At 37.5% G+C, this 101,779-nt stretch overlaps 6 protein-coding genes and 4 non-coding genes across 16 annotated transcripts in view; 3 read left to right on the forward strand and 7 right to left on the reverse strand.

Moving 5' to 3' along the window:
• pax3a (paired box 3a) overlaps positions 1-1,482 on the reverse strand; it is a 22,568-nt gene extending 21,086 nt beyond the window's left edge. For all 5 annotated transcript variants that reach the window (XM_060871404.1, XM_060871419.1, XM_060871425.1 and 2 more), the window contains exons 1-2: positions 1,366-1,482; positions 492-727 (exon numbers count right to left, since the gene is read on the reverse strand). In XM_060871404.1, the coding sequence (XP_060727387.1) occupies positions 492-727; positions 1,366-1,450 (321 nt within the window). In that variant the 5' untranslated portion in view covers positions 1,451-1,482. The remainder of the gene's footprint in view (positions 1-491; positions 728-1,365) is intronic.
• Positions 1,483-19,825: 18,343 nt separating this feature from the next.
• Positions 19,826-19,896, reverse strand: trnag-ccc (transfer RNA glycine (anticodon CCC)). The gene has a single exon. It is a non-coding gene; the product is annotated as a tRNA-Gly (tRNA).
• Positions 19,897-20,179: 283 nt separating this feature from the next.
• On the forward strand, positions 20,180-40,017 carry acsl3b (acyl-CoA synthetase long chain family member 3b). 2 transcript variants are annotated; one of them, XM_060871384.1, is made up of 16 exons: positions 20,180-20,315; positions 23,870-24,282; positions 25,027-25,227; positions 27,355-27,532; positions 28,130-28,239; positions 29,791-29,929; positions 30,046-30,196; positions 30,870-30,993; positions 32,938-33,009; positions 33,122-33,261; positions 33,379-33,551; positions 34,611-34,685; positions 34,849-35,040; positions 35,236-35,350; positions 36,072-36,229; positions 36,400-40,017. In XM_060871384.1, exons 2-16 carry the CDS (start codon positions 24,133-24,135, stop codon positions 36,555-36,557), a joined length of 2,136 nt encoding a protein of 711 aa, XP_060727367.1. In that variant the 5' UTR covers positions 20,180-20,315; positions 23,870-24,132; the 3' UTR covers positions 36,558-40,017. The 2 variants fall into 2 exon arrangements, with proteins under 2 accessions (XP_060727367.1, XP_060727375.1); XM_060871392.1 differs by lacking the exon at positions 20,180-20,315 and adding an exon at positions 20,323-20,430.
• A 196-nt stretch (positions 40,018-40,213) lies between these two features.
• trnai-aau (transfer RNA isoleucine (anticodon AAU)) lies at positions 40,214-40,287 on the reverse strand. Its single transcript has one exon. It is a non-coding gene; the product is annotated as a tRNA-Ile (tRNA).
• A 391-nt stretch (positions 40,288-40,678) lies between these two features.
• On the forward strand, positions 40,679-40,750 carry trnaw-cca (transfer RNA tryptophan (anticodon CCA)). Its single transcript has one exon. It is a non-coding gene; the product is annotated as a tRNA-Trp (tRNA).
• A 239-nt stretch (positions 40,751-40,989) lies between these two features.
• trnap-agg (transfer RNA proline (anticodon AGG)) lies at positions 40,990-41,061 on the reverse strand. The gene has a single exon. It is a non-coding gene; the product is annotated as a tRNA-Pro (tRNA).
• A 1,435-nt stretch (positions 41,062-42,496) lies between these two features.
• Positions 42,497-50,689, reverse strand: snorc (secondary ossification center associated regulator of chondrocyte maturation). The gene is made up of 3 exons (XM_060895915.1): positions 50,424-50,689; positions 46,822-46,998; positions 42,497-42,704 (listed from the first exon to the last, which is right to left on the reverse strand). Exons 1-3 carry the CDS (start codon positions 50,506-50,508, stop codon positions 42,595-42,597), a joined length of 372 nt encoding a protein of 123 aa, XP_060751898.1. The 5' UTR covers positions 50,509-50,689; the 3' UTR covers positions 42,497-42,594.
• A 4,094-nt stretch (positions 50,690-54,783) lies between these two features.
• gigyf2 (GRB10 interacting GYF protein 2) lies at positions 54,784-82,810 on the reverse strand. 2 transcript variants are annotated; one of them, XM_060871454.1, is made up of 29 exons: positions 82,682-82,810; positions 76,486-76,537; positions 76,250-76,388; positions 75,571-75,666; positions 74,418-74,526; positions 71,688-71,796; positions 71,009-71,049; positions 70,860-70,892; positions 70,581-70,682; positions 68,533-68,756; positions 68,013-68,157; positions 67,574-67,783; positions 66,406-66,593; positions 65,852-66,008; positions 65,491-65,657; positions 64,380-64,474; positions 63,966-64,082; positions 63,694-63,833; positions 62,492-62,586; positions 62,111-62,236; positions 61,333-61,491; positions 60,021-60,359; positions 58,805-58,933; positions 58,484-58,717; positions 57,798-57,985; positions 57,156-57,298; positions 56,199-56,383; positions 55,710-55,860; positions 54,784-55,622 (listed from the first exon to the last, which is right to left on the reverse strand). In XM_060871454.1, exons 1-29 carry the CDS (start codon positions 82,773-82,775, stop codon positions 55,555-55,557), a joined length of 4,035 nt encoding a protein of 1,344 aa, XP_060727437.1. In that variant the 5' UTR covers positions 82,776-82,810; the 3' UTR covers positions 54,784-55,554. The 2 variants fall into 2 exon arrangements, with proteins under 2 accessions (XP_060727437.1, XP_060727428.1); XM_060871445.1 differs by having other exon boundaries at positions 70,503-70,682; positions 82,682-82,809.
• Positions 82,811-85,035: 2,225 nt separating this feature from the next.
• LOC132863273 (G-protein coupled receptor 55) lies at positions 85,036-88,245 on the forward strand. Its single transcript, XM_060896037.1, has 2 exons — positions 85,036-85,084; positions 86,339-88,245. Exon 2 carries the CDS (start codon positions 86,346-86,348, stop codon positions 87,264-87,266), a length of 921 nt encoding a protein of 306 aa, XP_060752020.1. The 5' UTR covers positions 85,036-85,084; positions 86,339-86,345; the 3' UTR covers positions 87,267-88,245.
• Positions 88,246-94,042: 5,797 nt separating this feature from the next.
• itm2cb (integral membrane protein 2Cb) lies at positions 94,043-99,341 on the reverse strand. Its single transcript, XM_060896160.1, has 6 exons — positions 99,181-99,341; positions 97,267-97,407; positions 96,789-96,977; positions 96,560-96,670; positions 95,805-95,955; positions 94,043-94,900 (listed from the first exon to the last, which is right to left on the reverse strand). Exons 1-6 carry the CDS (start codon positions 99,271-99,273, stop codon positions 94,809-94,811), a joined length of 777 nt encoding a protein of 258 aa, XP_060752143.1. The 5' UTR covers positions 99,274-99,341; the 3' UTR covers positions 94,043-94,808.
• Positions 99,342-101,779: the final 2,438 nt, after the last annotated feature.

The raw sequence follows: 101,779 nt of genomic DNA on the forward strand, positions 1-101,779 counted from the left end.
AATTGATCTGAAATTTATACTGGTAATGGAATAACTTGGAAAGTTTGCATTTTTTCCACAACAGTTTACTTTCTTTAGTGGAATTCCCCAGTTTACTCCCATTAATATTTAACTATATTTTGGAAAATAATTTGCAACTATGTTTTATTCAAATTGTACTTAAAAAGTACAAAGTCCGACGAAATAATATTCGTTTTTTAGAGTTGAGAATATTATATACTATTACATTCTATCTATTACATATGGACGCGTAAAACCTAGCTGCAAAGATGTTCTCTCTAAGAAACGAAACCTTTCTGCTCCACTGTACGTGTTTTGGATCGTTCATAAGTGTCTTGGATGTTATGTAATAGTCCTCTTGTGTAGAGATGATGGCATTTTGGATGACACGTTATCACACGTGAGAAACTTTACTTAATCTGATAAATAAAATATATCTTGAACTCTTATTTCTGAATATCATTCCATTCAGTCAGTCACAAATGTAGTACCTTCGGCTTGCTACCTCCGATAGCTCCAGGCCGGATGGATCCCGTCTCTTGGTACCTGCACAAGATTTTAGACACGCAGCCGTGTGAGACGCGCAGCTGGCGCGAGATGACGCACGGTCGGATCCCGTGATGCGCCATTTCTACGATCTTATGGCGGATGTGGTTGGGCAACGGGCGTCCGTTAATGAACACACCGCCGAGCTGGTTTACTCGGCCCTGGCCTAATGGTGTGGAAACTGCAAGAAATATTACAGCATTGTTATTGTCGTTTTCTTCTGTTGCAGTAAGCATCATTTAAGTTCAATAATACATCCTAAATGTGATATAGTCCAAAAGTAATAATAATAATAAAAATAAAAATAATAATAGCAATAATAATAATAGTTATTATTATTGCTATTATTATTATTATTGTTATTATTATTATTATTTATTTATTTTTCTTTTATTATTATTATTATTATTATTATTATTATTATTATTATTTTCATTATTATTATTATTAACACATGTTTAGAAAGTCTGTATCATGTTCCTGTAATATAAAAAAAAACTTCTGAACTTCCTATATCGACAAAATAAATTATGCTAAAAAGGTTTATTACATTATACACAGCGGGCTTTATAAAAACAAAAAAATCTCAAAGCAACAGCACTGACACCTCCAAAATACCAAAACATGTACATCATTTAAATAATCGGCATATATATATATATATATATATATATATATATATATATATATATATATATATATATATATATATATATATACACTCCTAATTAACATCTAATGCAATGATAGGAATACCTATTTTGCTAAAAGGTGTATGTTATGTCTATTGTATTAAAGCAAGGGATTCTAATGCCCTACCTTCAAGCGAATAGCCCCCTCTCGGATAGTTTTGGGGTGGCGTGGGGCGCACCATCCTGGGAATGCCCCCTGCTAAGGCGGCCATGTCCCGAATGCCTAAGAAACGGCAAGTTGGCCACTTAACGGTGGAATTAACGGTGGATTTAGAGTTTCTGCAATCTCTTTCAGGTCAGGTGCTGCCCGTTATCTCTTAGGCTGATGAGATGTCAATGTAATACGTCCTCAGAAAACTTCGTGTAGAGAAAAGTCCTTCGAAGTAAGCGAGTGATATCCAGAATATGAAACGATTTTGTTCCTGAAATAAACTTCAGAAGTCAGCACTGCTTGGCGAAGCCGTTTGAACGCACTTGTTGTGTGGATTGAGTCGGATCACGATGGCGAAACATTTTATCAGTTGAAGAGTTGTGTCCCTACAGCGCACCGAAGTCTGTGATTGGCTGAGAGAGGGCGGGTCCTGAAAACTGACGGCGTGCTTTGATTGGTCCAGACATGTAAAGTTTTCTTGTGCTGTGACCTCGAGGGTTCAAGGCGATGTGACACTGATAAAAACACCAACGATCAATTTGGAAAGGTTCTAGCTGCGTAGATTGTGAGGGAAATTCTGTGCATTATTTTGAGTCCATAAGGTCTCTCGCAATTGGCAACTTCTGATTATTTAATATATGTCAATTAATGCAATGAGTTGGTAAAGCTAAATATGCATGATTTATGCATCTGAAGACCATCGATTTTGCACTGTGTAGTTAGTAGTGTAGTTATTAGCGTTTTTAAAGAATATGGTCGCAATCCAGGTCTGGTGAAAGGAGCACAACGCGAAGCTCCCAGCAGGATATGACGCCGCCAGGGCCCTAAAATCTGTCTGTAAGAAAGGGATGCAATTGTAAAGACTATTTATTTATACCTTTGTGACATTCAGTAGGCCTATGCACCTTTTTTTCTCTGACTTCAACTGCATCCTATTTATTTGTACACCTCTCCTCTTCCCCTGTCACTCTTTTTTTATTGTTTCTAGGTGAGCTGGAGTTGGTTGGGGACAATTCTCTTTTTCTCTATGTACTCTATTGTGTTTCTCAGTTTTGTAGAGCTCATTGAGAGCCTCATGTCAGTCAGATCCTTTCATGCACATAAAAAAACTTCCCGATCGATCACTGGACTGGAAGACTTCTATCATCTAAAACAATGCTTCGTCTATTCCGTCTTCATCACAGACAACAAGGGCACAACATTATATCTACTTAGCACTCCGGGCCACTGTACACAGTCTTTTTTTTAGCATAATAGAATGTAAATTCAATAATACTTCCTGGTGATTATAAATGCATTCGATAAAAGATAACCGTGCTCCTTAATGAAGCTTGGTTACATTTGTCTTGCCATAAACGTTTCCCAATTTATATTTTTTTGTCCTATTCACTTATGAGACTAATGTGACAAATACGTCAGCTGTCATCGGTAATAATGTGTACAGGGACGTGTCGACAGTTAAATAACTAACCCCTTGGTCTCTCGGGATCTGAGAGTCTCACTGAATTATGAGTCAAATTTGCACGGGTTGCGTCGAGAGACGCGGATAAAGCGTGTAAATCTCAAGATCAAGCTGGAAAAAAGCCTAAGAGGCAACACACACTTTGGGGACAGGTCTACACACATCCACCTGACGCATCGCTATGAATACCGTAGTCAAATAATAAAAAAAAAATCCAGAACCTAAAATATTGTCTCTGCTTTATAAGACCCATTATAAATGCAACGTGGTTCAATGTAACTAAAATACAAAAAAAGCCTGAAAAGACTATTTGAAGTCATACACTACCTAAAAGGACCACCATCAAGTAATAGTATTTGTTATAATATTTATAAAGCAACCTACTATAAATGATATTGAAATTGTTCACGCTGTATTTACACAAATCACATAATTGTTCTGGACCGTAGATTATAAAAGCAGTATATATGTAGATTACAGATACATTAATTTTGAAGATGTAGCAGCATAATGTTAACAGTAATACAAATACTAATAATAATTAGTATTATAATTCTTATTATTGTTTTTCCGGTTGTTATTATTATTATTATTATTATTATTATTATTATTATTATTATTATTATTATTGCTGTTGTTTCTAGCTTGTCTGCTTGTTTACATTAGATTTAGTCGCATGGTTTCTAAAGTCTCTTAGAAGAGATCATTGAGAGCAAACGGAACAAAAGTGAGCGATGGAAATAAGGTCCCCATTAAGCAGTTATTGGCTACATTAACATCTCTCGGTCTTTGTGAGCATGAAAAGCAACTTCAAATGTTGTGTTAGCGCAGCACCGCAGGGACAAAGGCGCGCGGGAGGGAAGGACGGCCGGAACACGGGAAGCCATTCACGTGCTAACACGCAACTTGTTCTTATTCTAAAAACCAAACTTCACAGGGGAAGCACTTCGGAGGGCACCTCGTGATGCTACACTAATTCAATATAGGGGGTACCGGTGACCTTTCTGGTTTCCTTGTTGCACTGGACCTCACTCACTCCAATGTTCACTATCTAGTTGTGTATGTATCGACATGCAAGCCTACGAGCTTATAAGGCGACTGAAATGTGCAGGTACTGAAAATATTTAAATGAACACTGACCTGCTATCGACATTATGATATAACAAGTTGGGCCGCAAGTCTTAAACTGATGAAATTATAAGGTAAATATTTCTAATGTGAACTGTGATCCAGATAAAAAAAATTGAGCGTGATTAATTTACTGCAGTAACAGTGGACTAAATGTATTAGAACCACGTGTTATAATAAGATTTGGTAAGGTTTACACAAATAATACATTAATTCAAGAAATAATGACAGGATTTAGACAGGATGTCATCAAGGCTGTTTTTTTTTTCTTTTGTTGTTTGTTTGTTTGTTTTTCATTTTATACCATAGAATGGAATTAAACACCGGTCTACATAACGGTTTTGCACATATACCCTTATATGCTTGCTTAAAATCATGTAAATATTTGTGTGTTCGTTTATTGTTATTAAGTATGTTTATTAAGGTTTTTTTAGATAAACGGGTTCACGGCACCGTCTTCTAATTTGAATGTATTTTTCTTTACTACTAATTTTTCTTTTCTTTACATTGTTCTTAAATAAACTCTGTTATGATATATTCAACTCTCCAAATAAGCCGTGATGATGAAGCACAGCGGACTAGAGCTGTAACTCAATTCCGTCAGAAACTGTGGGGGGAGATATGGCCAGAGAGAGCGTTTGATTATGCTTAAAGGGATATTGGATATCCATGTCAAATCAATTCGAGAGTGAAAAATCCAAGTCAGAAATTTTCTCCATCAGTGGGAGAAAAAACATCATAAATAAAGAGGCAAATGTCACGTTGAGGAAAAAGGCAAACCTGCCTGGTTCAACTTGAATCTCAACCAAACCCTGTTTTTTCTGTATTTATTAAATTTAAGCTGGTGGAATTCAGTGCAAATACACAAAAGCAAATTGCGGTCTGTAGGTAACGTTACACATTACTGAAACAGCAATAGCCTGTTGACCTGATCAGGAACTTGATCTTATTCACATTTACGGCTATAGTTTTAAGGCACGCCTAGTTCGAAAATAACTGCAAACGTAGAATATAAGTTTTAAGGAGTGGCTGACTGTAACAAAATGTTGAATATTAAATGGATTTTATCAGCTGCTTTGCTGATACTAATTTGGTGACACTTGTAACTATTACACATTAATGAGACGAGCTGCTTAATGAAAGTTTTTATGTGATAATGATTGTGGGTTTTTATGCAAACATATAGCAGATATGTAGTTTCTTAATTGCAGTCATGCTTATTTCTATTAAAACTACTTTTTCCTGTTGGCGTACATTTTTATTTGTCTTTGGGCAACAAAAGGAATAAGTGTAAATTTTGCAAACAGTGTTTTGTTGTTTTTATTTTTTGCTTTTTGTTAACATTTGTAGCCGAATCAGTCACAGTTTGCAAACTTTTTTAGTTGTAGCAATTAGCTATTCGTTCCTGTTTAACTATTCTCTAAAACCCTTTGCAAACTGTGCGTTTGGTGGTTTTAATTACATGCTACTTATGAACGCAGCACCAGTGTTTCTGAACTACTTAAGCCACTGACACTGGCATTCAGGACATTAAGAAAGGGAGGTAGGGTGAGAGAGAGAGAAAAAGGCCTTTTTGGAGGTGAAGACTCAAGTGGTTGTATGGTCTGTGCCCGGGGGCATGGAGTGGGGATGGGGTGATTTTATTGCCCCCATGGTGAACCTGCATGGCGTTAGCACGCTGCAGGAGAAATCGTCAGGTGAGCGCGGCGTCCAGCAGAGATCCGCTCAACAGGCGGCCAACATCAGAGACACGGTGAACTGCGACATTACAAATATGCTTAGTACAGCCTTACCCGAGATTCTCAAATAAAGGTTTGCCAAATATATAGTGTATGCTTTCAGTCTTAGCCTTACTTCAGTATTTGCGTCCAACGTCCTAAGCTTACAAGTTTGCACCTTGCATGTTCTTTCTCTTATGACCAGTAGAGGGCGCATACTTGACCTGAATAAATATCTCTCCGTTCCAAAGTAAATTCCACGCTAAGGTTCTCTCTTCCATTTCCCACATATGCTGTCCACAGAAACACCTGTACGCATACTGCCAACAGGAAATAAAACGTTTAACCTTATTCAAGATATCTATGGTATCCTGACCCACAACCCACAGAAATGCATAGTAAATATCTGATAGACACACATCTTGGCCCCAAATTGTATATATATTTGGAGAGTACTGATATAGTCTAACAATTATTTATTTTAAATCATATTGAATCTAGCTATGCATTTCCTTCCTTGTGAATGCTTGCAAAAGAAAGAGCAGGATGTTAGCTTTGAATGCATTAACCAAGGTTAATACACTTGTCACCCACAGGAAGATAGACTGGAGCCAGTGTTTGGGAGAGTTGTTGAAGTTGTTGGAAATTTGATGAAAATAAAAAAAAGCTATATGATCAACAAATAAACAAGCGCGCACAGACATCCTGTACAAATACATTCTAGAAATTGTATAAAGAATATACAAAATGTATTCCTCCACACACTGACTTCAAACTATTTTGAAGGATGCACACACCTGGAACAGGTCCGCCATTCAAAACTGTATTAGGCCTATTTTAAATGTGACTAAATCAATTAAATGTATATATTTATATAATTTACATTTATATAAATGAATAAAATAAAGTCATCCATCAACCTAGCTGGAGCTTGCGCTGTATAAATATTTACATATGTTGATTTAACAGCCTTAATACTTTATAATACTTATGATTTACAGACCTTTGACTGTAGCCTTCACGTTAAATGTCATTCACTTTGTGTAGACAGTTATAACTGTCGTGCATGAAATTATGTATTTAAATTTAATGTAATGTCTGACCTTTAGTCTCTACTAAATACTTTAACTACAATTTATTTCTTAAGCTTGTGGTTTAAAGGTTATGATACATAACCATCAATGATATAGGCCTAGGCCTAGGTATAGTCAAAATAAATACCATTAAAGGAATATATATATATATATATATATATATATATATATATATATATATATATATATATATAGATAGATAGATAGATAGATAGATAGATAGATAGATAGATAGATAGATAGATAGATAGATATAGATATAGATATATCTATATATATACATATATATATATGTATATATATATATATATACATATATATATATATATATATATATATATATATATATATATATATATATATATATATATATATATATAGATAGATAGATAGATAGATAGATAGATAGATAGATAGATAGATAGATAGATAGATAGATAGATAGATAGATACATACATACATACAGTTATGTTTGCAGCCAGCATAGCAAGATGAGAGTTGAGTTCTAAATTAACTGTAGTTGACACGATTTCACTGAGTAAATGTCATTTTAATTCTAAACTGCTTTATTCAATAGACAATCAAGTACATTTCATAAAGACCTTCATAAGATGGCTTTGTAGAAAAGTCATTAATTACTGCTTCATGATGTGCGCTGAAAATTTTCAGCACCACAACTGACGGACAGCTCCTCTCTTCTAATGAGCACCGCTTCTTCACGCCTTCAGTCTTCTGGCATGGAGAACTGCTCCCTGACGATCAGTTTTACACAAGAAAAAAACACATTTAAAACAAAACAAAAACAACTAATATAAAAAATTACACAGACAATTGTACTAATAATAATCTAATAATGTGACATTACAATTAATAATAACTGAACAATATCATACAGTAGATCCTATAACTACTGTTGGGTTCTAGAGGAATATCCTTACCTGCAAAGCTGTAATAAATTTTGTGCAACCTGGTACTAATTTTGGTTAGTATCAACTAAAAAATAAATATTTAAAAAATTAAATGTAAAAGTTGAGGAAATAGTTAATGTTCGATTCTTATTTCGAAATTTGCATTTTAAAAAATAGACATTTAAAATCACACCCTTAACAAACAGGCATTTGCTAGAGTTAGAATAATTAAACAACAAAACTCTGATTGGACTGTTACCAGCAATTAACACATAATATCAACTTATAAAACTTATAATATATCAATTTACTTGTTAATATATTAAAAAAGAAAGGGAAAACTTATAATTTGTCTAAAACAGAAGAAAAAACTTTAAAACAAAAGAAAAAAGAAAAGAAAAATCTAGGTTCCCCTGGAGGTGAGCACTATGTTATGTGAAGTAGCTGCAGGCTGTAATGCCCAGGCTGAACCATTTACTCTACTTTCCCCTTTTCCTGACACACTGACCACTTAACCTGCTCTTTGATCTAATATGGCCTTTGGACACAAAGGATACACACACATCCTGCCACAGCTGCAAGACACAACACAACGGCAGATTCACCAGGCAAAAGGTTAGTGCAACATGAATTTCCTTTTCCAATGTAGACTGTGGTGATCAGAAATTGTTAAACATTTATAGATTAATAGAACATTCAAGGTGACAATGGATTGAAAAGTGTAAAGGTCATTTAAATGTCTTAATAATTCATGAAGTTTTTACTGGACTAATACACATAATGCAGGATAAATCAGTTAGAAATTTCTAAATTTTAGAGATTTCTCTAAAATCTCTCTAAACAGAATTAGAGTGTAATGAAAGTGTTGTGATGAAGAAAACCTAAGAAAATTCAAAAACCTAAACAAGGAAACTCATTGTTCCAATTGGCATATTAATGTAAAATGCAAAGGGACACAGAATAATCTCAGAAATGTTAAAAATAATAGAAACAATTTCTGTTAAACATATTTTTTGCCAAATCTCTATTCAGGGGAAGCACTGACAAGGAACTACTTCTGTATATAATTAATTTTATAATTTTTATTATTATTTTTAGTCATTTCAAGCTTTTGAAAGGAGTATTTGGAATACAGCCCCAGGCAAGGATAATCTCATGTTCTGCTTTCAACTCTCACCCCTTCACTAGTCCTATTCCAGCTTGTGTCTATCTTCCACTAGCAGGATGTGCTCACAACTGACCCCTTTAATTGGATCTGAACTCTGGCTTAGTTCACAGGGAGGCTGAGTGGAGTGAGAGGCCTTTATTCCTAACAGTTATATTGGGCCATAAATTGTTTTCATTGTTTGAATGGGCTGTAAATGTGTACTGGAATCTGTAATGATTGCTGTAATGAAGACAGAGTAACACCTTTCCCAAAGTATCAGGCAAAGGTCATAACCTCATCCCTCAATTAATTTAATATTTAAGAGACATTATTGGTCACTGTTTGTATGCCAGTGTAAAATTTACAGTATTTGGTAATTGGAGTAAAATAATGAAACAATAGTGACATTTTAAAAAAACGTTGTGTTTTCTCAAATTAAGATACATATAATGATATGTATATTATACAGATGCAGAAAAAAAAAAAAAAAAATATATATATATATATATATATATATATATATATATATATTTTTTTTTTTTTTTTTCAAAGATTCCAAAAGCAATAGCATTCCATCCACATTTGCCAGCATCTATTGTACATATAAACGTAGCAGTGATAGCCTAAACAGAGATAGAGAGAGAGAGAGAGAGAGAGAGAGAGAGAGAGAGAGAGAGAGAGAGAAGATTGCTTTATTGTATGCATGCTTCATTAACTTATCTATCACTATTAACTTCATTAAATTCCTTAGACAACACACACAATCACAGTTATAACCACAGGGGCAAGAATGTCACAATCACCCACAAATACACACCTTCCTGGCAGAACAAGGTGTCCAAGGGTGTGAGGGGTCTGTAGTGATTTTTCCTGACCATTCTTTTGAAATACAAATCATGAAGAGTGGGCAAGGGAGTTTTTCTGCTGTTTTTATTTTTTGCTGCAGTCTGTTCCTGTCCTGTTATGTGGCTGCCCCAAACCAGTTGGTGATCGATGTGTACAGGACAAATTCAGTGACTGCAGTGTACAAGTTTATCAACAGCTCCTGTGGCAGACCATAATTCCTCATTTGGCACAGAAAGTACATTCTTTGCTGGGCCTTTTTGAGTATGGAGTTTATGTTGGACTCTTATTTCAGGTCTTGGTATATGGTAGATCCAAATTATCAAGAAAAAAGCTTAATTATTTCCAGTGCCAGCCAGATGGAAATGGACTCCCACTTGGTTCAGTTATTTTCCTCAGCTCTAGTTTTTTTCTCTTTTGTTACTAATACACTATACAGGCAAACATAGAAGGTTTTTTATTTGATTTTGGAGTAAGCCTGTAGGGATTTGCCTATTCAGCCACAACAGCATTTTTGAGGTCAGGCAAGGACACCCGGCATGAAGTCAGTATTACAATTCATTCCAAAAGTATTCAGTGAGGTTGAGGTCAGGGTTCTATTCAGGCCACTTGAGTTCTTCCAGACCAAACTTGGCAAATAATGTCTTTATGAAGCTTGTTTTATGCACATGGGCATTGTCATGTTAGAACAGGTTTGGGCTTCTTAATTTTAGTAAAGGGATTTATAATGCTACAGCATACAACAGCATTCAAAAAAATATTGTGCTTCCAACTTTGTGGCAACTGTTTCGGGAAGGCCCATATATGGACATGCTGGTCAGGTTTCCAAAAACCTTTGTTGAATAGACATGGTCTTTCGTAACTTGAATGACTGATGTTTAAGACAATGTTTACGTCCTATCTGACTTGTGCACAGAACAGAATTATTATATTGTTGCATTTGTGTCACTTAGTGTCACTTTCAGAGGTTCTGTGCTTTACTTGCTTCACAAGTCCTTTGAAAGATTTGCTAGTAATGTTGAATTATTCTGTTCAATCTTAAGGCTGGAATCAAACTTATAGTGATGAAAATAATCTACAGCATGTCCCACTTTCGGTCCTGAATTTTTTTTTTGTTCTGTATGGAGGAATTTTTTTTCATATGTTCTTCCTTTGTCCATGTAGATTTCCACCGGGCTTTTTGACTCCCTCCCACTGTCATTAAACAAGCCAGTACATGGAGTAATTCTGCCAAATTGTCCCTAGGTGTGTCTCTGGAATCCCATTTAGGGTATACTTCTGCCCTTTTCCTAAAATAGGCCATGTATTCTCCACAGTTCTGTTTCAAGATAAAGCAGTTACTGAAGATGAATGAATGAATGAATGAATGAATGAATGAATGAATGAATTAATTAATTAATTAATTAATTAATTTAACCTTCACTCATAGTGCTACTAAAGAAGTTGCCTTATAATCTTTCTACTTTGTTTATACCCACAAAAAAACAAATGAGAGAGAGGTCACCTTGATATAGTTATTACAAATGATGATGTAATTGGTGTCTGTGTAACAAGTGATGCCTAAAGTAGAAAAAAGTATTAGCACTTAACTAAATGATAAAAGTTAATACTTATTAACTATCCATGGCCTTGTATCTCATTTACGAAGAACTATCACAAAAAATGTAATGCCAGTAACATTTGCATCTGTAGGAAGACATATAACACAAGTTAATAAAACACAAAAGAAAATGTAAATTCTTTAAAGAATTACATAAAGGGCAATAACCTCACAAGTCTAAGCTACTGTGTTGGCTAACTACACAAGCCCTGGATTCTGTTTTCCTCAGCCAGACATGTCCGACCCTGACCCGGCATGATGAGCTGTTCACACAAAGCAGGTATTTGTTTTTCAGGGGTCCAGAGTTGATATTGCCCTCTCTTGAGGCCATTCAAAGGCTTTTCCATCCTTCTGCTTAGCTAGTCCATGAATAATGCTCCTAAAATGCCCTAGGGGACAAAGAGGCAGGAAGAATGGAGTACTACTGGGAGCAAAAAGCAACATATTGGCCCAGACAACTGCAGAGAGAGAGCGGCAGGGGACATTCAGTCTGTCTGCAGGGCTTAGAGTTAAAGATTACCTTTGAAATCTTCACCCTATGTTCCAGCCACCTCTCTCCTGTTCGTCATTCTATTTAGGTCTGATTTTTAATTTTTTTTTTTTTGCTCTCTTTGCTTTTTCTCTTTATTAATTTCCTTCCGAACATATTATCAATCTCACTATTTATTTTCTGTGTCTTCTCCTTTCTGATCGCATCTTTCTTTTTCTGTCTCAGGCACCACTCTATCCCTAGTGGTGCTAAGACCTGCTGGTAGGCGTGGAGTAGGGCAGGGATGAGCCACGCAGTAGATCCTCTTTGATGACAGAGAAGGATCTTTTTGTTCTCTAATCCTTCTCTCTGCTCTCACCCATTTTAAGCCCAAACAGAGCTCAAAGGGAGCCCAGCCTCAATGAGTACATTCTTCCCTGTAGTCTCACCGCCAGTGCAAAGGAATTCCCACTACTAATTCACCAGCCACTCAGCCTATGCTTAATTGAAAAGTGGAAGGCTCCTCAAGGTCTGGTGGTGCATCTTCTAGATGAGTATACCCATTCCCAATCACCAAAGGCTCCTGCACTGAATCGTTTTACCTGCTTGGTTACAATTGTTTCTGCTTGAGAACTCACTGAGTTAAATCTCAATGAGTTAAATTGAGCTACATCTCACCATATCATGTAGATTTCAAATATTTCTATAATAATTAGTCGTGCATTTTCATGTATCTTCTATCTCAAAATAATTCACCATACATTTGCTCTACGCTGGTGAAGAGATTGCTGTTATGCATTCTCAGCTCAGTCTGCAGTGTTTTGTATGTTTTTCTTTACTATTTACTGTTTATGATTAAAAGCTAATAATATGTAAGTAGGAAAGTTGTGGGTACTTGAAACTGAATAATATGTTTTTTAAATTGGATTATTATAATGCAATATAATTATCATTTCAGCAAGTCAGTATTTAAATGTGGAAGATGATCACTATTGTGTATTAAGGCATTGAAGCTAAATTTATGGCATTGGTAGTCATTATTGTAACTTGAACAATGAAAGATGATTTGTGTTTATCATTTAGGTATAGCAGATAAAGATAAAGCTAGTATAGAATTATGGAAGCTTTCTGGAATTGAAGTTGACTATGGATTAGCTAATTTGCATTACTATTTAAGTATAGAAGGACTTTTTTCCTCCCCATTTTGACATTTTGATCACCTGCCTATTCCAAACTTACCATCCAAGCTCTTCCCTAGCATATGACACCTACCAAGAGAGGAGCATTGCCTTGCATTTGCTTTCTTCAAGACTTGTGAAACCAGCATCTGTTTAAACTATTCCGAATTCTGCATCACAGGTCATCACAGGTCAAATTAAAAAACTGTCTTTCACTCACTATGATTGGCAGGAAAGAGAGACTATGCTATCCCTCCGACACAAAATGAAAAAAAAGAATCCAGTGACATACAAACAAAGAGACATGAAACAGGTTGGCCAAGGAAAACATTGGCAGTTGATGATGGAATCACTGAGAGCTGTAAATAAAACCACAAAAACAATATTCAGTGACACTGAAGAAGATGCAAACCATTCTTTTGCAGAAATAAATAAAAGGCCATATTTGTTAGAGCAGTAATGGAATGAGCCACAAAAATTCTGGTATCCAGATTAATCTCTACCAAAGTGATGGAAAAGCTAAATTGTGGAGTAAAAAAGGATCTGCTCATGGTTCAAAATCATATCAAGCATATGTGGTGGTATTGTCTTGGCTTAGACTGCTTATTGAAAGGGATTAGTAATCTTTACTGATAATGGAACACATGATGGTAACAGCAGAATGAGTCCAAAAATGCATCCAATCTAAATGTAAGGAACTTCATTATGCAGCAACACAATGGCCCAAAACACACTGCCTACACAACAGAGGACATCATCAGGGGGAAAAGGCAGAAGGTTTTAGACTGGCCAAGTCAATCACCAGACCTTAACCCAATGGAGCATGCATTTTACTTCCTGAAAAAGAGACTGAAAGGAGATGCCCTTAAAACAAACAATAACTGAAAGAAGCTGTGCTACATGCTTGGAAAAGCATCCCAAAAGAAGAATAAAATAGTTTGGTGATGTCAGTGGGTCAGTATGTTTGTATGTCTTAAAGGCAGAAATAATATTTTATGTGTGTGTGTGTGTGTGTGTGTGTGTGTGTGTGTGTGTGTGTGTGTGTGTGTGTGTGTGTGTGTGTGTGTGTGTGTGTGTGTGTGAAATTAAATAAAGGCTTTTAAGTATACGCTCAAAAATTAATAATGAGTGCAGCAGAGACTGCTTTTGCCTCACAGCCTCCAACTGTTGGGTCTGATACTGACTCTGTCAACATGAGTTCCTGACAATATATTTGAAAAGGGTAAGCAGTTAATGATAATGGATTTATCTGATTTTAAATGTATCTCCTCTTATATTGAAACCTCATTATTAAGCGTCTGCAAAAAAAATGCATGTAAAATAAAATGCAAAAGAATTGTTTTCTGTGCTTTTATGAAATACTTTTGTGCATGAAAAATTCACATACTGCATATAGTGGAATGTAAATAATATAATTCTAGCTTCTAGCTTTTTCAGTCAGTTATTTTTTTCATATACTAGCAGATTTCTGGTCAACTCACACAATTTGACCATCAAAAACTACAACAGAATTTTACTTTTAATACATAGTACCAGATTAATACAAGCACGAAACTATTTTTAATAGTTTTAACATTTTTAATAGAAAACAAAAAAGGTTTTTAATCTCAGGCCATATTCCCTGTATCTCAGTTTCCTTGTTTGCATAATATTTGTACAATAAAAAGAAGACTTTTCTTTTTCTATCCTGTTTTATGTCTCTTTTGCTGTCTTCTTGTCTCCATGATCTCTCATTTGTGGATCAATTGATCTAAAAATTCTTTCTAATAAAGCTCTCTAATAGAGTCAGACTTAAAAAAATCATCATGTAAAAGATTAGTTACAGATAAAAATGACAATTTGTTTGATTAATTTAACATTATTTAACATAGATAATATAATTATAGTGTAAAAAGGGAATTCTACTTTTGTCCCATTGTCATTGTTCAGTTTCAGTTTGCATTAAATACAACAGAAATAGAGCTGCCTAATTATACATATACAGTAAGTCCATTGTATCAGCATGTTGCATACTAACATTTAGGAGAGCATCATCTTTATTTACAGAATTTTACACAAGACTCTGATAAGACCTACTTCACCTGAGAATCACTCGCCTTACACACAGCCGTATGGTTTGTCATGAGGTTGCTGTTGTTTTCACTTAGAGAGCCTTATGATTGCACTTGCTAAAAATTATAACTTCCATACATTCCATACTAAATACTAAAATCTACTGAAATAAAAATGACTGTGGTGTTCATAGCGAAGGGCTATCAACAAACTTCTCACTATCAGAGAGTCAGAGTTTGCTTAATAGCTTGCCAATTATTAGCCTAATGATAGCTATCCGGTGTCCTTTTTGAGTCTGGTTCCTCTCTCATCCTTATGTTATCAAAGGGAATTTTTATTTGACAGTGTTGCCTCTGGCTTACTTATTAGGGATAAATTTATATCTATATCTGGATCTCTGTAAAGCTGCTTTGTAACAATTTCCTTTGTTAAAAATAAATAAAATAAAATAAAATTGAATTACTTTTTTGTAAGAAGTGAAGAGATAGCTGATGATCTTTTGTCACCAGCAATAAATCCGGTAATATCCAATTGCGTTTGTTCAGTCATCTGCTCCCAGGTTTCTATATTTAAAAAAGTCGAATTGTGTGCCACTTTACGGGTCACATATACTATTACACCGATTAAGACAACGTCGGTGCGAAGCACTCTGTATCCCATTTCAAGTGCTTATAAGGGAATCCATTAAAATTTAAACTAAATTATCCTAAAATCTTTACTTTGTATTGTTCCAATCACACAGTAAACAAAGGGATTATTAATTCCATTCTTGAGTGCCAGAGTCCACTTCTTGATTTGGTGATTTTGGTGACTTCCCTGCACTCACACACCTAATAATGCCAGCAATTAATGTATTCCTTATGCATATTTGTCTCAGAAATATGTAGAACATATATGTCATGACATTCTGGTTAGTACTTTGAACATTGTTAAAAAGTTGAAATGCCTGAGTGACTGTAAATTTTATCCAGTGACTGAAAGGGTTGTCTTATGTGTAAAGTCCTAATGAGGCTGAAGGATTTCATTCTAGCCAAATAGGAGGCATGTTTTAATGAATTGGAGATAAAGATGAACTGATTTAACAGGTGTAATAAGGCTTCTGTATGGTTGGAATGAAAGCCTGCAGCCAGAAAGCCTGGCCATTTCAGGATAAGATTGGAGTCAACATGTCTTTGTGGCCCTCTAGTGGCTGGCTGCGGTACAATCGTTAATCTCGATCGAAAATGCACCAATGTTAGTCTACAATTTAATTTTACATCTTCACAAAGTTTGGCATTCAGAACAACACATTTATATATTGATTTAATGTAATGTAAATAAAATGTACTATTTATTATTTATTACTAAAATGTAATAGTGGCAATGGATATACAAAAATTTCTATAATCTTTAATCTTGGTAGAATTCACTAATATACTAAGAAGGAAAAATAGCTCAACATTTAGGGGACAATGTGCTCTTCATTTGTCTCATCTCTGAATGCAAGGCTAGTGATGCTTGTGATGATTGATAGACCTCTCAATGGGGCAGAACCACGTAAGGAAGTGTTATGCTCTGGGCAATATTCAGCTGAGAAACCTTGGGATTATTATGGCACGCAGGTCCATAGCATGATTTTGCCACCACTATGATGATATTCCTTCAAGCAGGGACATTGCTAAATGCATCATTTAAGATTGAATTATCTAAATGCTTGGATATTACTTTGTTTGACTTTATCTTTGTTTTATTTTGGATGTTTTTTAGTTCTTAATCTGGCAACTTTCCTTCTGATTTAAAGTATGATGTAGGAATTTTATTCAAATTGGTCTTTTTATGTAAAATATTTATTGTATATACTAAATATTGCAGGAAAGATCAAACAAAAGTAACTGTAAAAGCTGTCATAGACAGTTCATTGCCAAGCTGCCAGATGATATCCTCCATGTATATTAAACTTCTTCTCCAATTCTAATGCTAGCGACTAATACATTTGCTCAGTTTTTTTACTCTTGTCATGCTTAAAATTGACCTAAAATATTTACATGATTTACTTGGCTTCATCTGTTTCAAAGAGTTAAATACTCAAAACTGTTAAAGACCTAAAATGTGGCCTGATTCTAAGCATCTAGCCATATCATTCTAACAACACATTGTTTCACACTGTACACATATGGCAGCACAACACAGGGTTAGCAAAAACTGAGCTAACGCTGCTTTAGAGCAGTGTTTTATAAGCCCTGGGAAAAAGGGGGACTAACTTCTCTTGCAAATCACAAATGTGAAATATACATCTAAGGGGTTATAAGCAGGTTTAAAATTATATAAATCCTGGTTTAACTGCAATTTGAAATGCCCTAAAGTGTACATTTTTTTGGTCCTTTTTTGTCCTTCAAGAGTTGTGACCTCAGGAATTTAACAAACAAACACACAGTTTCTGCTGTGATCACCATGTGATGGTGTATTCTTGTGCAGGAGCTCATGATCTAGGATCTAGAGACTTAAAAACATGTTATTATCCATGAGCCTGGAAACAGGAGGTCACAACTTAATAGTTATATGGTGTCAACTTCAAACTAGAAATTGCTAGTTAGACATTTAAATAAATAAAGACTGATTGAGCTTCACTACATTGTGAGAGTGATTCACTGGAATTCCTTGAGAATGGGAAGGTGCTGCAGAAGATGCTGCAGTCTGAGAGATTCACACTAGAGGATATTGGCATTGGCAAGTTGATGCTGGCTGAATTTCAAGGAAATTATGAGGGGTATGTTATGAAGGTGCTAAAAAAATAAGAGGTGAACATGGTGGATCATAGTCTATCAGAGAAACACATCCTGGCTCTGTCTTTAAAATAATTCTACTTGACACAAAATCCTCTAACAGACTCTAAAGATAAACCCATGTTTAAAGACTTTTATTATGTTCTACTTACATCTTCAGTCATTATGATCCAGGCTTGTGCATAGTGAGCTTGAGCTTGAGCTATTTATATTTATCTATCCATTATCAACCTTTATTTACATTCCGCTGTTATCACTACCATATCTTAAGCTCTTCTCTGTGTTTTTTCATAATCTTTCATTTCTACTCTTCTTCTGATGGCTCTTAGATTGTCATAACAATGATCACACAATGATCTGAGATTAAATTATTTTTAATTATGTGACTGACAGCAAAATCAGCCCAAAAATCATTCCGTTAAAATCAATATTCAGTTACTAAAGAAATGTTAAGGCAGTGGAGATAGGGAAGACAGGAATATAAGATTTTTAAACCTGACAAGGTATCATGCTTACAAATAAGTCTTTTAAACTATCCTGGTCATACTAAAAACACAACAGGGGTATTATGACATTTAAGGCTGATAAGATCCTCTTTGTGAGGGTGTTCTTTTTTAAAGTATTCATGAGGAGGAACCCCAACACTCAGTTTGGCTGTGTAGAGGAAAGGCATTCATTCATCAATAAAATAAACAAAAAATGTTCATTTTTTAACATCTTAGTTAATGCACACACATGTAGTTAATGCACACACACTTCAGTAAACATTCATTTGAATTTCCTAGTGGAAATAGACAGTAGTAAAAATGTGCGTATGGAGGAAGACAGTTCATTGCCAAGCTGCCAGATGATACCCTCCATGGAAGGAAGGAAGGAAGGAAGGAAGGAAGGAAGGAAGGAAGGAAGGAAGGAAGGAAGGAAGGAAGGAAAGAAAAAACAGTATAAAAGAAAGATGACAAAATTACATTAAATTCACCTGAAAGAAAGAGTGGGAAATTAATAATAAGGGATGAGAATCAAGGACAAACTTGAAGGACAAACAAGGACAAAGAAAAACTGTTTTCACAGAGAATTGCAATCTCCCCATTACTTGATGCAATCAACAACATGCATCAAGATGTCCATTATCTTTTTACATTTCAAAGAAGGTCAATATAACTTGATAACAGGCCTTGACATCAGATGTCATGAATTGCTTCAGTGGCTGATTCTTTGCCATCTCAAGTCTGTCACTTCTCCTTTAGCCACTACTGCTTGCTTATGGAGTAAATCATTCATTTGAAGATGCAGTCACCCTGATTCCATATTGTTTCCACAACTGGATACTACTGGCTCCTATGAACAGTCACTTTTGTGGACTTCAGCTTTGCCTTTAATATTGTGCCAGAACAACTCCACAGACACCTGCTGCTGAAATATATATACATTGCTGTGGGATAAAGCATTCACAATATATTTTATGTTCATTTCTTTCTACTGCATATTGTATTTCCCCATAGAGGTCTTTTTTCTCTGCTTTTTCACCTCCTGAAGACCTTAAACCAACAAACAAATAAATAGGTATCGGCTAAAATAAACTAATTTTACACTGTTTTGTACATATGTCCAATTTAAGAACAACAAATAGCTGTTTAAATAACTCAGTTTGCAACAGTTCTCTTTTTGAATAATGATCAGATGAAAGAAAGAGTGGGAAATTAATAATAAGGGATGAGAATCAATTATTGGATGGAAATCACTTACTGCTGCACTGAACAAGGTTTTCTTTGAAGGACAAACAAGTACAAAAAAATGTTTTCACAGACAACTTCAGTCTCCCATTACTTGATGCAATCAACAACATGCATCAAGATGTTCATTATCTTTTTACATTTCAAAGAAGGTTAATATAACTTGCTGAAATATCTACAGGCTGGATGTCCTGCGTTCCTTCATGTTTCACATTGAGGTGCGCCTGGGTGCTGTGTATGTTGCACATATTATTACTATTCCTATTGAAATACTGTGGGAACGTTAATCTAAATTATTGCATGTTTAGAATTGACTTTTACAGAAGGTGAAGGAAAAACAATTGTGCGCCGCCCGGGAATCGAACCCGGGTCGCAAGAATGGGAATCTTGCATGATACCACTACACCAGCGGCGCGTTAGTAAATCGTGCTTTCCCTGATTATCTAAATGTCTATATACATCTGCGCACGTGTCGCACATTCTAGAAACAATGTGTTTGTTTTAACGATTTGCGTAAAGTGTTTAACGGTGGCGAATAATAAAATAAGCAGCAGCGATATAAAAGTGCCATTTCATTGTTACAGTTTGGAAATACTCATTTACGTAGACAGCACTTAGGATAGAAATCGACCCCCAAATTGAACGAAGGTAACCTCACTGTCGTCACAACAGCGTTCATCACGCGCCACCTCAGCAGAGCCAATCAGATTCAAAAAATGGCCTCGTCTTGTTGACAACGCTGGCTTCACTTCCGCTGTGATAATGAGGGCCGCACCGGCGACAGTAACAGAAAATATCTGAAGTGTTCGTGACGTCCCAAAAATACAGCTACTGGTTAGTCTGATTTCTATATTTGTTTTCTTTACAATGTCCACGGTAAACGGTTTGTTATGTTGGTTGGGGCAGAGTTTTTCCCTCATACCTAGAGAACGTTATCTGAGGATTTAAGGTGAGATTATTTTCCCATTGTTTCAGCAGATGTGCTTAAGCGACACATCGCAGCAGGGCGCGATCTCTTAGAATCTGTTCATTCATCTGAATGTATGAATGCCGAATGCAACCTCACGTTTTCACGACTTCTCAACCGTGATTATTTTAGCCCTCGTCTTACTTACTAGACCACACTAGCTAGCCAGTATAGTCTGATGCAGCTCGATCAGAAGGCCATCATCGCTTATTAACTTGCGAGAGTAAGAAGTGATTCACTGCTCTTAGTTTAATGGGAAAGAGATGATGATTAGTAACGCACGAGTACAGTGTAGACCGAAATTAGCATCCACGTCACTAAACGTTAGCTACCTTAACTAGCAGGCTGTTACTATGGTAACTCTTGGCATAATTCACCACAGACTGCTTTATAAAGATTAAGAAAATGCATATAAAAGGTTGAAAGAAAAAAAAAAACAGAAGCGAGGATTCAATACCCAGTGGTTTCTGCTAGCATTTTTGATTGGGCTTCTATAATGTTTTCAGGCACAACAGTCCTGTCTATGTATAAAGCTAGTATTCATATTTCAGTCATGTTATGATTCTATGTACTATTAGTAGTGATGCTTTCTGCATAAAGCCTGTTCTAGAAGCAACGAGAGACTAAATGTTCTGTTCAGCAAGCACATATAATTGGGTCTCTACAAACATTTGACCAAATAGTATATTTGTTTTTAATCTGTAAAATGTGTGATCAGATGTTTGACACCAGGTCACTTTAATGACGAATGAAATCAAATCATTCGTCTTCAAATCAAATCAAATTTTATTTGTCACATACATACAGAGTACAACATGCAGTGAAATGCTTTTTGCATCTGTCCGGTATTCAAACATAAAAGGAATGCAATTAGGAATAAAAAATAAAACCAAAAGGAGGTAGATAAATAAAAAGTATAAACTATATAAAATATGAAAAGATATGTGAAAAATAATGTATATACATCAATGCGTATGGTTTTAATGATTGTCCTTAAAGTGTCCATGTGCAGTATGGTGTGTGTATAAAGTGGCAATGTGCTGTACAAGTCCAGAGTTAGTGTCATAGTGCAAAAAAAGGTGTGCAGAAAAACAGTGAAGATGGAGGGAGAGGTCCAGAGGTGCTTATGCTTTTGTATTCTGTAATGTAGTAGAAGTGGCACCGTAAACTCGTATTTGTCTCAGTATACTGCATTAATAACCACAGCTATTTATGTTCTTGGAGACCTGTCCAGCATCAAATATAGACTCCCTGTGGATCATGAAAATTCTGAAGTCCTGCAGCAGCATAGGATTTTCACCTACGCAGTTTTGTATAACCACATCCACGACGACAGCCGCTATTTGACAATCTTGCTACACTTGATGCAACATTGTATTGCTTCCCATTAAACACTTACTATTTGAGAACATTGTCGTATTTGGATTCGCCCGATGCTGTTTGGCAGTGTCGGTAGGTCAATTGACAAGATTTGAAGTCGGTTCTTATCTGGCTAATTTTTTATTTATTTTTTTTTTAGGTATTGTAGGTCTGTACTTTACACACTGTACAAGAAACTACAGCCACATGCAGAATCTCATGTCATGACAAGTGGTAGTGGTCTTAAATCGAAGGTGTTTACTTTCTTTGCCCAACAATGTGCTATATTTTTCTATCAAAATAATCAATCAGAGCTTTGAGAGAAAGAAAAATCAAATTGTGTATACTTTATTTTATAAATTGATTTGGAGTATATTTGTGTATTTTCTGTGCTTTTAATAGGAGCAAGTGATTCTCAATGTTGTTGACAAAGTTATGTCAACTTGGACCTAATGCTGTTTCTGATGTTAGCAAATTCAGGAATGAAAATCTCTCACAGCAAAACATATTTAAAAAAACAAAATTACTGTGCACATTTAAATAATGACCCTAATATTACATAGCAGTCAAATATTATTTACATTTTTTTTTCCGGTTGATTCAAGTCAGTATATTGGTCCATTGCAGCTGAGGTATCTTTAGCTATTGCTGGGAGCAGATATCATTTGATTAATTGTATTATGTGATGACTGCGGACTTTCTCTACTCTTCATCTCTCTCAGCTGCTTATGACTTCACCTTCCACATAGGACACACTCCTAAAAGGAATAGGGAATTTGTTTAGAAAGAACAGATGTAACTCACTGAGGCTTGAGGCTGCAGCATCTGTTGTGTTGAGATTATGAAGATCAGTCTGAAGGTCATTAAAGAGCTCTAATTAACATGTTGGTGTCTACCTGGCACTGAGACATTGGCCCTCAGCAGAGATTCTTTCTTTGCTTCATATACTTCTGAAATGAAGTGAGTTGGTACACAGGTTCAATCTCATTTTTATGTTCATATTTCAGTAGTCATGTACACAGAAAATTTACAAAAGTATATTTATACCTAACCCAACTATATTATACTTATTGTTGTTATTATTATTATTATTATTATTATTATTATTATTATTATTATTATTTACTAATTCAAAACCACTGTAATGGTGGAGAGGACGCACTCCCAAGATACCAGCCAAATGTGAGGTTCTCATCAGTGTGTAACATTTCACACCTCTACCAGTTAAAGATGTATTGAAGTGTTTTTCAATATGTCCAGCGAATGACTTTTAAGAACCTTTTCTTATTTATAGGTACATTAGTTATGTCAGAAATTTTCTGCCTTAATGCATTTATTTTTATGTATTCCATTCTGTTTTACAGAGCTGACATATACATATTATAACTTATCTGGTTTTCTGCATGATTTCTATTTGCGCAAGCTTCGTGTTCATATACAATGTTTAGTTAGTGTATTTGGGGTTACACGAAATTTCTTTTCTTAATCTTTTGATATTATGCTCTAGTTTTTTTGCCTCCTACAATCACAACTTGTTTCAGACAGCAGAAATAACACACCAGGGTTTAGACCCTTGTGATAATTTTGTTTGTGTTTAGGGTTTTCTTCGACTATTTCTCTATGTAACTCTCACTCTCTCATGTATATACACACACTTTTACACACACACACACACACACACAGATATGTTGATGGAGGCGTCTGTTGTAGGAGTTTCATCTGCCTGCCTGGTCAAACACATGGGAGACTTGTTCACACTCAGCTGTATAAATATTAAAGCTATGTAGAAGTGAGCGCTGTCAGTTCTATAGAGTAATTGTAATGTGCCACACTAATGGCAATGTGTACACTTCTGTGCAAAATTCCTTTTTTATTTTCTCTGTATGTGCCATGTTCTGTGCTAGAGAAAATGAATTCAACTGATTTATATATACTGTGTTTCTTTCATAACTGTGTCTCATGCTTATTTCTCATTCTCTTTATTTTTAGTTACCTTCATTGAACTTGTTAGAGACTAAAAGCCTCATGAAACAACTTCATTGACCTTATTCTTTTATTCTAGCTGGTCTTTGTTTACAAGAAGATTTGGCAGCTCATCTAAGAGAGAACTGAACAGTGGAAGTTATCCTGCTGGTGCATTCATCAAAGAAGAGGAGGCATATTACAGCTTGTATAACTCAAGAGGATGGGGCTTCGTTTTTAAAGGGGGGGAAAAAGCAAGAGAAGAAATATAAACAGCAAATAAAAACAGAACCATCAGACAGACCGAGTCTGTCTTGATCTTGTCCACCCTCCCTTGTGTGTCTCCGTCACTCCTCCATCAGGATGAAGCTGAAGGAGGACGTGCCTCCTCTTTTCTTACACGTCTTTCGCTCTGTGGTTTGGGTCTACTCCTTCATCACCTTCATACCCTGGTACTTCCTGTCCGGAGCAGGGGCCAATCAGAACCGTGCCAAACGCATCAAAGCACGTTCAGTAAGTTTAGACATACCTGTTTTTTTTTTTTTGTTTTTTTTTTGAGGGTGCTTTACATGTAATGTTTAGCCCATTTAAATCAAACCCTGGTGTGTTTTCTGCCCTTTGTGTAGTTCAATTGGTTATTTGAGAACACAGCAATTGCACTCAGTGTGCTGACCAAAACAACTGTTCTGAGATCTTCTTGAACCCACTTTGGTTCCAAGCGAAATCTGATGCGGTATGATTGCAGTCGGAAAATAAATCAAGCTCGCCCTGAACCAACTGCAGGATGTGAACCAAATATGCCATGTATTTTAGGTTGCGGGTGACTTTATTTTTTCTTTTTTTTTTCCCCTCTAAACTGTACCACAAGGTGCAAACTGAGCTACAGTATGCTGTATTTGTGTGAAAGCACTTTTTGAGCATGTTTACAGCTCTACACATACTGCAGTCATTTATTTTTTCAGCTCTATGGTTTGTTTAATTACGTGCTCTAACCAGACAGCAACCAGACAGCAAAGGAACCAAATGTTTAAATGTTTTGAACTAAGACTAATAGGTGTGAAAGTGCCTTAGGCATGCTTGTTTGGTTTTTTTTTGTTTGTTTGTTTTTGTTTTTTTTTTCAAAAAATGTTACTAAAATTTACTATCGAAAAGCAGTGAAAATATTTTAAGTGGTGCATACCGAAATGTTTCATTTCTTCTCTCTAAGATTCAGTTTGTAATGATGTCATATTCTGCTCTTTCTGTATCCTGTGTCAGATTACAGGGAATCTGGCAGGGCCTTACCGCTCCGTCAATAGCCAGAAGCAGCTCGTTTCAGAACTCCATGATGGACTGAGAACTCTTGATAAAGTGTTTGAGTATGCAGTTAAACACTTTCCTCAGAGAGACTGTGTCGGTACCCGAGAGGTGCTCAACGAGGAAGATGAAGTGCAACCCAATGGCAAGATCTTCAAGAAGGTGAGGCAATACGAGCATGAGGGGACACGCCATTTTGTGTGTGCATTAGAGGTTAAGGCTTGGGGTGATGACTCTTCTGAAGTTAGGACCACCTTTATTTTATGTTTGCAATTTTGTTGGTTTTGTTTACTGGACTCCTGGGAAAGGTTATGAATTCTGTCAAAACAGGAAACTGTGTTGCTCTTGAACTTTAAGATGCTTTGTGGAAGCTGCTTGGGGTTCGTCCTGTTCTCTTTTAATTGCAGTTAAGCTGTTCTGTCCAAGCCGGAAAACCTTTGGCCCTTGTGATTAAGATGTTTGGCAGCTCTCACATTTCTTAGTCAAACTTGCAGTTTTGAGACTAATCACATTAGTACATTATGAAGTCTGTTTACATTGCTGTCTAGATAGTGTCGTTATTGTCACATGATGAACGTCTGTTTTGGAAAACTCTCCCTCTTATTTAACCTGGTGGAAATGTCAGTTTGTTCTTGTGTGACATTCCATTTGAGTAGTTCAGAGCTTTTAAGTAGTGCTCATGGTGCCATATTATGTGAGAACCAGATGATCTGGATGATCTGCCTTGCTGGTAAGTGCATAACAATGTAAAGCATTGTACTGCACTAACGAGCTTATATATATATCTTATATAACGATCAAGAAAATATTTCAGATTAGCACCTCAAAGTAGATCCAGTAAAAATCCTATCCCAGTGCTAAATCTGTACTCCTGATGATTCTGTAAGCGTGTTGGAAAGTAATTGCGATTTAAAAAAGTATAAGTAATGCTTTCAGTTATGTTTACACTTCGCTTGTCACCTTAAGTATTTCACAACTAAAGAAAAAAGAATTCTGACAGTCCATTCAGCCTGGAGTGAAAAGGTCTCCTGTCTCTAATCTGGAGATGACAGGCTTCAGCCAAATCTGTTTCAATGAATCACTGAAACTCCTTCATTTAACCCTTTATGCTAAGCCCGAAGTTTCTGTAGCAACAATAAGTGCTGTTGTATATTTTTCAACTGTTTACTGCATTATACTACAGAAACCCTTATCTACCACGCAGCTGAGTTTTCATGATTGCAGTCCAGGGCCGTCGTATTCATTATAATTAAAACACGATCACGTCACTAGTAGTGGAATCGGGCCCATACATAATCACATGCTCCCCCGCTGCTCTGTCTATGGTGTGATCTTGTGTCTCAGTCAACAAATTCTTCCTTCCTACCATCTCAGTGATGTCTCCAAATTTGTCTCCGCACTTGTTGTTGTTGGTCGAAGTAGTCTTTGACAACGATGAATCTTTAAACCACTTTCTTATATCCATGGCTTTGCTGTACGGAATCGCACGCGACGCGTAGCTGCTGTACGAAGGAATTAATTACGTGACGTTATAAACAATACTGTATACTTAACTTGTATTATTTATATCTATACATATGCTACACACAAACTGAATATTGTAATTTTAATAACTAGAACTACCGGTACTTTTAACACAAAAATATAAATATTGAAAGATCTGCTGCGGGAGACAGGAGGCTTGCCATCCCTGTTGTATTTGAATAATTAACGTGGTAGGTCTATGCAAGGTTTACATGCTGTATTGGGATTTTTTTTTTTTTTTAAATAATTTAAATATAATTGTTTAGTTACATTTTGTGTAATAATTGTATATGAATTTTCTGATTCAGATTTCTGAAGATAATGTTTTTATGTATTTCTGGATTGGTGTTACGGTTGTAAAAATAACCTGTTCCTGTAGTTAACTACTGCTGCTGAAACGTCAAGGATGCACTTTAAATTTCACTGAGTTGTATTCAATCTCTCAGAATAGTAGTTAAAAGAGCATCTAACATATGGTTAAGTGAATTGTGTTTAGGGTCGTATGATGAGTCATTTGGGGGCAATTGGGGGCACTGCCCCTAATACCCTTCCTTGGCAACGGGCCTGTTGAAGTCACGTTGTACACAAGCTGGTAACATCATTATTATTATACTCCCATACACCTTCAAATGGTTGAACGATTCTGAACGATGAGAGAATTTATTGTGCTTATTTTAACATCGGAAATTGCAATCTGGGAGTAATCTGTATCCTATAAGAATATGTAAAATTACTAGTGAAGTCATTGTCTTCTCTTCTCTCTAGGTGATATTGGGTGAATATAAGTGGCTATCATATGAAGAAACCTTTCAGTTGGTCCAGAGGTTTGGGAGCGGCCTGGCTGCCCTGGGTCAGAAGCCTCAGTGTAACATTGCTCTCTTCTGTGAGACTCGTGCTGAATGGATCATAGCAGCTCAGGCCTGCTTCATGTACAACTTCCCATGTGAGTCAACCTCAGGCATTTATTTAGTCATGAACCAAAGTGTGATTGATTGATTTATTTATTTATTTCTCTGATCAGTACAGCATGTCGGATGTATATTCTTGTTGAGTTAGCGAAATAATGTGAGAGTATCAACTTAATAACATTCTGTTTCGTCTTCCATTGCTAGTCTCATTGCTAAAGTTGCGCACACTGCATGTTTGTATCTAAGTAATATAATATGCATTTCTGGATGTACATACTGTCCATAATGTTTAGTTTATGCTGTATTTTTGTCTGTACATTAAAGTATATATTTAATATAACCTAAAATATACGATAAATTTTTATCAGAAATACAAAATGCTGCACAATATGCACAAAAGTCTTATTTTTGACCTTCTTGCTTGTCTGTCTGTATATTTCTGTGTGCGTCTGTCCGTGTGTCTGTCTGCCTGTCTGTGTTTATATTTCTCTGTCTGTCTCTGTGTGTCTCTCTGTGTGTGTCTCTGTCTCTCTGTGTGTGTCTCTGTCTCTCTGTGTGTGTCTCTGTCTCTCTGTGTGTGTCTCTGTCTCTCTGCGTGTGTCTCTGTGTGTGTCTCCCACATTTTTGAACAGTGGTGACGCTATACTCTACTCTGGGAGGGGCAGCAATAGCCCATGGTCTGAATGAGACAGAGGTCACACACATCATCACCAGTAAAGATCTTCTGCAAAGTCGTCTCAAGGTCAGCACTCAGGTTTCACCTGAATCAGCAATCTGCCAGTGCAGTTTATCAAAAGTATTAAAGAAGGACATACAATTTATATCCAGTGTTTTCAAATTGTCTTTTTCTCCTTTGGTGTAATGAGAACTGGGCCAGTGCAGGACAAGCTTATTCTAAATTTAACATTCTTACAAAAACCCCATCCGTGGTTTCTAATAATAACACACTGTGCAGTAGCACATCTGTTTATACCGACTCATTTTATGGATCTGTTTTTAAGGTCATAAGAACAGTCACTAAATAAACTTTATTATTTTTAATACAATGAGCTCTATTTATCAGCCTCTTTAGTACAGGGTAAATGTTTGCTGAAGCCAAATTTTCACCAGATTTGCAGGTTTTGGAATCAATGATTCTCTACATATACATACACATGTCTATGTTAATAATAAGCAATTAGATAACAATTACCCAAAAGTAAAGAACAGCTGATTTCAATCTAGTGATGAGCACAATACTTTATAAAATGCAAAGCACAGAACAGAAATGATTACGGACAAAAACAAAAGGAGAATTTCTCAAAGGCAGAAACGGAAGTACTTTTTATTCATTGCAACAATAGAAAAACTGTTATTCAGCAGAACAGGTAGAGTCACATTTCTTCAAAACGGCTGAAATGCTGATTATATAATTAGAGCAGAGACCCTATACTCAGAGCAATGGTGTAGCTCTAAGAGACATGAGTTTAAACAAAATACTTCATGCCAATCACTGCAAAATGTGAAAAAGATAAAAAGAGACATGATTTGGATATTAAACGGATGGAGGAGCTTCTCCTGTTTATCCCAGAAACCTACAGTATGCTTTACAGACAAATGACGGTGCACTGATTTGCTGTAACTGTGTCAAGTTAAGGCTGGAGGAGGATTATTCTCTGCTGTATTCGGCCACATGCTGGTTTATGGCACAAAGTACACCAGAGAGCATACGGCTCATTGTAGGTTCAGACATATCAGATCGCTCACTCTTTGAAATGTGCCCATAGCGAGAAAAACCAAAGATGTTGCAAGGATGGGAACTTTTTCACCACTAAATTAGTGCTGGCTGTAAAGCATTACACAGAATTGAATAGGTTAACGATGGCAGTTGGAACTGGTTTATATGCAAACATTTTGCTACAGATACATTGAGTTAACCCCACAGATGACGTTTACTTGTGTAACATAAAGGTTGATGAAGGACCGACTTTTCATGTTTTACCAGTTTCAATGATTTGTCACAATCATTTATTTTTGTATTTCTGCATTCCTGTCTAAATATCAGCTAGAAAAATAAACGTCTGTACTCAAACTATACTAAAATCGAACTATTCAATGTTTTTTTTTTTTTTAATCTTTTTTATAAAGCATGTAAGTAGGTACTAACAAGGTTGCTCTAAAAACAAAAACTTTACAAAAGAAAAGAAAAAACAATCAACTTAAAACTGCAATACTGTTTTTCAGTCGTTTGTGTGATGAAATTGTTCTTTTTTTTTTGTTTGTTTGTTTGTTTTTATTAAATCCATAACCTCAGGAAATTCTGCTGGAGGTCCCTAGGCTTCAGCACATTATCATTGTTGATCATAAGCCCACCAGCTGGCCTGGTCTACCCAGAGGCATTCTGGTCCACAACATGTCCTCTGTACAGGAACTGGGAGCAAAACCTGAGAACAGTAAGGCTTCTGCAATCACCACGTACTCCAAATCTACTCTGTTCCACTTCATTATGGTGGTTGGTTAAGAGGAAAGGAGTTTCTAATTTTCTCTCCCTTCCTTTTTCTCTCTCCAGTGATGGTGCAGCGGAGACTGCCCCTTCCCAATGATATCGCTGTGATCATGTACACTAGCGGTTCCACAGGAATCCCCAAAGGAGTCATGATCTCTCACAGTAACATCATTGCTGGGGTAGCTGGCATGGCTGAACGTATCCCGAACCTGGAGTAAGGTTTATTTATTTTAAACTGTCTTTTATTTTTTTTTCTGTCTCATTTAGAAGATTTCTAAAACATTTAGATTTTAACACGCTCGTGACACTTTAGTCCGTTAATTTGGTGTCTTTTTGTTTGTGTACTATATAACTAAATAATATAGCTATATATACCAATCAGCCGTAACATTAAAACCATCTCCCTAATATTGTGCATGTCCTTCTTGTGCCTCCAAATCACCTATGAGCCATTAAAGCAAGGACTCCACAATCCACTGACACTAGAACTCTTCATGTTACTTGAACGATTCCTGAACAATTTTTGTGTGTGACTGGGCACATTATCTTACGTTGCCATGCACTGTGTTTTGACACCTTTTAAACAGAACCAGCATTAACTTTGTGAACAGTTCGTGCTGTTGTTAGGTTTCAGTGTAACGAGAATCAGTTATTCATTTCAACTGTCAGTGGTTTTAATGATATGGGCGATCAGTGTACATCTTGGTTATGATTACTATTGCTTTTATGATTCTGCTTCTGAGCTTCCTTGCACATGACATTTCCGTTTGTCTGCACTTTACCGTTATGTCAGTCCCTTAGAGCATTACTTATTTTCGTCCCGCTCGCCTTCGACTTCATTTCAGGTCATGTTAATGATGTCTTTATATTTTTTTAAACCTGGACAGTGAGAATGACACCTATATTGGGTACTTGCCACTGGCACATGTGTTGGAGCTCAGTGCTGAGCTGGTGTGCGTTTCTCATGGCTGCCGCATTGGATACTCCTCACCACAGACCCTCGCTGACCAGGTAAAAAAAAACTGCAAACACAAAAAATATATAAAAACATTATGTACAATATTTTGCTGATTCACTTATACTGAATGAAGTATGGAAGTACTTTTATAGTGACAAAAACATCATTCTGGTGATTCCAGCTAGTTTACATGAAGCAGAAGTGGCTGTATTGCCTGATGGTGGTGTTTTTTATCCTTAATAAAGGAGGACCCTAAGTTGGGTCACAAATTTCAAAGCTTGTGATGATGGTCAGAAGAGTCTTGTGAATTTATTTTGTCTAGCTACTGTGAATAGCATGAACACCTTGATCTGGATTCTGAAGACCTGCTGCTGTTATAAACACAATTATATTCCTACTGAACATTATTTCAACACAAAACAATTGTGTACGATTGTGGAAGAGTAATGAATTATAATCTACTGGTTTCAACCAGAAGAGCATAGGTTCCCTTTTTGAGTTCAGTTTTGAGTCCACATTCTCTCTGGTTGAGTTTTTTTTCTTGCCGCTGACACATTTGACCTGTTTACAGAAATCCGGATGTAGATTTACATTCAGATCTGTAATAAAGTTGCTTTATGCGAATTGATAAAAGTGCTATATATATTTATATTTAATTGAGCTGAATGGAAGGCTGCTGAGGGTCAAGAAGGTTTAGGACAGATGATAGTTTGTCTGATTTTTAGCAACATGAAGTTCTCAGTAACAGATGCAAAGTTTGCTGATGTGGAGTGTGCTGCATCGAAGCCAGACTGGTTAGGATCCTGGGGGTGGTTCTGGCTAAGAAAGAGAGAGTTGTTTGTGTGCAGCATGTCTAAGAAGAAGAGGGAGAAGTGAAAGTTTGTGAAATGTATGTGTTGTGCACAGAAAGACGGAGGCCCAACACAAACTACCTTTAATACTGAATATGTGAATATTCAAGGCACTCAGGAACTGTTGCATTATCTGTTCATGTTCCATCTGCTTGTGTTAAAGTTCAATTCAATTCAATTCAAGTTTATTTGTATAGTGCTTTTTACAATGGACATTGTCACAAAGCAGCTTTACAGAACATAAACATAAAACAAAAGATAAACATAAGGAGAAGTATAAAGAATTAATATAATAAAAATTCAAGATATATACAGTTCACAGTGTGTATGTGTGTATGTGTATTTGTCCCCAATGAGCAAGTCTGAGGGCTCAGGCAACAGTGGCAAGGAAAAACTCCCTTAGATTGGTAAAGGAAGAAACCTTGAGAGGAACCAGACTCAAGGGGAACCCATCCTCATATGGGTGACACTAGATGGTGTGGTTACAAATATACAAGTATCACAGAGTCCAACTGGAGCCGGTAGATCTGTAGATGTCTCAGGGTTCTCACAGAGTCAGCCTTGTCTCAGTGGAGGTCCAGACATTTCAACGCACGGAAGACGATCTTAGCATGGGTGTCTCAGCATGGGTAGAAAAAGAGAAGAGAAGAGCAGTGCAGAGGGATTAACATATCTGCTGTTCATAAGAATGTGCAAGTCTAGTGTGATAGTGCACAATATTTATGGGATGTATTATGTGTACGCCTGACTAAAGAGATGAGTTTTCAATCTACATTTAAACTGTGAAAGTGTGTCTGAGCCCCGAACACTATCAGGAAGACTATTCCAAAGTTTGGGAGCTAAATAAGAGAACGCTCTTCCGCCTTTAGTAGACTTAGATATTCTGGGGACTACCAGGAGTCCTGAGTTTTGTGATCTCAGAGAGCGTGAAGGATTGTAACGTGTTAGAAGACTAGTTAGATACATGGGAGCTAAACCATTAAGAGCCTTGTACGTAAGTAGCAGCAGTTTGTAATCAATTCTAAACTTAACAGGTAGCCAGTGTAGAGATGATAAAATTGGGGTTATATGGTCATACTTTCTTGTCCTAGTGAGAACTCTGGCCGCTGCATTTTGGTGTTTAAAGTGTTGCTTTCCTCTTCACAGTCAACCAAAATTAAAAAAGGCAGTAAAGGAGATGCCACTGTCCTGAAACCAACGCTTATGGCAGCTGTGCCGGTAATAAAACGCACATAAGAGTCATCCTCGGCTGTCTCACTGTTCTGTCGTCTCTGATCTGTGGCTCTGTTATTAATTTATTTTTTTATTTATCTACTTTCTCAATTTACAGGAAATCATGGATCGTATCTATAAGAATGTTATGACTAAGGTGGATGAGATGAGTCGAGTACAGAAGACTCTCTTTGCGTTGGCCTACAACTACAAGATGGAGCAGATCACTAAAGGATATAGCACTCCACTATGTGATCGGTATAACACGCTCGCACACAAACCCACCCAGCTTTGAGAAACTGCTTTATATTATTTTTAATGCTGTGAACAAACTTTTTATAACTGGCTGTGTTTGTATGTGTGTTATTTGTGCAGTCTGGTTTTCAGTAAAGTGCGTTCAATGCTGGGTGGGAATACACGAGTGTTGCTGTCAGGAGGCGCTCCGCTGTCTGCCGCTACTCAGCGCTTTATGAACATCTGTTTCTGTTGTCCAGTGGGACAGGGCTACGGCCTCACAGAGACCTGTGGTGCCGGGACTATTAGCGAATGTAAGACTTGCACAAAGAAGAGGCTAATACCATAGGGTTTTGGGGGTATGTACAGTACTCTAGTAGTAGCAGCAGGGATGGACAAAATACATCAAAATGCCCAGTAGTAAAACAGTATAAACTATAAAATGTAAAATTTAAAAATACAACAATACTTGAATGAAAATGAAAACACCATTTTAAAAAATGCTTGGGTTTATCGATGGGTTTCCAGCAGGTGAGCTCACTTAATGCTTGTCAAGGTTTTGTGCATGACTAACAACCAAATGGCACAAAATTGTAATTGGTCAGTCATCATAATACTGTATATTTTGTCACTAATATATAATTGTTTCTTATACCGCGATGTGGTTGAATTCTTGCATCTGTGGTCAGATAGAGAGCATTATTTTTATATAACAGCACAGGTAGTTCTGGCTGTAACAAACTATGGGTTAATATTAACCCACACTTTATAAAACATATTAAACAAATCACTCCCCATCACCATTCTGACTTGTTTTCTCTGATGGGTTAGCAATAGCTTAACAAGAAGAAGATTATAGTTGCTTTGCCTTTAGAGAGAGATTTACATCTAGCTGATTGGTTACTGGAAAATATGCTACATTTTAAAGGACACTCCAGGTCGTGTGAAATCTTTTAAACTGTTTACTGTTATTACACATCTGCTAATAGTCATTTCACGATTCACAACCACCAGAATTGTATTATTACAAATAAATGCATTATATTACTGTTTATCACTGAGTAGTAACTATTAGCCGATTAAAATCCATCATTAGGCGTGCGTGCGTGCGTGTGTATGTAATTGAATGTACAAAGCAAAATGGATATTGATGGAAATTGGATAAATAAAGTACAGTGTTCTGGCACTTTAATGCTCATAGTACGTTCCACATTATCAGATGTCAGGTGTATCAGTGATAACAAAGCCTGTTATGAAAAAGCATCAGTGGTTTTTCAAAAAGCCTGGCTGGATGTATTTTTAACACTCTCTCTGTCTCTGTCTCTCTCCCTCTCTCTGTCTCTGTCTCTGTACGTGTGTTCGTGCATGTGAAGTATATGACTACCGTACTGGCCGAGTTGGAGCACCTCTGGTGTGTTCTGAGATCAGGCTTAAGGACTGGGAAGAGGGTAAGTGCTGATTTTAATTGAAACACGGTGCTGAAAGTGATCATGAATAAACATTGAGAAAAATTTCATTTGGCAAACACGTCTATATTCATGCTTCAATAGAAGCTAAAAGTTTTAATTCTTTCATATAGTCTATTTCTTCATTTTTGTTTTCCTGTTGAAGGTGGATACTACAGTACTGACAAACCCAATCCTCGGGGGGAAATTCTGATTGGTGGACCAAATGTTTCTATGGGTTACTATAAGAGCAAGGCAAAGAATAATGAAGACTTTTTTGTGGATGGTAATGGCCAGCATTGGTTCTGCACAGGAGACATTGGCGAGTTCCACTCTGACGGTTGTCTTAAAGTTATTGGTGAGCTACACACACCTTGATATGCACACAGTTAAATCTTAAATTATAGCTAGTAGAAACAAGTAGATCATTTTGGATTATGGATTGTATCACTCAATGGATTGTATACACTTTTGAATATGGATTGTGGATTATAAATGTTAACCCTGTATGATTTGTACTAAAATGCGTGTGTACTTGTGCATGACTGTCTAGATCGTAAAAAGGACCTGGTGAAGCTACAAGCAGGAGAGTATGTGTCATTGGGAAAAGTGGAAGCAGCACTGAAAAACTGCCCTCTCATCGACAACATATGTGCTTATGCCAACAGGTGAGCACACGCCAAGTGCTCCAAAATTTTGGCCAGTGAAGTTATGAGATGGAACAAAATGCTCAGAATTTTGTCCCAGAGCAGTCATATAAGCAGGTGCTGGTCATGTAATTAGAATATTATCAAAAGGTTGATTCACTAATTCCATTCAAAAAGTGAAACTTGTATATTATATTCATTCCTTACACACAGACTGATATATTTCAAATGTTTATTTCTTTTCATTTTGATGATTATACTAAGAAAATGATGACAACTAAGAAAAATCCCAAATTCAGTATCTCAGAAAATTAGAATATTACTTAAGACCAATACAAAGAAAGGATTTTTAGAAATCTGGGCCAACTGAAAAGTATGAACATGAAAAGTATCATTTTTTGATTGGAATTAGTGAAATAAATCAACTTTTTGATGATATTCTAATTATATAACCAGCACCTGTATATCAATCGAAAGACACTTTTTTTTTTAAAGTCACATTAAAAAAGAGCAATAAAATACTATTTTTTTTTATTCAGCCCATTGTGTTTTGAATTTGTCAGCCAGGAATTAACAGCTCTGTGCATTACTACTCCATAGTATTCTACCATAAATCTTTGATTCAAAGTAAACCTTATAGTTTTTAGTCTGTGTGACTTAGTGCTGCTAGACATTTATAATCACATCAGTCTCACTCTCATTCACTCTAACTTTCCTTTCTCTTCTTCTATCTCTCCCTCAGCGAGGAGTCATATGTGATTGGTTTTGTGGTGCCCAGTCAGAAGCAGCTGCTGGCTCTTGCCCAGCAGAAACAAGTGCGGGGGTCATGGGAGGAAATTTGTAACCACCCTGATATGGAGAAGGAGGTGCTGCGTGTCATTACTGAAGCTGCTGTAAATGGTGAGTTTTTTGCTTATATTATGAGACATGTTAACTAGCAACATTGAGGAAAAAAATGTTTAACCATTTTCCATTTATTCTGAGTAACTCCAAGTCCAAGTGTAATTTTTGCCAAATCATAACATTGCTGTTCTTTCTGTATTTTATTTCTTGCTCTTTTTTACCTCCAGCCAAACTGGAGCGTTTTGAGATCCCAAAGAAGATCTGTCTGAGTGCTGAGCCCTGGACTCCAGAGACAGGCCTGGTTACTGATGCCTTCAAACTCAAACGCAAGGAGCTCAAAACTCACTACCAGGAAGATATTGAAAGGATGTATGGTGGCAAGTAAAAGAAGAAAGGGTCAAACAATAGCAGGAATTGGTTTAATTCAAAGGATTTAGAATAACCACAAAGCCAACATAATTTGAGTCCAAATATACATTCCTACATTTTTTTTTTAAATAAACCTCTTATATCATATATAGGAACTATTAAATAATTGTAAGGCATTGGCTGACCAAATGAAATTGAAAATCAAAGATGGTAAGCAGGCAATTAAATATGTTTAATAAGCAACAATAAAGCAGTTGTGACCAGCGTTGTTCTAGTGGACTTCTAGTGGACTATCGGAATACTTTATTAATCCCCATGGGGTAATTGGGTATAGATTTATAAGATATACATTTGTATTATAGACTAAGGAGATACCAGGACCTGACATAGATCATTTCAGGACATAATGACTTTACTTTGAATCTTGGACGTTGTAATGGATGAACCAGCTCCATGTAGGCACAAGAAGAAGAAAAAAAAACAGGAAATTTACAAAGAGTGTCCTGTTGGATTTTTTTTTTAAAAAAATGAAGTCAAAAGACTTGATAGTGAGACTGTTGATCTGATCGGTGCAAGGTAGCATTATGCAGGGAAACTGTTTTAAACTGTTAGTTCTGTTTGTTTCTGTTTGGTGATTACTGGCATCTGTGAATTAGTCTCCAGAGATTTCACTTATTAGATCATATTTTGTTCATGTGTTTTGTTTTTTAAATCAAAGCACTCCTTGATATTTAGAATTTATTTTTGTTTTGTTTCTTGCACTTTTTCTTGGTTATTCTTGTTTTACATTTATTCCAAAGTGTGTTACAAAGAATTACTGGTACTCTGGGATGAAGTGATCCTGATGACAGCGTTCATAATTTTACTGTATACTGCTCCTTGTATATAGTGCTCTATTTTTGACTTTCATACATACTTTTAATAGATTATTTGAAGCTCTCCATTCCTATTTCTACTCCTCCAGTGGGTTGTCTTAAAAAAAGTGTTTAGCTAATACCACCAATATGACTGACTGTACATGGAAAGAGTGTGACATGGAACTCAGCACTTATGGCATATTCTGCAGAACATGGGCATATTTGTATTTTCAGAAGTTTCACCTGTATAACATTAACAACACCCATTAATGTTCATCAAAAGAAGGATTCACTAAAACCGAATTGAACAATTTAGCAAATTGAACTCAAGAACACCTTGTCACTCTTTTCTGGGAAATATTTTAGATTATTAATTAATCCAGGCTGTAAAGTGTTAATTCTGTCTGTGACAGAGAAGCAACACTCAGAAGTGACTCCATTGTAGAAACTTGGATGTGTTCGGGATCATTTTGGCCTTGATCTCAACAGCTAAAGGAAAAAAGAACTCTTTTTACAATAAACTAATGATTTCTATAAATAACATCAATCAACAAGAGAGGTTTTACCCTTTTTTTTTTTTTTTTGTGAAGTAAGTGTTAAAATGAGAAACAATATGATTTTCCTTATTTTGTATGAATTTTGTGAACATTCCTCTTCACGAAAAGACCAAGTAAAACAGGACTTGCAGACTTCTGATGAAATCACAGAACAAAAATAGTTAGGTTATAAATTGGTAGTTTCTGTAGAATATGCCTCATATTAATGTTCCTGACACATTGTTAATCATACTGGTGTTTTGGTTAAACCTGATCTTTTAAGATGGTATTAAATGTTCTGCCAACTATTGCTACTGTTACAGAAGAACTAAGCATTGCATTGTTGAATAAACCAGCAAGTTAACTCTTCACTCCAATTCATACAGGGGGTGTGTACATATGTGTTGGGATTTATGAGTGTTTTATATTTCCTCCTTATCCTCCAAACTAGACAGGCATTTGAATTAATGCTCATGTGTGTTTTGTCCCTCTCCAGTGTTTAGTCAGCTCTGCTTATTTATCTATTAGGATTCTGTTTAAATCTGTTTCACAGGATTAGCAAGAAGTGGGCAGGGAATATATAAAGCTTTACATTTGTGCATACATCATATGCCTTTAGTCCATACTCCTTTAAGATCTACAGAAACATATTAGACGAATGTTTACATGAGACAAGTATGTGCAGAAGGTTCATGCCTTTGCAGAGACATTTAAGTCTAAAACCATCAGACTTTTATATTGAACTCCTATATCTTGATATTGTCATGGGACTAGTTGGTAGTTTGTGTTGAATAAAAGTGTAAAATAAATGTGCAATAAATATTTTTATTTCATTATACACCTGTAAATGCACAATACTGACTACAAGAGCATGAACTAACTTTCTGATTAGACTTCTCAAGGTATTTCAGTGGAGTTTAGTGATAACATTTTATGATTCAAAACGTAGTAGTTATAGAGACAGACATGGCAAACATTGTATTTAGGAAGGTTTTTTTTTTTTTTTTGGTGATATGTTATATTAGTATTTAGTGCATTCTAGTTCTAAAATTAGGAACAATTTGGCTATATTTTGGTGTCCAAGTATTCCTCCAAGGTGAACATTTAAACCATGTCAGTGCCCGCAAAACAATGTGTACTGCAACGCTTTGAAACAATAGTTTAATTGTATATAATAGTTTAAGTAAGTGTCTTCTAAATATTATCTGCCTTATAAAAAAAAACTTTCATTTTTAGCTGGTTGTCCTGAAACAGTGCAAGCAAATCCGTTAAAAGCATGTGATGTTGAACTTAAACCTAAGAACAGTAAATGCCAATCCAGTCCCTAACTTTCACTTCCTACTGCACTTACTGAGTCCAGTTCAATAATCTCGACACCCTGCACACTGTAGACATAACTATCTGATTCTGAAACATAAAATAGTTATCTGATATCATTACCTGTGACACATGCATGTTTTCTTTCGACAGTTATTAAACTCGGCACCTTTGCACATTTAGGTGATTTTTCTCTGATTCAGCTGCAGACTTAATCCAAAAGTCTGATGCTCATGTTTAAATTCATGAATCTGGTTAAGTGTGGTTAAAGAGAAAATCTGGTTTGTATTTACACAGCAAACTTAGATGTTTAAATCACATCTGCCTTCCATCTCCTTTTATTTATTTATTTATTTATTTTTTAACTGTGTAATTGTGTTAGCCTGTTCAAAAGCATGTAAATGTACTCCAGGTCATGCCTGGATCCAGAAACCGAATCCAATTGCATGTGTTTACACCTATTGGGGGGGACAACACATGAATCTATAAGATCTGAAAATCTGAACTCTTATTATACACTCCTTTTAGTGCTTACGTTGTAAATATCTGTTGCTCTTCTCTAAGAACAAAAATCCATTCCAATGCCAGATGTAAACCATATACTGATTGTTTTGTTTTGTTTTTGTTTCTTGGTTTTGATTTAATTTTGGGGTATTGATTCTCTTTGATGTGAATGAAATTACTGTTATGCAGGTCACTTCTACTTTTTATTTATTTGGAATTTTGCATTGAAAGTGTGTACAAGAATAAAGGTTTGTGACACTTCCATAGGCTGCCTCATTTTGTACTGCGGATATATGCTTTTTCTTTGATAAAGTGGTCGTTAAGATGTTTTGATGTCATTAAGATGTTTTGATGATTATTCATGGTACTTATTTATTACTTACTTGTGGTATTTGTGATATTATATAATCAGTCGACTGTATGACAAAAATAGACAAAAGAACTTTTAATAAAATTCCTGGCCCGTACGGGGATCGAACCCGCGACCTTGGCGTTATTAGCACCACGCTCTAACCAACTGAGCTAACCGGCCCGGGAATGCTTAAAAATGAAACGTTACATTATTTATTTAAACTTTATATTATAGTGGGTAGCAATCACATGGACTATGTTCCCTAATAGGGGTTTCTACCTCGAGCTTGACTAAGATACAATGCATACTGAACAAAGTGGGTGAAAGTTTACGTACAGTGCAAGCTTAGTGCAAGTGCAAGTTTAATTCCTAAACGTGCCCAGAAAGGGTAAGAGAAGAAAATGATTAATCCTCAACAGCAAATTCGATTGCTCAAAGACTGATAGATCTTCATGAGTAAGTGGTGTATTTTCACTGAGATGTTTAACTTGACTATTTTACATTTTTTATGGAATATACAACAGCCCTTGTTGTTGACTTAATATAGGATTTAGGAAACACTTTAACTGTGGACCTCGTGGCGCAACGGTAGCGCGTCTGACTCCAGATCAGAAGGTTGCGTGTTCAAATCACGTCGGGGTCAACTTATTTTTGCTAGTGAAGAAAAGGTGATCTTTAGCGGTTAGATTTTCCTAGCTGATGGGTGGTAACAAACATATATGAGCTATATGTGGAAATCTGCCCCAAACTAATTTAGTTTAAATATGAATTGTGCTCAAAGAGATGTTCAAAACTAAAATAAACTGGAATCAATTGTTTTGTGTAGATTAGTGTAGTTTATTATCCAATAAACGGATAAAAGATCACGTTAACAAAAACACAGGGCTCGTCCGGGATTTGAACCCGGGACCTCTCGCACCCTAAGCGAGAATCATACCCCTAGACCAACGAGCCAATACGTTTTGCCTACTTTGATTTTGCCTAATTTAAGCCTGTGATGAACAGTGACAATTTGCCACTAGATGGTGCTACGTTCATTCTGCTGCAAACTGAAACATGAGTTTCTCACTAGATTATATTAGAATAGTAGAATAATTTAACCAGTAATGTTGCATTATTATTCAGTTGACTATTATTATGATGTGAGTTTTTTTGGTTTTTTTTTGTAGTAATGGCACTGTATACATGAACAGTCTAGTACTGAACACATTCCTTATAAAAAATTAAAAAAAATCTTGATTTTATATCTGGAGTTTATATCAGGTGCATACATTTCAGTAAAAACACTGTGGAGTCATCACATGCATATTATTTTTTGAAAAACCTGCACCCTAGTCAAGACTTTGGAATGGTGCACAGACAGGCTTTAGGTGGCAGCATTGTGTTGATCATTTCCTTGATATGCAAAAACCTTCACATGTAGTAATAAACTGATATTTAACAATCCAGCCACCTTTCAGTGCTGATAAACCAAACAATTGAGCTAAAAACAGCAGCTGTTTAGGTTCACTGCAGAGTGATGGCAATAATGGGACCACATTCCAGATTAAAGTTATGATTTTATTTGTCTCTTTTTTATTTTGTTATTATAAATCCAACATTTTAAAACAGTGGTGTGTAGCGTTCATGAGAGTAAAAGTAAAACCAAATATTATCAAATGAATAATTCTCGATGACCGATCAAGAGTCTGTCTGAAGTTCATTCTGAGACAGGAAAACACAGATGTGTTTGTGCTGATGAATCTAGGGTTAATCTAAAGATTTGAGTATAAACATGGAGAGATATTTCAATTCAAGCATTATAATAAGCTGATTATAATCATAGCATTGCATAAAAACTTTAAGTTTAAGCTTAACACAAATTTGTCCAGAACCAAATGCACATTTGCTAAACTAAAAAATGCATTCGTTTTGTTTAGCATAAAACATTTTCTCCTACTTTATTTGAAAACTCAACAGAACACACATAGACACACAGACACTTTGATGTGCACACTATACAAAACCTTTACACACATACCTTTGCACACCTTTACAAAAGAAGACTTCTGCTCACTTTCCTCTAGCGTGTTAACGTTTATTCTAAACAATGAAATCTTTGTAGAAAGGTCAATGGAAACCACTGGAAAGTATATCACAAAGAAACCAAAAGCCTTAAAACAAAGTATGTATGAATGTATGATCAAGGGCCAGTCTAGAAAACCTACTAATTTGTGTTAGAAAGGTGAAAGACCATTTAGGCTTTCAAGAAATGAAGCGATCATCATGTGTGAAAACAGCCATGGTTTAGCTGAAACAAATTTCCACAAATGAATGGGCTATTTCACCACTCATACCAACCCTGAGGGAGTCAAAGAAGAAATATATATGTGTGTGTGTGTGTGTGTGTGTGTGTACGCAAGCATGAGTGAGTGCATGAGAGCGAGAGAGAGACAAAGAGAGAGACAGAGACAGACATAGAGGTTATAAACAGGTGGTCATCATGTTCTAAGAGGCAGTGAATTTTCTGAGTGTGATGACGACGAGGGCAAGGAGAACAGATGCGCCAAGGAACACAGCGATAACAATGGCTGTGATGGCACCTGGACCAAGGACACCTGTAACACACACGCACACACACACACACACACATATATCTCTCTCAAATTCCAGACATTTGATTTCAGATTGCTTCTTGATTTGTAGCTAGTATGGAAGAAAGCTGCAGCGTCATTTACAGTTGTGTTCAAAATTATTCAACCCCCAATGCTGTAAATGGTTTTAAGGAATTTAGTGTACATTTGTAATTGTATTCAGAATGAAATCCTACAAGGACTTCTTAAAGAACCATATGCAACTAAAATGACATCAATTAGTTTTGTAATACAGTAGTAAATGTTTCTTTTGTGAATTCTTCATTGACATAATTATTCAACCCCTTAAAGACTACCACTCTGAAGAACAGAGGTTCAATGAAGTGTTTTCAATCAGGTATTGAAAACACCTGTGGATATCAGGGAGCAGCAATAAAGCCTAATAAGCACCAATTAGGCAGCTTTAAAATGACTGTGATACTCAGCTCCTTCTAGACATTTACTGGTGTGGTTACAAACATGGTGAGGTCAAGAGAATGGTCCAGGAAGACAAGAGAACAGGTGATTACTCTTCACAGGAAGGGCAAAGATGTTAAACATACCAAGAGACACCATAGGAAGCATCATTCGCAAATTCAAGGCAAAGGGCACTGTTGAAACGCTACCTGGTCGTGGCAGAAAGAAGATGCTGACTTCGACTGCTGTGCGCTACCTGAAGCGTAGAGTGGAGAAAAGTCCCCGTGTGACTGCTGAGGAACTGAGAAAAGATTTGTCAGATGTGGGTACTGAAGTTTCTGCTCAGACAATACGGCGCACCCTGCGTAATGAAGGCCTCCATGCCAGAACTCCCAGGCGCACCCCCTTGCTGTCCCCAAAGAATAAGAAGAGTCGACTGCAGTATGCCAAAAGTCATGTGGACAAACCACAGAAGTTTTGGGATAGTGTTCTGTGGACTGATGAAACAAAATTAGAACTGTTTGGGCCCATGGATCAACGCTATGTTTGGAGGAGGAAGAACAAGGCCTATGAAGAAAAGAACACCTTGCCTACTGTGAAGCATGGCGGGGGGTCAATCATGCTTTGGGGCTGTTTTGCTTCTGCAGGTACTGGGAAGCTTCAGCGTGTGCAAGGTACCATGAATTCTCTTCAGTACCAGAAGATATTGGATGACAATGTGATGCAGTCCGTCACAAACCTGAGGCTTGGAAGACGTTGGACCTTTCAACAGGACAATGATCCCAAGCATACCTCCAAGTCCACTAGAGCATGGTTGCAGATTAAAGGCTGGAACATTTTGAAGTGGCCATCGCAGTCACCAGACTTAAATCCGATTGAGAACCTCTGGTGGGACTTAAAGAAAGCAGTTGCAGTGCGCAAGCCTAAGAATGTGACTGAACTGGAGGCTTTTGCCCATGATGAATGGGCGAAAATACCCGTAGATCGCTGCAAGACACTTGTGTCAAGCTATGCTTCACGTTTAAAAGCTGTTATAACTGTAAAAGGATGTTGTACTAAGTACTAAGATTGAATGTCACTTGGGGGTTGAATAAAACTGATAATGATGTGAGCTCAGAAAAGACATTTGTGGTTATTTCATTATAAATGTTATGTTATATTTGTCTGACCTACATGTGCCTCTTTGATTTAATTGTAAGCAGGATGACTGAATGATCATAATCAATGTCAAACCGACCAAAACAATCAATTTCAGTGGGGGTTGAATCATTTTGAACACAACTGTATAACACCACTCACCTTTATGCAGTAAATTCAGTTAACAGTCACAGCAGCACTTTCAGAACTTTCAACAAAAGACTTCAAAAGAGTGCAGGTGGTGGTGGGGATGGCTGGCGGTGGTGGTGGTGGTGGTTTTTTTGTTTGTTTTTTTTTAATGGGAGGTTAAAACCCAAATACTGCTCACTCTCAAATCAGTAATTTATTAATGCTACTTATCTTAAAGTTCTTTTACATACATGTCTCCGGTTACATCTCTATTTTAATTTCTTTATTAGCATATTTGTCTATCAAATACAGTAAATATTTACCAAATACAGCACATTCATTGTAATCTTTCATTGTTTTTTTTTATTGTGTATTTGTATTTTGTAAGCGTTTCCTCTGTGATCAACAAAGTCTCTCTTCTCTTCTCTTCTCTTGTCTTATATTAAACAAAAAAGTGTAAAACTAAAATGTGACACTACATTTACATTTACATTTAAGGCATTTAGCAGACACCCTTATCCAGAGTGACTTACAACTGAGCAACTAAGGGTTATGGGCCTTGCTCAGGGGCCCAGCAGTGGCAGCTTGGTGGACCTGGGGCTCGAACTCATGATCTTCCGATCAGTAGCCCAACACCTTAACCACTGAGCTACCACATACCACTACTAAACATGTTTTGAGAATTTCTCCACACTACAGTACTATTTCCTATTAAGGGACTGAAATTGCACAAAGTAGTTTTTAGTTTTAAACTAAATCAGCATATTGTTTGTGGGATTATTAATTAATAATGTTATAACTCTCTATACTCACCAGTCACATCAGCCAATCGTGTGACATCACCACAATGCATAAAATCATGCACAACTCATAAAACCTTGATGTGGTTAGCCTGAAAATGCAGAATATCACATCAGATTTCACTCCTGTCAGCATAAAACAAGAATCTGAGGCGATCATGGACACCTAAACTACTCACTCACTCTCACTCATTTTCTACCGCTTATCCGAACTACCTCGGGTCACGGGGAGCCTGTGCCTATCTCAGGCGTCATCAGGCATCAAGGCAGGATACACCCTGGACGGAGTGCCAACCCATCACAGGGCACACACACACTCCCATTCACTCACACAATCACACACTACGGACAATTTTCCAGAGATGCCAATCAACCTACCCTGCATGTCTTTGGACCGGGGGAGGAAACCGGAGTACCCGGAGGAAACCCCCGAGGCACAGGGAGAACATGCAAACTCCACACACACAAGGCGGAGGCGGGAATCGAACCCCCAACACTGGAGGTGTGAGGAGAACGTGCTAACCACTAAGCCACCGTGCCCCCACACCTAAACTAGACAGATGAAAACTGAGAAAAGACTATCTAATTTTCTAATTTCGTTTCACTGAGTCAGCGCCTATTATTGCATCAGATTCCTGTTAATTGCTAACAGAAGTAGAACCCAATGTGGTCGTGTGTTGTTGTAGCCTATTCATCTCATGATTTAATGTTATATGCATGGTGAAATGCTTTTCTGCTCATCACAGTTGTTTAGAGTGATTATACAGTCCGAGTTACTACAGTATATCCTCCCTGGTAGCTCGAACCAATCTGGCCATTTTCCTCTGACCTCTCTTTACCAGTAAGTTGTTTACACCCACAGGAACATCTTTCATTCAGCGTGAACATTAACTGATGCTCTTGAACCTGTATCTGCATGATTTTTTGCATTGTGCTGCTGCCCCATCGTCAAGTAGTTTTTATTGTCATTTCTACCATACATAGCTGATGCAGTACACAGCCACAGGATTGGTGGATTTGATAACTGTGTATTAAGTGGACAGTGTGTGGTGTAGCTCACTGGTATAGTATAACATTTGTGGAATTACGACTTGATTTTCGGTCCCATGCTGGTTCAATAAACCCCCGTGTACAATTATGGCTAAAAGTTCATGGATACCTGACCAGTCACATCCATATGTCCCGTTTCAGATATAGTCCCCCACTTATTATAATCATTTCTCTTCTTTTCTTAGAAAGCTTTTCATTCGATTTTGCCACACAACTGTGGGATCTGGTCATTTAGCCACAAGAGTAGGCATGTACTTAGACCTGGTACTTATTCATCCCTAAGGTGTTCAGATGTGTTAAAGACCTACAAATGGCTTTAACACATGACTTAAGGTAATGACTTAAGGTAAGGACATTTGGTCATATAGTATACATTAACTTTAGATCTTATGAGACCAAATTGTTCAGAGATAACTTACAGGGCACTTTACAATATTACTGATCTTGTGTTCTGTTTCTGTTCAACATAATATGATGCTTCTAATGTTTCTTGCAGAGTTTAGGGAATAAGTGACTAGAGCTTTAAAACTGGACACACCACCCACTTCCTGTGTGAAGAGTGACTGTACCTTCCTCCTCCATTGTCGTGGTGTCCATGTTGTCAGTGTAAAACATAATGAAGGGGGTTTGTGTCAGGTCTGGAGTTGGGTCTTTAGTCGTGACTGGGCCCACATCTGTTCCATCATCTCCGGAGTGTGTGCCCTGGTTATCGCTATGTAGCGTGGGAGAAGCATCAGCCACAGTTTCTATTGAATCACAGATTTTGCAATCAGTTGGCTAGAAACCTTTATCTCAATTTAAGTACGTACACACAAAAAAACAATAAATGAAATGGAACATAAATTACAACTTTAACTTTTAACAGGAAGTAACAGGCAGTGCATGGCTGTTTTTAATCACTATTTCAAATCAAGTATGTCTTGTTCTACATTATACCATTATTAAATTCTGTTCTCTGACTGGGATGAAGATGTGTATTTATTTTCTATAAGTCTAAAGAACAGTTGGATATGCAGTTTCTCTGTCACATAGTGTTACATAATATTAAATGTAATTATAAATGGCATGATTTCTTGTCTTCTTGCTATCTTTTTATAATTACACGAGAGGATGATTATGAAAATTATATCCCGTGGGTTCTGAGGGTGAAGTTGTAATGGTGCCCACAGAGCTGCTTTTATCTCCAGAGACAGACTTGATCACAGATCCATATTTCTTTTCAGTGGTCTGTAGACAGACATAGTGAGCTTAGTGAGTGAGTGAGACTGTGATGCTGGAAGCCTGGAAAAATCTACATCATAGCAATTTTTCCAACCTAACAAGGTTTTTATGGTAACGTCCTGTCGGCATGAGCATAAGATGTAGGACGGAAGGTTGTAGGTGGCAGTAAGCATTAGTCACACGTTTGTTTGTTTATGCCAGGACAGTTGCGGGAATACAAAAACGTGAATGAGGGTCTTTGTGGAAAATTAGCAAGGATTTTCAATAGTTCTTATCCTGCTTTCCACTCTTCCGCTCTCCTTCTTCTCTGTCCTCACGTCTCTTGCTTGCATTCCTCAGATCATGGCATGGACACATCATGTGACTTTTCACACCTAAGTGTTAGCCATGGAAACCTGACCCCAGTTCCTGTGGCACTGATTCCCAGAGTCTTAAAACACTGCGAGGAAAGTTACTGTCCTCATCTGTAAGGGACACCACATAGTCAGACAATTTTGACAATAGTCATGGAAATATTTCTTTTTTTTCCCAGAATACAGCAACAGCCAAGTAGACACAAGGCTTGTAAATCCACACATTTAGACGTGCAAGAAACTCAATTAAGCTCTTGTTAACTCACAAGGGGAGTTAACAATTCCAAACAAAATTGGGAATTCCAAACAAAAACCTTAAGGAAACCTTCAGAATTGTCTCATTATGATGCCATTGAAAGCATGCCATTTCTTGTTGAAAGAAATGTTATTATTTTTCACCTAAACCAGCTAAACTTCTGTCACTTTAATGTAAATCTCATCTCATGACATTTAAAGTAAAAATGTGGCTACGATGCAGAGGGAGTGCGCATGTGCTGATGAGCAGCATATACGTTTTTTTTGTATGTTTACTTGTGCTGATGAAGCGTCTCTTGTTGTTGGAGCACCATCAATGCTCGCCTTCACACCGGGCCACAAAAGGGCACTTGTATGAACTGGAGAAGCAGCGAGTAACAGCCAGAAAACATGGTGTGTGTACTGGAGGCTACTCAGATTCATTTATGAGGCCACATATGGAAAAGCTAGCAGTTTGTGGCTTTGGTTGTGATTACGCATTTTCAGTAAATGTAAGCTGTGTATCAATTCTGCAAAAGTTAAAGAGGGACAAAGTATCAGAGCATCACCTAGAGTAGCCTAGAAACTAGCCTAGCTTTGTAGCATTCTACCTTTCTAGTAATCTAATTGTTTAAAAGTTTTGTTTTATATAATATGCCCAGCTGAATTCCAAGCCCAAATTCGAGAATCACAAACATCAAACACCGCAATAGATTTTTATCTCAAAACATATTGATGTCCTCCAGTTTTATCTAGCACTAATCGGATATTTGCGTAATTAAATAATTATGTCTAGTTTTTCTAGGTTCCTCCATGCCAAACAACTCTGTCTTGTTCATTATGGATTAAAGGCCATATCTGAAATTTTATGAAGCTGCTTTTTAACAATAGCTAAAAGTCATTTGTAAAAAAATAATTGATAATGATTAGACCTGATGGTTATATTTAAGAGGCCCAAACCAAGCTCATATATAAAGCTTTGGAATAACGTGCTATTTAATTCCACTTGATTGAAACAATACCTTTATATGTATAGCAAACAGACGTCCTATACAGGTCCACATATGGTGGACAGATATCTGCAAACCTTAAGCTACATAGTGTAATCCTATAAGAAATGTCCTGGCTCAAAATTACACCAATTACATTTTTTTCCCTTCAAATTATTTATACAAAGTTTTCCCCAAAAACAACAAGCGGAAAAGTGAAAATGTCGTTCTGCACTTTCATCTTGAATAAATATTAGTTGACCAAATATATACTCTTGCAACCCTTCATATTTCTTTCCTGGCTAAATTCTTAATGGGTCTTTCAAAATTATTGGAAATGCCAACATTCTGTTTCCATTTTTATTAGGAAGGGTTTCAGTCAGTAGGGACAAAATCTTATGTCTTCGTTCTGATTGATCCCCACACCAGCTTCTGAATTTTACATTATGTTTAACGAAACTGTTCAAGTCCAATGATTTCTTCCTTTGCCAATTCTCAACTGTTGGACTGGGACAATTTTTTCAGTTGTAGGTTACTGAAGTGATTGCATAATTAGACTGTGCTTTTTATATGATTCATCTGTTAACTTTGCAATTTAAATTGACTTTATACTGTCTGAAGGATGTGTGTAATCTAGACTAATTATGAGCCACTTTAATGCACTATAAAAAGTCAAATATAACTATCAGTTTTACTGGCTGACCTGTCAATGTTCTTCATTTAAGAACAAAAGACAACAGAACATTATTTAAACCCTAAGAGACAACTGTGCCTACATACATCTGTTGTTCTTTTGGGAATTTTCCACAACTCAACACTCTTGCCATACTGCCTACTTGTGTACTTAACCTGTGTACTCTTGTCTTGAGGCATCAGGACTGATGGGTTGCTTTTCCAGAACATCTAACAAACCCATTCTTTGTCTGATGTAAAGCGCCGAGGTGTGAAAGAAATTGCCAAATTACAATGTGTAATGACAAGAAACTACAAAATAATAGAGGCCTTAAAATTAATTTTCAAAAGCTGTGTGAACAAGCCACGTCCATTAAAATGTTTTTCATTGTTCTTTTACATAATTTCTTTTTTGTGGAAACTCCTAAAGCTTTCAACTTCTCAAAAATAAGTTTCTGCAGTCATTAAAGGCCTCTTAAATACCCCATATACTCAGTTAATGAGTTGATCAGACAAGGATTCAGTGAAATCTCCACAGCTCATTTGAAGGAGAATTTAAAAGAAATGACCTTGTGAGAAACCTAGATAAAACTGAAGTACAAAAAAACCTTCACATTATGCTCCATAATTTCCAGTAATTAGTATCAGTGAAGAAAAGGATTCTAGACTCATTGGAAATCTGACAAGAAAAGACATCCTTACCTGTACGTACAAAAGCCACACACAGGGCAAAAACCATGAGGAAGAGAAATCTGGACTCAGTGCTGAAGCATCTGTAAAAGGCCATGTTGTCTGAGCTGTTCAGGCGTCTCACTGCTAAGTCCAGACCAGGGGCTCAGTGTAGAAGAGGTAGTGTGAGAGGGTGGTGGAGCAGAAGGGTGAAAAGGTGGAAAAAAGGAGGGGTCCGTTTACCGGACAGACTGGACATTGTCAGCATCTCCACCTACAGCCTCGTTTCATCCAAATTCTGACAAGCTTAAAATCCAATTCCTCTTTAAATCACATGGTAAATTTTGCAGCCTCTTGATAAACTGTGAATAGTATAGAGCAATCGGAATTTGATTTTAGATCAAGAACCAATCATACACCTTTTGATAATGATACTGATCTTAAAAAAATTCCAGTTTTGCTTTATATCTGTAAGGACAGGTACTCTTATCCCCAAAGCGTAAGACCAGTCATGTTGTTTACATTGTAGTGTTGCCGGAATCAATGTCTTCTTAAACCAATTAATTATATATACATATATATTTTATATACATATAATTAACAGTTATCATATATAAAATTCTTATATATGCGAGCAGTGTCATCTTAAAAAGGTGGATTTATAGTGATCCTGAATGATTTTGTAAAGAGGAACGATGGCTGAGTACAATACACACACACGCACCTGTACGGACTGCACTGATCTGCACTAAATACAAATTCTTTCAATATACACTGCTCAAAAAAATAAAGGGAACACTTAAGCAACACATCCTAGTTCTGAATGAATGAAAGTCTTATTAAATACTTTGTTCTTTACATAATTGAATGTGCTGACAACAAAATCACACAAAAATTATCAATGAAAATGAAATTTATTAACCCATGGAGGTCTGGATTTAGAGTCACACTCAAAATTGAAGTGGAAAAACATCCAATTGAAGTGGATCCAACTTTGATGTAATGTCCTTAAAACAAGTCAAAATGAGGCTCAGTGGTGTGTGTGGCCTCCACGTGCCTGTATGACCTCCCTACAACGCCTTGGCATGCTCCTGATGAGGTGGCGGATGGTCTCCTGAGGGATCTCCTCCCATACCTGGACTACAGCATCCGCCAACTCCTGGACAGTCTGTGGTGCAACGTGGCATTGGTGGATGGAGCGAGACATGATGTCCCAGATGTGCTCAAATGGATTCAGGTCTGGGGAACGGGCGGGCCAGTCCATAGCATCAATGTCTTGCAGGAACTGCTGACACACTCCAGCCACATGAGGTCTAGCATTGTCTTGCATTAGGAGGAACCCAGGGCCAACCGCACCGGCATATAGTCTCACAAGGGGTCTGAGGATCTCATCTCGGTAACTAATGGCAGTCTGGCTACCACTGGCGAGCACATGGAGGGCTGTGCGGCCCTCCAAAGAAATGCCACCCCACACCTTTACTGACCCACTGCCAAACCGGTCATGCTGGAGGATGTTGAAGGCAGCAGAACGTTCTCCACGGCGTCTCCAGACTCCGTCACATCTGTCACATGTGCTCAGTGTGAACCTGCTTTCATCTGTGAAGAGCACAGGGCACCAGTGGCAAATTTGCCAATCTTGGTGTTCTCTGGCAAATGCCAAACGTCCTGCCCGGTGTTGGGCTGTAAGCACAACCCCCACCTGTGGAGGTCGGACCCTCATAGAGTCTGTTTCTGACCGTTTGAGCAGACACATGCACATTTGTGGCCTGCTGGAGGTAATTTTGCAGGGCTCTGGCAGTGCTCCTCCTGTTCCTCCTTGCACAAAGGCAGAGGTAGCGGTCCTGCTGCTGGGTTGTTGCCCTCCTATGGCCTCCTCCACGTCTCCTGGTAGCACATCCATGCTCTGGACACTACGCTGACAGACACAGCAAACCTTCTTGCCACAGCTCGCATTGATGTGCATTCCTGGATGAGCTGACTTGTGTGGGTTGTAGACTCCGTCTCATGTTACCACTAGAGTGAAAGCACCGTCAGCATACAAAAGTGACCAAAACTTCAGCCAGAAAGCATAGGAACTGAGATGTGGTCTGTCGTCACCACCTGCAGAACCACTCCTTTATTGGGGGTGTCTTGCTAATTGCCTATAATTTCCACCTGTTGTCTATTCCATTTGCACAACAGCATGTGAAATTGAATGTCAATCAGTGTTGCTTCCTAAGTGGGCAGTTTGATTTCACAGAAGTGTGACTGACGGAGTTACATTGTGTTGTTTAAGTGTTCCCTTTATTTTTTTGAGCAGTGTACATCCATGTATACAGCACCACCCATAGCACACGTTTTTGCTCTGTACACATGCTGCCTTGCACATTTCAGTCAATTGCTGTTTTGCACAATACATTACAATATCTCATATAAATGCTGCTATTATATAGTGTTCATTCCAGTATTTCTTCACATATACTATAGAATATTGTCGCTGTCGGCCCCTTCCTGTTTGCTATAGTGATGGACCAGTTGTCAGAGGAGGTCAGACAGGAGTCTCCTTGGACGATGATGTTTGCAGATGACATTGTGATCTGTAGTGAGAGCAGGGAGCAGGTGGAGGAAAACCTGGAGAGGTGGAGGTTTGCGCTGGAGAGAAGAGGAATGAAAGTCAGTCGTAGTAAGACTGAGTACATGTGTGTGAATGAAAGGGAGGGAAGTGGAACAGTAAGGTTACAGGGTGAAGAGGTGAAGAAGGTACAGGAGTTTAAGTACTTGGGGTCAACAGTCCAGAGTAATGGAGAGAGTGGGAAAGAAGTAAAGAAGCGAGTGCAGGCAGGTAGGAGTGGGTGGAGAAAGGTGTCAGGAGTTCTGTGTGATAGGAAAATATCAGCAAGAATCAAGGGGAAGGTGTACAGGACAGTGGTGAGACCGGCCGTGCTGTATGGTATGGGAGACAGTGTCACTGAAGAAGAGACAGGAGTCAGAGCTTGAGGTAGCCGAACTGAAGATGTTGAGGTTCTCTTTGGGTGTGACAAGATTGGACAGGATTAGGAACGAGTACATCAGAGGGACAGTCCATGTTGGACGTTTGTGGGACAAAGTTGGGAAGGCGAGATTAAGATGGTTTGGACATGTTCAGAGGAGGGAGAGTGAGTATATTGGTAGGAGAATGTTGAACATGGAGCTGCGAGGCAGGAGGCAAAGAGGAAGGCCAAAGAGGAGGTATATGGATGTAATTAATGAGGATTTGAAGCTAGTGGGTGCAAGTGTTGAGGATGCAGAAGATAGGGTTAGGTGGAGAGAGATGATTCGCTGTGGCGACCCCTGAAGGGAAAAGCCGAAAGAAGAAGATTGTCGCTGTCGGGCGGAATCCTCATATCTCCAAAACCGTTATTCTTCAGTAAATTAAAAAAACACCGTATCTTATCTGCAGTGCACAGGGTTTAGTCCGCGTTGCAGTGGATTGTCTTGCGCTAAATTCCTGTCCTCAGACGAGCACCAGAACTAGCGGGGGTCAAGATTTTTTTTTCTTTGAGCCCAATGTTTTGAAGACATTTACCTCAGAAGACGTGTTGATTCTTTGCGACTCTTATTAAGGAGAAATATGCTTCAAAGCTCTCCTGCGGAGTGAAGAAGAGGTGAACAGTTGAAGTGTCCAATGGAGTTATGAGATTTGCGCTCAAGCTATTTTCAAGACTTTAGATTGGTTAATAACTTGTAAAAATAACAGACCCACGTGGGGACTGACCAATAGCATCGATATGTGAAAAAATATGAAATTGACCAAATTTGGCCATACACGAGGTTTCCGCCCGACAGCGACGATATACAGTATGTACACTGGTCGGCACTGCTTTTGTGTAGTTTGTTTGCACTTTGTCTTTTTGTCTTGCACTGTTTGCACCAGGTTACGCAGATGCACTTTATGTGACTAACATACCCAAGTCCTTAGAGCTCTACCTTTGTTCTATGTAACACCATGGTCCGGGAGAAACATTGTCTCATTACACTACAAACGACAATAATAGCTTCTTGACTAATTTACAAAAAACATAAATAAATAAAAATAGACTGACGGATATACTGATCGATCAGTCTTTTGGTACTGCTGATATTCATTAAAGTCACAGAACCGTTATAGTTCTGATCTTTTAACCTACAAGACATTTCAAGGACAGTCCAATTTTGCATTATTTACATGCCACGTTTTGAGGTAGTGAGGTGTGGATCCCTGCGGTAATGTTGTTCATTGTACATATAACATTTATAAATTAAGCGACACCGAATTACCGAACAATTAAGCGGAAAAACACGGAACACAGTTTGCTTTCGTTGCCTGTACAGAAAAATGAAATGAAAATCCTGACCATCTCTGTTCAAATACAGAAATGTCCACAGAAACAGACAAGACGATGTAGAACAGCCCACACAAAAGACTGTCTTTTATTCTTTTTCCATATGGCAATAAAAAAGTATGACTCGGTTGGTTCATTTTCTCCATATATTATAATACAGTTGCAGAATTGAAAGTGTATTTTTTTAAACAGCCTATTATTTTACAAGAAATGGATAACTACTTGAAACTTTCAAACACGTCCTTAAAACAGGACGGCAGTGAATATATATGCCCTTAGGTCCTACTTTTTTGTCATCTTCTGCCAACAAATGGCAACGAAGAAATGAAGAGAAGGGAGGGAAAACAAGGAAGCAAAATTAATAAATAACAAATGACAAGATGGGTATATAGATCATTTAGTCTAAATTTATCTCTATAACTGCATTTAATGAGCACCTTATAAGAAGTAAATTATTAGTGATTTGGGGATGTGGATGAATCCTTCATGAAGGCATCCAGGAATAATAATGAAATCTCGCACAAAGCTGGAGCCTGTGTATTCCCATTGGTCTTCATCAATGAGAGAGATTCCTTATCATCTATTTGGGCAGCATGTACGTTTTGGTTCTTCTCATGATGTCAATTCAGGCGAGACTTGTCAGTATTTCCCTCTAGAATAAGGAGATGTCCATGTTTTGGACTCAACGTGCAAGAATTGACAATGGAAACAAAAGAGGGTTCATTTAAAAAAAAAAAAAAAAAAAAAAAAAAAAAGTATAATGGGGTAAAATGGCAGCTGTGAACGGACATAGTCAGTAGGGATAGGGAGTTTGTCAGCAGGTCTCAAAAGTCCTCCACAGTCTCAATCTCGCCCATGTTTAATCGCTCAGATGATGCGTTGACAGAAAATCCTGTACAAAATTACAAGCGAAAATATGTATAAGACAGCTGTAAAGTGAACCTGCATATATTTTTCACCAAGTTATTCTTTGACTCACCTAATAGACTTGGATCTGCCCGCACCATTTTCTGTTTTTTCTTCTTCTTTCCAGAGGTGACAGTCTCAAAATGTGGTTGCTGTTGCTTTGTGGAGTGGTTGGACTGGAAAACGGGCTGAGAAACAACTTGATTTACACCCCACACCGAGTCCTGGCAAACCAAAACACACAGTTAATGGCACAGTGAATTGATTCTGAAAATTAAAAAAAAAAGTTATTATTGTAAACTCTTAACATCCGAAAAAATCTATGATTGATTTTACAAAGAAGCAAGAGAAATACACTACATGGCCAAAAGATTGTGGACACCTGACAATCACATCCATTTGTGCTTTTTGAGCATCCCATTCCAGGTTTTTGCAGACTTCAAGAAATGTCTTTTTTTCCTTTTATTATTTTCTCAAAACTCCATTCTGACGAGTTCAGATTCTATCACTGTCTAATATTAAACGCTTCAAACAGTGCAGATCTTGAGAGATTTGTACAAACCTGCTGATTTTTCTGCTGTTGACTTTGCAGAGGTTTTTGTTGGTTGCCGTTCTGTTTGGCTCGACGCTCAAGGAACTGCTTGGCGAAGTCCTTGACCTGAGGCGTATCGCCCAGATATGCTCGAACATAATCATGCACCTCATATGGAGAGTCCACCTCCTTCAAGAACGATGCAAATGTCGGAACTGCAGAGATGGAGAGAGAGAACAAAGGAGTGAAACAAATCAGAGGACGGCGGGGAAAAAAGACAAAGAATGAGAGAGAGAGAGAGAGAGAGAGAGAGAGAGAGAGAGACACAGAGAGAGAGAGAGACACACACAAAGAGACAGGGAGGGAACAATCACTCAGTTTAAGGGTAGCCACTGGTGCATTTGCATCTTACTCAACATAAGCAGGACTTTCTGGACACTGAAAGTCAGTCATTTATAGATGACAAAGCTAATGAGTTAGAAGTATTGTTACCAGAAATTATTAAAATAATCAATTAATACGTAAAATATTTTTGCACATACAAGGTAAAATGATTGCCACAAAATTTCATGTCTTTGGTCCATTAATGGGTTTAGCTGCAAAAACAGTGCTGAGGCTATGGGAGAAGATTGTTCACATGTATTCATTTAACAGATGCTTTTATTCGAAGCAGCTCACAACTGTTCAGAACTCACGAGGATTAACGGTCTTGTTCAAGGAACATCAGCAGTACTAGCCCATCTGCTAAACCCTACCCGCTGAGCCAGCACTGCTGAGTAATTTCCAATTTAATTTACTCAAAAGGTTTCTGGTTGTCAAAGTGGATTACATGACAGTATTTACACTTGTAATTAACCAGGATAAAATGCATTTCACATCTCCTAATTTGCTTGGAGTAATGGCATGCAAAATCTTTTTCAAATCGTTCATGGTTGCATTTACACCTGCAGCTTTGTGTGTTCATGCAGGTGGGTGCGAGTACCTCACCGTGAAGGTTGTTGGCAGTGTTAAGTGTGTGTAGCATCTGCTCACACCACTGCATAAAGCCATCCTGAGTTTTATTGGCTCCCTGAAAGAGCTTTAACAGTTTCTCCTCCTCTTCTACTTTCTTACTGGGTTTCCCACTGTTACTGCAAACAAACCAGAACTAAGCATATTAGCTACTTAATGCATTTAACACAACACTACTCATTATTCAGTATTTTTATATTGTAGATTGTCTAATTCAGATTATTATAACTGTTAAAACAAGTTAATTAAACAGCTTGAGAAAAACAGGAAGCATCACAGCAGCACACGAGACCAAGCAACTTGTTTATATGTAGCAACCTCTTGTCTTGTGGGCCAGATATCTTTAGATTTTAGGTTTCACAAAGCAAGGAATGAAATACTGTGGTCAACCAAGTTAAAACTCCCAAACAACTTTAATGCAATTGATTTGCTTATGCAGATGTTATCATGAGTAATGTCCATTTTGACAATTTTAAAATTCAAGATGCTCAACACACTCTTTGGAGGCACCCACATCTCCACTACCTTATGGTTTGCAAACAATATAGGAAAAACTATTAAACTATTGAATACCTACTGGATAATTGAGTTTCGATAGTGTTTGACTGCATTCTTTACCTGAGGTTAACGCTTCCCTTGTTTTTCTGTGGGTTGTTCTTTCGTGTGGTTGGAGGTGGAGCAGTTTCCTTCACAGCATCATCCCAGAAGCCTAGGTTAGAGTTCTGGGTGTCACCCCAGATGCTGCTGGTGTCTGAGCTCCAGTGACTGGTATTACTCACTGAACCCCACACTGAAGAGGTCAAAGCCTATGTGCATGCACACACACATTTAGTTTAAGAGACATAAACCTGTTCCAGAGATGATTTAAGAACCTATTGCATGATTTATGAGGCAGAGGGAACCTTTTTACTTAAGACTCGTTTATTTATAGTCTGAAAGCACTGCACTGAAGGGCCAATTCTTTGTTTTGCTATGTACTGAAGACATTTGAGATGAAAAGATTCATTTTAGACAGAGCAGAACTTCAGCTTTCAAATCCTGAAAGATATTTTAGAAAAAAGCTGTTAATGAAAAGGAAGAAAGCAAAGTTATTGTGTAACTTGCAGTTATAGCAAGCAAGACAGATCGGTTCCTACAGTTTTACCTTTTTAACAAATAGGTCCACCAAACACATGAAGATGTAAATATTAGGAAATAAAAGCTGAAATTCTGATCCATCAATCCATATTTCCATCCTTTTTTCTCTGAACCTTGGCTTTAGTGCATAGCAAAAAGAATGAAAGTATAAAATATCCAGTACTCACAGCTTTGTTCTGTGTGCGGTTTTGCTGAACAACTGTAGCCTGCTGCTGCTGCTGCTGCTGCTGCTGTTGCTCTTTCCTCTGCTTCATCTGCTGAGCCTCCTCCTGTTGAATCTCCAGAAGGGATTTCGTGGCTGCAGGCTGCTTGGCCACGCTGCCCCAACCTGAAAGCTTGGTCTGAGGTTGTTGTTGTTGCTGCTGTTGCTGTCTCTGGAGCTCCTGCTGTTGGCGTCGCTGCTACAGGACAATGTTCATGTTGACAAGGGGAGCAGTGGAGGTGCATTGTCTAAACTAACAACAGAAGCTGCTAGATGCATTTCATACCTCCTCTCTAGCTAGTCGCTCTCTCTCCTCTTCTAGTTTCTGGATCTCACTGAGCGATAGTGTGCTCTGAGTCTGAGTGATGGAAGATGCTGAGGCAGACTGCTGTCCCCACTTAGAAGAAGATGGGAGCTGCAAAGAAAAGACACATTAGTTCTAACAAATGGATCATCATGGTGTATGTATGGATTTAACTAGGATAGATCTAAACAAATCTGAAGTCAAATCGCCTTTTTTCTAGTAGCTGTCAATGTATATTATGTGTCCTTCAAAGAAGTTATAATCCAACACATGCTGTCAAAAAACATCAAAACCGATTTTAGAGCATAAAACGAATTATTACATAAAAGCATTTAAAGGAATATGTAATAAATTGTTTTTTTTTGTCCAATAATTGACAACAGCCCAAACAGGGTTCTAGGGTAAGCTATTGTTGCCAAGAACGCCAGGCCAGAACTAAGAGTACAAAGAACAATGTACATGCATAAATGTATAAACTGGAAAATGTATTATTTGTCCTATAAGAAAAATAAATATGGAAACTAAGTCAAGACTTTTCTCTGGGTGAATCAAGCAGTTATTTTTAGCCTTCATTATTATTTTACCAAAATGATGATTATATATATGAGAAATTTCTAATTGCATTATAGTAAATTTAAACCGCTTTGCAAATCAATCTTAATGTTATATTTTTGACAATGACTACAAAGACAATATACATACAATGTATTGTCTTTGCCCGTGACAGACCATAACAGGAGGGAGTCTCCAACTGTTGGTTGCATTGTCTTGATAGCATCTTTTTTACCTGATATGCTGTGATTTGAAAGTAAAGTGATACCATGCTTAACTAGTAATGTTGATAGAGCGGAAAACTGATTGTATTGCTTGTGACTTGCCCCTATGTAAAGAGATTTTAACACTAGAATCAGTCACCCATCTCTATAGATTTTCAATGCGTGGCTGCACAGCAGTGGAGCAAGTGCACTCAATGCTGAAAAAATTATGTCAAGCATGCCTGAGGCGGGGTCTTTTGGGTCTGGGCTTTGGCCAACAGTTCTAACATTGCTAGGTTTGGTTTACTAAATAAATAATACTAAGTCTGAGTGAGGAGTACACACATCTGGTTCAATTCATCTTCCACTCATTACATATATTACATATTACAATACAAGTTGTGTGAAATAACAGGTCATTTCAGTCCAGCCTTTCACATCACCTTCATTTGAGCTAACTGTTGCTGCTGCTGCTGTTGCTGGAGTCTGCGTAGCGCTTCCTGCTGCTGCTGCCTCTGTCTCTGCAGCTCCTGCTGCCTCTGAGCCTCTTGTTGCCTCTGAGCCTCCTGCTGCCTCTGCAATTCCTGCTGCTTTAAAAGCTCCTTCTGCCTTTGGAGCTCCTGCTGCCTCTGAAGTTCCTGCTGCCTTTGGAGTTCCTGCTGCCTCTGAAGTTCCTGCTCCCTCCTCTTCTGCTCTTCTTGCTGTTGGCGAGCCAATGCTGCTGCCTCTTCCTCTCTCCTCCTCTGAGCCTCCAGTTCCTCCTGTTTCCTCCGTTCTTCTTCCTAAAACACCAACACGCAATCCAAAAATTAACTGAAAGCACAACCCAGCTCCACTTCCTCTTATAGTCAATGCTCAAATGTTTATGGAAAATAGAGAAGTTAAAAAAATGCCATTAAAAAATGGGATGGTCAATGACACTTTCAAGCTGTGATATAAAATAAAACCAGCAAAAATATATAAAGGCTACTGTACAAATCTGTACTGTACAAACTGTAGAAATCAAGATGCATGGACTCTTCAACCCAGTTCAGTTTAGAGGTTTTGGTGGACACTGGACAACCCATGGTAAAAGGTAAATCCAAAGAAATAACTACTACCAAATTGCATACAATAAAGACAAGTTTCACAGGTTGCATACAGTATCTTCCCACCATACTGAAAATAACCACATACATAACTAACTGCTTGTGGCTTTGTTGCACTGAGAGTAAAAAGGCAAGCTCCCTGTCCTCTAAACGTATCTCCTGAACAGATCAAATCTAAGGAACCCAATTGGAATAGAAAATCCACACCCTAAAAACACTGACTACTCAGGATTGTACACTGTTAAAAAATAATTCACTTCAAATTTCCCTTCAAAGTAGTGAATTAGTTTCATAAAACTTAGTTACTGTAGTCATACATCTAGTATATGCTACAGAATCTGGTGTGTTGCATGTTGTGTCCAAGAACCCACAAAGAGGGCATCCATAAAGATAACCAAACATAGCTGACCAATACCAGTAGCCAGGTGACAAACATGCATCCATGTTTTCATGACTAAAACTGGTACCATCATACTGCAGCAATCTGAAGTTTGTGTGGAGAACCATATTAATGATACTGTGGCCTTCACAATTCTGAAGCTTGGGCCAAATATCAGGATATTAAGACTGCTGAGGTGTGAGACTATATCTTTAGTTTAAACCTGAAATCCTTTCAATCGAATGCTACAAATCAGCTGTGTGTCTGATATGACATCAGAAATGTCACCTGTTTTCGGAGGAATTCTTCCCTTTGCCTCCTCTCTTCCTCTTCTCTCCTCTTCTCCTCTATCCTGCGGAGTTCATCCTCCCGAGCCAAACGTTCCTCTTCCTCCTTCTGGCGCCGCTGTGACTCCTCCTGCTCCCGTTGCCTCCTTAGTGCCTCCTCCTAACAAACAGACACAGCGTGTACATGAACACAATAACTGGAATCCCACAGATACCATATCACAACTCTTTATACACAACCCTGGCTGAAAAATTGAGTGAAGCTTTCTGATCTCAGTCCTGCAGCCTCAATTTCGTTTCACGTTTCTGTTTTCATTTCTCTTACTACATAACCTACCCTATTATGGGCTGAAGATAAATTTGTTGTCCAAAATAAAATTCAGTGCACGATTAAATGTTTTCAGTTACACTGAATCAGTTACCTTGTGAAAACATGGAAACACTTCAACAGATTAAGAGTAAACAGAAACTGACTTTAGGTTTCATTCTGAGTTTCACGGAACAGGTCCTCCCCCCCCACTAGGGAACAGGTCCCCCCACCCCCACCACTACTACTACTACAACTACTTTCCCTGTGTAGTTGTGAGTTGGAAAATGGTGCTAGGTACAGACGTAGATGTCCCAAAAGAACTACATGTATGCTTAGACAATTACAAATCAAAAGAGCTGTGAGAAATGAAATTAAGCAACAAATATTAAAAGCTTTGGCATTGTGTGCAATCCTGCAGCCCCAAGCAGAAACTCGCTGGGTTTTCGTACAAAGTCATCGTTTCCCTGACCTGCTTCCGTTGAGCCAGCTCCTCTTCCTCCAGACGTTTTCGCTCTTCTTCTTGTTGCGCCCGCAGCACCTCCTCCAGACGCTTCCGCTCCTCCTCTTCCCGTTTGACACGAAGTTCCATCTCCAGCTTAAGTAGACCAGATGGCAATTACACAAGAACCAAAAACAGAAGCACCCAAGAGTTCTTGTGTTGAGATTAAGATTTCAGTCTGCATTTGATATTCTGTATTGCTGAGATTGAAGTATGGTAACATTTACTAAAATTAGCAGAGGAAACTGTTCACTAATATGTATAAATACAAGTGATCTATCGTGTTATGATTACTGTAATCTCAGCAAATAGAAAGTCTAACATGCAAAAATCCAGGATGGTTTGTCATACCTTAGCAGCTTTAGCCTTCTCCAGTTGCATCTGTTCAATAGATGGTTGAGGTACAGTGTCTATAGGAAGATCCCACACGCTTGTGCCTTCCCATGCTAAAGAAAAATAAACATACTTTTGAGGCACATTGTACACGCATACATTCATCCAGAAATATCCGCTCCAGCTCCAACCTCCAAACCTGCTGTCCTGACACGATCTTGTTGAACAGACAGATAAAGCTTAGACAAGATAATGCACAACTTAGACAAGATAAATGCACAAGTTTTTCAATAAGACATTCTAAGAAGGCTGTGCCTTCTTTGCTCATCACTCTTAAACATTGTGGCGTTGCTGAGAACTGAATACTAAGGCCTTTTAAAATTATATTGATAATTTGGTTTCCTGTGCAATAAAGGAATCAGAAAATGTAACTAGTTGGGTTTCCTGTGTTATCACACATTCCCAGTTTAGTTTTCATGAAGTCATGCAATAGAAGAAATGAGTAACCCAAACACCCCATGAATGTCTGAGGAAAGTACAGAGTAATTTTTTGCTGACTAAAACACTGTAAAGATTGTACGTTTCTAGAAAAAGAAAAAAAAAAGTGATATAAAAAAAGACAACTTACATTAACTATCTTGCAAAATCTACTCAAGCATATAACATTTACAAGTTGAATCAGGTTCTCAAATCTGTGGTGAGAGCACAGGAAGGCAAAACCAGGATGAACGAGAGGTTGTGAAATCTTAGTATGAGTCATCAAACAAAACAGGTCACCAACAACCTGCTGCTTCTCCCACACTGGACAAGTAAAATAAACACTATACAAAGGCATAATGCAGAAGGCAGTTAGACAGAACATGTCAGGGCAAACTCCAGTTCCTTAGAAATATTACAGAATCCAGTCACCAGGTTTGTGCTAAAATAAATAATTACAGCTAATAAAAGAATAACACTTGTCCAAATAAGGCGATACCTTCAAAGATGCAATGACAGAATTAAAAAAAAAAAAAAAAGACTCCTCTTGGATGACTTACTCTTAGTCAAAGCACATAAGAACTCCAAAGGCAGTTTTTTATATTGGCTGTAAATTAAATATTCCTCTCAAGGATTTTTTTGTTGTTCAATGTTTTATGCGTGTTTGTTATTAAACATTACTATTTGTTTTAGGATTCAAAAATGATTCAAGTATTAAGAGACCATATTATATGATGACATACTGCTTGGAGCTGCTGGCTGAATGTTTGGCGTGCAGGATGCTTGGGTAGATGGGTTTTGTATATCCCATATAGACCCTGAATCTGGAACGGACATGGAGCGTGTCACTGGCGGCAAAAGACTCTGCTGCTGTTCCGGAGATCTGCGTAAACAAAATGCAAAATGTTAAAATAAATACTATGGCAGCACATCGGAGGACAAACTATGTTTAAATGATTGCACTGGTGGCAATCAGCATTCCGTTTTTCTGAACGCAGCTACTGAAAAGGTTCACCTAAGCTTGAGGGCTTGTTGCAGGTACAGGTTAAGTTGCTGTTGCTGCTGTGTTGGAGGAGCAGCTGAACTGAGCACAGCTTTTTGCTGAGCTAAAGCCTGAGCATACTGCTGCTGCCTGTAATCACATACACAAACCAGGAGGGAGATTTAAAACAACTAATGTTTGAGTTAAACCAGTCAAGTTATTTATTCGTGCATAGCTAATTACTTTCAGCTTTTGAGATACAGAAGCTAAGTAACGGTCATTTGTAGCATCCGTGTTTATAAAGCACACCAGCTACATTTATCAGGGCAGCACACTGGCTGGTTTACATACCCATTTCCAAATATTATGTAGTAACTAATGGCATAGTTTTTACATTTTAAAAAAACCTCAAGTAGAAGGTTGATAAAAGTAAGAGCGATATCTTACCTGATTATGTACTGGTACTGCAGCTGCTGAAGTTGATAGATGCTTAGAGCATTTAGCTCCTGCTGTCTCTTTATTCTCTCCTGATCAGCATCGCCCTATAAACACACAAACACACGCACCCAAAAGTCAGTGATGCACCAGCGTAATACAAAGACTAAACACCACAGGCAAATGTTTTAGTGGGGCTTAAATGAAAATCAAATTAGGTTGCAAGCCAATTAGCAACTATATATAAAAGGCCCCGACAATCCAAACCAATATCAATGAACTAGCACCAACCAGGGCTAACTGATGAATCTCATTAAAAACTACACATGAAGGAGGGTTAGCATGACTCCTTTTTTACTAGTCTAACAATAATTTAAGAGTTCACCAGTGAACAAGTCTTATTTTCTATAGTTAAAGTAAAAAGCCTGCTTCAATTTTTAAGCCATATAATTTGTTTCGCAAGTAGCACATCAAGCAGTCTCAGTTTCTCAGTTTTAGTTTTTTAGGCTACACTGTAGATGATGCAGGTTAAAAATAATAATAATAAACAAACTCATGGCAACAAATGTGCAAAACAGTAAGTTTGTTCAGTAATTACGGATGTAGCAGTACTATTTAACACGGTTCCAATTCCTAAAATGCACACATACAGACAAGCTGGCAGCACAGCTGAAATCACAGATTCTGAAATAGGGTACAGAGGAAATGGTACTGGGTGTGCATGTACAGTATGTGCCTCTTTGTGTGCCACTATATGTGGATAAATGTATGTGTATGTGTGAAATAAACAATTAATCCAAAAGATGCAGTAGCAAAGAACAACAATGCTTATGTCCTAAATCGCATACTATGGTAACTACCTGATTTGTCAAAATAATACAGAAATATGAAAAAATGGTATAATTCAGTTTCTTTTTTTTTTCCCTGGTCTTCAATCCTTTCAGATAACTAATGCTTCAGTTTTCTTAAATAACACACAGCAAAAGACTTGTCTAATACTACTTGTTTAAATTTCACATAATGCTTCTTCTTTTAAGCCAACCAAAATATTATCTAATTCCATAAAAATAATATTACACACTATACCACTGGGTCTGTTAATCTATAAACAAGACTGTTTTACCAGTATAGGAGGTAGTGGAGGCCCAGGAGCAAAAGGCACTCTCCCCCACATCTTAAAGATTTCACCCAGGGGATGGAAACCTTCATCACAGCCCCTTTTCACCAGCAGGGTCATTGTGAAATACCCAGCCTGGAACCACTCAGACATCTCATGATTACTGAACGGACCTATAAAAAAAAAAAAAAAAAAAAAAAAAAAAAAGAATTAGATGAAGATCAAACAAATAAAACAATCGTCTACCTAAAGACAAAAAACTACATTAAAAATACTTAAATACTTAAGAGTCTTATACTTAATCCGTTCCAAACCATGCAGGCTTTAAATGAGACTATTATTGCCATTTTCTGGTGTTAGTTTTCACCTTGAATCTCTCCCTGAGGATCCTTATAGTACCACTTGAGGGCAGCCTCATGGGATGGTGGCAGGCAGGCAACTTTGGGCCGCTCTGCACTCTTAGCCCCCAAACGCTCGTCATCCACAGCACCATCATGAAGATATGCCACCATTTTCTCGGCTTCCTGTCAAAAGCAGAAAATACAACCATCAGAATATATTTTTGGTTAAGTCAATAGGATTCTATACTAACTGTGGAAATACATTTAAAAGGATTAAATATTATACGGATAGACTGATGATGCATTCTTACAGCTTTTCAGTCATATAAGCCATGCTGCTAGTTGATGGTAAAATCACAGCTAGTAATAAAAGCCATATATTGATACTAGTGAAAGCACATTTTTTTTTACCTAGAAATAAGTGAAGGGTTTGTTATTTTTTCAATGATTTCACAGGGACATCCTACACATCATACTCAATGACAAGATTTGCATGCATAAACACTTATTCCTCATACACATTTCTCTCTCATACATATTACATTTGCATTCCTAACAAAAAGAAAACTCCCTGACCAACCTGTTCAAAGTGTTTGAGGCCCTCATCCTCATCCGCGTCTGTAGCCATTGGTGCAAGTTGGCCAATAGGTGGCATGATGCTCTTTGGGAAAGGAAGTGCTTCTGGTACTGCAACTGAAACTGATACTGGCTTGGGATGTGTCGCGAGTTGCTGGGTGGGCAACACAGGGATGGAGGAAACTGGAAAATCTAAACCATTGAAACAGACAACAAAGACACAACATAAAAGTAAGCAAGGGTAGTAGGTGTGTTTTTGCAACTTGTGAGCCTATACAGCTTTTATAGGATAGCCCCTCTGTCTAATATAAAAACTAGCTTTCTGTGGACACTTTACTGATGTAATATACGTTTTACAAAGTCAGAACATCATTGGCCAGTAACTTTGCTCATCATGATTTCACATAAAATATTTTATTAGAGCCTGGTCAGTATTTTTTATTTTCTCTGAATATGTTTTTGTAGGTTATATGATGTTATGATTGCTGTGTGCTAGATTTTCTTCCGCTCAGTTTCACATTGTCACAAATGTGTCACATTATGTCACATTCACAAATGTTTATGGGTATGTAACCATCAAACCCATATTTGGGCCTGCCACAAAGCCTGCCACAAAGCACTATGTGCACAAGATCCATAAAAACATGGTTTGCCAAGTTTGCCAAAACCACAGGCTTCCTCTATGCCATCAGTGCCTGACCTCATTAATGCAATTATGTTTTTGACTGTGAATGTGACAAATCCCTATAGCCATGCTTCAAAATCTAGGTGTCTCTTTGGGTCTTAAAATGCACTGCTGCCACCAGCAAAAATGCAGCAAACAGTAAATGCTGTTTTTTGTAGCATAACCGTTGTAACAAGTTTTTTCGTCTTCTTTTTTATTGCATTCTGAAAACCACAGACACCAAATTGTGTTCCATCTCAATTACCCCGGAAATGAGGTAAAATATATTTGCATTTTGGGCGGAAGTAGAAAGATCAGATTGATATCTGATTCGCCAAAACGCCTTTATGTGACCTAATGTAAATGGAACAGTTTTAACCAAATCAGATAGCTATTGGATCAGAGAAAACACAAGAAATGACCAGGTGTAAAAAGGCCCTTTGATGAACAGAAAGCAAATGAAAAGCATGTATATTGAGATGGAAGAATTATAAGCAATAACTTCTACCTGTTAGTGTGCTGAGTGTATTTGTGCTGTGTGGTATGGAGATAGGCAGAGCTGAGTGTAATGGAGCTGCAGCAGTTCGGAGTTCATGTGCTGCTGCTCTCTCAGGCTCCTCCACCCTCTCTGGCTGGCTGGAGGGCAGGGAAACAGCTGGCTCTGGAGCTGCTGGTAATGGAGCAGCAGGTGGAGAAGCCTCTTCTGATTTGACAGTGTCTATAAACAAAGTCAAAGACATCTTACGTCTACCAACAAGATACTGGTAACCAAAATATGATAACCTAGACAACCCAACAGACTTCGTTTTATATTATTAAAAACATCATTTTTTTTTTTAGATTAATAGTTTCAATATTACTATAATTACTATGGAATAATAAGCTTTAATTAAATAATTATTATAGCAAAATAGTTGTATGTATGATAGGTTAAATATTGTCCATACCCTCATGCCTGGCAGTCTGGCACTTGCTGTCAGGTTCATTAGGATGCCCTGCTTCATCCTCATCTTTCTCGCAGCATTCCTCACCCTCCTCTAGAGGACGAAACTCTAGCTCTGCCTCCTCGAGAATCGGCTCCGCGGCAGCTTTCTAAATGGGGAGTGAGCAGAAAGGATGAGTTTGAAAATAGAAAGAGAATCTAGTCAATTGTTAGAACGTGAATTGCATTAACACATGGGGCAAATATTATACTGCTCAATAGAAAAAGAGGAACATGACCTGTTATTTGATTGGTCAAATATCTATTTCAAACAAAATGTAATTGGACAGTACATGTTTACCTTTATACAATGATTAGTGTGAAAAAGAGGATAAGATAAATAGTGTTTTTGGTTAGACTGATTGTGTATGTAGCCATCATGGGAACAGGTGACATTTAAGGTTTTATCTTTTGTTTTAATAGTACCAAGTTCCAAAAAGATCAGGGAACATCAGCTCCGAATGATGAGCCTCTAGTCAGCTTACCTTAAGGGGAAGAAAAGCTCCAGATGAGTCAAAAGTGCCTGTCTCCTCCTCTGCATCCTCCAGGCACCACTCAGGCAATGCATCCCTCTCATCTTCCATGCTGCCACTGGCTGAGCGGGGCCGCCTGTAGCCCCCAACACGCTCCTCCTCCCCACGTGAGTCCAATGGTAAGCGGCGGCGCGGATCTGGCTGTTCCCTCCAGCCCCCAGCCAAGCGTGGCCCATCTTTAGAAAGACAGACAGACATACCGTTAAGCTATGGGGACATAGAAGACATAAATCTGGGTTGTCAAAGATTAGTCATGGTTAGAGAGAGCTAGTGGGATTGGCAATTGATAGGCAGTTGCAAAAGTATTTATAAGACAGGAATCTAAATTGGGGACACACCTAAACTCAACCAGCGTTCAATGAATAGCTGACTGTGGCAGACCTTATTTGCCAGGTTGAGCATATGTTAAATAAAGGCAACAATTTGTCTTTCTACAAATAAATCACTACATGGTGACAGACCTGCTGCAAACTACTCTTACACAATTACGAAAAGTATATGAGAATTCCAATCAAAATCTTCACATGCAAATAAGAACAACTGTAAACCTATGCAGGGAAGCTGATCATTAGTTCAAGGGAAAAGAACTTTATCAGTATCCGCTCTGTGAAAACGGTAACAGTCAAGGTTGTGTATGCAATTATAGGACCTCTGGGACATCAACTACCATCATTCATTCATTCATTAAGTGCCACAACCATTCTCTTGATTAATACTGCTCAATTACAAATTATTATTATTACCCAAGAGGCAATACAAATGCCCTGACTGCATAGATACACAAAATTTATAACAAAGTGGAAGCAATTGGAAACAACACCAACTCAGCCACGTGGTAATCATAGAGCGGGGTCGGCGCATGCTGAGGCGCACAGTACTCAGTAGTTGACAACTTTCTACGGAGTCAATAGCTACAGACATCTAAACTTCATGTGGCCTTCAGATTAGCTCAAGAACAGTCCGTAGAAAGCTTCATGAAATGGGTTTCCATCGCTGAGCAGCTACATCCAAGCCTTATATCACCAAGTGCAATGCAAAGCGTCAGATGCCGTGGTGTAAAGTAAAGGCTTCTTTTACTTTGGCTAATGTTAATGTCTAATAAACCTGGTTCTGAACCTTACTCCTTCTGTGAAACATGCTTTATTAGTGCATCTGGGACAGGACAGCTTGCTATCATTGATGGAACAATGAATTCAGAATTACACCAGTAAATTCTAAAGCAAAATGGCAGGACATCTGTCTATGAACTGAATCTCAAGAGAAAATGGACCATACACCAAAACAAGGACCACAAGCAACCCAGTCTGTCGACCAAAGAGCGATTAATGAGGAACAAAGATAATGTTTTGGATTGACCATTCATTCATGCAATTCATGTGAGGACACCCACCAACATCAGAGTGTTGAAGCTGTTCTATACTGAGGAATGGAATAAAAGCTGTTGTGCAGGACTGATCAACAGTTACCAGACACTTTACTTACAGTTATTGCTGCACAAAGGAATTACAGCAAATACCGAAAGCAAAGGTTCACATACTTTTGCAGGTCACAGTTATGTAATGCTAGACCATTTTTCTGAATAATCAAATTAAGTAGTATAATATTTTGGGGTCATTTGTTTGATTGCATTCGCTTTGTCTACTTTTAGTGCTTGTGTGAAAATCTGATGATGTTTTGGATCATATTTATGCAGAAATACAAGAATTCATAAAGGGTTCATAAACTTTCAAGCAACACTGTATATATACTTATTGCCAGTCATCAACTGGAGGAAACCTGACCAACCCTGAATTTTCTTTTTCAATTTAAGATTACCCGGAAATCCCATAGTCCAGTCCTTAGCATGGCACAGATAGGATGCAATGCAGTTTAGATTAGAGAGCAAATAAACAGACGGACGATGGAGATAAGGCGGCTCCCACCTGGACTCGGTGGGCACCATCTTTCATTATCCCGGCGGGAGCCCGCCAGACGCCAACCGCCACCCTCTTCATCCTCACCGTTCTGTTCGTCACGCGACAGCCGCCAATTCTCACTCTCAGAGCGCGTGAAATCGTGCTTTCGCACCAGGCCTGTACCACCATCCTCGTAATTTGCCCGTACTGTGTGCGTAGGGGTGGAAGTGGGAGATGAAAAAGGAAAGAAGAAAAAAGGAAAGACATAGACAAAAGACAAAAAGACAAAGACAAAAGTTCAATATAAAAGAAAATTTACATTCAGCCAACCAATAAAATTCCTACTATAAAATCCAGCAAAACTAACACTGAATACGGACTTACAGTGGTTAATCTGAAAGTGGGCTGGAGCTCCATCTAGGAAAATGAAAGAATAAAAATGTATTCAAGCACACAAGGGACAGTTACAAATTTAAATAAAACAAAAGAGGTTTTATATATAGGCAAGCTGAGCAAATATTTGCTACACAAACCTGGATCTTTCCGACTTGGCTTTTCAAATCTTCTGTCTCCCCTTGATAAAAGAAAAAAAAAGACCAGGCAATTGTGTTAGGTCTACCTGGTCTTACTATATTTGCTTAACTACATTAGATTAAACAGACAAATGCAAACAAGTGATATGTGACTAACACACTACTCCCAAACCCTGTCTCTATAAAATATATTGTAAATGTAATGTTTCACTAATACATAGAACTTTTTTTTTACTAATACAAAACTAAGGTTTTACTAATACATAGAACAATTAAACAAATTTATTCGTTTGGACATATAAAGATTGAAAGGTTGTTACTGAGAATTTGTTTGTCATCTTGGGAAATTACATTTAACTAACATTTAGCTATTATTTCCAATTAGTCTATTAAAAAAGTTTCTTTTAAGTAAAATAGTCTGTATTTCGTACTGAATATCCACATGTTACTATGCTTTCTTTCTTGGAGGTCTGTCTTGGAGGTCCCACTAAACTACAGTACATCCTGTTTCAGCTTAAAAAGTGAAAGTGTTACTTTAATTATTTTCCCCTTTTCTAAATGAGCAACAGACACTACAGTTGCTGAGGTCTACAAATATCTGCTTTAGGGATAAATATACATAAAGATTCTGGTGAAGAAGAATGAGGAAATGTGATTTTCTGGCCTGTGAGAGGGTTACCTTTCCTCCCAGCTCTGAGAACGATGCATCTCTCGCCCACCACGCCCAAAGCCACCCTCCACATCATCAAAACTTCTTTGGTAAAACCCTCCTTCACCCCTTCCTCGACCTGCAATTACAAGCCATAAAACAAACAAACCCACACACACTTAGAAACACATTGGGCAATGTATAGTACTCTTCATACAGCACAATAGGGTAATTGCATAGAAACTAGGGCTGCAACAACTAAGGCAAAATTATAGTGTCCTGGGTGATCTCTAACCAGAACTCTTACACACCCGGACAAAGATTCCTATGTGTGAATGCTGTTCTTGGACTTTAGTTCAGTATTTAACATAATCATCCCCCAGTAGCTAATTAACAAACAGACACCTGAGAACTCCCTTCTCTGTAACTGGGTAGTCGGATGTTTTTCCGCCGACCCCTACATTCTGTGGTCTCTCTGATAAAAAACCAAGATCGCCACGCTAAGCACAAGGGCGCATGCTCTGCTTGCTTCCCTTCACCTGGTTGACCCATAATTGTGTACCCGGTTACAGTTCCGACCACATCGACAAGTTTGCAGACGACATTACTGTAGTGGGCCTCATCACCAACAACGAGGCAGACTACAGGAGCAACTGGTCCAGTGGTGTAATGACGATCTTTTCCTCAACATAGGTAAGACCAAAGAAATTGTCATTGACTTCAGAAGAGGACCCCCACAGCACTCCCCACTAACCATCAACGGTGCAGCAGTGGAGAGGGTGAGCAGCACCAAGTTCCTAGGGGTGCATATCTCTGAGGACCTCTCCTGGGTGTCAAACACCACATCGCTGGCCAATGCTGAACAATGTTTCAAACTCATGGTATCTTAAGTATGTAACCTATTGAACCAGCCTTAATGTATCCAATGATAGAGATTTAAGCACTTATGTACATCGCTCTGGATAAGGGCGTCTGCCAAATGCTGTAAATGGAAATGCAAGAGAGCTCAGTCACACCTTTACTTCCTCTGCAAACTGAGGAAGGCAAGAGTCCTACCTCCCTTCATGTGCTCCTTCTACCAGGGCACCATTGAGAGCATCCTCACCAACTGAATCACTGTGTAGTACAGGGGCTACACTGCCTCCTGTCAAAAGACTCTGCAGCGTATAGTGATTGCAGCCAACCTAACTAACCCTTATTGACTACTATCTACTTCAGCCTGCTGCCTTCAGGGAGAAGGTACTGAGCCTCCAGGCTCGCTTCACAAGACTTTCAAACAACTTCATCCATCAGGCTGTCAGGATGTTAAACACTGTCCATTACCTCCCCCTCTAACTCCTGAACTTTAAAAAAAAATCTACAGCTAACTCCACACTTCATGGCACACAAGACACTTCATACTCTGTATATATCGGACACTTGCACTTTATACACAAGTCTTTTTGCACCACTGTCATACTGCTGCTATCTGTCTGGCACCTAACAAATGCCTTCATACTCAGCATTCAGAATGGTTACACATATATATATATATATATGGATGTATATTTCAAGCTTACAATTTATTGTTTACATTTACTCATTTAGAATTACGAAATATATTTACTCGGTTTATTTATGTCTATTCATTACAAGTACACTGCTGTTACATCCATACAAATCTGTTTCTATATTACACTAACTGCTCATATAATTATACAAACTCTCTATATTGCAATGCCAATGTAAACACTTGATTCAAGAAAGAGAAAAAGTATCCTGATTCCTCTATATGTCTGCAAAGCACTGACAATAAAGAACCTTGAACGTCAGGGCATCATTAAACTCCTGGACTGTCTGTAGTGCTACTTGCCAGTTTTGGATGCTAAGATACATAACAACCCAGTGGTTCTTAACTCGATTAATGTCTGGAGAACACAAGGGCCTGTCAGTGACATCAGTGCATTCGTCATCCAGAAAATGCCTACACACTCAAGCCACATGAGGTTGAGCACTGCCACGCACCAAAAGGAATCCAGAGGCCTGTCAATGGCTATGAGGATTTCTTCACAGTACCTAACAGCAGTAAGGGTAAAGTTAGCTAGCAGATAGAGGTCTGTGCATCCCTGCCAGTATATTCCTCCCGGAACCATTACTGATCCACCACCAAAATGGTCATGCTGGTTGATGTTGCAGGCAGTATAACATTCCCCAAAGCATCTCCAGACTCTCCATGTCTGTCACATGTGCGCACTTTAAACCTCCTCTCATCTTTTAAGTGAACAGGGTGCCAGTGGGAGACCTAGTGTTTAATAGCAAATGCCAAGAGATCTGAACGGAGCTGGGCTGTGAGCTGGATGTCAGGCCTTCATGCCACCCTCCTGGGTACTGTTTTGGACAGTGTGTTCAGAGCCAAACACATCAGTAGACTGCTGGAAGGCATTCTGTAGGGCTCTAGAATAGCTCATGCTCCTCTTTCAACAAATGAGCAGATGCCCTGGGTTGAAAACTAAGCTAGGAGACACACAAAACATCCTTGCAATGTGCCATATGAATGTGCCATGATGGAGGTAGAATACCCGCGCAACCTGATTTGGTTGCAAATACTGCCTCATGCAGTTAAGATGAGACATGAGACAAATCAGTCAGGAAGTATAGAGAGCAATTGTCCACATCATATAAATTAATGTCATGACTTATTGCTTTATAATGATTATACAAAGCTTGAGGTTTTTAATCTATTCAGTGTTTGCAACAATGTGACTGGTGCAGAGTACTCACCGCGCCCACGTGAAGAACTTCGACCTCGAGGTGCCCCTGCCACCACACCCCCTCCTCGTCCAGTCAGACGCAACACTGCTGCACTGTTTACTGACATGGAGAAATTCCTCTGTTGAACCACAAACACACACCCCAACGTTACAATGAGCCGAGGTCAGACGTCAAACACAGAAAAGTGTATTGCATTGCCTGGTTTTCTAAAACTGTTGCAGCAGTATCCCAGTTTTCCTGGCTTCTAAGTGTGACCTCTAGTACTTTTGCTAATTGGTTTGGTTTTACAAAGCACATGATTAAACGACTAAACATACTAAAAGACGTGCACATCAGAAAACGTTTATAAAACTTAGAAATACTGCAATAGAAGTCATAAATCAGCACAGAGAACAGAAATGTGGGATTAAATTTTAATATCATAATTAAACACAATTACATAACCACTTTTACAGCTTTCACCTTCTCGTTTTGTTTCTCTGTTCAGAACAATCACATTTCTGCTCAGTTCATGCTTCTAATGCCAGTTGAGCAGAAAAATGGCTCAACATTTCGAATTTTTGCCCTGTCATCAAAAGTAACAAATAATAATACGTCAGAGCACAAGTGACTTGCTTTCTGTTTATGAGGCTTTTTATCCTGTTGATCAGAGTGACACTAGTCTATTACAGACTCTTGCTGTAACAAAAAATCTACTGTATACTGAAAAGACAATTAGTGCTCTACTCGAACCAATTCAGCTGCAAAAGTGATTGCTGTTTTCACATGTTGCATTCCAGTGTTCTCTGTCTAATTGCTGTTGTGCAACAGAGAAGAATAAGTTGGTAGCAAAGAACCAGCAATAACCAACTGGGAGAAAACAAGGTACATTTTTTAAAGAAACATGTGCCATTTTTAACAGTGATACACAGTAAATTCTCTCTGCTGACAGACCAACATCTTGGTCTTGTGCTATAACATCTTAGATATTAAAAATCATAAAGTTTTTTTTTGACATGTTAAGCATACCATCAGTCTGTTGATATTCCCTGACACATCTTGAACCTATGCTAAGTCATAACCTGGAATATAATCTCTTTTTGCTATGTGCATAGAAAGGATGGCTGCATCACGTGCTCATTTGAAGGGTTGAGTGTTGGTTGCAACACCCGAATAACCTCACCTGTTCTTCCTCTGTAAATGAGACTAGGGCCAGTGGGGGTAGTGGCTCCTCTTGTAAAATAGGCAGAAATTCCTTGTCATGTAGATCTACAGGAATCTAGAGCAATGGTAAGAGTAAGCACAAAGATTTTACACTGAAGTAGGACATCACAAACAAAAAAAAGCCATCTGTCAGTTCAAATACAAACCATAACAGACATTAATTGACTGTGTAGGGTTGGGGAAGAATTGTTCCTGAACAATTAATAGTTGCTCTTTCTTGCAATATATGACTATAAGTGGATACCTGACCATGACCCCATATGTGGACAGTATCCAAAGTTGGCACAAAATTGGAGGCAGACAGATATCTAAAATGTCTCTGTATGCTATAACAATAAGATTTCCCTACACTGAAACGAAAGAGCCCAAACCTGCTATCATGACAAAAGCCCTTTGCATAAAGCCAAGTCCATAAATGTAAATATGGCCTGACAGAGCCCTGACATTAACACTACTGACCACCTTTCCAAACTTGGAAATTTGTCAGGTGTCCATATACCTTTGGCCAGTTAGTGTATGTTTGTGGTCTCATACAGTAATAAAAAAAAATTAACAAATGCAGTACATTAAAATATAACAGACTGAATTAAGGTAAATGCGATGCAACATAAACAGCATAACTCTGGACTGCTGTCTACCTTGTTATCCTTTACATAAAGTGCAAGCATTTCTTCTCTCCCATAGCGATAATCTGCAAGTTTATACTTTGGCAACGCAGGCGAGAGTGGTGGTGAAGCCACACTGCTACTTCCACCTCCTCCAGACAAAGCACGGAGCCTGTGTGTGAAAGACAAGAGAGATGTGCTTTAACTGAAAAGACAAGCTCATCAGTTCATTACCAATACTTTTTTTTTATTTTAATATTAACACTTACCATTCTGGTCCGAAGTTAAGTGTCTGGGTTTCTGCCATTTTTCCTAGAAAGACTAAAGATAGAAACAGACAGACAAACCTTTGTATTTGTATGAACTGTGTATTTTAAGGTAATCCTTTGGCAAGGGCCCAAATAAAAGTGTATTTAATCTCATTCTAATGATCAACATTAACATGATTTGTAACAAATCGGATCTAATACCACAGTAAACACAGTAAACTGATGTTAAATATATACGTTATCTAACTCCATAAGGGTATGTTTTTTATTTCATAGTAATAAACTCTAAACGCTGTCCGTTAGCTTTGAATGAAAGTGAAAAATGCCGAGAACTTGGGGGAGGGGACTGCGGCTTCCAGGAAATGTCTGTTATTATCAGAAACCTCAAGCACCAGCACAAATCTTTACTCATTCACATGTTTCTTGCACAAACATACACCAATATCGTGACAATGTAAGACTGCTTAGGCAAAAAAAGTGTCAGCAGTAATTCGATGCAATGTGAAATTAGAACAATGTAAAATTAACTTCCTCATTTCACACTCATTTCGAATTTAACTCATTTAACTGAGACTTAAGTGCACATAACAAAAAAAAGTTCACAATATGCAAAGTAGCATTGTTTTATGGTATTTTTTTCCCTCAAAATAAATCATTTTAGCATGTCAATTTAAATTACAACAGCTATCTCAATAACTGGCAAACATTTAGCCTGCTTTATAGTGAGTGAAATGACTTTTTTTTAATGTGAAAGAGCATTGAAATCGGGTGTATATGCTATCAGAGCAATACACATACAGTAGTGCATGTGCTGGACCCTGAGGGATGAGTGATTACTCGTTCTGATGACATTCATGTGTAAGAATGATGATTGGCACATGTAAGTAGAGCTTGGGTAGTACAATAAGGTTAATGTTTCACCGAATTTCCTGATTTGTGTGTGACAAAAACTGATGGAAGAAATGAACAGAAGAAACAATTTTAACAAAAGTTCTCATCTATTATCAACCCATCAGTCATTGCATCTCACAGGAGAGGCTGCTTGCGCTACTCGCCTAACGTCACGTGACTCCTGCTCTGTGCTGTGACTGTGGCTCGTGCTGAAAGGAACAGAAGCATCACTTAACTGTAGCATCCGTCGTCCAACTGAACCATGTGTTATAGGGATGTCTTTCACACTAGGCTACTTGAAGGGCCGGAACAATTTACCGTGCGGGCCGGATAGAAGGGGTCTATACTATTCTGTGCTATTTTGTAGGCAAATCTACATTAAAACACTCCCAGGCTAAAGGTTACACAAAGACAGGAACATACAACAAATGTATTATTAATTCATTAGTTCTAAACTATAAACTTTATTGTATTAAGTATTATTAGTTTTTCATAACGTACTATCAATAATTTGGGACCCTTTTTGCTCAAAAGCATTGACAGAGTTCATTTCCTTCTACAGACTGACCCCAATGCATAGACTGCTGCTGTAGACAAAGCTATTTTAAGGACTTACCCAATTAGGTAAGGGTGTTTCCATTGAACAGAGACAGCTTCATCTGCCTGAGAACCTCAAATTACAATGCAAATTACAAATGCTATACTACAGAAATAGTGTGAAAATGAGTGTGAAATGCGATCTCATGTGTAGGTGGACAATGACTTTGACATACACACGGAAGAGTGGCTTTTTCCAAAACAAGCTGCACCAACATGACATGGAGTACGTTTAACTAAGAGAATATGTGTAATTTGCTTGTCTCAGGCACACCTCAATTTATAAAGAGAGAAAAAGGGGTGGTCGTAGCTCAGAAGGTGCTGTACTCTTCCTGTTTTCCGTTCCATGAAAACCAGAGGGACAGAACAGAAGCACGAGTGTTGCCTACACAGTTGGTCTACATAAAAGATACTGACATCAGCACAATTAGACAACAGACGAATGACAAGCACCATTAGGTTTACTTTCCTGACATAATCTCAACACCTTATGGCTGATTCGATGAAGGGTTCAGATTTCTTTATATGTTTATGTAATCCGAATTCACAGAATATTAGAATGCCATAATGCATATAAGGATAAGCTTTTTCTGTCTATACATGCAAATATTAGTCAAAACATTATGACGAGCCCCCTAATATACTGTTGGTCACCTGCTTTACACCACAACAGCTCCAACCTGCTGAGACATGGACTGTAAAAGTGCCCCAGTGGTATCTGCCACCATGATGGCATAGCAGAAGATCCTGCACGTAGCAAGGTGAAGCCACTACACTTTGGAATCATTGTTGCAGCACATGCTTAGATGCTCAAATAGACTGACAGGGGGAGAATTTGGAGGTCAGTGCAAACCATTCCTGCAGCATGGTAGGGTACGTTATTCTGCTAAAAGAGGCCATTCATATTGGGACTACAACAGTCATAAAAGGGTATACCTGATCTGCAACATATTTAGGTATGTGGCACATGCTGACTTAAAAACAGACATCCATCCAAATCCACCCAGGAAAAACTGCCCGAAGCATCACACTGGTTTGTCTCATATTGACAGGGCATCCCAGTGCCGTCACTTCCCCAAGCAAATGCCAGCCTCAAACGCAACCTATGTAGCATCAGATGCAGCAGTGTGCAACAACCATCATTAAAATTTTTTGTGTCTATTTCTATAGTAGCCCTCCTATCAGTTTTAAACAGAGGGCTACCATTTTTTGACACTATTGGGGGTTTTGACACCATGCTCGGCACCCTGCTGGTACTCACCACCGCTAACTAGGAACACTAGAAGGCCATAATGGCCATAATGATTTGTAAAAGTCACTCGGGTCTTCACGCCTGCCCCATATAACACATCATATACAAGAACCATCTCTTTGCTTACTAACTTATATTCCAGACTTTGGCATGCACCATTAGGAGATTATCATTGTTATATTCAGGTCATCTGTGAGTTGGCATAATGCTCTGGCTCATCAGAGGATAGTCACAATGTACTAACTTTTTGCTCTTTGTTTTCTCTGAGCTGCAAAGCAACTAGTGATTCTTTGGTTTGTGTGTTAAAACATGTATGCATGAAATTAATGAAGTCATGTTTTACATAACTGGTGCAGAACTATCAAACAAAGACATGCCTTGCAAACACTGTCTGAGGAGAGTGAGAGGCTTCATAAAGGACAAAGGACAGCCCTCAAATTTAATCTAACCTTGGATTCTGCTAATGCTCTTTGGGCCTGAACTAACTAAACACGTTGCAGAGTTTTGCATATTCTTCTACAGTACTTGCATCTTAGATTCAGTTGTACCGTAGTGTCTTTAGAACTCAATTCTATCACCGGATGCCTATTTGCTTGTACACAGTTACATTACATTAAAACATGCTACTCACATCATGCCACTTTTTTGTTTGCACATCACTGCCATCCTAACACATTTGTCTCTTTCTACCACCACATCACTCAATATGCTATCCTGCTATTTGCACTTCTGGTTAGATGTTAACTGCATTTCACTGGCTTTGTACTTCATGACAGTGATGCTTAATCTAATCTCAGTCTGCACAATCTAGGTTTAGACAAAAGATACACCATGATCTGTGGAACATAAATCCTTCTTATAAGTTTTCAATCAATTTATTTTTAGTTTGGAATTCAAACCATTTGAATTTTCATTATTAGCAGAGCCCCAATAGTTGGAAATCTTAAATTGTAAAAATGCCACATACTGCAACACAGAATAATGGTTGGATGACTTGTCAAACATCTCCATATTAGCGTAAATTAACTAGTTTACTGGCTCATAAGGAGCTACCCTATTGTGTGTAATGGGACACAGAAGATTGTGATTTCTCTGCTGCAACACAGAAAATTACTTCACAGTTTCAGCTTTGTAATATTGCATATACTCAACTGAAATGTAGCATTGGTATGCCTAGTCTATAACACAAAGGGACTGGGGTTCTGCCAGGGGTAAAATCTAGGCACAAAACAGGTAGTTCACAATTGCAGAGATGATAATGTTATATTACACCCCCTGAACTCTTTTTAAACCTGAAACGGTGGAAAATTTTATTTTTCTATTGCAATATGCTGCCTTTTTATGACGTTAAATTGTAAGAAATATAAATATTGCAGAAGCAAAAAGAAAAATGATAAAAATCCTGCACACACCTCCGGGCTGGAGTGATAGATTTTTTTTTTTTTACTATAGATGAAAACTCACTCTGACTTGGTTTACATGTACATTATTTTTCTGAAAGGTCACACAATGTCAAGAAACCAGATGGTTGTTACATGAAACGATTCAACATAAACTTGCATCCAACACATGCCACAAACAAGCCACTTAAACACTTCATAACGCCCTTATTTATGGGAGAAAAAAAAAAAATTAAATAGTTGCTCTTTAGCAAAGATGCGATGACTTTTGAATGCTTTCTTTTCAGTTTTAGGAAAAAGATTAAAAGATTTAAAAGACCTTAAAAGATTTGATCTTTGCAGTACATGTTAAATTATTCTAATGTATACAGTGAAATTAACTTGTAGAAAAATGTCTATATCTGTGTGTAGTGATCAACAACAACCAACTGCTGACAGCCACAAGATTGTCAACCAAAAACAGGTGTTTTCCTAAATAAGTCAAACTTCTCAGCACTGTTCAGATTGTTAATCTGATTGTTTCTTTACTCTAATAAGCACATAGAGTAGTAGTAAGTTAAAAATTATAAATAAGCATTGCAATACCACTGCTATTGTGCACTTTACCCATGTGTAGACAAACGTGTAGCCGGATGAGCTACTAAAGTAACAGGTCCTGGTCTCTGTGTAAGTGTACAACATTGACATGACGTGTGCTTAAGGCCTAGAACAATACATAGTGACGAACTCACCTCCAAAGAGACGTGTAGAGCTGGCAGATGTCAGTCGTAATGTTAGCTACTTAGCTAAAAGACAAACAAAATATCTAGCTCAAATAAACCGACGCTTAAAATCCTCAATGACTCAATGTCGATTTTGTCCATTGTTCTTACTGTAAATAAAGAGGCTAACTTATTATAGTCAACCACCACGCATTTGTATAGTGTTTTCGCAGCTTTACAGAAGTGTAGAATCATAGAAACAAGTTGTAAAGTAGTTTTAAATGAAGCTACTTCACCTCGAACATTTATCCCTAAAGAGCAAGCTTCATATGCCTGATATGAGCTAGAACCTTCAGAGGAACCAGGCTCAGAAGGGAACCCATCTTCATATGTACATACAATTTGTTTATTTATCTATTTGTGTGTGTGTGTAATTATTATTTGTATACTAAAAGCATGTGACTCAAACAAATTCCTTGTAAGATACTTTGGCAATAAAAGCTCTTTCTGATTCTGATTCTGATTCGAGTGACACTGGGCAGTAAATAACGTACATGTAAATAATATCTTTTTTTTTTTTTTTTTTTACAAGTTTGTAGTCGAATAGCTTCCAAATCTTGTCCCATGATTACAAGACATAATCAGAGATCTAGCTAGCATTACATGCACGGGATAGCAAGCTAGCTAACTAGCACTGCTATTTCGAGCACAGCATTGATAAAGTCAGTTTCCGACTCACCGACGATATGTTTGAAATGAAACCGAGACACAGATATATAGATGCCTAACACACTTTTTGAACGTTTTCATTAAAAGCTATAGGTTTATAAGAAGACTGTAGTCACTAACTGACTTGCGTGTCATGCTACCGAACATTAGCCTGAAGTTAAATCAGTGCCGTGGTGAGTTTTGTGCCAGCTGTACATGAGTACTTAGCAGCTAGCTCGCTAGCTTAGTTAGCTAGCTAACTACAACACATGTCTGTTAGTACGATATGTATACCGTATAAAGCAAAAGAGTCGTTAACATAGTCAAGGCTTTATACGGGTTAATACTTAGCCATACAATGCTACGTGCGGCCTATCGCGTGTTTATGGCTACAAGGCTAGTAACATTAGATACAAGTTTCCTGACTACAGCTACACCGGCGTCACTCCACTCCGAAGCGGTAGGCGACCGCAATTGAGCCCGAGGTCTCAGGGCCATGAAGCAACCATGCGGGGTAACAAGATCTCGGCTAGACGATTTCATTCCCTACACTTGGGGGGCCATACACCACTGGAATCAACATAATACACAGCTACGCTTTATTTTACAGCAAACCTGTGTACACCACACCAGTTTCGCTGTCTTACCTCTGCTTTTAACTGACAGCGATGAGTTTGGGTGCGAGTTGTCGCTCTTTGCGTATCCACAAGATGGCTGAGAAAGTGTCACATGACCAATCATTTCCTGAAAAATGCCCGGATGGGGGAAAGCACTGACCACTACGTTTCACGCCACCTGTCCACCTCAGTAAGCAGGTTTAACGTTAGGGACGGGTCATAGCACCGATACCATCGATTTATGTAGTCACGTACCGTAAAAAAAGATACAGATATTGTTATTTTATCTGAATATATAATTCTTGTTTAGTTACTCACCCAATAAATGATAAATGTTTATCTGAAATGCTCAGTCAGCTCAAATTCATTCATTCATTCATTCATTCATTCATTCATTCATTCATCCATGCATGCATTCGTTCGTTCATTCATTCATTCATTCATTTATTCATGCATTCATTTATTCCCCAAAACACTGGGCACCATCATACACTCTGACTGGGATGCCTCTATGACATCTTGACCCCATGCACCTTCACTTCGACACCTATAGGTAATCAGTTAACCTATTAGCATTGGTTAGAATTATTAGTACATTGGTTAATTTGATACAAGTAAATTAAAACAGTAAAATAAAGTAGTATTTATATAAATAAGTTTATTTTATTTTTGCCAGTGTTTATTTGAACTCGCTAATGGTAACATTTGCTTTTAAATACTTTATTCAAAATTACAGGTTACAATGTTGACATAAAAAATAATAAATCCTAATCTGAAAAAATGTAATCTAAAAAATAATATTAATATTAAGTATTAAGTTAGGGGGGCACGGTGGCTTAGTGGTTAGCACGTTCGCCTCACACCTCCAGGGTTGGGGGTTCGATTCCCGCCTCCACCTTGTGTGTGTGGAGTTTGCATGTTCTCCCCGTGCCTCGGGGGTTTCCTCCGGTTACTCCGGTTTCCTCCCCCGGTCCAAAGACATGCATGGTAGGTTGATTGGCATCCCTGGAAAATTGTCCGTAGTGTGTGATTGCTTGAGTGAATGAGAGTGTGTGTGTGTGTGTGCCCTGCGATGGGTTGGCACTCCGTCCAGGGTGTATCCTGCCTTGATGCCCGATGACGCCTGAGATAGGCACAGGCTCCCCGTGACCCGAGGTAGTCCGGATAAGCGGTAGAAAATGAGTGAGAGTGAGAGAGTATTAAGTTTTCAGTGGTCAAAGTGGTCTTTTAAACAATCAATGTCTTTTGCCTCCCCGCAATAGTGAAGTGAAGGGAATTTTATAGCTAATGTTATTCGCGTAGCTAATGTTAGAATAGTCTTTAGATAATCACACAATATTTCAGGATATGTGTGATACTTAAGTTATTAAATTATTATTTAAAAACACTCTGAGAGGACATGGTGGCTTCATGGTTAGCATGTTTGCCTTGCACTTTCCACCCTGCGTGTGGAAAGTTTTCATGTTCCCATGATGCTTCTGTGGTCATCTAATTTGTCTTTTCCTCTTTGTCCCCTGGTGTAAAGTGTAAAGCTTTCAACTTCTTCTTCCACCATCTGTGAATGAATATTGCATGCTATTCTAAATAGGTTCTATTTTATGGACAGAGTGGATACGTAGCCAGGAAGCAATTAAGAACAACTGAGTGCATAGAGTTTGAACACAGAAGTGCTGCTCTGGGAACATCCACTCTTCACAAATGTCATGGATGTATCTGATTAAAAATATGAGACTAAACTGAATTTAAATAATGAACACTAGTACAGCATGCAACATTATATTCATGCCCCAACAAATTCATTCTGTTCTGATTAGTTATGGTAATTAATAAACTGGAGATATTGCTTTTAATATGCACACAGGTGCACATAAGTAATAAAGTCCTTTTTCAGGTTGGTTAGGTTCAACATTCACATGCATTTAGTCACTGCAGTTACACAACTGTTCCGTTTTCACTTGCCATTTACACAAATACATTGTCAACTGATCCCATTTGACAGCAATAATCTTTTTTTCCTCAAAATTACAACTTAACATTTTAAGAACCGCAACAACATTGAAGTTATTGTTACTGAGGCATATTACTGAGCATTGTAGTTTATCCACTGTTGTTTAAATCAGTGCATCATACTGTAAATGGGGTCATACTACCAAATTTATATTAGAGAATATTAAAATGAGAATATCACATAGTTTAGCATCAACTGATCATTTAATCTATATATAAATCTATATATCATGTATATATGTGTACACTTGATTTAGACAAGTTTGCTGTTCTAAACATGTTCGTGCAGGATATGCAGGCATGGGCACCAATAGGTTTCTCATACCAAGGATGTGGTTACGTAGTTTAAAAGAAGAAGTGTTTTTAATCTGACGCCACAGTCTGCTGTCAGGAAAGTGTCAGACAGATCAGAGCACATTTACATTGGTAAGATTTACTTTTTTAAACAATATTTAATAATTAATATTGAAGTTGAAGTTAGAATTGGAAATTTGACAGGTAAAAGTGCATTTAAAAATCCATCATTTTGTTTGTGTTTAGCTTTAGTTTAAAGATTTATTTCCTGTGTTGGTACTGAAAGTAACGTTTTAAAAATCTGGACACAGTACTAACTTACTAACTACATGTGTTTAACCAAAATAATCAGTCATTATTTTTCAGAACATTTCCCAATAAATATGATTGCATTCAGTTGAAATTGAAAGTAGTTTGGGAAATGGCACACTGCACAGGCAAATAACATTTCAACATTTTAAAGCGATTGAATTACTGCAGTTGATGGGTATACTTTTGAAAAAGCCTTCTTCCTTCTTCCTCAACAATAATAGAAACTAAAGTAAACGAAAATTAGGTTCCCTCAAGCAACAGCATGTTGAGTAGAAATAAACATAAAACTTTTGAATCTGCAGATGCAGGCAACATGGGTTGCTTAGGTGTTAGCGTAGATGCCTGTGAGCAAGCATTAACTGAGAACAACAAAGGCTTTACATACAGATGACTTAAAGTCATCTCTGTAAGGATGTTTAGAAAGCACTATACAAAAGTGTTGTAAAATGTGTGATGACAAAAGAGGAAGACTGAGGTTATAACACATGACTCTGGACGTCATATACAAGCATATACTTATATTTGAATATTATTGAACAACTTACACAATTACAAAATGTTTCATTCTATCAGAACACAACTTGTGTATATATCTAGCGGAAACCATTGGGTTGTGTGACTATATAATATAGATTGTGTGAATTAAATCAGAAAATATTTTCGCTTAAACCATTAAATGCGTTAAATGTTAATCTCTCATGAGTCATTTCCACATGATCTCACATGATTCTCCTGAAAACCAAAAAATATTAACAATTAAGAGAATTAGCGCGAATTTATTTTGCAACTAATGATATAATGAAATGAAATATGTAATAACAAGTGTTCCCTTTTTTGAGTTTTGATAAATGCGATTACATCAAAAAATATATTTAAAATTGTATAATTAAAAATTTATGTTTATTATTTTAGCTTTTAGCACATCGTTGCACTGCTTCGCCCACAGATACAAGATATTGGATTTCGCCAATACAAAGAAAAGTCATTTCTCACAACTGCTCATACTACTAAATATTCATAGGTATATGAGAGATAAAATTAAACTTTAAACTAAGCAAATCTTCTTTCCCCCAGAGCCACCATGAGAAACAATAGCACCTGTAATCTAACAGAAGTGGATTTGCTCATAGAGCCATTGGAGTTGGCAATCTACGTGCCCATTTTTGTGTTGGGCATCATCCTAAATGTCATTGCGCTTGTTGTGTTCTGTTTTTTTTTTAAAAAATGGACTGAATCCAACATCTACATGATCAACTTGGCTTTAATGGACATGCTCTTGCTGCTTCAGCTGCCCTTCAAGATGCACGCCACAAATAACCTCTGGTCAGCAAACAAAAAACATTTCTGCTCTTTCCTGGAAAGCCTGTACTTCATGGCCATGTATGGGAGCATCTACATCATCATGTGTATATCTGTGGACCGCTACCTTGGCATATGCTACCCATTCCATGCCAAGCGTCTACGGTCCAAGAAAAGTGCATGGATGGTGTGTTTGGTCATTTGGGTGATTGTGATAGCAGCGACTACTCCAGTTTACACCTTCCGTCAAGAGGGAGGTAATGATTTCCACTGCTTTCATGGCTTTTCAGATAAGGGATGGCACCCGGTGCTTATTATGTGTCTGGAGGTGTTTGGTTTCCTGCTGCCTGCTCTTGTGATTATAAGTTGCTCAGTGAAGAGTATCTATACCCTACATGATCCAAAAGTCACAAGAACTCCTGTCCGGATCATTTACAGCAGCCTGTGTGCTTTCCTGGTGCCTTTTACACCATGCCACGTTGCAATCTTTCTTCAGTTCCTGGTGCGCAGCTCCATCATCACTGAGTGTGACTCTAAGAAAAAGATCTCCCTGTTTTTACAGCTGTCTCTCAGCCTTGCTAACATAACATGCTGCCTAGACGCCATATTCTACTACTTTGTGGCCAAAGAGGTACGGGCGAGTAAGGACATAATCAGAAGATCCATCACTAGGATGAAAAGTATGAGTAGCTCAGACACATAAGTGCATTTTTTTTCTTGTTGCTGATTGTCAAAACATGATCATGCTTACAAAGGCTCATTATTAATACAGTTACTGTTAATATAATATGCCTCAAAGGCAGAAGAAAAATATCCGTTTTTACAAAGATTCCTTTTTTTAAAGAAACTGTTACATTTGATTAGGTGTGATCATCAGAAAGCTAAAGACTTGAGTGCTGGAATAACAAAGGCATTGATGCTTATGAAGACACATTTACTCATTTTTAACTACAGTTTTCTATACAGTATGCCTCAGATGCGTAAGATAGAAAAGGGTTTATAGTCTGACTCACCTCGACAGGGTGTCAGAAATGGTTCTCACGCGAAAGAAGCGTGCCAAGGTGAACAGAGATTTTAGAAATGAATATGAGGTTTATCCACTCCAGTTAATTATAACACCATTTTGTTCAACTAATTTCTTTTATATCCCGTGTATCACAGGGGGAAGAATTGTGTTCATTAGAAGTTTCATATATATTCAGCAACAAATATTTAATTCGGGAAAGGGCTGAGAATCACGGAAGATTCTGCTCACAGTCTTGTTTTAATTGGGTGAAGGAGTGGGCAGAGGCAGCATGCCTGGCAGTTTCACTCTGCCTCAGGCTGCTGCAGTTCACAAGAATTGCGTATAGTCTCTTAGTGAAAAGCATTATTTAAAAAGTTTAACTTGTTATTGCTTACATGTTTTTTATTTTTTAACTGTTTAACACATTCTTATCTTTTATTATTTTTAGGTATAATATAGATGTAAGAAAAAAATACAATACATACAGGTATAGATAATACGTAAGCAGTAACAGCAGGAAACTAAAGAATTTTTATTTTTATTAACAATTGTATATTAAGTACTGTATAATATATTGCTTTCAATTTCCAGAATGAAGTTAACTATATGCTGTTTTCTTCAAGAGAGTTTAAATTAATTTGTAAACTCTCCGAATCAAACTGAATAAAGTCAATAGAGAAAATCTGTGAGTGTTTTATTTGTCATTATTTGTTTATTACAAATCTATTTTAGTCTGCTCTCAGTCAATGGTGTGATTTGATTCATGCAAAATTAAATTATTCACTCCGTACCAGAAATATCTTTTAGACTTGAAGAGAAACTAATCATCAAATAAGAATGTGACAGTTTATGCGTAACTAAAAAATACAATTCAAACTGAGAAACACTTGTACAGTGTAAGTCATTCTTCAAATAAAGTGATCCTCAGTTAATAATAATGTGAATATCCTACATTTAAAATGATTATTTTTAAATATATGTCTTGTACAATCTGATTTTTAAGCAAAAAATACTTTAATAAAGAATCTTTTTAGCCATAATTGTCACACATGCTACCAATCCAAATTTCTTTTATCATTGTCCCCAATAATGTAACTTTAATTATTGTAATGCTTTATACAACAGGCTAGTTTTATATATAAGAAGCAGAAGTCATTGATATTTATGCAGTGCAATAGTACTTAACAGTTGTAGGGTATAGTACATAACCAGTAGCATGATACTAACAAACAATTAACCTGAACCCTACAAAAAAAAAAATTTTGTTTGTTTTTTAAATGCATGTGAATGTTGAACCTAACCAACCCGAAAAAAGGACTTTGTTACTTGTGTGCACCTGTGTGTATATTAAAAGCAGTATCTCCAGTTTATTAATAACCATAGCTAATCAGTACAGACTGAATTTGTTGGGGCATGGATTTCATTTCATTATAATATTTTCTAAATTATGTTCTACATACAAAAGAGTTGGCTGTAAAAAATGTGTTATCCTCAAAGAGGTGAAGTAGAAAATTCATCTTAAATCCCATAGATGAATTCGGTTCCACTACATATATATTTACACTACATATATTATATATTCATATACATATCTATATGAATCAGCACATGAAGAGATCTATATTCACACTTGCTTATACATTGTCACCTGTGCAAAGACTGGACACTACACAACAGTGAAGGCCTTTTAAAAGTTTTAAAAGCCTTTGATAAACAGGAAATTACAAGCCAGAAAAACGCATGTAATACCTAGTAACAATTCATGATCCTGAGGTAGAGTGAATTTATTCATGAATAAAATTTCATAATTTATTTTCTACTTCATTTTAATCTAGAAAATAAGATAAATAAACTATTAACAGTTTGTAATTGTTCTAAATAACTTTAAAAAATATGGCCTAATTATCCATTTGTTATACTGTACTGCTACAAAAAAAGATTAAATTATATATAGGTTATTTCTAGGATTAAAAAAATTTCAAAAACACAGAACATGTATGAAATTATTGCAATCGTAGGGCCAATTCTACTGCTTCCACTGTACACTGAAGACATCTGGGTTTAAGATCAAATGAATATGAGACAATCGATCATATTTTCAACTTTCATTTCCTGATATTTATATCCAGGTGTGTTAAAACCATAGAACAAGGTGGCTTTGGTGTCAGACCACCTTAAGAAGGTCTTACAGTCTTAAAATAAATGAAAGTAAAGCAAATCCCTTGCTTGGAAAAACCTGGCAGCTCAATAACAACAAAAAACTTCCTTATTCTGCTTTTTTTATGCTTTTCCAGGTTTGCTTTTTTGTTTATCCTGAGTTTCTGTTTCTGTCTGTGTGGACTTTCATATGTTTCCCCTGTTGCCCTTTGTCCATGCTTTTCTCTGCTTTCCTCCCATCAAAAAGCAGTAAAGCAGTTACTTGTAAATGAGTAAGTATCCATGACATATTTTTGCCAAAAGATGGCGCTAATTCATCATGGTCAAATACAGCGTGTTGCTCTTGCCTTACACTTGAAGACAAGCCCCTGGGTCAGTGGGATAAATAATGAAAATGGACTTTCCTTAAAACCTAACAGGACATTTCCTCTTATCTAAAATTTAAACTAAATTATTTGTGACCTGCAAAAATATAAAAGTAGTGACTCAATTTCTTTCTTATCTTCTTTCTTTTTAACACCTATTTGTTGCATTGGTCTGTCTACATAACACACAAGTTATTCATTTAATCTCAACATAAGAACACACTTTTCTGTAACACATACTAATCTCACATGAGATCTGCAGTTGGCCTTGACTAGCAGCCACACATGCTGTTTCTATCAAGTCTTCACATAATGAACAAAACCTCCCACAGCTTCCTGTCTGTGATCTGCAAGCACAAATTGAGAGAAATACAAGTGAAGATAACTGACACCCATTAACAGTGCATCTGCCATCTTTTATAGTCTGCCATAAGTTCTTTATTTTTAAAGAAAAAGTAAAGTACCTTGCTGAAATCTGCTTCTTAGAAGTATATCAACCTGCTAGATAACAGTAATCGGTTGCTAAACTTGCTGGATGTTTTAGTGTGTTAAGAAATGTGGCTAAAGCACTACTCACTGGAAGTTTTTTACCCACCGGAATTCTCTATATATACTAAAGTAAAGCTGAAAAAAATCTAATAGAGATAGAGAGAGATTTTTTTTAATAGTTTATAAATGACCTGTGATATGGACAAATAGGGGGCCCTAATTGACTTGCTAAAGGAAATGTATAATAATGACCATAAATAATAACCATAAATTGTTTGTGAAAAATTGAGATTGAATATATTTATTGTAGGTGTGTAAGCATTTGGTGTAAACTCTAAATCACATTTCATAGGAGTTTTTTTGTATGATTAGGATTAAATTTTAAATCTCTTAATTTCATTCTTACACCATAAATCCTTCTACTTATCAATTATGTTTTGTACATCTTCAGTTAGTAATTTATTCTTTCTAAAAAAAACCTAAGTGTAAATTAGTACTAATCCATGTACAAAAAGGTTTCAACTTCCTTCCTCTTTTCAGGGACAGTGTGTCGTATATGTAATAAATACAGACAACATACAGCCAGCCATCTTCTCATCTGTATGCATTTCAGATTGCACATACACATAAACAGAGATATAAAAATATTTGTGGACATTGTTACAAAGAGCCTTACAGAAATATATAAATATATAAATTTGTGATATAAATTTTACATTTATAAACGTATCCCTAATGAGCAAGTCAGAGGTGAAAGTGGTAAGAAAAACTCCTTTGGATGACGTTAGGAAGAAACATTAAAAGGAACCAGACTCTAAAGAGAACCTATCCTCATATGGGTGATACCAGATAGTGTGATGATAAAGCAATTGTAAACTAATAAAACTGTGTTCTGTATAGTCAAAAAGTACAATTGTGTAACAAGAAAATCTGTCCTAGTTTTAATGTGGTTTATTTTGTTGAAGTTCACAGATGGAGAATTGAGTGCAAAACTGTTCAAGAGAATCGCAGCCCAAGTGCTAAGATCTAGAGTAATCACATGTATCTCCAGTCTGTCCATCCTCAGCAGCAGCAAGTGATTTCCATGTGATGAGAACTCCAAACATAAGTAGAGCATCAAGATGGATCAGGCAGGTCCAGAAACCAGAAGGGGTCAGGATCACTGGTGCCTCAGAGAGAGAGAGAGAGAGAGAGAGAGAGAGAGAGAGAGAGAGAGAGAGAGAGAGAGAGAGAGAGAGAGAGAGAGAGAGAGAGAGAGAGAGAGAGAGAGAGACAGAGACAAAGAGAGAGAGAGAGAGAGAGAGAGAGAGAGAGAGAGAGAGAGAGAGAGAGAGAGAGAGAGATGCTTACTGACAGTGTACGTTGTGTGTAGAGTGAAAATAGAGACTCCGGCAAAACTAGGTATGACTGCCCTACTAAACAGAAGTGCCAGAAGGTACACCTAAGAACAAACATTTTCGTGGAAGACAGGTCAAAGTCCTGAAAACTAACTGGAAGGCTGTTACATAACTGTGGGTCCTTGAAAGAGAAATGTCTGCCAAAAAGAGTATCTTTCAGATTTTAATAGAAGTATGCATGACAGACCATAAAAGACCACATTATCATGCAGGTACTGTGGTGCGAAACCATTCAATGCTTTATAGGTCAAAAGTGGGATTTTATAATCGATGTGTAATTTGTCTTGGAGCCAAAATGACAAAAGGAAAAGAAAAAATCATGGGGTCCTCCCAAGATACCTAGAGCAATATTTAAGGAGCTGTGGGAATATTTGACAAGTACTTGTCACTTCCTATATGTGACAACAATCTTGTGTGTGTTTCATGTCTGAGCTGTAGGGTAGAATGGCAACTTATGGTCTGATGAGACCAAGGTAAAAAATGATTTGGGCACATGGATATGAGTCATCTTATCACACAAAAGACACTGTACTGACAGTTAAGTATGATTATGGTCACTAACAAATTATCTACAAACTATTCTTTTACTTTAATTGTCCCTCAATTTATCATCAAGTGTTGTTTCCCTTGGCTCTGTAAATTTTTTCGTCATCCCTGCAGTCTGACCAACTACAGGCCTGTGGATTGAGCTTTCTTATGTGCTTTTCCCCTCACCATATTGCACTCCATCTGTACTGAATGGGTCTCCCATGGCACTTTGGACTATATCCACAGTCCCTTGACTAGCGGGCCTGTGGATAAAACAAACTAGCACAGTCAAGCAGTTTTCCTTCATCATACTGTATTTACACTATTGAGTCAGTTAGATTTTGCTAATATGTTTATGTGTGCTAGACTTTAACTGCGTCCCTCTTCATTCAATTCAATTCAGTTCAGATTTATTTGTATAGCGCTTTCAACAATGGACATTGTCTCAAAGCAGCTTTACAGAACATAAGAAACGTTATACAAAAGAATTAATATTAGATGGAAAAAGTCCTTTAGATGGAAGAAAAAGAAATCTTGAGAGGAAGCAGACTCATCATGTAGCTAGAAACTGAACACTCATTTATAAGCAGAGCAATAGTTTTTACTTTATATGTGATTCATTCAGCTTGATTGTTGAGGGAGAAGAGCAATAGGCTGATGTGGGAGAACTTAAAAACAAGTATTGCAGCTCCATTCTGGACTAATTGGATGGGTTCAAGGTCCCATAGCAACAGACTAGTTATAAAAGAGTCACAGAGGTCCAATCAAAAAGATGACAAGGGACTGAACAAGCTTCTGAGTGATCTCTGTGGACATCCTCCTGATGTTGTAAAAGAGAAACCTGCAGATAGTAGGTTAGTGATATCCATAAGAAGCCCAATTTGTTGTCCAGACTTACCCCAAGGCTACGTGCACTGTCAGATGGTGTGCTGGGTTAATATTGCCCCTGCCAATGTTTTGAATGGAGCAGTCATCTTTTTGGCTGAGTAATAAAAGCTGAGTAATAAAAAAAACCTGTGTCTCTAACAGTGAGTTTGTTGGATTGACATCATCGTTCACTGCTTATGTGATAATTATGTAATTATCACTACATGTTAAATGTAAGGACAAACACATGCGTATAATCCCAGGTTCTCTGAGAAACAGTGGCCCCATTTATTTTTTATTGGATAGTAGTTTTAGTGCAAGCAATATATTACATCGAAAAAGTAGGTGAATGGGGCATTTTTCAAATTGTGATAGATTTTAATTACCTCATTGATGGCTTTAAACAGTGCAATGTTTTCTGTCACAGAAAAGGTTTTTTACTGACTAATAAGTTTATGAAGAAATCATGCAAGGAGAAACAGATTTATGCATTTACAGTACATCTGGAGAGAGAAAAGGCGTCATCACCTTTCCCTAATGCATTACTGAAATGGGAATATTAACAAAAATCAGAGATATAATGATAGTTTTGAACATTTATACTCATTTATAGTGAAAAGCCTTTAGGAGAGCTGGGTTGACATTATTTCACTCATATGTGGGAGTCATGTCAATTTTTCTATAAACTTTATTCACAAATATGTCACAAAGACACAAAAAACATACAAGTTTATATGAAAATGTCCCATGATAAAATATGAAATCCAAGATAAGAAAACTCTATTGCTTAAGTTACTTTGGGGGGGAAAAATGAAAACAATATCTTAATTAAATAACATGTAATTAACTCATACATTTCTAAAACATGAGGTATACTTTTTGGCATTAAGACAATTTTCAAAATCTGGATTTCTTATTTAACACAGGGAAATGGGAGCAGGTTGTCCATTCTATAGACAATAACCCTTACCAACTAACAGACAAACAACCAAAAAATTAAGTCAGTGCATAGTGCATGCCACGGTCTCACACTACAAAGATGTCAATACAGTCAGTAAAATCATTTCCATGTGCTGAAGTTTCTCAGACCAGTCTCTAACATTAAGAACCCAACCCAATTTTCAATAAAAAAAATTATACATTTATGTTACATAAATACCGATATATACAGATCAACATGTTTAACCAAGACAACAAGACCAGCCACCAAACTTAACTCTAAGGCAGTTATTATTCAACCTAGAACATTAGGTTCCTGAAAAACAAACTAGTGTTGATTTATCGCAAACTGGCTAAATTTTGGGGGGAAAAAAGACATAATGCCTTACACAGTATGTACAATGTAGATGTGCTATAAAGTGCAATAAAAGCTAAACGCAGAGGAACAGGTTTTGGGATCTGCTCAGTTGAGTTGGGAAGATGCAGAGGCTGACGTTTTAGGCCCGGTCACAGATCATAGTCTCCATCACAAATGTGTTCTCAAAGTGACGGATTCTGTGACACTTCCTGCTTTCTCGCTTGTCAATACCTAGAAAAGATGCACAAAGTCAGGAGTTATATGTCTGACAAATCAGGTTCTGAATACACAGCAAAATATTTACTGAATATATTTTAGGGTATTTTATATTAGTATTAAGACCTAGATGGTAAAAAACACATTTAGACTTGCAGCATTATTCAACACTCGTGGCTTATTTTAGACAAAAAAGTATTTCAGGCCTACACATTTAGTACAAATGCTGTCTAGTCAAACGCGTCATTCTGTCACAACGACATAATATGTGAAAAGAAGGAGAATCCCTATAAGCCAAACGCCTACACTTCATCAATTGCATCACTTCCTCCTCCCGTGCAGTACCCTACTTGGAGCTGGTTGGCGTACACTCGGCTGGTGAATCATCCACACATGGATTAATCATGCCGTGGATCACAGTATTACTGCATCCTACACACGCACGCGAGATCTACGTAGCATCAGCCTACACTAATACCAGGTCCAGGTTTCCTCCACTGCCACTACAGCGGAGGCAGACTTTTTTGTGATGTACAAGGTTTTGCAGGCCTACAAGATGATATGGTTTATAGATACAATGAATAATCTGCTTCAGTTTCTCTCATGTTGGTCACAGGTGAGACCAAATCAAATAAACATCAGACAGGAAGATTGCCCACATGGGACAGTTTTTCTAAGCAGGCATCTACCACATCTTACATAATAGTGTCTTGAATAAGATTTTCTATTGTTAATATTTGTTAAACTGTTACTAAGTTGTTGAATACCTCTTTAAGTGTGTATCTAGATAACAGCTGAATAACGATCTCAGGATGTTAGTAAAAACTAGTGACAAAAAAATTAAGAGAGAAAGAAAACAGGCAAACAAGAAAAAAAAGAAGCTATATGCAAGAAAGGCAGAATAAAGAGCTGAACTCACGTCTGCGAGAGTTGCGGCGTTTGAGCCGGAAAGTCTCTTTGCCATAACAGAGGCGGTGAATAAAGGGACCAAGCTGACGCATGTTTTTCACTCTGCCTGTCACCATCATCTCTTCCTGAACCATGTAGGTCTGTGGCAGGTACATCCCCCTCTGCACAACACATACACAACAATTAATTGTATATATTCATTTATTTAATTGTATATATTCATTTATTTATTTTTATCTTTATTTTTCTTGTTCTTCTTATATATTTCTTTATTTTTTTTCTCTTTTTATTTCTTTATTTCTATTTCCATACTTCTGTAAAGCTGCTTTGAGACAATGGGAATTGTTAAAAGTTCTATACAAATAAATTGAATTGAACTGAATTAATCATTACAGAAAAGGATGAACTGCAGGGATTTCAGCAGTTGTGAGATGCTTTACTCACAGCGCACTCATTGACGTTCATATACTTGTAAAAATAAATGAAAAAATACTCTGGCCTAAAAAACTGTCCCAAATTGTTAGACCCAGAGTTTGACCTCAATTTTATTTCGTTCCAGTTTGTACTAGATCTCATTCTATGGAGAAAATTAGCTTTAGATTTTTTTTGCAAAAAACTGCTGGTATATTTCACTTATTATGAAAGGCCTATATACAAAACACCATATATGGAGAATGAAACAAGACTGAGAAAGAAAGAGAGAGAGAGAGAGAGAGAGAGAGAGAGAGAGAGAGATCGAGCGAGCTCGAGGTATGAAAATTTTACCTTGACATTAATTAGTAGCTCCCACAGGTTCCTGGGAGGCATGACAATGGTGGTGTTGAGCTCAACAACATAACACTTATCCAACGCAATGTCGTGATATGCTGTGAGGCCCTGTATAGATGACAGGAGAAAATTCACAAATTAGCAACAACTAAGGACAAAGGGCTACTTGGGATTAGACTGTAGCCAAAGAGATAGAGTTCAAAAGGCTAGGAGATTCCCTTCTTACCCGGTGGAAGTCGTGGATGATGTCAGCTGGATCGCTTCCTCCGAAGTTGGGCACAGGGACATTGATCTGCTCATAGTTTTCTTCTAAGTAGATGCCAACATTCTCTTGCAGCTCCTGTCTCCCTAGCAACGGTGCGTACAGCGAGTCTTCATACATCACCCGACAGTGGAACAGACTGTCCTCAGGGATCTGTGTGAAGAGCAAATATAGAACATTTTAAAAAAAAAGAAGGCACAAAGAACGGGGCGGAATACATATAGCTAATGATTAACGAAAGGAAGTAAAAATTAAGGAAGATGACAGACAGGGCATAATACTCATCAGACACAGAATGTGGCCTAGATTTTGATTTTGTTTGTGCATTGCGCATAAAGAAAGCTTCCCTAAACAGTACTTGACATCAGTTGTTTACTTAATTAGTATTAGAGCACTATTTCTAATTAAATATGGCAAATTTTTTTACTTTATATTGTCTCACCTGAGGGGTGAAGTAGTTGCGATACACATAGACTGACACAATAATCACGCCAGATATGAAGATCACCAGGCCAGGAATCAGACACCAGAGGCCACTTATTGAAGACTTCTTAGGCCTAAGAGGGAGGACGAGCTCATCCGGCTGAAAAAAAATTAAATCATTTGGGTTATTTTGCCTATTAAGAAAAAATTTTTTTGTCATGTATCCTCAAAAGACCACCACAGGAACACCTTTAAGCAACCTACTCTCATGCAAACTCAACAATTCTAACATGTACGATCATTTGAAGATTTTATTGGCATTGCTTGTGACTAAAACCAGTTTCTAACCCTAAGTGTAGCCACTCATAACTTTATGTACATCACAGCTCATGCTTATAATTCTGCAATCATGATGACACCTCTTTAGCAACTAAGCAGATATGCCCTAGTAGCACGTATTCTCTGTCTCTCTCTCTGCAGTTTCTTTTTGTGAATGCCAAGGAATTAGTCATGCCACATCTCAAGGAGTCAGGAGGTGTGAACGCCTCCAGTCTCTCAGGCAAGCCTGCCAAGTACGCCATTCTGGCTTCAGCCTACGCTGACTGTACTCACCATGGCAAGCAAGTCCACCAGACCTGCTGACAGAGCAAATGTGTGACGCAGCTGCATTTTTTTAGCCAGATACTGTACTTTACACTTTTATATATATAAATATGCAGAGACATTTCGATGCAGGAGACTGTCTGCAGGAGCACTTCAATTCTTTAATTTTAATCCTATAATTTTGTAAATGATGTGAAGAATTCATTCATGCTCTCTAGATAGCTATGACTAATTATGAGAATATATTATTAATATATTTGCTCTCTTTAATGGCATCCTTTCAAACTTCAGAGAAGGATCGGAACCAAATGACAGCAAATAATGGGGACAATTTTATCCTGGATGGCTGTTGGATGAATACTCTGTATTGCTCGAGTGCATATATTAGATATAAGGTGTTGTATTTTAGAAACAAAGCCAAAAACAAATGTCAGGAAAAAAGCCTTTTCCCATAATGATGTCAAAAGATTACCATCTAGTTAATGGTATGAGCTATGAGCCCAGATGCTCCCAGTTAAAGATGGAATTTCAACAGAAGCATTTTCGTTCTTATTCTAATTAGTCTAAGCCTAATAAATAAATAAATAAATATTCACTATACTAGTCACAGATGTGCACTCTAAAATTTGCATGTTAGAATAGCATGCTACATTCTAATATAGGGTTTTTTTTAATATGTAGGACAGTTTGCACCTAATCTTTTTTTTTTCCCCCTCACATAATCCTATTAAAGCTTTAACAAAGATGCAATGTCTCAGTAGAGCTGTAAGGAATCTGCTTGATTCCCTCCAAGCTACCGACATGCAAAAGAACAACATGTTCTGGATTGTAGTTTCCACACTTTATAAGTAGTAATTTCTCATCATTACTGCAAATGCAAGCAATGGATCGGTTTGAAAACACCACTGTTTGTGTTATTCTATCATTAAAGTGCTTTTGTATAATTATATTATATATTATTGCAATTAATATCATATATCATATAATTAATATATATGAATGATATTATGTTAATATATAATACAATAGGTGGTTTCAGTGTAACACAATATTAATACTCCCCACTATTAATACATATGCATATTAATATACATATGAATACATAATTAATCATTGTAAAAAATAATTTACAACTGTGTTTAAACGTTGTTTGTTTTAATTGAATAATTCGATAAGTGATCATTATTATTATGATCAATTATCGAATTATTCAATTAAAACAAATAACGTTTAAACACAGTTGTAAAAATGTTATAATTATATTATATTATACAAATAATATGTCATTTATAAATACACACAAATACAACATATGAGAATAAAAACTGACCTGAGAGTAAGACATGATAATTTCCTCTTTCCCTCCATCCCTCTGTTTTTCAGGCTTCTGCACCGATACGGGCTGAAATGAGATCTTCACCATTTTTCCCTTCTTTCTTTGTATCTCGCAGGTCGCTGTGGTGCTGAGGAGAGGAGCTGATCCACTGCAAGGATGCGAGGCGCTTGATGTGAGCCACTGAACTGCGCGCGCACTTAAAGGGAATTCCCGACTTCCGGTCTGGTTCAAAGTAAGAGTCGTCCAATCAACGGACGCTGTCTATAAATAAACAACGCCTATAAATATCGGATTATATAGAAAGAGAGCGAAGAAGTCAGTTCAGAAAGAAAGTGCTGAAAAGTAGACTACTATAGAGTTAGTTTTAGAGCCAGTAATTGGAAGATATTTCATAAAATATTTTATTTTGTATAGATCAAAATGTTTTTATAGTGAAAAATAATGTTCTGTTATTATAGTGAAAAATAATATTTTCAGATCATGTTCAAAAAGATCAGCTCAGTATATTTTCTCACACCCTACGGTGCATATGTACCTGTTAAAATGTTCTCTGTCGAGCCACTCACATTACTTCTGCTGCCAGATGGGTGGCATTTACTAATCTTGACACCTTTGGCTCAGTGAACTTGTCTAACTTCCTGACATTCTGCTTGTGCTTTGTGTACTTTCTAGACCCACTCTCTTCTTTTGGATAATTTTCAAAACACCCTTATCTAAAGCAACTTACATTCATACAATTGAGGGTTAAGGGTAGTATATATGCTAGTAGTATGTTGTTGTAAGATCTCTGTTCATTTTACATGTAGCTCCTTTTAAAACCCATATCCCAAGACACAGACCTTTCAAAAGCTGATTAAATTTGTGCTCCTATTAGAAACTGCAGTGTACGCACAGGGACTTTTAAGTTGAAATGCTCCTGAATTGGCTGTGCCTTCCGACGCTTATTTTGGGCCTTTACGATGAACGACGCACTCAGATTTGCATCAGACTTCCGGAAGTCGAAAAATAACCTGACATGACATTCTACTTATATGGACTTATTATAAATTATGACGGTGTGTGTGGGAATCCATGATCCTTATTCATTCATTTGATCAGGAAATTGTGGTTTTGAACACGTTTCATATTTAAATCTAGTATATTATCATTATGGCATATAATTATCTTTATTTGTGTGATGAAACATTCAATCACGTGTCATGATAAACACGATGGGAAATGGAGCCATAACTTAAGTACAAATACATCATCACAATCATTACCACACCTCATTTGATGGATCAGTTCATCTTAGTGTCCATTTAACTATCATATGTACCTGCAAGTTGGCTGTAATGAAAGCCAGTAGCCAAAACAGCCATTTGGGAATAAGATGGAAGACCCATAAACTACAACATATAACCTGAACATGACTTTTTGGACATGAACACTGAACATGACTTTTTAGACATGAACATTGAACATGACTTTTTTTTGGACATGAACATTGAATATGACTTTTTGGACATGAACATTGAACATGACTTTTTGGACATGAACATTGAACATGACTTTTTAGACATGAACATTGAACATGACTTTTTGGACATGAACACTGAACATGACTTTTTAGACATGAACATTGAACATGACTTTTTGGACATGAACATTGAACATGACTTTTTAGACATGAACATTGAACATGACTTTTTGGACATGAACATTGAACATGACTTTTTAGACATGAACATTGAACATGACTTTTTTGGACATGAACACTGAACATGGCTTTTTGGACATGAACACTGAACATGACTTTTTAGACATGAACATTGAACATGACTTTTTGGACATGAACACTGAACATGACTTTTTAGACATGAACATTGAACATGACTTTTTGGACATGAACACTGAACATGACTTTTTAGACATGAACATTGAACATGACTTTTTGGACATGAACACTGAACATGACTTTTTAGACATGAACATTGAACATGACTTTTTGGACATGAACACTGAACATGGCTTTTTTGGACATGAACACTGAACATGACTTTTTAGACATGAACATTGAACATGGCTTTTTGGACATGAACACTGAACATGGCTTTTTGGACATGAACACTGAACATGACTTTTTGGACATTAACCCTCAACATGACTTTTTGGACATGAACCCTCAACATGACTTTTTAATCTACTGTTAGGACAGAAGGGTTTTATGGTGTCCAGTCTAATCCAATCGTAACTGCTGTTAGGAGATGGATGCCCAATCCTTAGCGCTAGTGTGGGTACAGGTTTTCAGGTGATTTAGTCCTTCAATAGACTCAAGTGTGGCTTGAATCGAATGAAACCTTGGACGCCTTTGTGTTGTGACGTCATAAGTACCTTCAGGAATTATTTTAGACTGCAACTCTGCTGTGCTTTGTAGATTTCTCTGAGGTTTGAAAGCCAGACCTATGAACAAGCTGCCAAACAAAGATTACATCCAAACCACACAGACTGCTCTCATACTAAGCAGAGAACAGTTTGTTAGGTTAGAACGCAGTTGTATAGGTTTTTTGGCCTTGGGTGTAACTAGTGGATTCTTGAAATTCATCATAAAATA

The sequence above is a fragment of the Tachysurus vachellii genome, chromosome 1 (assembly GCF_030014155.1).
Source record: "Tachysurus vachellii isolate PV-2020 chromosome 1, HZAU_Pvac_v1, whole genome shotgun sequence".
In the NCBI taxonomy this organism is placed as follows: Eukaryota; Metazoa; Chordata; class Actinopteri; order Siluriformes; family Bagridae; genus Tachysurus; species Tachysurus vachellii.

Bases quoted from the DNA above. Each gene is read 5' to 3' on its own strand.
- acsl3b (XM_060871384.1), top strand. From the start codon at position 24,133: ATGAAGCTGAAGGAGGACGTGCCTCCTCTTTTCTTACACGTCTTTCGC. The intron at 25,228-27,354 runs GTGAGGCAATAC...TCTTCTCTCTAG, and splicing joins ATGGCAAGATCTTCAAGAAG to GTGATATTGGGTGAATATAA. The intron at 27,533-28,129 runs GTGAGTCAACCT...ATTTTTGAACAG, and splicing joins CTTCATGTACAACTTCCCAT to TGGTGACGCTATACTCTACT.
- snorc (XM_060895915.1), bottom strand. From the start codon at position 50,508: ATGGCCTTTTACAGATGCTTCAGCACTGAGTCCAGATTTCTCTTCCTC. The intron at 46,999-50,423 runs GTAAGGATGTCT...GTGATTCAATAG, and splicing joins TGTGGCTTTTGTACGTACAG to AAACTGTGGCTGATGCTTCT. The intron at 42,705-46,821 runs GTACAGTCACTC...TGTGTGTTACAG, and splicing joins CACGACAATGGAGGAGGAAG to GTGTCCTTGGTCCAGGTGCC.
- gigyf2 (XM_060871445.1), bottom strand. From the start codon at position 82,775: ATGATTGGTCATGTGACACTTTCTCAGCCATCTTGTGGATACGCAAAG. The intron at 66,594-67,573 runs GTAGAAGTTATT...TCAATGGTTTAG, and splicing joins TACACTCAGCACACTAACAG to ATTTTCCAGTTTCCTCCATC. The intron at 64,083-64,379 runs GTAAGATATCGC...ATGTGATTACAG, and splicing joins CAGTACCAGTACATAATCAG to GCAGCAGCAGTATGCTCAGG.
- LOC132863273 (XM_060896037.1), top strand. From the start codon at position 86,346: ATGAGAAACAATAGCACCTGTAATCTAACAGAAGTGGATTTGCTCATA.
- itm2cb (XM_060896160.1), bottom strand. From the start codon at position 99,273: ATGGTGAAGATCTCATTTCAGCCCGTATCGGTGCAGAAGCCTGAAAAA. The intron at 96,978-97,266 runs GTGAGACAATAT...CTCTTCACACAG, and splicing joins GCAACTACTTCACCCCTCAG to ATCCCTGAGGACAGTCTGTT. The intron at 94,901-95,804 runs GTGAGTTCAGCT...CATCTTTTCTAG, and splicing joins ACGCCGCAACTCTCGCAGAC to GTATTGACAAGCGAGAAAGC.